Genomic DNA, 144,179 nt, shown 5'->3' on the forward strand with positions numbered 1-144,179 from the left:
TTTTGACTCATTGATCAAGAACACTTTCTGTCATTTTTCTACATCCCAGTACCCATGTTTTCATGGGCAGCATAGTGGCTCAGTGGTTAGCTGTAGCTTTGCAGCACTGGGTTCTTGTATTCTAATCTCACCATGGACATCATCTACAAAGCGCTTTTATGTTTTCCCCTTGTCTGCGTAGGTTTCCTCCTGGTGCTCCAGTTTTCTCCCTCACTCCAAAAACATACTGATAGGGAATTTAGATTGTGAGCCCTAGTAGGTACATTACTGATAATATCTGGAAAGCGCTGTGGAATTAATGGCACTGTATAAGTGAGTAAAATAAATAAATAGTTGAATTGCTTGACCTTGCTTCAATGTTGAAGATATTGGATCCAGTGGGATGGACACGTATATGGCTTTTTGGCCACAATTCTCTGAACAGTAGATGGATCTAATTGGATCAATTTGGTTGCTCCAAGTTCTGAGCTGATAACACTGCTGATTTTTAAGGGAATAATGTGTTTTTCATTTGCTGCACTGAGTTTCATTGTTCGATATCGGCCCATATTTTGTTGCTTATTATAAAGAATTTGAAGAGCACATCTTGAAATTCCAAACTTCTTGGAAATCTTTGCCTTGGAGAGATCTTGCTCCTTGATGCAGTGTAACGACTTATTGCTGTGCTCAGTCTTACCATGGTGTATGACCGGTGAGATGAAAATGTCTTCCACAATGCTACCTTTATAGTAGAGTTTGGCTGTTCTTCACCGAGTTCTAAGCCTCCTGCACATCTGTTTATCTTTTGGATAACGACAAAGTGCACGTGAAAATGATCATTATATCTTTTTAGTATAAGTAGTTATTAATACACCTGACTAAAATCCTACAAAATCCCTCACATTGTGCAAGGTTGGTGACATCAGATATTGATTTGGTATAATTTTTCTTTTGTTCATTCACTTTGCATTTTTTTAACTGATAAAAAAAATTATAAGTTTTAATGCATTTTTCCTTTGCAGCATTTTTTCCACATCTGCTTAAAAATTGTGCACAGTACTGTAGATGTAACAATTGCCAACTGTAAACCTTTTCATAATTTTATGTTTGATAAATGTGTCCAAATATTTAAAGTTGATATTCAGTCATGGCCAAAAAAGTTGGCACCCCTGACATAGTTCCAGAAAATGAAGTATTTCTACCAGAAAATTTTTGAAATTACACATTTTGTTAAACACATGTCTGTAAAGCGCTGTGGAATTAATGGCGCTATATAAATGAATAAAAATAAATAAAAATAAATTTCTTTTGTGCGTATTGGAACAACACAAAAAAAAACAGAAAAAAGGCAAATTGGAAATAATTTGGCACAAAACTTCAAAAATGGGCTGACCAAAATTGTTGGCACCCTCAACTTAGTATTTGGCTGCACACCCTTTAGAATAAATAACTGCAATTAATAGATTCCTATAACCATCAACAACCTTCTTACAACTCTCAACTGGAATTTTGGACCACTTTTCTTTTGCAAACTGCTCTGGGTCTCTCATATTTGCATGATGCCTTTTCCCAACAGCAATTTTAAGATCTTTCCACTGGTGCTTTTGTTGGATTTATATTTGGACTCATTGCTGGCCATTTCGGAACTCTCCAGTGCTTTGTTTGCATCCATTTCTGGGTGCTTCTTGAAGTATGTTTGGGGTCATTGTCCTGCTGGAAGACCCATGACCTAGTACGCAAACTAAGGTTTCTAACACTGGTCTCTATATTGCAACACAAAATCTTTTGGTAATCTTCATATTTCATGATGCCTTTCAAGGCACCCAATGCTAGAGACAGCAAAACAACCCCAAAACATCTTTGAACCTCCAGCATATTTGACTGTAGGAACCGTGTTATTTTCTTTGTTGGTCTAATTCCATTTTCGGTTTACAGTAGAATGATGTGCAAACCACAAAAATTAACTTTATTCACCCCAGCAGCATTCAGCATCTTGCACCACACACTTCATGGCCCTATTAGTCAGTCAGATATCAGTCAGTGCATGGGGCACGGTAACAGACACCACTCTCTATACACAGAGCGGTGACTAAGACTGTGCTGGTGCCACCCCTATGACTGGAAACTGAATGCTGCCTGGGGGGGGATAAAGTTAATTACCTCTCAGCAGCAGGGCTCTCAGTGTTAGCACCACAATGTCAGAAGGCTATTATCCTGCAGATTATTCCCATATCTGCAAGTTAATAGCATCATTTTACAAGACAGGTTTTTTTTTAAAGATGTTTACCCCTAAATTAAAAGTGCCATTCGTCTGGACTCAGCACTGTGTCTCCCAACATCCAGAGGAGGCATCACATGACTTCAGCCAATCAGTGTCCACATGATTCTTGCTTCATATATTGATGAAATGAGACCAGTGTATGACACAGTAGACAGTATGGAGGAGCATAGCCGCCTCAAGAGATAACCAAAGGATTTTTTTTTGTCTTACCTCACCCTTAGTCCATTGACAACTTTTAAAGTAGCAGAAACTAATTATTAAACAAAATGAGTTATTTTGCTAAATACTTGAGTAAAATATGTAAGTGTAATCATTGTGCTGAAGAATATGTTTCCAGTAAAATGTGCGAAGGAGAAAAATATGATATCAATTCAATAGATTTTCTTTGTTTGTTCAAAACTTTTTCTCTATCACGATGCAGAAAAAAAATGTATTTTATTTTGTGAAAAATGAAAGCTAAAAATCACTTGACTCATACAACTTCTATCGTAATAACTAAGGTACAAACTTGTTCTCACAGAATGGCAAACTGCTACGTCTGACCTGTATTGTAATTGGAATGTATGAATCATACTACCGGTTGTTCTGCAATGAAATAATAGGGTCTTGTGCTAACAAAGGCTTTTATAACAAAAATGTATTTTCATTTGGTGCAATTATCTACAGAAAAGATTTGAAGGCATGTAAGAAGTCCTGATTTACTGTGTTTCCTTCTTATAATAATACCAATATACACTGAATATCAGAAATAGAAATTGTTCACTTTCTAAATAGACACAAACTATTGATTTTCAGAGAAGGAAGCCTGATTCATCACCAGGTTCATAATTTTTAAAGCTTGTGTCCGAGACTCATGTCCAAAGGTTCGTCTTGGTATTGCAGCTTAGTACTACTATTAAATCGATTTGTGACTGATGTGCAGTACCATACACAGCCTGTGGATAAGAGGGGCACTGCTTATGGTGTAACATAGGCATGGAAGGGAAAAAATCTATGTCAGGGGAGCTTGGTATTTACTGCATTCTCTCCCACTTGTTTAATGTAATTCCTGTGGATAGTGGAAGCTCTGTGAACATTTTTACAGTCCACAGGAAAATGGGTGTGATGAGCCCCTCTTTTCATGAGCCCTAGCCCAGTGCGTGCATCTGAAGTCAGGAAGCATACATCTGGCTTCAGAGACGCAGTGATGCTGCTGGAATGATCGGCATGCATGCGCTAGCTTTGTATGAGTGGCGATGACGCCGCTCGTGCAAATTACATTATCACACCTACAGGGGCGTGATAACATGGAAAAGAGGCCCAACTAGTCTAGGGCAACTAACGCCCCATTAATTAGTCAAAGCCCTTATTAGCATAGGAAACGGGGACAATATAAATTTTTTTATACCTTGTTTTCACTGAGCAACACTATATAGGGCTGGTTAGGCAGGGAATTTGCTCATACATAAGTGAATACTGCTGGGTGGGAGGGCATGGGGGACCTAACAAGTTCCCTTTAAGAAAAATGTCAGCTTCTTTGATCACTTTTTAATCTTATATATCTTCATGATCATCTTCAGAAACATTCACAAAGCTATAATAACATTAATAATAATAATTTGCATTTGCATAGCTTCAACATTTTCCACACAGTACTTTTCATTTCAGAGGATAAATGTACATACAAGCATTACAGATTAATACATTATTCAACAAGAGCTATGGCTTTGCTATGAGGGCAAACGCATGGCACGAAATGTACTGTAAAAAGTGTTTGTATTGTATGGCCCAACCATCTGTTATAAGGTAGCACATATAAAGCTTGCATATACAGTGGGGACAAAAAGTAGTCAGCCACCAATTGTGCAAGTTCTTCCACTTAAAAAGATGTATTACACCAGCCAACCAATCAAAAGACCTATTAACCATAGAAAACCAGACAGGGTGTACTTATTATCATTGTTATTTATTTATTCTTTGTTATGGTATCATAATTATTTTTATGTATTCGCACTTTTCTACAATCCTTTTGGAGAATGGTCACTTTATAATATATGAGGTATGCATATTTGATATATAAATTGGGTCTTATTATTTTTTACAATTTTGTTAAATTGTTCCTATACGTGCACTTTTTTGTTTTTAATTGGTTTTAATATAACCACCTGTACAATATAAATAAAATAATATTTAATAAGTACACCCTGTCTGGTTTTCTATGGTTAATAGGTCTTTTGATTGATTGGTTGGTGTAATCTATCTTTAATAGTGTGCAATCACTAATTTCACTGAACACTGGTGGTATATTTTATTATTATTATTATTATTTGATTGGTTTATTAAAATATATTATTATATATTACATCCAGTGTTGGTGTGTTTCTTTTTAAAAAGATGAGAGAGGCCTATAATTGACATCATACTGTAGGTGAAGGACAACTGTCAAAATAAGAAAACAAATACAGAAAATCACCTTGTCTGATTTGGCAAGATTTATTTTGCAAATTATGGTGGAAAATAAGTATTTGATCATTAACAAAAGTTCATCTCAATATTTTGTTATATATTATTTGTTGGCAATGACAGAGGTGAAACGTTTTCTGTAAGTCTTCACAAGGTTGGCACACACTGTTGGTGATATGTTCGCCCATTCCTCCATGCAGATCTCCTCTAGAGCAGTAATGTTTTGGACCTGTCGCTGGCAACATGGACTTTCAAATCCCTCCAAAGGTTCTCTATGGGGTTGAAATCTGGAGACTGGCTAGGCCACTCCAGGACCTTCATATACTTCTTACTACGCCACTTCTTCATTGCCCTGGCAGTGTGCTTGGGATTATTATCAGGCTGAAAGACCCATCCACGTTTCATCCTCAATGCCTTTGCTGATGGAAGGAGGATTGCACTCAAAATCTCACAATACATGGCCCCATTAATTCTTTCATGTAAATGGATCAGTCATTCTGGTCCCTTTGCAGAGAAACAGCTCCAAAGCATGATGTTTCCCCCCCATGCTTCACAGTAGGTATGGTGTTCTTTGGATGCAACTCAGCATTCTGTCTCCTCCAAACACGACGAGTTTTGTTTCTACCAAACAGTTCTTTGGTTTCATTAGACCATATGACATTGCCCCAATAATCTTCTGGATAATCCAAATGCTCTCTAGAAAATTTCAGACGGGCCCGGGCATGTACTGGCTTAAGCAGGGGGACATGTCTGGCACTGCAGGATCTAAGTCCCTGGAGGCATAGTGTGTTACTGATGGTAGCCTTTGTTACTGTGGTCCCAGCTCTATGCAGGTCATTCACTAGGTATTCCTTAAAAGTTTATATTGTATTTTGAAGTGGATAGGTAACCAGTGCAGTGACTGGCACAGAGTGGAGGCATCTGTGTAGTGGCTGGACAGAAATATATGCCTGACTGCTATATTCAATAAAACTTTTTATAACCACAAATGTTTATTTGCAGCACTACTCTTGATTTTTTTTTTAATTCATCACGGCAGTTAGATGTCACATGTATGTAAATTGGAATTTAGACAAACCCCTTCAGAACCAATTATGTATATATAGATCATAGGTCATGCCCCTGCACGCCATGCGACTCCGGCGATGAGCCCACATGTTTTCTGGCACATCAGCTGACATGCCCATGACATGCGATCCTCCCATGGCTGTTAATATGTTAAATGCCATTGTTAATCTTCAACAGCGGCATTTAACATGGCCATGCAAATGGGTTGGCCTCACAATCTGAGATCTTCAGGAGACTTATGTGGTTGTCATTGCAGCTCTGCTATACAGTAAGTGCCACCCAGTGGCTGAAGCCCTGCTACGTGTAGCACAGGCGATCAGAGTATTGCAGCTTCAAATCTCCTATGACGACTATTGAAGGAAGTAAAAAAAAGTTTTTCAAAATATTAAAAAAATATAAAAGTTCAAATCACCCCCTCTCACCCCATTCAAAATAAAGCATTGAATAAAATACACATATTTGGTATTACCATGTTAAGAAACGCCCAATCTATCAAAATATAGAAAAAATTGATTTGATAAGTGAACGGCGTAACGAGAAAAAATAGCGCCTTTTTTTTTTTTTTCAAATTCTGGATTTTTTTTTTACCAGTTAAATAAAAAAGAACCTATACATGTTTGGTATCTGCAAACTCATAATGACCTGGAGAATAACAATGGTAGGTTAGTCTTAGCATTTAGTGAATATGGTAACATTTTAAAAAGCAATTGTGAAATTGCTCTTTTCTTTCAATTTCACCGCACTTTGAATTTTTTTCCCATTTTCCAGTACACGATATAGTTAAACAAATGGTGTTGTTCAAAAGTACAACTCACCCCGCAAAAAGTCCTCACATGGCCATATTGACTGAAAAATAAAAAACATATAGCTTAGGGAAGAAAGGGAAAAAAAAACAAAAACGTAAAAGAAATGGAAAGAACCAAGGTCGAGAACGGTTTAAATGTAGATTACACCATCGGACTGTGGGTCCAAGACGCTTTACCAATAACAGTGTGTATTTTGAAGAAGATAAAGTTTCAGAGTATTCTTATAAAGTGGCAGGTGCAGAGGACGCAAGTATCCAAGATAGATTAATGATACCTAATAATAACAATGAGTGATTGTATAATCTCCCCATAAAGTGCTGAATGCATATTAAGTAGATATCCTATGTCAAATAGACATTGTCTCTTTACGAACATGCTTTATTTGAAATTAAGTGACTCCCTAGCAAAGGACAGAGAGCTCAATGAATAACAGCACTTAAAAATATCTCAATAGAGGAAGCAAGTTGGATCAAAATGGAAAAGAGCTGCACAGAAGAGAAATACACAATACTGTACATTGTATATTAGCGGCAGAAATGCAATAGCCAAGTGGCAAACACCATCAGGAGACACCTTGACGCGCGTTATGTCTATTTTTTAAGAATGGGTGAAGAAGATAGTCGAAATGTGTTTCAAGGGGTCTCATGAAGTTGTTTGCATCTTGGGTATTATCAAATACAAATATAAAAAAATTACAAAGAGCCTAGAATTGGAACAAGAAGGAACAAAAAGTTATCTGCTGGTTTAGAATCCATTTCATCTATTCCTATGCTTAGAATATGGGTGACCTGTTGTAATAAGTTGCACTGGTAAGGCACATTTATAGCATGCTTCTTGGCTGTGCACTGCATTTCCTTGGTTTTGCATGTGTATGTCTTTAACAAGTTTCCAGGAAATGTACCTAGAAGGTTAATGCTTGTCTGTAAAAACACTGTGTGTGGGGGTTTTTTCTGGTCATTTTTTCCCCTGTCATGTCAATGGAGAAAGAAATTCAGCTGCAGAATATGAATTGGAATTTCTCTTGTACCATTTTAATATTTTAACAGATCATGTGCTTCAATGATCACATAAGAAAGTAATGACATCAACATCAATACTATAGTATAAAAAAAGGAAACAAAAATCCCCATTGCATGTGTAAAGATATACAGTATAATCAACCACAAGCTAGGCTAGCACTTGACAAACTTAGATGTGCATGTTATCCACAGGTCCCAGATCTTGAAAAATTTACGGAATGAAAAAGAAAAAAGACCTGTTAAAAACATAATACTTGAAAAATATATAATATTATAATAATATTTAATATTCATATATGTTACAATCATGGCTTTAAGTGAACACTGTGACGAGGTCAGCTTACGCTGAGTCGACTTTTTCTTTAGAGTGGACCCTCTGGGTCGTGGCACCCACTCACCTAGGGCGAGCTGACCTTGTGAGGAACCTATACAGGGAGTGTCAGGGGCAAGACTAAGGAGGTGAGCCACCACGACTGCTGGCACCAGACGGCCGGCTCAAGTAGGAACTAGGTACGACTGCAGGAAACAAGACAATACAAGAAGTAAGTTCAAGGTATCTTCATTAAGACAAATTCAGGAAAACATTCAGTGCAAAACGTGATAGCAAGTAAACACGGCAAGGAGCGTGCGTGGCACGCCAAGGTCCATGGAAGAGTACGTGCTAGAAGGCAAGCCTGGTTACCGACAAGGACACGATGACATCGGACTCTGGACAGCTGGCAGGGATCAGGGCATCAGGCTGTAGACTTCATGCTTACGATCTCTGGCAGGGATGGCAGGCTCCGGGAATCCAGCAGGCAAACCAGGGTGCAAGCAAGGAGGCACGACAGATCTCCAGGCATAGTGCGTGTCAGGAAACACACCGAGGTCCAAGGCAAGATTCCAGGCAGGGTGCGTGCTAGAGGCACACCAGGGTCCAGGGCAAGGTGCAAGGCAAGGTGCGTGTGTAGGGGACACACCAGGTTCAAAGTGCGAAACACGGTGCCTGTGTAGGGGACACGCCAGGGTTCAAAGTTCAACATACAAGACTGGTGTATAGAGACATGCCAAGGCACAAGGGACAAGGCAGAGTCCTGCACATGCAGAGGGCATGCCAGGGTCAGGGTTCAAGGCATAGTCCTGCGCGTGCAGAGGGGCATGCCAGGGTCAGGGTTCAAGGCAGAGTCCTGCACGTGCAGAGAGACACACCAGGGTCAGGGTTCAAGGCAGAGAACTGCACATGCAGAGGGCATGCCAGGGTCAGGGTTAAAAGCGTGCAGAGGGCACGCCAGGGACAGAGTACAGGCTAGGACCTGTGCGTGCGAGTGGGGACGACAGGGTACATGGCAAGACCTGCGCATACTTTTACAGACGCACGGGGAGGTATGCCACGGGGCAGGCGAGGGCCTGCACATGCTAAGAGAGGCACAGAGAGCACAGTGCAGAGACAGCATAGGTGCAAGGGAGCACAGAGAGCACGGCTGGACACTGGCTAGCTGGACAGGCTGCAGCACCAACAGGCGGGTAAGACTTCAGTGAACCCAACTGGGGCATAGCAGGGGACACAGCTGTCACTGACCGATGAGCACGGCTGAGGCACAAGCAGGCGGGCAGGGCTAGGGCGGGCACGGCTGAGGCACAAGCAGGAGGCTAGGAAGGCCAGGCACATGCAAAGGGCACATGAAGAAACAAGGCAAGGCAAAGCAAGAAACAAGGCAAAGCTAGGCAGGGTACGAAACAATGAGCGGAACTTAGGCAGAAACACAGAGCCAGGTCAGAGCGAGAACAGAGCTAGCAGCGGAGCGTAGGCCGAAGCCCAGAGCCGGGTCAAGGGAGCACCATGAGACTAGACATGGAAATGTGCAAGAGAGAACCATAGGACAGAGTACGGAAAACCAGACAGAGACAAGAAACATGAGAAGCACCATAAGGCTCAGAATAGCAAAGACCAGACATGGCGAAACAGGCAAAGAACAGCGGAAGTACTGCAAGGCAAAGACAAACATGGCACGAGAGACAACACAAGACATGGCATGAGACAGGAGGCAGAGTACAAGCACAGAGCGTGTGCAGAGATGCACGACAGGGCAGAGTGCAGGGGCACAGAATACATGGAGCGACCGAGCAGACCAAGCAGCCATGCAGGGAAGCAACACGATACTCAGGCCCCGACCATAGGAAGGGGCGGTCTGATATAGCTCCATAGCACCTGCAGTTTCGGGTCAGGATCAGGGAATTACTTCCGGTTCAGCTCCTCCAGGATCATAGAGAGCATTGCTAGATCAGACTGGGCAGAACCATAGAGAAGGTCACATGATCAGGGGTTCCAGGATTACATAGAGGATTGCAGAATCAGACAGTGCTGGAACATAGGAATGGTCACAAGATCAGGGGTTCCAGGAATACATAGATGATTGCAGAATCAGACAGCGCTGGAACATAGGAAAGGTCACATGATCAGTGGTTCCAGGAATACAGAGGATTGCAGAATCAGAGCAGAGACGGATGGTTACCTTGCAACGGCGTGCAGCCATGAAGTAAAGCACGCGTGCACATCACTCCCAGAGTCATGCGGCATACCAGACATGGCGGGCATGATAGTTCGGTGCACATGCACACTGCTCCAGGGGTCATGCGGCATAACAGACATGGCAGGCATGACGGACATGACAGGCATAACGGACATGGCGGGCATGACAAACACTTTAAATTGTTTAAAGGGAATCTGTCACCCCATTTTTCGACTATGCGCTGACATCAGGGGCTTATCTACAGTATTCTGTAATGCTGCAGATAAGCCCCCAATGTAACCTGAAAGATAAGAAAAAGAGTTAGATTATACTCTAACGGTGACGTCCTCTTTAACGGTGATGTCCTCTTCTTTGCTGCCTGTGGTGGCTCCGACGCAGGTGCACTGCTCTGCCCTGTTGAGGGCAGAGCAGAGTCCTGCAGTGCATAGGCGCTGGGAGAGGTCCAGCGCCTGAGCACAGGACCGCCCCACGGTGAGTATAATATAACTCCTTTTTCTTCTCTTTCAGGTCACATCAGGGGCTTATCTACTGCATTACAGAATGCTGTAGATAAGCCCCTGATGTCGGTGCCGGCAGCTCCTAGTCGAAAAATGGGGTGACAGATTCCCTTTAAGAAAATGAAGTATTTCTCCCAGGAAATTAAAGAAATTACACATTTTGTAATACACATATTTATTTCCTTTGTGTGTATTGGAACAATACAAAAAAGCTGAGGAGAAAAAAGGTAATCTGGACATAATTTCACACAAAACCCCAAAAATGGACAGGGCAAAATTGTTGGCAGCTATCCAAAATTGTTGATAAACACCTTTGTTTCAAGCATGTGATGCTCATTCAAACTCACCTGGAGCAAGTAACCAGTGTGGGCAATATGAAAACCAGTTTAAAAAGGGTGACATTGACTCAATCTTTAAGGTACTGTCACACTTAGCGATGTACCAGCGATCCCGACCAGCGATATGACGCGGTCAGGATCGCTGGTACATCGCTATGTGGTCGCTAGTGAGCTGCCACACAGGCAGATCTCACTAGCGACATCGCTGGGGACGGGGGTCGCTACTTACCTGTCACACTAGGCGATCCTGCGTCCTCCCGCCCGCGTCCACGCGTCGCTCGTCTCTCCACAGTAAGCACTGCAGGAAGCTGACGACAAGAAACAGTCCAGCCTGTTCTCGCGCGATCAGCGATAATCAGCGGGGGAGCGGGTTGTAGGTAAGTATCGCTATAACGTCACAAGTTATAGCGATATTGCTAGCGATATCGCTTAGTGTGACAGGCCCTTTAGACTTGAGAACCAAAATTGTTTAAGCATATCAACAATCTCAAGATTACAAGTCCATTTCCAAAGATCTTGATGTTCCTTTGTCCACTCTGTGCAGCATAATCAAAAAGCTTACAACCTATGTCACTGTACATAATCTCCCTTGATGTGGACAGCAGAGAAAAATTGATGAAAGGCTGCAATGCAGGATAGTCTGGATGATGGATAAGCAGCCCCAAATCATTTTCTAAAGAAATTCAAGCAATCCTGCTGGCTCAAGGTGCATCAGTGTCAGCACGAACTATCCGTCAACAATGAAATGAAACACTATGGCAGGAGACCCAGGAGAGCCCCACTGCTGACACAGAGACAAAAAAAATGCTAGATTGCAGTTTGCCAAAATGTACACGAGTAAGCCAAAATCTTTCTAGGAAAGCATCTTGTGGACAGATGAGTCCAAGAGCTTTTGGTAAAGCACATCATTCTACTGTTTACCAAAAATGGAATGAGGCCTACAAAAAAAAGAACACAGTACCTACAGTTAAATATGGTAGAAAAGAACACAGTACCTAAAGTCACGCACTGTATAGTAGAGAGTTATGAATGGGTCACCGAGGAGAAAAGCGCAAAAGGCTATGCCACCAGAACACCAGAGAGGTTGGTCACTCAGCGGATTGCAGACCCCTGATCTTAACAACACAGCTAGCAGTAGCCGTGGAGCGTTCCTACGATGCCCTAGACGCTTCGTCACAGCCGGAGGACTAACTAACCCTAAAGACAGAAAGGTGAAATCTAAACTTCCCCGGAGCAGAACCCCAATGGAATAGACAGCCCCCAAACATATATTGTCGGTGAGACAAGATGAAGCACAGACACAGACAGAAAATAGACTGAGCAAATGATGGGGCCCACAGACTAGATAGGACAGGACAGAAAAGGCACTGTCTGCAATCACACAAAAACCCTAAAAATTCCAACACGACTGATGCACAAAAATACTGAGGTTTGCACAACCTCGTCCCCACTATATCAGCACTCAGGAGTGAACTGGCGGCTAGCAACTGGCTAATACAGCAGGGGACTGAGCAAACAAACACAAGATGCAAAATACAGGGCAGGAGCCAGCAGCCCCAGGGGGAGCAAGCTGACCCCTGAAAGCAAGGCAAAATCAAATGCAAAGGATTTAGCAAATGACACTTAGCTGAAAAAATGCAGGATCAGACAGGAGACAGATATCCTCAAAAAAGCAGAGAAAGGAGTATCACCGGCAGCCACTGAGAGAAGCTTGCTCACTAATGTACTCCCAGTCACTACCCCACTCCTCCAATCATCCTCTGCAGCTGTTGGATTAACATCATGTTGACCAGCTCGAATACCAGCAGTATCCACCAGAGGGAGCCCTGCCTCAAAAGTCGGATTAAGACAGTTCACAACAGTGGAGGATCAAAGATGTTTTGGGGTTGTTTAGCTGCCTGTGGCACTGGGTGCCTTGACTGTGCAAGGTATCATGCAATCTGAAGATAACCAATCTAACAATTTTAACAGTGAAAACACTTTCAGACATGGCTGTAAAATAAGTGTAATGCACCTTGAATGGAATATTATTGCTAAAACGGTAAGAAAATTGTTTTCTATTTATCGCTTTTATTTTTACATTTTCTAATGCAACATTCCTAATTTCTTTAGTAGTTATTTCCCTAATCTAATGTACACATGTGATAGAAAGTCAGCTTTTTTGGAATGTGAAAATCCACAAATGTTGGCTTGATCAGCTTCTGACGTATGTTTCCAATGCAAGAGTAAGGACTGATGCAATCCAAAACATGTCAGCTGGACCATAAACACTTGTTGCATGTGGATTTTAATATAGTTTACATAAACTTGGATGTTTTTATAAAGAACTCCCTTGATGCTGGACTATGTTTTTCAGTTTGCTTTCACACCGTATCTATGTTCCTGTGCATATGTCAAACTCAACTGTCAAGCATTTTAAGCTGTTTTTGTCTTTTTTACAGTGCTATTCTTTTTTAGTTTAGAGGTTGTTTTCCTGGGGATGAAAAGCAATAAAATAATTACATATTTCAATAAACATACAGCTTTGTTCCTATGTTGCCAGTAGACAAATTAGATTATTTTGCAGTTTAAGGAAATTATCTTCACTGCATAAAAACTCAAGTATGGCATGTATAAATTACTTTATATGTAACTAAATACTAAAAAATCTAAAAATGGTTTATGATTGAAGTAGACAATTTAGAGAAAAGAAAGACTTTCCATGTGGCTATATACATACCCGATGCGTCAGCACACTGCAACTAATGAACACATGAACTCCAATATGCTGTAAACGTTAAACGCATAGGGTACACTGGGGAAAATAAGTATTTGATACGCTTTCGATTTTGGAAATTTTCCCTCCTACAAAGAATGGAGAGGTCTGTAATTTTTATTATAGGTAAACTCCAACTGCGAGAGACAGGATCTAAAAATAAAAAAAAGCAGAAAATCACATTGTATGATTTTTACAGAATTAATTTGGCCCTATTCTTTCGTTCTCTTTTTCAGATTCAGATTCTTAAGGTGGACCTAATCCTGTTCAGTGTAGCTACCAGTATGGGGAGCTCTAATAAGCAGGCAGGCAGGATGCTTCATCTTACACTCACACATGCTGCACACTAGTCTGATGCAATCCTTTGTCTCTTCAGTAGAGTGCACATATTCACTTGGCCGGCTGCTCCTACTCATCTCCCCATCCAGGTCAGATTGTGATACAGGAATCTACCTTTGGATGTACTGCCCGGTCATCCCTATCGGACCAGCTGCACTGCTCCAGGACCCAGGTAACACCCATTCTCACCATGCTTTCACCCTCAACATCCATGTGCCTAAATGTCTCGACCTTGTTCTTAGTGCCTAGCGACATGTACCTTCTTGTGCTCAGACCATATATATTAAACTGATTAGATACATATTTAACTTTCCGTGGCTGCAAATATAATAAGGCGGCAAGTCATGATGTGCGGTGTTTAAGCCTTGTTGTCAGCTCTGTGGATACAGCAGCACGCTTAAATCCCATGAATGTTCTATTGAATGGATGCTGGAAGGAGCTGTCCTTCACTGAATCATTGCAGGGCACCAGGACTGGTGCTGTCACTGGACGCGTCCTTCATAAATTGTGTATTCTAGACCGTCATTGAACTAAATTTCTTGCATTTCCTTTCATTTCCGCCCATTTCCCTCCATTTTAGAGGCGTTCAATAAGCACATATGTAAGGCTTATACAATAGGATTATATCAAGTGACCTAGAACATAGACAGTCACGTTGTGATGTCTGAGGCTTTAGACACAAAATGATGACATACATCATAAAGGGAAAAGTCCTCATCCTCTGATATAGCCTAAACATACAATGACATGTTAATGGATGGAGGGTAATTTATTTCATTCATTGGAGGAACATAAGGAAGCTGCATGTGGCTATGACGAGCGCTGCCCTTAACAATGTGCTGCTCTCACATGATATTGTGCAGTCAAAATGTATTCATTACGGTTGGAGGTGAGACTGACGTCACAAGCCCGATGCCACAAATATACTCGTCCCCCCAGGCATTTGTCACATAATTCCCTTCAGACAGCATCATGGTAGCAGCTGGGTATTCAGCAGCATTCTTCACTTATTTTCTATTTTCTACCAAATCACCAATAATTTAAAGGGGAAATTCCATTTACTGAATGACTGCTAGGAAGTGACGTTTGAGGAAGAAGGCAAGTTTTTAGCCACCATAATCCTCTCAGATCACGCAGTATAAAATAAGCTACAGATCTGTAAGCAAAGGAAGAACAGGCAGAAGGCTTTGTATAGTGTCTAACAATATTCACATGTAAAGTAATATATGTAAAAAAAAATACAACTAGCTGTGAGAAAAAATTGGGGCACATTTATTATCAAAGGTGAGACACTTTTGTGGCATAAGTTGTGTTAAATTTTTTTGTTGTTTCTGACATGCACTACACTTTTAAAAAGTGTCTACACAAAACTGTCTGTGTGTGTGTCTATGCTTGTGTGTGTTTATGTGTGTGTCTGTGTGTGTGTGTGTGTGTGTGTGTGTGACTGCCTGTGTTTGTCAGTGTTGGTCTGTGTTTGTGTGTGTGTCTGTCTGTGTTTGTGTATGTGTGTGTATTTATGTGTGACTGACTGCCTGTGCTTTTGCGTGTTTAGTGTGTCTCTGTGTTTGTGTGTGTGTTAGTGTCTGTGCATGTGTGTGTTTATGTGTGTGTGGGTATGACTGCCTGTGTTTGTCTGTGTCGGTCTGTGTCTGTGTGTGTGTCTGTCTGTGCTTGTGTGTGTGTGTGTCTATGCTTGTGTATGTTTATGTGTGTGTGTGTGTGTGTGTGTGACTGCCTGTGTTTGTCTGTGTTTGTGTGTGTGTCTGTCTGTATTTGTGTGTTTGTGTATGTGTGTATTTAGTGTGATTGCCTGTGTTTGTCTGTGTCGGTCTGTGTCTGTGTGTGTGTCTGTCTGTGCTTGTGTGTGTGTGTGTGTGTGTGTCTATGCTTGTGTATGTTTATGTGTGTGTGTGTGTATGACTGCCTGTGTTTGTCTGTGTTTGTGTGTGTGTCTGTCTGTATTTGTGTGTTTGTGTATGTGTGTATTTAGTGTGACTGCCTGTGTTTTTGCGTGTTTATATGTGTGTGTCTGTCTGTAACTGTGCTAGTGTGTCTCTGTGTTTGTGTGTGTGTTAGTGTCTGTGCATGTGTATGTTTATGTGTGTGTGGCTATGACTGCCTGTGTTTGTCTGTGTCAGTCTGTGTCTGTGTGTGTGTCTGTCTGTGCTTGTGTGTTTGTGTGTGTCTATGCTTGTGTGTGTTTAAGTGTGTGTGAGTGTGTGTATGACTGCCTGTGTTTGTGTGTGTGTGTGTTTGTGTATGTGTGTATTTAGTGTGACTGCCTGTGTTTTTGTGTGTTTATATGTGTTTGTGTGTGTGTGTCTGTCTGTAACTGTGCTAGTGTGTCTCTGTGTTTGTGTGTGTGTTAGTGTCTATGCATGTGTATGTGTGTAAGTGTGTGTATATATACTGTATGTGTGGGTGTGATTTTTAATGCTAGTTATAAAAATTGTGGTTATTGGAGCTGCACACCTATTTAGCTACAAATAGGCAGATCTAACCATATGTACAGTCATGGCTGAAAATGTTGGCACTCTTGAAATTTTTCCAGAAAATGAAGTATTTCTCACAGAAAATTATTGTTGTTACACATGTTTTGTTATACACAAGTTTACTCTCTTTGTATGCATTGAAACAACACAAAAACAGAGATAAAAGACAAATTGGACATCATTTCACACAAACCCCCAAAAATGGGATGAACAAAATCGTTGGCACCTTTAACTTAATATTTGCTTGCACACCCTTTGGAATAAATTACTGCAATCAATTGCTTCCTATAACCATCAACAAGCTTCTTGCACCTCTCAAATGGAATTTTGGATCGCTCTGGAACAAACTGCTCCATTTCTCTCATATTTGAAGGGTGTCTTCTCCCAACAGAAATCTCTCCATAAGTGTTCAATGGGATTTAGATCCAGACTCATTGCTGGCCACTTCAGAACTCTCCAGAGCTTTGTTTAGACAGGTGTGTGAGGTGTTCTGGAGTTTGTTCTTCCTACCTCTCCATCAATGGGATCAGGTCTGGCTGTAGCTTTAGACAAAACAGGAGACCTTGAGCCCTGGTTAACAGGTTCAGCTTTGTAGACTGTGAGCCCTCGCGGGCAGGGTCCCCTCTCCTTATGTACTTGTGTGTCCCTTGTCTTACACATGCTTATTATACTTGTCTATATTTCCCCTTTTCACATGTAAAGCGCCATGGAATAAATGGCGCTATATAAATGCATAATAATAATACTGTGCAATTTGGTTAAACATGTGTTGTGAACTCATTTTCTGGTCTGCCTCTGGTTTCTGGCGAGGGAGCTGGTTGTGCTGACAGAGGAGTTGTGAGTTCTCTTTCCAGGCTCCTTCTGGTGGTGGCAGGAGTTAATGAAGCTGATCTAATTAACAGAGACCTGCCACCTGATAATGAGAAAGAGGATTGGACATCTGGAGTCTCAGACTGGATTTAAGACAGTCGACTCCCTATTCCCATGCTGGTGATTTTTTCCTGCCTCCTGAGGTCTTAGTTTCCAGCTCAGTTCCTGCCTTCTCAAGCTAAGTTGTTCTCTTCTTGTGTTCCCATTTGATTTGGTTTGGTCTATTCAGTTTTTTGTGTGGTCAGCCAGCCCCGGCTGGGGCTGTCCTGAATTTCCACTCTTATGTCATTGTATGTGCTAGTTTACTTTTTGTCCCTTATTAGATTGGCCTCTTCTTGCTCTGTTCTCAGAATATGCCAGAGTGCTGATATAGTGGGAGAAGTCTAATGACTTCAGGGTATTTTTTGCTATCAGAAGTGTTGGACATTTTTGCAGGGCTTTTTGGCGTGATTGCAGACAGTATCGTTTGCTCAGCCTATTTTCCTACCCGTGTTTGTGCTTTCATCTTGTCTCACCGTCAATACATGTGTGGGGGCTATCTATTCCTTTGGGATCTGCTCTGGGGCAGTTTAGTTTTCCCCTTTTCTTGCTTTAGGTTTATTTAGTCCTGCAGCTGTGACAAGGTGTCTAGAATCATCGTAGGCACGCTCCACGGCTGCTGTTAGTTGTGTGGTTAGGATCAGGGGTCTGCAATCCGTGTAGTTACCAACCTCTCTGGTTTTCTGTAACTTGGCTTGGTCTTGTTTTCCTCCTCGGTGACCCATTCATAACAGAATCACCAGCCATACCGCAGATTCTAGGGTACTCAAAAGCAGGAAAGAATTGTTAAAAAAAAAAAAAGAATTTTTTTTTTTATATGTACAGTATTTTTTCCTCTTTTTCTCTGAGGCCGTGGGAGGATTTTTTCTCTAATGGAAATTAAGCAATTGTCTGATCGTGTGGAGCAGCTCGCTGCTGAAGTGCGGGGAATTTCCGCCTATCTCACTTAGTCACATGCTGTTGAACCAAAGATCCCTACTCCTGATGCGTTTTCTGGAGATCGGTCTAAATTATTGAATTTTAAGAATAATTGTAAATAATTTCTTGCCTTGAAGCCGAACTCATCGGGGAGCTCTGTGCAGCAGGTTAAAATTGTCATCTCCTTGCTGCGCGGCGATCCCCAGAATTGGGCCTTTTCTCTGACACCTGGAAATCCTATTCTGACTAATGTGGATGCATTTTTTCAAGCCTTGGGGTTGTTGTATGATGAACCTAATGCTGTTGATCAAACTGAGAAAACCCTGTTGGCATTGAAGCAGGGTCAGGATTCTGCAGAATTATACTGTCAAAAATTCCAAAAGTGGGCGGTCCTTACTACATGAAATGATGGTGCATTGGCAGCTCTCTTTCGGAAGGGTTTATCAGAGACCATAAAAGATGTTATGGTGGGATTTCCTGTTCCCTCTGGTCTTGATGATTCTATGTCATTAGCCATTCAAGTTGATCGGCGTTTACGTGAACGTAAAACTACACGAGAGGCGTTGCCACCTTTTGAACAAACGTCTGAACCTATGCAATGTGATAGGGTTTTGTCTAGGGCGCAACGTCAGGAGTTTAGAAGGCGTAATAAGCTGTGTTTTTCTGTGGAGACGCCTCTCATACTATTTCTGTCTGCCCTAAACGAGAGAAACGTTTTGCACACACATTTGCTGTGGGCAGTGTACAACCTAAGTTTCTTTTAGCAATTACTCTGATCTGCTCCTTATCCACATTTTCCGCTAATGCTTTTGTAGATTCAGGAGCAGCTTTGAATCTGATGGATTTGGACTTTGCTAAACGTTGTGGTTTTCCTATGATACCTCTGCAGACGCCTATTCCTTTGAGGGGTATTGATGCTACTTCTTTGTCGGAGAATAAACCTCAGTTTTGGACCCAGGTGATAATGCGAGTTGCCCCAGTCCACCAGGAAAATTGTAAATTTTTGGTGCTGCACAATTTGCATGATACTATTGTTCTGGGTTTTCCCTGGTTGCAAACTCATAATCCAGTCTTGGATTGGAAATCTGTGTCTGTGGTGAGTTGGGGTTGTCAGTGTGTTCTTAGGGACAATCCTGTTTTCTCCACCTCTCCTCAGTCTCATGGTATTCCTGATTATTTGGCTGATTTTTCTGATGTATTTAGTGAGAGTAAGTCTGCGTCTTTGCCTCCTCATAGGAGTTATGACTGTGCAATTGAGTTGATGCCTGGGTGTAAATTTCCCAAGGGTCTGATTTTCAACTTATCAGTACCCGAACATGATGCTATGCGATCCTATATTAAGGAGTCATTGGAGAAGGGTCATATTAGACCATCCTCTTCACCCTTAGGTGCTGGGGGTTTTTTGTGGCCAAGAAAGATGGTTCATTAAGACCTTGTATTGACTATTGCTCCCTTAACAAGATGACGGTTAAATATCAGTACCCGTTACTCCTGATGTCTGATTTATTCTCCAGAGTTAAAAGTGCCTGCTGGTTTATTAAGCTTGACTTCAGGGGGGCGTATAATCTTATTTGCATCAAGCATGGGGATGAATGAAAGACGGCGTTTAATACTCCGGAGGAACATTTTGAGTACCTGGTGATGCCTTTTGGGCTCACTAATGCCCCTTCTGTCTTCCAATCCTTTATCAATGATATTTTCTGGGACTTTGTGGATAAGTTTTTGATCATCTATCTGGATGATATTTTGATCTTTTCCAGTGATTGGGATTCTCATGTGGACAATGTCCGGACTGTGTTCCGGATTTTGAGGAAGAATTCCTTGTTTGTTAAGGGATCGAAATGCCTCTTTGGTGTACAGAGGATTTCATTTTTGGGATTTATTTTCTCTCCGTCAACTATTGAAATGGACCCGGCCAAGGTACAGGCCATTTATGATTGGGTTCAGCCCACTTCTTTGAAGGCTCTCAAGAAGTTTTTGGGTTTTGCTAATTTCTATCGTAAATTTATAGGTAATTTTTCTGGTATTGTCAAACCACTGACTGATCTGACCAAGAAGGGTGCTGATGTGCTGAATTGGTCTCCAGAGGATGTCTTGGCATTTCAGGAGCTTAAGCGGAGATTCACTTCTGCTCCGGTTTTACGACAACCTGATGTCTCACTTCCATTTCAGGTGGAGGTAGATGCTTCTGAGATTGGTGCATGAGCTCTTTTGTCCCAAAAATATCCTGTGACTTCTAAAATGAATCCCAGTGCCTTCTTTTCTCGAAAGTTCTCCCCATCTGAATGCAACTATGACGTGGGGAATCGGGAATTGTTGGCCATGAAAAGGGCATTTGAAGAGTGGAGACATTGGTTGGAGGGAGCTAGACATCAAGTTGTGGTCCTCACCGACCACAAGAATTTGATTTATCTGGAGTCGGCCAAACGCTTGAATCCTAGACAGGCTAGGTGGGCCTTGTTTTTCACGCATTTTAATTTTGTGGTATCTTTTCTTCCTGGCACTAAGAATGTTAAGGCAGACGCCCTTTCTAGGAGTTTCTTTGCTGATTCTCTTATTGTGACTGAGCCTACTACCATCCTAGGTGAGGGGGTAGTTCTTTCTGCCATTTCGCCCGATTTGAGATGCGCCCTGGAGGAATTTCAGGAGGATAAACCTGAGCATTGTCCTATGGGAAAATTGTATGTTCCTGACCAGTGGAGGAAGAGAGTGATGTCTGAAGTTCATTGCTCTGCATTGGCTGGTCATCCAGGTATTTTTGGTACCAGAGATTTGGTGAGTTGGTCTTTTTGGTGGCCTGCCTTATCTCGTGATGTCAGGAATCTTGTGCAGTAGTGTAATGACAAAAAAATTTTTTTTATGAAACCATGTGCAATGGAGGAACTTTTCTGGGTTATTTAAGAATAAGTATTGCTTTTTTTTGTTTTTTAAAAAAAAGTTCCCCCTTTCATTGAAATGAAATAAGGCAAAAATTGTTTTTTCCCCCCAAAAAAGGACATGCAATTTTGCATTATTGAAACGATAATAGTAATAGTAATAACTAAGCAACTTTTATTATTCGTTTTTTAACAAATACGGTATAAAACAGTTAATTATAAGTACAATATGTACAAAAGAAGTGTTTTTTCAAAATTATTTTTTCCTATGAATTTTAGATTCAAAAATTCAATTTGTTTCGATTTCGCATGTAGTTCCTCCATCAGTTTTACAGCACGTTCAGCATTTTGGTTAGATCTGGGAATGTCAATTAATGACTCCTCGACCAACCAGTGCGCCTTCAAACACTTAATTGCCTTCTTCTTCTGCCTTCGCCGTTTCTCGCTGTTGAATAGAAAACTGAAGTTTCCAAGAATTTGGCAGTTCGTTGGCATCCGCATGAGATTGGAGAGCTTTTCAACATATGGAATACTTGGATCCCTTTTATGATGAGAATAGGAGGGCAGATTCCTCGTCCAGATAGACCTGTTTGCCTTTACACTGTTGCTGGAATTTCTAGAAGACATTTTCTGAATGACCTGTCCTGCACTTCTTGATCGTAAAACTTGAAGCTTTGCACTGAAAATGAAAAGATAATACTAAATTACAAAATATTTTAAAATATTCCAGAATGTTCTAGATGTGAATAAAATACCACTTTTTGTTACAACTTAGAAAGATATTTTCTTTATAGATTTAAATTAAAACGCGAAAAATCTTTTTTTTGAAAATTTTGAAATGAAAAAGAGGGGGAACTTTTTTGAATATTTTACAAATTTGATGATACTAATGTCATTTGTATGGAATTATCCCACCAATGTTAGGGGTTTCATTTTCGTTTTGCAAAATTTTTAAAATAGTCATCACCCTATTGTGCAGTCCTGTGGGACTTGTTCTCGGTCTAAACCCTGTTCTCGTTCTAGTGGGTTGTTGATGCCCCTGCCGGTGCCCAAGAGGCCATGGACCCATATCTCAATGGATTTTATTTCTGATCTTCCTGTCTCTCAGAGAATGACTGTTATCTGGGTGATTTGTGATAGATTTTCTAAGATGGTCCATCTTCTACCACTCCCAAAGTTGCCATCTTCCTCAGAGTTGGTGCCCTTGTTTTTACAACAGGTGGTTTGGTTGCATGGGATTCCTGAGAACATTGTGTCGGACAGAGGAATCCAGTTTGTTTCCAGATTCTGGAAAGCCTTTTGTTCCAATCTGGGAATTCAGTTATCTTTCTCCTCTGCGTTTCTTCCTCAGACCAATGGGCAGACTGAGAGAACAAAGAAGACTTTGAAGTACTATTTGAGATGTTTTATATCTGCTGATCAGGATGACTAGGTCTCATTTTTGCCCTTGGCCGAATTTGTTCTAAACAATAGAGCTAGTTCCGCCTCTTTGATGTCACCCTTTTTCTGTAACTTTGTGTTTCATCCTCGATTTTCTTCAGGGCAAGTGGAATCTTCAGCCTGCCCAGGTGTGGACACTGTGGTAGAGAGAATGCAGCAGATTTGGGACCAAGTGGTGGATAAGTTGTCACTCTCTCAGGAAAAGGCCCAGCAGTTTTCCAACCGGCATAGGACCATTGGTCCCCAGTTTAAAGTGGGTGATATGGTTTGGTTGTCGTCATAGAATATCTCTATGAAGGTTGCGTCTCCAAAGTTCAAGCCAAGATTTATTGGACCTTATAAGATTTTGGAGATTCTTAATCCTGTTTCTTTTCGATTGGCTCTTCCAGTTACGTTTAAGATCCATAACGTATTTCACAAATCTCTGCTGAAGAGGTTTGTTGAGCCAGTAGTTCCTATGGCAGCACCTCCTGACCCTGTATTGGTTAAAGGCAATGTGGAATATGAGGTAGAGAAAATATTGGATTCTCGTTTGGCTAGACGAAGACTCCAGTATTTGGTCAAATGGAGGGGTTATGGCCAGGAGGATAATTCTTGGGTCTCTGCCTCTGACATTCATGCCAATAGATTGGTTCGTGCTTTTCACCGGGCCTATCCTGATCGGCCTGGTGGCGTGGATGAGGGTTAGGCGACCCCTCCTCAAGGGGGGTATTGTTGTGAACTCATTTTCTGGTCTGCCTCTGGTTGTGCTGACAGAGGAGTTGTGAGTTCTCTTTCCGGGCTCCCTCTGGTGGTGACAGGAGGTAATGAAGCTGATCTAATTAACAGAGACCTGCCACCTGATAATGAGGATGAGGATTGGACATCTGGAGTCTCAGACTGGATTTAAGATAGCCGACTCCCTATTCCCATGCTGGTGATTTTTTCCTGCCTCCTGAGGTCTTAGTTTCCAGCTCAGTTCCTGCGTTCTCAAGCTAAGTTGTTCTCTGCTTGTGTTCCCATTTGATTTGGTTTGGTCTATTCAGTTTTTTGTGTGGTCAGCCAGCCCCGGCTGGGGCTGTCCTGAATTTCCACTCTTATGTCATTGTATGTGCTAGTTTGCTTTTTGTCCCTTATTGTATTGGCCTCTTTTTGCTCTGTTCTCTAAATATGCCAGAGTGCTGATATAGTGGGAGAAGTCTAGTGACTTCAGGGTATTTTTTGCTATCAGAAGTGTTGGAAATTTTGCAGGGTTTTTTGGCGTGATTGCAGACAGTATCTTTCCTTTCCTGTCCTTTCTAGTTAGTGTGGGCCCCATTGTTTGCTCAGCCTATTTTCCTACCTGAGTTTGTGCTTTCATCTTGTCTCACCATCAATACATGTGTGGGGGCTATCTATTCCTTTGGGGTCTGCTCTGGGGCAGTTTAGATTTCCCCTTTTCTTGCTTTAGGCTTATTTAGTCCTCCGGCTGTGACGAGGCATCTAGAATCATCGTAGGTACGCTTCACGACTGCTGTTAGTTGTGTGGTTAGGATCAGGGGTCTGCAATCCACATAGTCACCAACCTCTCTGGTTTTCTGTGACTTGGCTTGGTCTTGTTTTCCTCCTTGGTGACCCATTCATAACACACATGGCTACAGCATACAGAATAAGACAGAATCCCATTTTAGTGATGTTCCCTTTGTTTCCTGGCCTGTGTCATGCCAGATTCAGACTCTGTTCACACTGGGGAGTCTAATGTGCAGTCTTAGTCTGGTTACACACTAGCGTTTGTGTCCACAGTGTAGGGCTGCGTACTTCTTCCCTTAAGATCCATCTACTTCTGCATGCATCCTGAGTACCTATATTTAACATTGTGTACACAGGGACATGTTTCTTTCGGAGGGCACATCAAAATGACGCACGGGAATGCATCCGCATACAGCACATGTCCCTGCGTACACAATGTTAAATATAGGTATGCAGGATGCATGCGGAAGTAGGCGGATCTTAAGGGAAGAAGTACGCAGCCCAACGTAGCAGACACAAGCGCTAGTGTGTAACCGGCCTTAGACCTTCCTGTTGCTCAGCCTAAGATTGGGTGTTGGCGGTGGTTTGTTCCCTGATATTCAGCTTTGCAGGAGTTAACTTTTTGATTAGTTTCAATTGAATGCTGAGGCTGCTGGGAATGTTTTATTCCTTTAAGTATGGCTCAGAACATTCCTGGATGCCGACTATAGCATTTGCATGTCTCTTGCATACCGGTCCTGTGTTGGAGTGCTGTTGATACTCAAATCTCTATTTTGGAGTTTGGTGTCGTACACTTTGTTGTTTTTTCCCTATTTGTATTGTGTTCCCCTCACACACATATAGTGTCGTCCTAATAGTTTGCTTTATGATGCAGTTTATTTTATCCCTGACAATCTTTATCTGTGGTTTCCATTACGGTTCACCTCCTGGGGTAAGGGTTGGGGGTTTAGTTGTACATGAGATAGGGACAGGTTGGTGACTCAGGCCTCCCTACCATCAAGGGTACCCATGAGTTAAGGAAAGACAGGGCTCCCCTAGCCTGAGGGGTAGTTCAGGGGCCCAGGTTCCAAATCTCCTGTTTTCCCATTGCTTCCTGGGGGTAAGGCTCAGCATGTGGGTATAGTGGTCTCATTAAGTGGGGACCCACAAGCGTAGGCTTTTTTGAATCAGTGGACATTTTTTTTTCGGCACTCTGCCTAATCTATAATGATCCAAGATTCGTTCTCTTGTTCAGTGGAATCAGCCAGCCGAGGATAATTGTGTCAAATTTCGCCGCTGGTCTGTGGATACTCAGTGGAACGAACCTGCGCTCTTAGGAGTAAGTTTTTGCAGGGGGTTTCTGAGAGGATCAAGCAGGTTTTGGTGATGTATGACATTCCCGCATCTCTGGAGGTTGCTATAGTCCGTATTGACCGCCATTCTCATCAAAGGTTTCTGGGGACCAAATCAGTATGGGAGGAGGCAGCAACATTAATAGCAACTCCGGAGACCTCCGTAGAGCCAATGCAGATCGCTGGGACGTCACATGAGAATTAAAAGCCCTTTATCCCTCAAAAAGTAGGGGTCTGTTTTTTTCTGGGGCCCCTGAGTTAAGGATAGACAGGGCTCCCCTAGCCTGAGGGGCAGTTCAGGAGCCAGGTTCCTCATGTCCTGTTTTCCCATTGCTTCCTGTGACAGCCTGTCAGTCTTCGTCTCCATTCTGTCCAACTTGTCCCTAGACTAACTGTCCTACCCAGCCCTAGGGACCCTCCTTCTGACTAAACAGCTTCCTTGAGGATCCCCATCCTTCCCTTCCTCTTTGACAAGGCCAACATTTTCTTCACAGGGGTACAGAGGCATGACACTAATACCTCTTCTGGACCTTAGGCCTAAGACTGTCCTGGCCTCCAGACGAAACTTCAGATGTGTCCTTGTGTCCTCATGCTGTGCGGAGACTTGGCATTGACAGAACTTTCTTGCCTTTGTTGCATCTAGTTTTCTTGGAACCTGTTAGCACTGTAATTTCTAGCTTTGCTCCCATTCACTCACACCTGACTCCAGTCTGTGCTCTAATGTACTGTGTAGTGCAAGCTAAATTCCTATACCTAATATGGTTCCCCTAGTGGACAGACCTCCCGCATTCCCAGGGACAGCCTTCAAGCAAAGCCTAGAGGAGAACCGAGACACAAAACCGGCCATAGGAATACAATTAAACATTTTATCACACAAAAGAGCATATTAAAACTGCAAAGATCATTATGAAACCCCTTGTCTTCATCGACCCTTCAACCCCCTGCAGGACCATCGCCTAATTTTAGGGTTAACTTTCACAGCAGTGAACAGTGATTATCCTACATATCGTTTCCAAGAGCACTAACAAATAGTGTTATGTATTTTTTACCATTGATTTTTTTTTTATATAATTTATATTTTACAATAGATTTATAATATGCTTTGTTGTAAATGTACAATGCATTTTTTTAAATAAAAAGTACATGGACACATTATAGGCTATAGCCTATGGCTCTTTTAGCATTTTGATGGTCTGACGATGTGCAGAGAAAAAAAACAACGGACTTGTGTCCTACTTTGGTCTGATCTGTGGACTAAACTCATCCACTTTAATTAATGAGTCTGCTCTTCATATGGATAGAGCACAAATGATATATATATATCAAACATTAAAATAGAGCCTTACCCTAGTCATGGTTTTAAAGGGTTTGTCGCCTCAAAATCTATTGATGACCTAAGATAGGTCATCGATAGCAGATCGGAGGAGTTTGGAAACTGGCACCCCCACCCACCAATCAGCTGTTACAAGCAAGGCACAGCTTCATTCAATATGTAGTAACTGTTGTTAGGTTCTTTAGAATAAGACCCGTTCTACACCATACAGCAGCTCCATTCAAAGTGCTTACATCTGGTCTCCACCAGAGCTTATAACAGCTGATCCGTGGTGGTGGCGGGTGTCATCCCCTCCAAACCAACACTGATCTAATATTGATGACATGCTGGACTATTAGAAGGAAAGAAGACATAGGCTATTCATACACTGATCTGCCTGTGCTCTAGAGTGCTTGCCTTCTAGTGGCTCTGCAGAGTTCCCTGATAATCCCAGTATCTGGAAAGGGAAATACATTGGGAGAGATATGCATGACATTTATATTTTTGCTGTCCAGGGTTCCTATTTGTCTGGGAAAAGTTCACATCTTGTCTGTCTTTACTGGAATTATACTAATTGATTGTGATTGCCTGCAATTTAAGGTTTGATGAACGTCTATTCACAGGTCTACAAAAAATATTTTTGTAATCATCACAGATGACTTTGTGCTTTTCTGAATCATCTTTTTGTCCTGATTTCAAAAATTTATATAGTTTTTCTGTAGCTCGTATAGTTTCCATGGAGCATCATCATTATTATAAGGTATAGGATATATATTGGCGACATTAAGAAAACAGTAATCTACATATCAGAAAAAATGATTCACCTTACAAATCAATTTTTATTGAACCAAAATAATTTCACATGCAAAATAGAAACCAAAATATGAGCAGAAATTAAAAGTGCTTGACATTAGATTGTCATTGATGCAATTTTTCAGGGTTGACCCTATAAAACCTATATAACATCCAACAGTAATCTGCCATCATTGAGTCATTCCAAAAACCCTGGTAGCAGTGTTCCATTACTTTAATGTCCTGGTGAAACCACTATCCTTGTTTATCTCTTACATCCCCAAGATTTTGAGGGAAGAAATCTAAATGTGAATGCAAAAATTGAATTTTCAGAGACATGCGACATCCAAGACTCTGGTATGCATTTAGCAGTTCTTCAACACCTTCAACATATTCTAGAGCTTTTTGTTTTCCTAACAAGTTTTCAGAGACCCACTTGAAGCTTTTCCAAGATCTCAATTCCTTATCATTTAGAGTTCCTTCCAACACATCTTCTCTCATAAGCTCTCTGATCTGAGGACCAAAAAATACCCCTTACTTCAGGTTTGCTGATGAAAAGCTGGAGAATTTCTGTGAAATGTACTGGAACCCTTGTGAATTTGTTTTTGTCATGGCTTTCATGAAGTTTTTAATCAATCCCAACTTTATATGTAGTGGAGGAAGAAAGATTTTTTTTGGAGCAACTAAAGGATTATGCTGAACATTGTCTCTACCTGGAGCATAGATGTTTCTCTGTCCCCAATCACGACGAACACAATGCTCTGCTGTATTTCTACTGTCCCATAAATACAAGACGCAACAATATTTTGTGAAACCTCCTTGCATTCCCATTAGCAGACCAATCACTTTCAAATCTCCACAGATATTCCATCGATGATGCTTATATTGTATAGCATCCAAAACAACTGACAGATTTTATTAACTTTCCTTTAGATGGCATCAGTGAGCAATAGGGATTGATGGTTTCATATTTCCATTGTGAAGCAATACTGCTTTCAACTTCTCTGGGATGAGTCAATAAACAATCACCAATCTGCAACAAAATACTCTTGATTCAGTTCTTCAAAGAAGCCATTCACATTGTTACATTACACCATTGGTCCATCAACTGTGAAAAATTGTGTTAAAGCGCTACTTCTGTTTTGGTAATAACACACTTTGACATCATCATGAAGAAGATTCTTCTGTTTCAACCTAGATGCAAGAAATTCAGCTTTATCTTTTGACAATGAAAGGTCTCTGATGAGATCATTTAATTCATGTTGAGTAAAGCGTTCTGTCTGCTTGGCTGTTCCATCAGGTACATATTCATCTTGACTTGAGGTATTCATGTCTTCGCCAGTAGCTTCAGCTCCATAGTCTTCATACTCTACTTCATTTTCATCCAATCCAGACAATGGTGGTACAGGAACTGGCAAGGTACCATCATGTGGAACTGGCCTAATCGTAGATTCAAGTTCAGGGTAATTAATCTTATGTTTGTTCTTTGTAGGAAAGCTCTTCAGTTTGACAACACAAAAGTAGCTGTCATCACTATGATTTTTGTGTTCTCTCCAAATCATGGGAACAGCAAATGGTATAGCCACTCTCCTCATATTCACCTAGTCACGAAGACCATTTAAACAACTTGAGCATATCACATGAGGGGCCCAGCTTTTGTCTTGATCACCAAGTGAACACTTAAAGTACATCTGGCACATCTTTTTAATATCATGAGTGACTGAATGTACTTGGCCTTTTGGTGTAAGAGAACCACAAACATAGCACAATCTGTCAGATGATTGATACACTGTTGGGGCATTTTCCTCCTTTAAATCAGATCAAACAGAAAAGTAAATTCAGTTCAATGGTGGTGACAAACTAAAAAAAATGCGATGAGCCGACCGACTATATGAAGATATTTCCCCAGAGATGACAGAGGCAGCTTGTATTTAGAACTGATTTTACTGGAGATAATCTGGTAGATAACTATATACAGTTGTGAGGTAAACGGATGAGCCTATTCCATACAGATGAACATTTGCAGACAGGCAGTTTCTCAGTGTGATATTGGCTGCTTTCAGGTTCTCTCTCTGTGGAGACCCTCACTCAGTTACACCTCAGTGGCTGAGCTGTTTTCTTCCCTCTGAGGAGACTTGCCCCCCCAGAAATGCAGTGAAAATCCTCTCACAATGGCGGCTGTCCGCTGCCTTCCCTTCTATCTCCCTGTGGCAGGGCTCAGATCCCTGTAGAGGCCTGTCTCCTGTCAGAGTCTCACATACCAGTCCTTGCTGCCATCACCATCCTTTTCTGACTGACTCAAATATTACCGACTCATAACAGTTAGCTACCCCCCATAACATGTGACTTTCCGAGAAGCAGTCATTGGTTGACTGTACTGTCAATACTCCTTCCCATAAAACTCACTTAAACCTTTACTGATGTTGTCCCTGTAAGAAAATTCACAATTAAGTAAGACAAGCAAAGAAATGGGAATAACATAGGAAAAACCACACACATTGAAAATGCAGAAATAAAGTAATAACAAAAATACTTCTATCTCAGAAACTTTGCGATAGAGTAAAACTCAGCATACCGTATTTTTGGAATCAGCACATAAAACTTCATAAAACAGACATATTACTTTGCTGATGATTTTTTTGTGTTGACCAGTGTTATTGATTGACTTGCATGTTTTACGCATTAATGATATTGTGATAGCATTGTAAATCGTTTATTCAAATTTTTTTGTCAGAATTTCTTGCATGTTGCATGTGTAGATATCAGACATGTCCACATTTAGCTTTTTACTGTTTTTTCTAAGTGATGCATTAGCTCAATTAATGATGGCTCCACTGGCAGACACAGATAGAAAAGGGCCTCTTTGCAAGAACAATGTTGCATGCACACCGCTCAGTATATGAATTCAATACAAAGGAAACATGAGTTCTTGTTGGAATCCTGGGAAATCTTACTCAGGGCGACCATTATTTATTTCTTCACAGTAGAGGGGAGTTACCATAACGGTTTACAGGCACATAGCTATGACACAGTTCTTAGCTGACGTTGATCACAGGGGTTTTATTCAAGCTTCTTTTCATCACACATTTCTCTTCATATAATGCTTCATCAACATATATGAAAGCCTTTTCACAGATAACTTCTCTTCACACACAGTGTCTTAACCTAAGCAAAACTGTACCTTGCTCTTGCAGTGAGATAGGGTGAGAAGGGGATGAGTCCGGTGCTGTAGCTCTATTACTTCTATCTTGAGGTAATAAAGATATTTTGGGCTGTCCTGACCTGCTTCTATGATTACAGCAATCTCTTTTCAGGAAGAACTGGTCTATACAGCTTGACTGATTTCAGTCTGGTAGGAGACTCTCTAGCACACACCTTACTCTTGGATGTCCAGGACACAATAACAATTTTCCCAGTATCACCTGGGGCTTAGCTAACCACTCCCTGTCTTTTATAACCATTTTAACCTTTATGGTTGCTGGACAATTCTAAATCAACAGTGCGGGTTCTATCTGTCACAACAATATAGAGACCCTTTTCAGTCTAATAGCTCCTCATAATGCACATTTCCATCTGCTTTGGAGGTAAAAATGGGTATCCTTATCTCTTGGTCCTCTTGCACCAATGATATGTCCACCCTTGCATGGCTGTATTCCTGTATCTCAAGTATATTCATTGTGTAAATTAGTATCATAACTAAATACCATATTTCTCTAAGCATCCTGTATGGGTTTAGAAAAGACTAGGGAAAGGGCATCATAACCGCATACTAAAAGCATTCCATACTCCTTGGTAAAGACTTTATTAAGGATTCATTGTTATGTTATGCTTTCATATTTTTTATGCACAAGTCTGATATCATGTAAGAATTTTTTTCCTAGTTGTTTTTGATTGTTTCCACAAAATTGCCGTAGTCATTCCAAAACCAGTACTTTTTTTTTGTCTATTGGATACATTGACCGCAATTGATCGAGATCTTGGTGTTGGAGTCACATGGCTCTTAATGAGTGATGAGCGTCTGACGAGTGGCATGCATCACTGTGCAACACACCACAAATCACATTCCACGTTGGGATCGGAGTATGATTTCTGGTATTGTAACACCGCAGCTCGTCATAAATTAGATTAACTATGGCATTGAACCGGTTTTCTAGCTGCATCCCACCCTAGTCATGGCTGACAAAGATTGCTCAATCACACGCTGGTCTTCCGCTACATACATACAATGTTCCCTTTGCAGCGTAGTGGGCTAACTAGATTACTACACTTTCCCTAAACAATAATATACATATAGGAGCATAACGCACATAACATTATTTGCAAAGTAAGACATTCAGAATCGGGACGTGTTCAGGGCATTAAACCGTTTCTGTGACCCCTTACACACTGACGTCATTACAGCAATGTTTTGTAAAGTATTGGGCATGTAGAAATCAGATATGATCCCTCGTTTACTCGAAAGCTAGGGTTGGGAGATTTTCATGCATATTCAACCAATCTCACCAAGATTGTCATGTTTCAAAGACTTACCTATCTGTATGGCCACTTTTACTAGAATAATACCATAATAAATCTAATAGGCATTAAAGGCAAGTTTCCCATACACCATAAATACATTTATCACTCACTTGGCTATAGAATGTGGTTATGTGTCTGAAATAAGAAAATGTAGCTTGCGACCCGCAAAAGGGTTGATACAAATGATGGTAATTTAGATAAAGCTGTAGGTGATATATAAACAATGGAAAATAAATAAATTAATATTTGATACATATTGTGGTTCCTTATTGCTGTCAGTTTTTTCTCTTAAAGGTTATCCACCAAGCATACCCAAAGAAAAATATATATTGAGTAAAAGCTAGCAACTGGTAAGAAGGGGTTAAAATGCCGTTCAAAAATGGCTTGGAATTAACGGAATTGCAGAATATGAACACTCCGGAGGATGACAACATTAGCAATGATTCCAATGAGCTCATTGAAGCAGATGGCAATCGTATCAGCAGGTTAGTCATTTTCCCTGTTACAATCTATGGATCACTGATTACAAGGTGTATTGCCGTGTTACAGATCATGACTACATGATATCTTACTTTGAGTGTTGTATCCTCATTACTGAATTTGCCTAGCAAAATTGAAGGATATAGATTTGATTGTTTTTTCTCATTACGCCGTTTAATGATTGAATTAATTCTTTTTATATATTGATAGATCGGGCGTTTCTGGATGTGGCAATACCAAATATGTGTATTTTTAATTTTTTTTAATTGTTTTATTTTAAATGGGGTAAATGGGAGGTGATTCAAACTTTTATATTTTTAAATTTTTTAAATATTTTGAAAAGCTTTTTTTTTTTTTAATTTTCACTTGCTTCAATAGTCTCCATGGGAGACTAGAAGCTGCAGTATTAGAGGATTTTAACTCTATTTATCATGCAGGTTAATAATATATCTGTAGATAATGTTTTTGGACATAACAGGTTCCCTTTAAAATCAATGTGCTGTAGATGGCATAGGGGTAGTTTATGAAGACAGGTGTTCCTATAAAAAAAGTATTGAGAACATTTAATAAATAAATAAATCAGACAGATAACCTAAAGGCAGTGGTAACAAAAATACATTTTTTTTTCAAAATAATAACACCAGATAATGCCGCAATTGAATTTATACATGACCTAGCATAACTCTATATTTTTTCTGTGTACCAATGAAGGTGAAGGATCTGGTACCATGGGGGGGCAATAGTCTTGCTGTCTTAGAAGAGGACAAAAGTATTATTAATATCAAATGGTAGGTGATAGGCCCTGTTACAAATTTTACATTGGTGCATTGGATATGCAAATTACCTTGTGCAGGTGTCTCTTTTTTTTTTCTAGAAAAAAACAGAATAAGACTATAGTTTTAGAAAGCTATAAGGCTCGATCTTTGAGGTTTAAAGAGTAACTGTCTTTTTAGTTATTTCATAAATCCATAGGACACATGAATATGAGAAACTTTGTAATTTTTCAAAGAAATCTGCTTCTTTCTGCTCCTGACTGAGCTTCCATTCTTAAACGGGTTTTCCAATCTCCAAGACCTTATCCCAATATTCAGTAGGTGTAATAATAATATTTGCAAATAACTCCAATTAGAAATGTAGTATAGTTTTTCTGATTTGCTATGTCACTTTCCACATGTGCAGGCATTACAGGACCTTAGGTATCCTTGGTTATGACCACTGATATAGTGACAGTTAGCTAGATGCTACTGGTTGGTGTCATGATCCAGGTCAGGGTTTGCGTTCTGCTTTTCTTTCCCCAGTCTGGTCATGTGGGGGTTAACCTTCTCTGCCTCTCTCTGGTATGGGGGTGGCTACTTATCGGTGCTGCCGCTGATAGTTCATGTCAGTGATAGTTCCGGTCTTCGGCTAGAGCAGCTGACCCAGTAAACTCAGTGTGTGTCCTCTGTTTCCTGACTACCCAAGTTAGTGTTGTCCTGTTCCCTATATCCTACTTAGCGTGTGTCCGTATGACTGTTCCCCGCAGTGTATGTCCTGGTTTGTACTCTGACCTGCCCGGTTTGTCTTCTGTGTCTGCTTTTACTGGTCCTGTCTGGCTCCGACCTGTCGGTGTGTTTCTGACTGTGCTCCCATCTCACCCCATTGATACCGCGCTCCCGACTTGCTTTTTGACCCTTTTGCTTGCCTCAGACTCTGCTCTTGTCTTCTTCTCTGGTACTGCGTTTTCAGCTCTTAACAACTCGGCGTGTTCAACATCTCTACTGCCCTCTAACAGTGTTGGCTCCATTACTGCAGGTTCTTGCTTACGTTGAGCTTCTGTTATCCTCACTTCCTTGCCCTCTGGTAGTTGTACCTAGAATAACGTCCCAGTTACCAACGACAGTAGGAACAATGGATACTTAAGGTCCTGTAATGCCTGCACATGAGGAAAGAGACATTTCAAATCAGAAAACTATACTACATTTATAATTGGAGATATTTGCTAATATTATTATTACACCTACTACATGTTGGGATAACATGGTAATACCCCATTTAAGATTTTCAATTCTCAGGTAAAATCTGTGATAAATACAGATTTACTCTTTACTGGGATAGGAGATGACACTTGGTGTTCATAATGTTCTATGGAGAACTGTAATTGTCATTTCAAGAGAAATTTCAGCAGAATGTTGGTTGCTGCCTTTAATTCCTCCTCTCCTCTCCATACAACTTTAAAACCACCAGCTGCCATCTCCTACCTTAGGAAAAGTAAAAATCTGTCCTCAGTGGACACAGATTTTAAAGCCTGGATCACTCATGTGAGAAACTCGGACGAGTCTCGCATGCTAATACCCGGCACTGCCGCTGGCACTCAGGAGCAGAGCATGCGACTGAATGTATTGCTATGCGGCCGCACGCTCCGCTCCCGAGTGTCGGCGGCAGTGCCGGGTATTAAGATGTGAGACTCGTCCGAGTTTCTCGCATGTGTGATCCCGGCCTTAGAGTAAAATATCAGTCCAGGAAGAGAAAGAAGCAGATTTCTCTGATAAGATATTACAAAGTTTCTTACATTAATGTGTCCTATTCATTTCTGAAATAAATATTGAAATGACTCTTACTCTTTAAGACAATTTCATTTAGCTTTAATTCTGTACAGAAACCTAGTCATTGCAGTCTGAAGAAATCTCCTAGCTCTTTATCACCATAGTATCTGCTCAGCATAATATTTTGTAACAATTTATGGGATCAAAACCACTTATTAGACATCTCATACAATGGTGATGGTGCTGATTTTAGAAAATGTCAAATTATGCATGTGGTGAATGGATATGGACTTGGAGACGCAACAATGTCAGTAAAAATGTTCCTATTTCTGAAGACCAAACATTTCAATAATAAATGCATTATTGTCTCTAATAACAGGAGCTATATATGGTTATATGGAGACTTGTAGTAGGATGAGTAACAGGTATAAAGGAAATATACTGTACATAACCTATGCCCTCATTGTGATACTAGAGTCTCAGCCAAAACAGAAGGTTAATTAATGTCTGGCTTCTTATGCTGGTCACTAGGTAAGAAGATTTCTTAATCTGATCCCGGTCATCCTGCTGTACAGGATTTGTCAGTGCCGGTTTTCAACTGTGACAACAAAGTGCATAGTAGACACATGCAGTATACAGATCAGTGTCTACCATCCTGCCTGTTAAGGGGGCTTTACACATAGCGATATCGCTAGCGATATCGCTAAAGCGTCACCGATTTTGTGACGCAGCAGCAATATCGCTAGCGATATCGCTAAAGCGTCACCGATTTTGTGACACAGCAGCAATATCGCTAGCGATATCGCAACATGTGACACTCACCTCCGACTGGCCCCCCCGCTGGCTATCGCTGATTTCGCGAGATCGGCCTGGTCCATTTCTCGTTGTTGGCTTCGTGCTGACGCCGACGAGCGAGCCATGGACGCGGGCGGAAGACGGTCATCATCGCCGCGTCTGAAAGGTGAGTATCAAAAGTATAGGAGTAACCCCGGCACACTAATAACATGAAAGTAAAGTCTTCTCAACGACAGTCTTTAATTGTTGTGATTTTATTGATTGTGAAAAAAAAGGGTGGTGTTACAATCCAAAAAAGGGTGGTGTTACAATCCAACGTTTCAGCTCTACATCTCGAGCTTTCATCAGGGATATGACTAGATCCTTGGTTTTGAGGTGTGTGTATAAGTGGTATAGGTTTGCCTTTGTAATCCAGCTGCTGGAACGGTACCTATAGTAACCACGATGTGTAGGGTCACTTCTGGCCTCCTCCACACCTGACTAGATTTAGGACACAAGGACGGGAGTCACGTGCTGACCCTACACATCGTGGTTACTATAGGTACCGTTCCAGCAGCTGGATTACAAAGGCAAACCTATACCACTTATACACACACCTCAAAACCAAGGATCTAGTCATATCCCTGATGAAAGCTCGAGATGTAGAGCTGAAACGTTGGATTGTAACACCACCCTTTTTTGGATTGTAACACCACCCTTTTTTTTCACAATCAATAAAATCACAACAATTAAAGACTGTCGTTGAGAAGACTTTACTTTCATGTTATTAGTGTGCCGGGGTTACTCCTATACTTTAGTCTTGTTTTTTCCCAGAGCACCTAAGTTGGGGTTTGAGCCTGTCATATCTACTTTTTATTTATGAAAGGTGAGTATCGACCGCCGACCGCTGCTGCATCGCTGGTGAGATCTGCCTGTTTGGCAGCTCACTAGCGATCATTTAGTGATGCACCAGCGATCCTGACCGGGTCATATCGTGGTCGGGATCGCTAGTGCATCGCTAAATGTAACGGGACCTTTACTTTTCATGGGGAGTTTTAGATACAACCATTTTGGGTGTGCTTTCTTAAAATAATAAATTATTTATGGGAACCACAGTATCAGTATATGAAGAACAAATTATGAAAATATGTTGAAGTGTTCAGACACAAAGCCCTCTCTCCACGCACACACACACCCACACACACAAACAAGATGACTGTTGTACTAAGATGGTTCGGTCAATCGTTTGCCAAGCTGCTATCTTGACCATCTCTCCCATACACAGGGTTGTGCTGTCTGTGTTCTTTAGAGAGCAGTCACCAGATATGTCTGGTGGTGGCTTATCTTTGGGAGAACAAGAGAATTGGTAGACTGAATTTGGAGATGTCGGTTCTTTATCCCTCTCGACAATCAATTTTCCAGGGTTTCCATACCCATTTTACTGAGGTAGAACCTATCATTTTCTGTGCGACTAACTGACAGTAGTCTAATGTGTATGGAAGGTACTGAGTTGTGACTGGGGCATGGAAGAATGGAGTAAAAGGTATTAGGGACACTGCTATGGTCTAAAAAGTAGCAATGTTAGGCTACAGTACTTTTTAAACCCTTCCTGTCATCTGTTGTACATGTACCACACATTTCAGTGCAAATGTATGGCATGGGCTCAAACCCATAGGATGCCGACTGTGTCATACAGATGGAATCTGCCTGTAACAGTAGTGATCAGAGCTAAGCACTGGATCAAGGAAATGCTGTAGATATAGTATATCTTGACTTCAGCAAAGCATTTGACAAAGTCTCTCATACAATCCTTATTGAAAAAATGACTAAGTATGGAATGGACAAGGCAACTGTTAGGTGGATTCATAACTGGCTTAGTGATCGGACCCAAAGAGTGGTCGTAAATGGCTGCACATCCAGTTGGAAGAATGTCTCAAGTGGGGTACCACAGGGCTCTGTCCTGGGCCCTGTATTGTTCAACATCTTTATCAACCATTTAGATGAAGGAATTGAGGGTAAACTGATTAAATTTGCTGATGACACAAAGCTAGGAGGGATAGCTAATACTAGAGAAGAGAGAGAGAGGATTCAAAAAGATTTAAATAAACTGGAGAAGTGGGCAGCAACTAACAGAATGGTTTTTAACAGGGAGAAATGCAAAGTACTACATCTGGGCAATAAAAATGAAAAAAGCATATATAGAATGGGAGGAATAGGGCTAAGTGACAGCACATGTGAAAAAGACTTGGGTATACTAATAGATCACAGACTGAATATGAGTCAACAGTGTGATGCAGCAGCAAAAAAGGCAAATGCAATTCTAGGATGTATTAACAGAAGCATACAGTCTAGATCACGTGAAGTAATTATTTCCCTCTACTCCTCTTTGGTCAGACCTCATCTGGAATATTGTGTCCAATTTTGGGCACCACATTTTAAAAAAGACATCAACAAACTGGAGCAAGTTCAGAAAAGAGCGACCAGAATGGTGACCGGTCTGCAAACCCTGTCTTATGAGGAAAGGTTGCAGGATTTGGGAATGTTTAGTTTGCAAAAGAGAAGACTGAGAGGAGACTTAATAGCTGTCTACAAATATCTAAAGGGCTGTCACATTGTAGAAGGATCAACTTTATTCTCATTTGCACAAGGAAAGACTAGAAGCAATGGGATGAAGCTGAATGGGAGGAGACACAGATTAGATATTAGAAAAAACTTTTTGACAGTTAGAGTGATCAATGAGTGGAACAGGCTGCCACGAGAAGTGGTGAGTTCTCCTTCAATGGAAGTCTTCAATCAGAGGCTGGACAGACATCTAACTGGGATGATTTAGCGAATCCTGCTTTGAGCAGGGGGTTGGACCAGATGGCCCAGGAGGTCCCTTCCAACTCTACGATTCTATGATTCTATGATTCTATGATTGCTGCTGTTAACCTCTAAATTGTTCCTGTTGATCTCTGTCAGCGTCATTTAAGGTGTGTGGCATGTATTGGCATTCATCGACCACCCAGGAAAGCGATTGCGGGTACCAATGGGTTGCTATGCTAAAGGCCTCCTTGCTTTGTTCATTGTCCTGTTCATTGGAGATTATGATTTTAGCTATACTTATTTATTTATTTTACTCACAGTGCTTTACAGATATTATCGACTATATACTACAATACAATTTTACTACAGTGTATACAGTGGCTTGCAAACGTATTCATCCTCTTGGCTTTTTACCTATTTTGTTACATTACAACCTGTGTTTAAATATTTTTGCAATCCGATTTGTGTGTGATGCATCAACGCTAAATAGTCTAATTGGTGAAGTGAAATGAGAAAAATATAGGCAGAAATTAAATTTATGGGATCAAATAACTAAAAATTGGCATGTGCATATGTATTCACCCATTTTGCTATTAAGACTCTAAACATTTCTGATGCAAGCAATTGCCTTCATAAGTCACATGCTTAGTGAAAGGAAGTCCACGTGTGTGAAATCTAAGTGTCACATGGTCTGTCAGTATATACAAATGTGACACCCCAGAGTCCAGTTGTCACAGTGACATCGTCTCCCTCTAAGAGCTGAAGACCTGCTTGGAGGCAGAAAAGGGACCCCCATGCCAGGTAACAGAGATTAAATCACAATTCCTGCTGCCGGTCAGAAAAGGGAGTTGCCTTATAAATTCTGGCCAGCAGAGGGGGTTGGTGAGTCAGCTAGAAGTCAGCTGAGTGGGTTGTCATGGAAACAAGAGGAGCTGTGAGCTGTGAGGAGAAATGACAAGGCAGTTAAAAACGTGAGGTAAAAGAGACCATTCTGGAAGATCCTGTCAGTGGAAGACAGGGAGCTGATCTGAGAGGAGTTCAAGACAGGCAGGTGATCTGTGAAGAGGGAAAGGACACGAGCAGAGACGGAGAGGCTCTGGGAAAGCTAAAACTGCATATAGCAAACCCCTGAGTGAAGTGCTAATAGGGAGAAAAGGGACGTCAGAGTCCTGGGTGGACAGAAGCTGTATGTCCTGGCGCCGAATCTGAAAATACAGGGAATTGTAAATTTCTGTGCAACATTGAATACCTGAGGGCACGACGGTGAAAAGGACGGTACCCGTGGAATAGGCTCATGCTGACAGTCGTACAGGTTAATGAAATCATCACGCAATTGAGGGTCGCAGCATAGTTATAAACAGCGGAGACCCACACACAAAGCGCAGAAGGATGATCCTAAATCCCCACCTGGCAAGGTGGATCCCCTGAATACCTCATTCCATCACCTGTATGTGGTACTCTGGATTACAACCACTTTCAAGTAAAAGGTAAAGAAACTGCACCTCTCTGTGTCTTTCTCTCAGTTTTCTTCACCCCAACATTCACAGCCATTTTTACTATTTATTTAACATCTTTGCCCTGGGACTATTGCTCTACCTGTGGAGAACTATTTTCACCTCAGCTGCGACACACCAACAGTCTCAGGGGAACAATACCACAGCGCTGGTCACCTCTGACCAGAATACCACAGATGGCGTCACGTATTTAACCATCTATAAACTTTATCTTCATTTTTACCACATAAATACCACACATCTTTCCCCTATTTTATTACTGGACGCCTCTGGGCCACGGACCGGGTCGCCGCCGCCGTGACACCGTCCCCCATTGAAGTCGACGGGCCCGGTACCGAGTACCCCCAGGCCCCGCGGGGCGATCCACACACCTTCTCTGAAAGGCCACAGAGGCTGCAACACCATTAAGTAAGATGCACCACTAACCAAACAACAACATGAAGACCTAGGAGATCTCCAAGCAAGTCAGGGACAAAGTTGCTGGAATTACAAGTCAGGGTTGGGTTGTTAAAAAAAAAAAATCCCAATCTCTGATGATCCCCCGAAGCACCATCAAATCCATTACCATCAAATGGAAAGAACATGGCACCACAGCAAACCTGCCGAGAGAGGGTGGCCCACCAAAACTCTCAGCTCGAGAAAGGAGAGTATTAAGCAGAGAGGCAGCACAGAAACCAAAAGTAACCCTGAAGGAGCTGCAGAGTTCCTAGCAGAGAATGGCCACAATAAGCCATACACTCCATAGAAGAGCAGTTTATCTAAGAGTAGTAAGAAAAAAGCCCTTATTTATGCACAAAAATCGTAATGCTCATTTTGAGTTTGCTGTTGTGAATTCCCTGGCTCAGACTTCTGAGCCGAAGCTCCCCCTGCTCCGGTGGTTACTGGAGTTAATGGAGCTGGCCAGATTGACAGAGGTCTGCCACCTGATGATGATGATGATGACAATTGGAGATCTGGGGTTACTGATTGGAGTATTTAAGTCTGCAGACTTCCTGCAATCCCTGCTGGTGATTGTTTTCCTGTACATTCAGAGGTCTGATGTCTCCTGCCCTGTTCCTGCATTGTTCAGCTAAGTGGTTCATTTGTTAATCCATTGCATCTGATCTGGCTTTGTCTCTCTCTGCTTGTTGCTGGTTCGGCTTGCTCCTCTGGGGGCTGTGCTGGACCACCGCTCCATATGTTACAGCCTGTGTCAGTTTATTCAGTCCCCTGTTATATTTGTCTCTTTTGCTTTGCTCCCAGTTCATACTGGAGTGCTGATATAGTGGGGGCGAAGTTGTGTGACTTCAGTGTTTTTTTGTACATCAGACATGTTGGATTTTTCAGGGTTTTTACGTGATTGCAGACAGTGTCTTTCCTTTCCTGTCCTGTCTAGTCAGTTTGGGCCCTCAGTCTATTTTTCTGCCTGCGTTTGTGTTTCATCTTGTCTCACCGACATTATAAGTTTGAGGACTATCTATTCCTTTTGGGGTCTGCTTCGGGGCAGTTTAGATTTCACCTTTCTTGCTTTAGGCTTAGTAAGCTCTGCGGCTGTGCCGAGGCGTCTAGGGCATCGTAGGTACGCTCCACGGCTACTGCTAGTTGTGTGGATAGGATCAGGGGTCTGCAATCCGCTTAGTTACCAACCTCTCTGGTTTTCTGGTGGCTTAGCCTGTTCCTGCCATCCTCCTCGGTGACCTATTCATAACAGTTTGCCAAAAGATATGTGGGAGACTCTTCAAATATATGGAGGAAGGTGCTGTGGTTATATGAGACCAAAATTGAACTTTCTGGTCACCAAGGTAAACGCTATGCCTGGCTCCAAATTAAGACAGCTCATCACCCCAAGAAAACCATACCCACAGTGAAACATGGTGTGATGCTGGTCGCAATCCACGGCAAGGCCGTGAATCAGTGCAGTCAGACGTTCCGGGGTCAAAGATTTGCCCCCTTTCATGTGAGGTCATTAAGGGGTTTCTGTTATGATTGAGTCACCGTAGGAGGCAAAAATAGAAATGCTAGCTAAGTCCAGAAAACCAGAGAAGTTGGCAGCTATCGGATTGCAGACCCCTGAACCTATCAACACAACTAGCAGTAGCCGTGGGGGGCTCCTACGATGCCCTAGGCCCCTCGATCACAGCCGGAGGACTACATAGCCTAAAGACAGAAAGGGAAATCTAAACTGCCCCAGAGCAGACCCCAAAGTAAAAGGCAGCCCCCCACATATAATGACGGTGAAGCAAGAAGAAAGAACAAAACACAGACAGAAAGATAGACTGAGCAAAGATGGGGCCCACGCTAGCTTAGATAGGAAAGGACAGGAAGGCTGCTGTCTGCAATCCGTGAAAACCCCTATGAAAATAAGAGCCAACAAACTGACAGTAAAAAAGGCCCTGAAGACGCTAGGCTTCAAAAAAGCTATGTCAGTACTCAGGAATATTCTGAAGACAGAGCAACAGGCAAAAGGAGATTCAGCTCACCCCAGCAGGGAATGGCAGAATCCAGAAAAGCAAGGAAAACAAAACACTAATGCAAAAAGGCAAAGAAGAAATCTTAGCTTTAGATGAGCAGGAATCAGACTGGTTTCCTAGAAGTCCACAGAGAAATCACCCGCAGGCCAGAAGGGCGTCAGCAGCCTTATATCCAGTCATTAACTCCACTCAGCCAGTCATCATAATCAGCCCCAGGTGTTTGACAATCAGGCTCACTACCTTTCTTCACCAGAAGAGGGAGTTCCTCGGGCCTCAGTAGTGAAGGGGAAAGTGAACTCACAACAGGTTTCACTATCTGGGAAAAACCCTTAATAAACTTTCTGTACTAATTAGCGAACTCAAAGCATCGTTGCATTGCTTTCAGATCACGAGGTTGAACCCAATCAATTATTGCCTGCACTTTCCCAGGGTACATTTTAAACCCTTCAGTAGACACAATGAACCCCAGGAATGATATTTCCAGAACAGAAAAAGTATATTTCTCCAATTTAGCAAACAAAGACTCTTCCCTTAGTTTCTGTATGTAACAACTCTGCTGGCATCGCTGCATGGCCTCCCATTCCCCACTCACCAACTTGCTCACTGCTCCAGGTCTTGCTGTGAATTCTGTTTATTGCCAGCTCCTTGCCTTTCCTCCTGTCTGCTGTGTTCATGTTTCCTGACTGTGTGTATAGGGGGGTGGCGCCTGAACTCTCTGCTTCTTATGGAGTCAGAGTGCACCTGGCTAATGTGTCCCTGACCAATTACCTAGAGCCCTCGACTATTTAGGCCTGCCCCATCTACTGGAACATTGCCTGTGCAATGTCTCAATTCAGCTAGCTCCTTGCTGCTGAGTAAGCCAGACCCTGTCCTATGTCTTGCCTTCTCTGAGAGACTTTACTCCTAGCTTTGTCTTCCTTCTTTAGAGTACCCTAGAGTCTACAGTTTTTGGGCTGGTGATTCTGTTATGTGGTGAGTTGGGGTTGTTAATGTGTTCTTAGTGACACTCCTGTTTTCTCCACCTCTCCCCAGTCTCATGATATTGCTGACTATTTGGCTGATTTTTCTGATGTATTTAGTGAGAGTAAGTCAGCGTCTTTGCCTCCTCATAGGAGTTATGATTGCACGATTGACTTAGTGCCTGTTTGTAAATTTACCAAGGGTCGGCTTTTCAACTTATCTGTACCTAAACATGATGCTATGCGATCTAATATCAAGGAGTCATTGGAGAAGGGTCAGATTCACACTATAGGAACAGAGAAAAGCGCAAATAGGGTCTTATCTGAGAAACAGGGTAAGAACCGTATTAAAATTCTACTCACCTGATATAGGAGAGGTATAGCGCATTAAATTATCAGTCAGCTGCCGCACATCCAAAGGTCAAACCAGTGACCAGTGTGTTTGTGTCGGTGGAGCCTGGCCCTGGAGGAAATGGGGACATGAGGAGAAGACCGTGATGGGGAGAGAAGGACATGAAGGGGGTAGTGGGAGAAGGGAGTGATGGAGAGACGTCAGTGATGGGGCGAAGGCAATGATGGAGAGACAGCAGTGATGGGGCGAAGGCAATGATGGAGAGACAGCAGTGATGGGGTGAAGGCAATGATGGAGAGACAGCAGTGATGGGGTGAAGGCAATGATGGAGAGACAGCAGTGATGGGGTGAAGGGAGTGATGGGGTGAAGGCATTGATGGAGAGACAGCAGTGATGGGGTGAAGGCAATGATGGAGAGACAGCAGTGATGGGGCGAAGGCAATGATGGAGAGACAGCAGTGATGGGGTGAAGGCAATGATGGAGAGACAGCAGTGATGGGGCGAAGGCAATGATGGAGAGACAGCAGTGATGGGGTGAAGGCAATGATGGAGAGACAGCAGTGATGGGGCGAAGGCAATGATGGAGAGACAGCAGTGATGGGGTGAAGGCAATGATGGAGAGACAGCAGTGATGGGGTGAAGGCAATGATGGAGAGACAGCAGTGATGGGGTGAAGGCAATGATGGAGAGACAGCAGTGATGGGGTGAAGGCAATGATGGGGAGAAGGGAGTGATGGGGTGAAGGCAATGATGGAGAGACGGCAGTGATGGGGTGAAGGGAGTGATGGAGAGACGGCAGTGATGGGGTGAAGGGAGTGATGGGGTGAAGGCAATGATGGGGTGAAGGGAGTGATGGGGTGAAGGCAATGATGGGGAGAAGGGGGTGATGGAGCACTCATTCAAAACCTATGGTGAGTTGAGTCACATTATAAATGTTATTTAATTATAAGTATGCACTGCTACACTACAACCGCGTCCATAGCCCCGCCCCTGCCACACCTCCATCCCCGCCCTGCCGGGCCATGGAAGAATGGTCTTGCTTGAAACCGGTCCCTGGTGCAAAAAAGGTTGGGGACCACTGTTCTAGTGCACGAGTAATTGTGTGTTATGTTCAGCAGCGCACTGAATCCATAAAAAAGCTCCATTTAACTATATGGAGAAGGGTCATATCAGACCATCCTTTTCACCTTTAGGTCCTGGGGTTTTTTTCTGGCCAAGAAAGATGGTTCATTAAGGCCATGTATTGATTATCGTTCTCTTAATAAAATCACTGTTAAATATCAGTATCCGTTACCCCTGATTTCTGATTTATTTTCCAGAGTTAAAGGTGCTAGTTGGTTTACCAAGCTTGACCTTAGGGGGGCGTATAATCTTATTCGCATCAAGCACGGTGATGAATGGAAGACAGCAGTTAATACTCCGGAGGGACATTTTGAGTACCTAGTGATGCCTCTTGGGCTCACTAATGCCCCTTCCGTCTTCCAATCTTTCATGAACGATATTTTCTGGGACTTTGTGGATAAGTTTTTGATCATTTATTTGGATGATATTTTGATTTTTTCCAGTGATTGGGATTCTCATGTGGAACATGTTCGGACTGTGTTCCGAATTTTGAGAGAAAATGCTCTGTATGTTAAGGGATCGAAATGTCTCTTTGGCGTACAAAAGATTTCTGTTTTTGGGAACAGAACTCTCTTGATCTGACTTCTGAGTCGGGGCTCCCTCTGGCGGTTGCCGTGGGTAGTGGAGCTGGTCGTATTGACAGAAGTCTATCACCTGAAGACGATGATTGGAAGTCAGGGGTTACTGACTGGGAGGATTTAAGTGAGCAATCTTCCTTCAGTTGCTGTTGGTGATTTTGTTTGTCTTCCTGTGCATTGTGAAGTCTGATTTTTCCCCTCCTTGGTCTTGCATCATTCAGATAATTTATTTGTTTGCTGGAATCTTTTGCATTTGATATAGTTTTTGCCTTTCTCTGCTTTCTGCTTTGCTGTGTGGGTTCAGCATTATTCCCTGCTGGGATTTCTGCTGGACTCCGCTCATATGTCACAGCTTATGTCATTTCTGTTCAGTATTGCTAATACCCTGTTATATTAGTATTTTTTGCTTTGCTTCCAGTTCACACCAGAATGCTGATTTAGCGGGGGAGAGGTCATGTGGCTTCAGTGTTTTTGTATATCAGGCGTGTTGGATTTTTTAGGGTTTTTGCATGATTACAGACAGTATCTTTTCTGTCCTGTTTTATCTAGACAGTTTGGGCCCCATCATTTGCTCACTCTATTTTCTGCCTGCGTTTGTGCCTCATCTTGTCTCACCGACAATATATGTTTGGGGGCTATCTATTTCTTTGGGGTTCCACTCCGGGGGAGTTTAGCTTTCCTCTTTCTTGCTTTAGGCTTAGTTAACGCATTGGCTGTGCCGAGGCATCTAGGGCATCATAGGCATGTCCCACGGCTAATGCTAGTTGTGTTGTTAGATTTAGGGGTCTGCATTCTGCTAAGTTGCCAACCTTTCTGGTTTCCTAGTTGCTTAGCTAATTTTCCGTAATCCTCCTCGGTGACCGAATCATAACAGTACACTCTGGCTGCCCACCAGGAGGCAAATATTCTGGTCTCTGTCTTGTCCTAGCTTTGTCTCTGTACTTTGCTTAGTACTTCTCTGCCCGCCCTCCAGGAGGCAGAATATCCTGGTTCCTGTATCATTCAGTCCCTGTACATTGTCTCATACTGTTTCCCTGTCTGAACTCTGTCCTACCTCTGTCTGTCAGTCTCCTTGTCCTTGGCTTCCTTCCTTGCTGTGTCTTTCCTTGTGTCCTCCCTGTCTGTGCTCTGCACCCTTGCGGCTCTGCCTGCTCTGCACCCTTGCAGCTCTGCCTGCTCTGTACCCTTGTGGCTCTGCCTGCTTCGCACCCTTGCAGCTCTGCCTGCTCCGCACCCTTGCGGCTCTGCCTGCTCCACACCCTTGCGGCTCCGCCTGCTTTGCACTCCTGAGGCTCAGCCTGCTCCGCACTCCTGAGGCTCCGCCTACTCCACACTCCTGCGGCTCCGCCTGCTCCGCACTACTGTGGCTCTGCCTACTCTGCACTCCTGTGGCTCAGTTCCTAACCTGTTCCAACATACTCCACTCCTTCCTGCCTGTACGACTACCTGCACCTGCTGTGTGAACAGGCCCCTACCTGTTCCTTCTCATACCATGCCAGCCTGCCCTGTGTCTCATCCGTGCCAGCCTGCCCTGTGTCTCAAGCCGTGCCCACCTGTCCTGTGTATCAAGCTGTGCCTGCCTGTCCTGTGTCTCAAGCCATGCCCACCTGTCCTGTGTCTCAAGCTGTGCTCGCCTGTCCTGTGTCTCAAGTCGTGCCCACCTGTCCTGTGGCTCAGCCGTGCCTGCCATGTCTACTTGCCTGTCTGTCACTTGCACCTGATCAAGTGTCCTGTCCCCGAGTGGGATCAGCAGTCACAGCCAGACACCACCCTGGAGTGGCAACTGGCAGCTGCCTGCTGCACAACCTGACCTCACCATTGGAGGCTCCAGAGAAGACCAAGGCAGCTGTCTTAGTCACGCCCCTTCCAGGGTAGTCTGGTCTGTGGCACAGTGGGGTCACAACCCCCCCGACTCGCGCCAATCAGCCAAGGCACGAGCGTGATATTGTAAAACAAATCGAATGTGCTCATAGTGAGAATTCAGATCAGATGAAAAAATTAAAATGTCATCCAGGCATACCACAATAAACCTTCCAATAATATATAAGAAAATATCATTCATAAAGTTCATAAAGACAGCAATTGCATTGGTTAAACCAAAAGGCATGACAAGATTTTTAAATAAACCCTTCAACGTTTTCCACTCATCACCCTCCTGGATACGTATCAGATTATATGCTCCTCTAAAGTCAAGCTTAGAAAACTATTTCACCCCCGTAAGCTGATTATATAGGTTGGGGATAAGTGGAAGCGGGTAAATATTCTTAACTGTTATTTTGTTCAGTTCACGGAAATCAAGGCAAGGACGGAGGCAACCATCTTTCTTTTTCATAAAAAAGAACCCCACAGCTACAGATGAGGAGGAAGAACATAGATGACTTTTCCGTAAACTTTCATTTACATATTCCTTCATAGCAGTCTGTTCAGGTCCCAACAAATTATACAGCCAAGCTTTAGGCAATTTAGCATTAGGAAAAATATTTATAGCACAATCATTTAGAAACAACAATATAAATGTTTTAACTCAGGAAGAGTTCAGAAATCAATATTTTGTGGAATAACCATGATTTTTAAAAACAATTTTCAAGTGTGTTGGCATGCTTTCCACCAGTCTTTCACACTGCTTCTGGCACAAAAATTTAAGCAGTTCTTCTTTGTTTGATGGCTTGTGACTATCTATCATCCTCTTGATTACATTCCAGAGGTTTTCAATGGGGTTTAGGTCTGGAGAATGGGCTGCGCATTGCTTAATTTTTGCCAGAGCTTTATATGTGGGGACAAAGCAGCATCAGGAACACAGCAAGAGACAGAAAAGCAACAAGCACACAGCTGAATACTTACACCACTGTGTAATTACTTCAGAAGGCAGCAGAGCTTGCAGTTACTACCAAGAACATCATATAGTATTACTGCTACTGTTCTCCATGCACAGGAGGCATGCTAATACAACGACACCAGAGCAAGGAAACCTGCCACCATGCAAGCTCCTTAGCACTAGTGTCTATGCATAAGGCTTGGCACTGTTCAGTTAGTACTACGGAATAAACTTTATCCCGCAGGACTGAATGACCTATCTCCTGCATTTTACCAAGCACCCATCTGCAATTGACCTGTTCTGTACAATGTAACATAGTAACATAGTTTTGAAGGCTGAAGGAAGACCTTATGTCCATCTAGTTCAGCCTCAGAGGTTATGAGTGTAAAATATAAAAGTAATCCATATGTGTTCTGTATGTATCTACAAAATGCGTGGGATTTTATTCATTTACAGTCTACATGCCCCCCAGCTGTAACACAGTTCATCAGAATGAAAGAGTTAAGTATTATAATAAAACTGAGCACTCAATGTCTTTCACTTTCTCTACAGTAAATTTATTGCTGATCGTGAAAGCAGAAGAAGTCTTACTAATAGTCACCTGGAAAAGAAGAAGTCCTGCGACGATTATGTAAGTGGCCTTGTTCTTAACTAGTTGATAATGGATACTACTCCTATTCTTGATACAACATGACATTATATTCAAATATAAAAGGGCGATAATAAATGTTGGGAACTGTAACTGAAATGAAAAGTAAGGAAATATTTTTATATTCTTCCTTGACAAACTTGAATTTCTGTGTATGTAGTAATTGTGAAACATTTATTTGTTGAACCCTGCGATGTGTTATTTATCTGATATTGCTTTAGTAATTGAATGAAAATATTTAAGGTTTTGTCTGGAACTTTAACACTGATGGTGCTATCTATAGGATAAGTCATCAATGTCTAATCAGTGGGGGTGTGACACCAGGACCCTAGCCGATTAGCAGTTCCCAGAATAGTGGCCATGATGGAGTACTGATTTGAATAGGCAATGGAAGTGCAGTACCTTGCTAGGGCTACTCTTCTGAGATGTGCAGCTCCATAACTGAGCAGTTCAGACCACACCGACATCAGAAACAGTTGATTCGCATGGTTGTGAGGACATACCCCCACCGATAAGACATTAATGACCTATCCTATGGAAGAGTCATCAATGTTAAAATCCCGGACAATCACTTTAACAACTGGATGTTACCAATTTCTTTGTCATTACGTCACAATTCCTTCTATCAGTGTTTCTGGACACAGTAAATGACAGTTGTGCAGTTCAATTTAAGACAGAGGCATGATGAGCTTTCAGTATGGTGATTGACAGCTCATCTTTCCAATCAGATTGTGGGGCATGCTGAGCTGTCAGTGTCTTGAGTGACAGTTTAGCCGTCCAATCAGGTCCAAGGTGAGTCGGGGCTTCATCCATTTGTCTCCTGTTGAAACCGATTACCTGGCTATTTAACCATCTCTCTGCCTTAGAATGCTGTCAATTGTAGCTAGCTTTGCTGAAAAGTAGTGATGAGCGAGCATGCTCACCATTCGATTGTGCATAGGGGTTCTCAGGTACGCATCAAGTATTGCAGGTGTTTGAGCACCATGCTCAAGACCCCACTCTGCATATTTCACGGCTGTTAGCCAACATTGCTACGGCATTACTGTGTATGGAAGGCAATCCCCGCATAGCACTCGGGCACCTGCGATACTCAATGCATACCCGAGCACCTCTATGCACAATCGAGTGGCAAGCATTCTCGCTCATCACTACTCGAGAGGTATTTGTTTGTCCTGTGCTCCAAGTCTTGTATTATGAAATTGGCTGCTCGACTTTGGATTTGCCTTTGACTTGCGTTTACCTAGTCCTTTTGTCGTGACCCACTACCTTCTTGGATTTCTGACCTCGGACTGTTACCTGTCTACAACTTTTGTCTCACCCCTCTGTGTATGACGTACCCTCCTGGCTTTTGACCTTGGACCTCTTGACTACCCAGCCTCATGGCTTGTCCGTGAGTATCGAGTGACTAGCGTCACACATTTTGGAAGAATTGGATAATGTTCAGAACTATCTGAATGTCAATAGTACAATAAATGCGCAGCTAATTCTAGAAACTTTTTTTTTCTACAGAGTCCAGGCACAACGTCCATTGGAATGTCAGTCTTTAACTTGAGCAATGCTATTATGGGGAGTGGGATTCTTGGCTTGGCTTTTGCTTTGGCAAACACCGGGATAGTACTGTTTGTGTAAGTGCCCATAATTTATAGATATATATTTTGTGTAATATAAGAAATCAAGAGCTTTTCATTCTTCCAAATAAACAATAGTGACAATTTGTTCTAATATTGAGCCCCTTTATTTGTCATTGGTAAAATGGTCTTCCAAACTCTTTTATTTTGGAAAAGATCCTATCATTACTTAAAGGGCATCTGGCAGGTCTGAGAACACTATGAACCTGCAAACATAGGGTTAATCTGCAGGTTTTTAGCATTATTGCTTTCAGTCATTCAGGGAACAATTGTATTCACTACTCACAGTGCATCAGGGCAGAATTGGCTGTCAGTCACTGCCGAGGCGTGCTTACAGCCGCTACTCTCAGTGCTGTGAGTGGTGACTGTAGTTTATCTGGGCACGACGCCTGCATGACTGAAAGCTGGCGGCTCCCAGGAGGAATAAGATTCATTTTCTCCCAGCCGCTGCAATTTCAGTACAGTGGTCGGGCACCTTCATAATGCTATTAGCCTGAAGATTAATCCTATATCTGCACATTCATAACGTTACTACTGATACAATCTTATAATATGATAAGACTGTATCATCAGCAACATGTGCATCTGCATAATTTTTGTGCAACTGACAATGTTGCAGCAGTTTCTACAAGCACAAAAAAGGAAATAATTTATTCTGATTCCTGCACTGCTGGTGCAAAAAGTGAAAAGTAGTTTCATACTAGCAAACTTCAAGAATAAATCAAACAATACTCCATATTGTACACAAATGTACAAAACTGATTTGATATATATGGTATATAAAATTGCTTTATTAAATATTACAGGCAGGCAAAAATAGGTGTCGACAGACACATATAAACTGAATGCTCCATCTGTATTCAAAAGGGCATGCAAGACCACAAGAGATCCCTTTAAAACTACCTTAGCACATACTATGAAGATGTAAACAAAAAAGGGGGTACAATCCAAAATAACAAGGTGTCACAAGGTAGCTAGCTATATGGTGTCAGGAGAATATTGCCAGTAATACATAATGATATAATAGTCTGTATAGCATAAATAATCCACAAATGGCAAAAAATATCCCCCATGTAAAGGCAAATGACAGAAAAAAAAATATCTAATGGCATATGTTTTACCTGAAAGGTACACCAGCACGTGGCTCAAATGGTCGGCATGCCCGCCCCAGCACATATTTCGGAGAAGCACCTTCGTCAGGGAGCATGGTGTTTGTGATCCCATATAGATAGCTACTTTATGACACCTTGTTATTTTGGATTGTACCCCCTTTTTTGTTTACATCTGCACAGTGTGTGCTAAGGTATTTTTAAAGGGATCTCTTGTGGTCTTGAGTGCCCTTTTGAATACAGATCGAGTATTCAGTTTATATGTGTCTGTCCACACCTATCCTTGCCTGCTTGTAATATTTAGTAAAGCAATTTTATATACCTTACCCTTTGGACCTGAGATTGCCTTTTTTATTTCCCCCCCCTCCCTTGAACTATATTACAGCTGTATCATAAGTAATACAGTTTACCACAACTCTAAGAGGCCCAAGTATTGTGACAGCAATATGATGTGACCTAAAGCACCTGTATTATAGTTGTCTGATGGTTGCCTTACAGTGTAATAATGTTAGGTCTCAAAATATGGTTTGGTGAAAGGGGTTGCTTGATGAAAATAAGTTAGAATTTATCCACATGTAGATGATAATTTACTGATCGTTAGAAGGCTACATTTTTATCCCCATTGGGTGCTTTTATCCCCATTACAAAAATGGAGCGGCAGGTTGGATGATCAACTGCTGCTCTATTCATTCTCTATGAGACTGCTGGAAAAAGCCAGGCTTCATAGGGAATGAATGGGGCGATGCACTCCATTAAAAAAAAAATTGCCCTGTTCTGCCGATCTGTGTGGCCTCCAATGGTAAAACCCCGACGGATTAACAAATTATCATCATCCATTATGGTTCTGTGCCATGCAAGTCTTCATACTCTGCTGGCAGGCTCTGTGCACAAAGCTTTGCCATGTGCATGAGTCTTAAGTCAGCTATAGTGCAGATCTCAAGCTGTCTTACGTCTTCTCAGGGAACATGCAGCACATAGAGGTTTCCGTGACCTTTGCTGTTTTCTTGTTAGCTTTTCTGACTATATGACCAAAACAGTCCTGCAATGTTTGTAGGGGCAGTACAATGGTCGTCATCTGGCCTTGCCACTCAGAGAAATACTTCCATAAATATTATGTGAATGAGGATTATGTGTTTTATACACTTTCAAACAAGTGAACTTAAAAAAAAAAAGTTAAAAAGTGACATGGGAACGTAGAGTCATAAAATGTGCCACCATTGTCCAACATAATGGTTTATAGAACTGTCAGCGATGAGATACTGAAAGGAACAGAAAGTAAATATCCCCCAACGTGTGTAAATTTGGAACTCAACGATAGTATTGATAAATCTTTCAAACTGTATTATTATGATCCCATTGTTTAAGAGTATGTTAGTTTTTATTATCATGGTCTCTTTTAGTTATACCATACAGTGAAGTTTCTATGTACAGTTATTGGGAATTTTTTTGCCTCCTCCCTAAATAATAATCTTTTAGTGACACTGTTGACTAGTAGTTACTTTGTACAAGTCTCAATAATAGAAAACACAGATAAATGCGACTTTGAGGAGAGGAGATGGTGTCCCGTATAAATCAGAGCCAATTTAGAGAAAATAACCAGCTCATCCGTCCACTGAGCGCACAGATCCAGGGCAGCTGTACGGTAAAGGCAATCCAAGAGATGGCAGGCGATCCGCTACTTCAGTAAAAACAAGCTTTTATTTGAAATGCTAAAACATATCTGATATGGCAAGATGAGAGACAGAGGGAAAACATCCTTCAAAAGGCTGTTATGGTTGACGCGTTTCGAAGAAGTGTTACTTTGAAACGCGTCAACCATAACAGTCTTTTATGGGACGTTTTTCTCTGTCTCTGATCTTGTCAGGTCGGATATGTTTTAGCATTTTAAATAAAAGCTTGTTTTTACCGAAGTGTTGAATCTCCTTCAATCTCTTGAATTGAATTTGGATTGCCATAGATATTTGCCAGCAGCACCTCTAATCTCATCTCCCAGAATTTAGGCTTTAGGAATACATATATACTGGTGCTTCTCACAAAATTAGAATATAACCAAAAAGTTAATTTTTTTTCATTTCTTCAATACAAAAAGTGAAACTCATATTATATAGAATAATGACAAACAGAGTGATCTATTTCAAGTGTTTATTTCTGTTAATGTTGAGGATTATGGCTTACAGCCAATGAAAACCCAAAAGTCATTATCTCAGTAAATTAGAATAATTAACAAAAACACCTGCAGGGCTTCCTAAGTGTTTAAAAAGGTTCCTTAGTCTGTTTCAGTAGGCTCCACAATCATGGGGAAGACTGCTGAATTGACATATGTCCAGAAGGCAGTCATTGACATACTCCACAAGGAAGGTAAGCTGCAAAAGTCATTGCTTCAAGAGCCACCACAATAAATTAACTTTTTGATGGTATTCTAATTTTGTGAGAAGCACCTGTATGTAGAATACATGAATGAACTTGGAAAGTATTTTGTTACCTTGGTTTCTAAGTTGGCAATGTTCAGAAACCTGAGTCATTATTGTGAAAACGAGTATGTTCATGTTTTTTTTCTGTACTAACATTCCAGGACTCCTTGTGTACATCCCCCGAATACATTCTTGACATTGTGTATCACCATGCTTCCCCTTACAGTAATCTGCTTTGTATAATGGAACATTTTTGTCCACTGAGAAAGAGCTGCTAAGGAAAAAGCCCAGACAAGGCAGGCTGGGGCACTTTAACCCCTTCCTGACATGAGACGTACTATCCCGTCCACGGTACCCGGGCCCGTATGACCGGGGACGGGATAGTACGTCTACCGCGATCAGCGGCGCCCACGTGGTGAGCGCCGCTGATCGCGGCCGGGTGTCAGCTGATTATCACAGCTGACACCCGGCACAATGTGTCAGGGGCGGTCACGGACCGCCCCCGACACATTAACCCCTTGCACACCGCGATCAAACGCGATCGCGGTGTACCGGGAGTTAAAGGGAAGCATCGGCAGGGAGGGGGCTCCCTCCGTGCTTCCCTGAGCCCCCCACGGCAGCGCAATGTGCAGCGCTGCTGCGGGGGACTCCTATCCTCCAGGCCCCCGAATCCAAGATGGCGACGGGGGCCTTCGGGGGCCTGGGGAAGCTGGCTTCCTCAGTGCCTGCAAAGCGCAGGCATGAGGAAGCCTTGTGCACTGCCTGTGACAGATTGCTGATCTGTCACAGTGATCTGTGATGTGACAGATCAGCGATCTGTCACAGGACAGTGATGTCCCACCTGGGACTATGTAATAAAGTAAAAAAAAATTTAAAAAAAAGTGTAAAAATAAATTAAAAAAAATCGCCAAATAAATTAGTAAAAAAAAAAAAAAATATTCCCCAATAAATTCATTTTTTTAAAATAATAAAAAAAAAAAACAATAAATGTACACATATTAGGTATCGCCGCGTCCGTAACGACCTGCCCTATAAAACTGTCCCATTAGTTAACCCCTTTAGCGAACCCCTTAAAAAATAAAAATAAAAAACGAAGCAAAAAATAATGATTTATTATCATACCGCCAAACAAAAAGTGCAATAACGCGAGATCAAAAAGACGCATATAAATATCCATGGTACCGCTGAAAACGTCATCTTGTCCCGCAAAAAACAAGCCGCCACACAGCATCATCAGCAAAAAAATAAAAAAGTTATAACTCGCAGAATAAAGCGATGCAAAAATAATTATTTTTTATATAAAATAGTTTTCATTGCATAAAACCGACAAAAACATAAAAAAACGACCTAAATGAGGTATCGCTGTAACCGTACTGACCCGAAGAATAAAAGCGCTTTATCAATTTTACCGCATGCGGAACGGTGTAAACGAACCCCCCCCAAAAGAAATTCATGAAACGCTGGTTTTTGTTCATTCTGCGTCCCAAAAATCGGAATAAAAAGCGATCAAAAAATTTCACGTGCCCGAAAATGGTACCAATAAAAACGTCAACTCGTCCCGCAAAAAATAAGACCTCACATGACTCGATGGGTCAAAATACGGAAAAATTATAGCTCTCAATATGTGGTGATGCAAAAACTATTTTTACAATAAAAAGCGTCTTTTAGCGTGCGACAGCCGCCAAACATAAAAACCGCCATAAATAGTAAATCAAACCCCCCGTTATCACCCCTTTAGTTAGGGAAAAATAATAAAATAAAAAAAATGTATTTATTTCCATTTTTCCATTAGGGTTAGGGCTAGGGTTAGGGCTAGGGGTGTGTTGGGGTAGGGTTAGGGCTAGGGTTAGGGCTAGGGTTAGGGTTAGGGCTAGGGCTAGGGCTAGGGTTAGGGCTAGGGTTAGGGCTAGGGTTAGGGCTAGGGTTAGGGCTAGGGTTAGGGGCGTGTTGGGGTTCGGGTTGGAGTTAGAATTGGGGGTTTCCACTGTTTGGGCACATCAGGGGCTCTCCAAATGCAACATGGCGTCTGATCTCAATTCCAGCCAATTCTGAGTTGAAAAAGTCAAATGGTGCTCCTTCCCTTCCAAGCTCTGCTATGCGCCCAAACAGTGTTTTACCCCCTCATGTAGGGTATCAGCCTACTCAGGACAAATTGCAAAACAATTTTTGGGGTCCAATTTCTCCTGTTACCCTTAGGAAAATAAAAAATTGGGGGCAAAAATATCATTTTTGTGGAAAAAAAATGATTTTTTTATTTTCACGTCCGAGTGTTATAAACTTCTGTGAAGCACTTGGGGGTTCAAAGTGCTCACCACACATCTAGATAAGTTCCGTGGGGGGTCTAGTGTCCAAAATGGGGTCACTTGTGGGGAGTTTCAATAGTTTAGGTACATCAGGGGCTCTCCAAACGCACATGACAACCGCAGACCATTCCATCAAAGTCTGCGTTCCAAAACGTCACTGCTTCCCTTCCGAGCCCCGACGTGTGTCCATACAGTAGTTTTCTCCCACATATGGGGTGTCAGCGTACTCAGGACAAATTGGACAACAACTTTTGGGGTCCAATTTCTCCTGGTACCCTTGGGAAAATAAAAAAAATGGTGACTAAAAGATCATGTTTGTGGAAAAAATACGAATTTTTTATTTTCACGCCCGGGCGTTGTAAACTTCTGTGAAGCACTGGGGGGGTCAAAGTGCTCACCACACATCTAGATAAGTTCCTTGGGGGGTCTAGTTTACAAAATGGTGTCATTTGTGGGGGGTTTCCACTGTTTAGGTACATTAGGGGCTCTCCAAAGGCAACATGACACCCGCAGACCATTCCATCAAAGTCTGCATTCCAAAACGTCACTACTTCCCTTCCGAGCCCTGACGTGTGCCCATACAGTAGTTTTCTCCCACATATGGGGTAGCAGCGTACTCAGGACAAATTGGAAAACAACTTTTGGGGTCCAATTTCTCCTGGTACCCTTGGGAAAATAAAAAAATGGTGACTAAAAGATCATGTTTGTGGAAAAAATACGAATTTTTTATTTTCACGCCCGGGCGTTGTAAACTTCTGTGAAGCACTGGGGGGGTCAAAGTGCTCACCACACATCTAGATAAGTTCCTTGGGGGGTCTAGTTTACAAAATGGTGTCATTTGTGGGGGGTTTCCACTGTTTAGGTACATTAGGGGCTCTCCAAAGGCAACATGACACCCGCAGACCATTCCATCAAAGTCTGCATTCCAAAACGTCACTACTTCCCTTCCGAGCCCTGACGTGTGCCCATACAGTAGTTTTCTCCCACATATGGGGTAGCAGCGTACTCAGGACAAATTGGAAAACAACTTTTGGGGTCCAATTTCTCCTGGTACCCTTGGGAAAATAAAAAAATGGTGACTAAAAGATCATGTTTGTGGAAAAAATACGAATTTTTTATTTTCACGCCCGGGCGTTGTAAACTTCTGTGAAGCACTGGGGGGGTCAAAGTGCTCACCACACATCTAGATAAGTTCCTTGGGGGGTCTAGTTTACAAAATGGTGTCATTTGTGGGGGGTTTCCACTGTTTAGGTACATTAGGGGCTCTCCAAAGGCAATATCACACCCGCAGACCATTCCATCAAAGTCTGCATTCCAAAACGTCACTACTTCCCTTCCGAGCCCCGACGTGTGCCCATACAGTAGTTTTCTCCCACATATGGGGTATCAGCATACTCAGGACAAATTGGACAACAACTTTTGGGGTCCAATTTCTCCTGGTACCCTTGGGAAAATAAAAAAATGGTGACTAAAAGATCATGTTTGTGGAAAAAATACGAATTTTTTATTTTCACGCCCGGGCGTTGTAAACTTCTGTGAAGCACTGGGGGGGTCAAAGTGCTCACCACACATCTAGATAAGTTCCTTAGGGGGTCTAGTTTCCAAAATGGTGTCATTTGTGGGGGGTTCCACTGTTTTGGTACATCAGGAGTTTTCCAAACGCGACATGGTGTCCGATCTCAATTCCAGCCAAAAACGTCAAATGGCGCTGCTTCCCTTCCGAGCTCTGCCATGCCCCCAAATAGTGGTTTACCCCCACATGTGGGGTATCAGCGTACTCAGGACAAATTGCACAATAACTTTTAGGGTCCTGTTACCCTTGGAAAAATAAGAATTGAGGGTGAAAAGATCATTTTTGTGGAAAAAATATGATTTTTTAATTGAATGGCTTTATGTTATAAACTTCTGTGAAGCCCATGGGGGTTCAAAGTTCTCACCACACATCTAGATAAGTTCCTTAGGGTGTCTAGTTTCCAAAATGGTGTCATTTGTGGGGGGTTTCCACTGTTTTGGTACATCAGGGGTTTTCCAAACGCGACATGGTGTCCGATCTCAATTCCAGCCAAAAACGTCAAATGGCGCTGCTTCCCTTCCGAGCTCTGCCATGCGCCCAAATAGTGGTTTACCCCCACATGTGGGGTATCAGCGTACTCAGGACAAATTGCACAATAACTTTTAGGGTCCTGTTACCCTTGGAAAAATAAGAATTGAGGGTGAAAAGATCATTTTTGTTTAAAAAATATGATTTTTTAATTGTATGGCTTTATGTTATAAACTTCTGTGAAGCCCATGGGGGTTCAAAGTTCTCACCACACATCTAGATAAGTTCCTTAGGGGGTCTAGTTTCCAAAATGGTGTCATTTGTGGGGGGTTTCCACTGTTTTGGTACATCAGGGGTTTTCCAAACGCGACATGGTGTCCGATCTCAATTCCAGCCAAAAACGTCAAATGGCGCTGCTTCCCTTCCGAGCTCTGCCATGCGCCCAAATAGTGGTTTACCCCCACATGTGGGGTATCAGCGTACTCAGGACAAATTGCACAATAACTTTTAGGGTCCTGTTACCCTTGGGAAAATAAAAATTGGGGTGAAAAGATCATTTTTGTGGAAAAAATATGATTTTTTAATTGTACCGCTGTACGTTATAAACTACTGTAAAGCCCTTGTGGGTTCAAAGTTCTCACCACATATCTAGATAAGTTCCTTGGGGGGTCTAGTTTCCAAAATGGGGTCACTTGTAGGGGGTTTCCACTGTTTAGGTACATCAGGGACTCTCCAAACGTGACATGGCATCCAATCTGAATTCCAGCCAATTTTGCATTGAAAAAGTCAAACGGCGCTCCTTCCATTCTGAGCTCTGCCATGCGCCGAAACAGTCGTTCCCCCCCACATATCAGGTATCTGCGTACTCAGGACAAATTGCACAATAACTTTTGCAGTTCAATTTCTCCTGTTACCCTTGGTAAAATAAAAAAAATTGAACCTGAAGTATTTTTTTTATGAAAAAAAGTTAGATGTTCATTTTTTTTTAAATATTCAAAAAAATTCCTGTGACGCACCTAAAGGGTTAATAAACTTCTTGAATGTGGTTTTGAGCACCTTAAGGGGTGCAGTTTTTAGAATGGTGTCACTTTTGTGTATTTTCTATCATATAGACCCCTCAAAGTGGCTTCAAATGTGATGTGGTCCTAAAAATAAAATGGTGTTGTAAAAATGAGAAATCGCTGGTCAACTTTTAACCCTTATAACTTCCTAACAAAAAAAAATTTTGGTTCCAAAATTGTGCTGATGTAAAGTAAACATGTGGGAAATGTTAGTTATCAAGTTTTTTGTGTGCCTTATCTCTGTGATTTAAGGGCATAAAAATTCAAAGTTGGAAAATTGCGAAATTTTCAAAATTTTCGCCAAATTTCCGTTTTTCTCACAAATAAACGCAAGTTATTTGAATGAAATTTTACCACTAACATGAAGTACAATATGTCACGAGAAAACAATGTCAGAATCACCGGGATCCATGGAAGCGTTCGAGAGTTATGACCTCATAAAGGTACAGTGGTCAGAATTGTAAAAATTGGCCCGGTCATGAACGTGCAAACCACCCTTGGGGGTGAAGGGGTTAAAGAGTCATCCTGCTCCACTTCCATATTTTAATAATGCAAGTGATTAATGTCACCGTCAGTTATAGAAAGAAGCTCATGAAATATGCTACGAGCGCTATTATATCACTAGGTTTTAAAGTTCAACAATCAGCAAAGACATTACTTGCATTGCTAAGAAAGGAAAACATGGTTGGGAGAATTCCTCTATTATTTATCTACTTGTGTCTGTAAAAAGCATTTTGTTCTTTTGTATTACAATGCCAATATGCTTCTAAAATTACAAATATATTTTTAGCATTAGACACATCTAATAATACATCATAACAATAAATCCAAAATATAGTCATTGAAAGTAATATACAAGTTAAATGGCTATACCAGTAAATCATTTAAAAACACAATGTAGAATAAATAATTTAAAATATAAGTAGATGTAAGGACCTTCTTGCTTCCTGGATGCCCATAATTGTTCCCTTATGATATATTTAAAGGGAACGTGTCACAATGAAAATTCAGTCTAATCTGCAGGCATAATGTTACAGAGCAGGGGGAACAGAGTAGGTTGATATATATTTTTGTGAGATAAGATACAGTATAACCTGTGATTTATTCATTTAATCATAGAATCATAGAATCGTAGAGTTGGAAGGGACCTCCTGGGCCATCTGGTCCAACCCTCTGCTCAAAGCAGGATTCGCTAAATCATCCCAGTCAGATGTCTGTCCAGCCTCTGTTTGAAGACTTCCATTGAAGGAGAACTCACCACTTCTCGTGGCAGCTTGTTTCACTCATTGATCACTCTAACTGTCAGGCTATGTGCCCACGTAGCGTTTTAAAACGCTCACTAAAAACCGGACTCCTTCCCAGAAATCACGCATTTTTTCTGCGCGATTTCACCTCGATTTTGCCGCGATTTTCGCCTGCGATATTCAAGCACTTTCCAAGCGATTTGAAGCATCGCTTGGAAAGTGATTGACAGGTTGGTCACACTCGTTAAACATAGTGTTTGACAAGTGTGACCAGGTTTTTACTATTGAGGCCGCCTATGCGGCCTCAATAGTAAAAGATAGAATGTTAAAATGCTAAAAAAATAAAAAAAAATCGGGGTATATTTACCTTCCGGCGTCCCGCGCTGCCATCCCGGGCCACAGCGTTCCCAGTAATGCCTTGCGAGACCTGTGATGACATAGTCTCGCGTTGCTATAGCGATCTCGCGAGACCGCTAGAGTCACGCGAGACTACGTCATTACAGGGCGTTGCCGCAAGGCATTACTGGGAACTCTAGGCCGGGAATGCAGCGCCGGACATCGGAAGGTAAATATACCCCAATTTTTTATTTTTTATTCTTTTTTTTACAGGGGTATGGTACCCAGGGCCTGGAGGAGAGTCTCCTCTCCTCCACACCGTAGGTACCAACCGCACATGAGACGCTTATCTTCCCGCATGGTGGGCATAGCCACATGCGGGAAGTAAGCGATTCTCATGCATTCCTATGGGTGCGGAATCGCGGCAATTCTTTGCGATTCCGCACAAAAGAATGAGCATGCTGCGATTTTTTTCCGCGATGCGATTCCGCCGCGGAAAAAAGCGCAGCATTAGCACAGCATGTGCGGAATGCCATAGGAATGCATGCGGGGCGTTCTGTACACGATTTTTAAACGTTTTCGCTGCGTTTTCGAGCCGAAAATCGCGGCAAAAATGCTTAAAAATCGCTACGTGGGCACACAGCCTCAAAAAGTTTTTTCTAATATCTAATCTGTGTCTTCTCCCATTCAGTTTCATCCCATTGCTTCTAGTCTTTCCTTGTGCAAGTGAGAATAAAGTTGATCCTTCTACAATGTGACAGCCCTTTAGATATTTGTAGACAGCTATTAAGTCTCCTCTCAGTCTTCTCTTTTGCAAACTAAACAATCCCAAATCCTGCAACCTTTCCTCATAAGACAGGGTTTGCAGACCGGTCACCATTCTGGTTGCTCTTTTCTGAACTTGCTCGTTTGTTGATGTCTTTTTTAAAATGTGGTGCCCAAAACTGGACACAATATTCCAGATGAGGTCTGACCAAAGAGGAGTAGAGGGAAATAATGACTTCACATGATCTAGACTGTATGCTTCTGTTAATACATCCTAGAATTGCATTTGCCTTTTTTTTCTGCTGCATCACACTGTTGACTCATATTCAGTCTGTGATCTATTAGTATACCCAAGTCTTTTTCACATGTGCTGTTGCTTAGGCCTATTCCTCCCATTTTTTCATTTTTATTGCCCAGATGTAGTACTTTGCTCTTTCTGGGATTTTCAGTCCGGTGGGTGGTCCTATCACTGACTGACAGCTTTCTATGTATAGGAGTGCATGTGGAGAAAGCTGTCAGTCACTGACAGGGCAAGTAAAATATGAAGACCAATTGTTCCAGCTCTTCCATAAAAAATTCCTTTATTTTGTCACAATAAATACATGATCAGCTTCTTAGCCAACATCAAGGCACACAGCGAGCTACGCGTTTCGATCGCTGCTGCCATCTTTATCAAAGCTGAGCTATGAGTTAACTTTTTGTATTGAAGAACTGAAATAAATTAACTTTTTGATGATATTCTAATTTTGTCAGATGCACCTATAACTCTGCAAAAACACTGAAACAATTGACTTCAAATCTTAAAATAGTGAATATGATATGTAAGGAAGCACCATAGGAACCACCGAAAGCCCTGTGGACTAAAACGAAAAAAAAACTTAGTATACAAAAAATATGTATATATAAATTTTATAGCTATTAGTTTTGTTTACATATTTATGTCTGATAAAAAGCCGTGAATGAAAGATCTTCATTAATGCCATTTCGGAGCGAAAGCTTAGAGTTCGAAAATCCATCTGGATTCCTTCTGTAAAAGGAAGGAGTTAGACATCCACCAAGGACATTTAATGAAACCTTTTAAAGGCCAAATACCTGCAGACCCTGACATTTACCACCGTGATGGTGTAGACAATGTCAGGCGACTGTGGTCCTTTGTTCTTGAGATGATTCCAGGGCCCGAGATTGATGGTAGAAATATGTTTCTGAAGATGTTTATTCAGTTAATAGATCTTATGACATGGACTTTTTAATTCATATTTGACCTTAACTATAACCTTAGACCAACAGTTAAATGCATTGCTGAAGCTGGAATTGTGTCCTGGATGTGGGATGGTGAAACTGTTTTTCCTTAGGTAGCATTAAGGGACAAACATTGCAATTGCCACAAGGTAAAGAACCCCTGAGGTGAGTCCCAGTACCAGTGGCCCTTCCGAGAGGACCTGTCAAGCAATTTATTCCCCAAACCTCAGGCAGCATGAATCATAGCCTGATTGCAAGATTACAGAAAGTTATATCTTTCTCTGAAACACCATAGAAGACAACTTAGAAGATGGCCAGAAATGACACAAGTCCAGCTCCATCCAAAGCCAGCTTCTCCTAGTGCTGCTGCAGGTAGTTGACAGGGTTCTCCGGTGAGTGTACATAGGGAGAGACCTGTCGATGTGCTGTAGCAGCTTGAGGAAGAGTCAGATGGTGGTGTGGCTGTGGTACTGGCAGGCATGCGGGATGCAGTGACGAGTCGCGAGACAGTTTTGTGTTTTCGGTAATGACTTTTACAGGTTTGTAGGTACCTATCCGCAGGGGTAGGCTAAGCAACCGAACAAATAACAAAACTTGTCCTCAGAGGGACTCAATACACACACACATGGAGATATAAGAACACGACTAAATCCGGCAAAAGCCGGTCACTATAGAGCCGCGGTGTGGCCGACTACGGGTCCTTAACTATAAAGTGTCAACTTAGCCATCCCGACGTCCCTCGGCCTCCTGGATGATGGTTCCTCAGCGTAGCAGCCACTGGGCCCAGCCGCTGAAGATCTTTCGTAGTCTTCGAGCGTTCCAACGCTCCGGTGAAGCAGGGGCACAACAGGCCCTGGAGTAGTCCTTGGACAGATGAGCTGCAACCCCCGGATAGGGGCAAGCAGCGGCGATGCGGGGTGGCAGCTGGCAGGCCACCTGCGCAGCCAGCGACTGACACGGACTGGAGAGGGACAGTGGTGGCAGCTGACAGCACTGAGCTAGCCGCGGCCACAGGTAGAAGCGGGGCCCCAGCCGTAGGCTGACGTGAGGCAGCAACGGCCGCTGGGACCCATGGGCAGGCCGCAGCCGCGGGCAGGAGCGAGGCGGCAACGGCCGCGAATGTCTGCGGGCAGGCCACAGCCGCGGGCTGGAGTAAGGCGGCAGCGGCCGCTGGTCGTCTTGGCGCCGTCCCACTGATGTCCAGGGGAAGTGTTTCTCCTGTCTCTGGCCTCCTTCCTGGCTCCAGTGAGTCACTCTGGCTCTCAGTCGCTCCCACGGTCTCCTGCTCCTTCGGTCCCGTTCTGCTGACTCACTGTGACTACCGTTCCCCGCCCCTTTTATATTGGCTCCTCCATCCCACCTGTCAGTCTCCACGGTCCGTCCCTGAACTCTGTCCCCCGGAAACAGTTTCCCCCGGAACCTAGGTGACGGTCCCCTTGGTTCCGACCCAGACACTCAGCGGGGACCCTCTCTCCCACATGGCCACTGGCCAGACTAGTCTAGTTGACGACTAAGGTCTCTAGCCAGACCTTTCAAAAAACTGGAATGCTGGAGCTTTTCAGAGAATGGACATTGTTCAGCCAGTCTGTAATTCATGTTGACAATGGTTTGAACACTTTGAATTATCCAACAGGTTCCCTTTAAACACACAATTCCGGGTGTCCCTTGATGCCCTGTCTGCACTAATACCAAGTACAAAGTGTTCCTGATGGTTAGTGAAAACGCAAACTAATCAGAACCTCCAATAGATACTGAAAAAGTGATTTTGTTTCCCAGTATTTATGATCCGAGCATCATACAGTGAAATCATATAGTGCAGCAGTAAAAGAATACCAGTATCATGAATGGTAAGCATATTTACTACACAAAATGGGCATATTTATATATGCATATAAATCTACAATGTTTAAAAGAAATTAAATAAAACAATAAATAATAGATATATTTAAAGAGGAGCTGTCAGCCCTCCTGATTTGTCTGTTTTAGTAATACTTGTTCTCTCTCCATATTAAAGCACCACTCCAGCATTTCTTTTCAGCACTTAAGTGGTGCTACTAAACTAAGGTCCCTGCCTCATCTTTTATCCACCCTGCGATGCATTCACCGTTTTCCAGCGCCACTCCAGTCCCACAGCACCATCTTATGACTGTAGTTTCAGACTGGTGGGAAGTAAGATGTTATGTTACAAACTCTCAATGCAAGTCCATTAGAGCCAGAACCAGGTTCTAATAGAGTTGCATTGAGTTGTGACCTCCAGCTCGCTCCATGAAACATTGAAGCAATTGGGCAGGTCACTAAATGCAGGAGACCAACAAGAGCAGCTGCAAAAGAAAGTGAAGACAGCGGAGGGTAAGTATCAGACTAGGTGCCCCTTCTTACATTAGAAGCACCACTCCAGTGCTTCAATAAAGAAAATGCTGGAGTGGTGCTTTAAATAGCAATTCTGGGGCATTGTTCAATAGAATTCACCATTGTGTGGTCCCCTAATATTACTCCTAGGGCTCGCTTATATGAGCGTATAATATGGCTGAGTGCTATCCAATGTTTTTATCGGACATCACTCGGAGCAAGGTATGAGGTACTGCAGATCTGCTTTTTTTCTCATGTCAATTTGGCTTTGAGGCAAAAATTAAATAATCACAATTGTCCCAATGCAAAATCAAGAAATGGCACTTCATATACTACAGATATGCAAAACTGGAATATAGATTGTACTCCAGAAAGAAGAGATCCAAATAGTAAAATATTCCAATTTATTTCAACATTTAAAATAAAAAACTAAAAAACAGGATGTCTCACAAAGGAGACGTCACCACAACAATGAGTTTGAAAGAAAATGAACTATATATGGCACAAAGAGATTGTATATATATAAAGGCACCACCATCAAAGATCATCAGTATGCCCAGACATTCACAATAAAATAAAAAATTATCCATGCCTAAAAAAGATATTTCATCAGTGATCAGAAAAATAAATGAAGTATTTAATCATAATAGTCATGGATAAATAAAGTCCATATCAGTGCCACAAATTAGACAGTCATAAAGCGATAAAATCCATACAATAACAATGCCACATCTTAAAGGAATACTGAAAGCTAGAAAAAAGGCGCTCAAAAATACAAAGATGTCAGTAATAACAGTAGAGGTGGCCATTTAGTAAAGTTGATCCAGCTTAAAAAAGTTAAAGAAATACAATAGAAACCAAGTGGAAAGTGCTCAAGTATTCAGATATCCCTAATAACAGTAAAGTGCCCAGTCACAGCCCTCCAAATCCCAAAGTACGGGAGCAGCAACAGAGGAAATAAATATTAGGGCAAAGTTTTTACCTGGCAAGTTAATGTTGTGGCGTCCCCTCACCCCTAAAGCACACATGAAGAGCTCAAACTCTTTGTTTTTCAAAGAGAATCTGTCAGGTCCCCTAAGTTTGCCAAACCACCTCTATAGTGTTAAATTGGCTTACATCTGTGTTATACCACAATGCTTCATGTTATACAGAAATGCTTCGATATTGTAAAAAGCAACTTTTATGTGCCATTTGGTAAATGCTAATAACTTAGGACTAGTCCGTCAAGGTATCACTTTCCCCCCCGACTAAGTCGATTTCATATCCTGTAATAAGGCCTAGGGGTGCATGATTAATATCCTCTCTTCTGGGGTCGAACTGACCCCAGGCACTGGCATTGTCTGCTGCCTGGCTGCTGCCTATGTACAACTGTACTGCTCAGCGCTCCTCGCGGGATTTAACAGCCCAAGAGATTAGTGCACATTGACTGAAGCTGTCCTCTGCTGCTGGGTGCATTGCTCTCTCTCTGTGCTGAATGTAACATTGTGCCAATCAGCTCTAGTCAGAGTCTTATGAAGGTAACGTTTCACCCGACTAGTCCTTCCTCATTAACATGTACCGAAAAAGCCCATAAGTTTTTTTTTTAGCAATATAGAAGCATATGTGTTTGACAGCATGTGCTGTATGCAGGCATTAACCAACTGAACATAATAGTGACAGTTTGGCAGGTTTGCTTGACCTGGCATGTTCCCATTAAAAAATATAAGTCAATCTTATTACATGCAGTTCCTTGGTCAAATATGTTCTAAACCTTGTAAAATTGTGTGTGATCTATTCTAAGTAGTTCTACATAATTTACTCTAAGGGCTCATACTCACTTGCGAGAGACTCGCATGATTCTCGTGCGAGTCGCTTGCATGAAAACCTGGAACTGCCGCTGGCACTGGGACCGGAGCGTGCGGCTGCATAGAAATACATGTAGCCGCACACTCTGGTCCAAGTGCCAGCGGCAGAGCCAGGTTTTCATGCGAGAGACTTGCACGAAAATCGTGCGAGTCTTTCGCAAGTGAGTATGAACACTAAAAACACCAAACGTGAGTCACCAGAACTGTTACGAAAAAAACTGCCAGTTTCGCAAGTTTTGTGTTTCCTTTTAGTAATTTCCTCATACTCTCATCTATAAAAGATTGTTTGAGACATTAGACTGTTAAAGGGAACCTGTCAGATCCAATGACGCTATTATCCTGCAGATATACAGCTTATCCCACAGAGTAAGGCTGGGGTCACACTGCGTTATGGCAGTCCGTTAGACGGACTGCGTTACACCGCGGCATAATGCGGTGTAACGCAGTCCGTTAATCCTGCCATTAACCCCCATTAATTCTGTGATGGAGCCTCGAACGAGGGCTGCAGCGTCCGAGGCTCCGTCACCGCTAGCGCAGATGAAGCACCTGCGCTAGCCGTATAGCATAATGCGATCGCGTTATGCTATAGCGTTAACGCAGTATGAACCTGGCCTTATGAAGGTGGCCGGCCACAGGACGGACAGTGCGGCACCGATGAGAAAATGAACTTTATTTCTCCTGTGAGCTGCCGGCTTTCAATCATGATAGCAGCAAGGATTAATATTAATAGGATATAAAACCTAACTTTTAATATAATCTTGTAAAAACAAACAAAACCACAGAGAAAATGCTCAAAAAATACACCAGTGCAGATAATTAAATGGTTTTTTCTCACCCTTTTATGTCCTGGAGAAGGTCTTGCTTATGATAGGGAAACGGGGAAGGTATAGGTGCGGAATATAGGCTGTCCTGTTGTGCCCTGTGCAGGTCTCCCGTCCTCACAAGGACAGTCCCCAAGTGTGGTACTGTCCTACAGAATTTCCCCTTAGTTCCTTCATGACGTGTTTCATCCACTGGTCAATGCGGGCTCATCAGGGGAAGAGGAATATATGTGACGCGCCCCAGAGGCCGTGGGATACTCAGCGCCGGGCCCGTTAACTTCAATGGGAAATGTCACAGTGGCAGTGACCCGGTCCATGGCCTCAGGCGGTCATGTAAAAGGGGACTATTGATTAGGGATAAAGTTTATGTAATGATTCGTGACGCCAGTTGGAGTGTTCGACTGTAGTATAGCCGGCACTGCAGATGATCCCAAGGGGAGTAGATGGTGATGGCAGTGCAGATGTTAAACCCTCTCCAACCAGGGCCGACCCTCAGAGATTGTGATGGAAGTAGAAGGCATGGAGTAATAAGGCAGGAGACAAGGAAAGTCACTTTAGTATTTACTGTAGTTCAGGTGCAGTTCAGAGGAGATGTTACAACTCTCACCAGGTTACAGTCTGCTCTGGAGAATGGGAGTTATCCTTTCTCTCTGCTGCTGTGACTCAGTGTATGCTTCCTGCTCCAATCCCTTCTGGGACCAAGGCTTCCCAGAGTCTAAAACTTCCGATATAGCCTCTACTCACTGTGCATTTCTCCTTTGGCAACTTGCAGCATGGATCCTGTGTGTGAGCAGCTCAAGTTCCCACTTGCACTATCCTTCACTGATCCTAGTTCGCTGCAGCTTTCCAGGGGAAAACACGATGCTGTTGGTTGTATAAATCCACACAGTCTCTCAGCTTACCACCCTGCTCTGAAAGCATGGATGGTCTAGGGGCTGCCACCCTGATGATTCTTAGCTTTCACGCCTGGATCGAGCACATGTGACATGGCTCCCAAGAGCGTTCTTCTCCTCTTCTTCTCACACTGAAAAACAACAGCCCTTAACTCCTCCCCCTCCCAGTTAGGGTGTGTCTGCAAAGCTCTAAGCTTCAGACAAGTGAGGCAATGAGGAGAATTGTGTGCGTGTTGTGGTCTCTAGCAGAGAAAGCATAACTCCCATTGCTCACAAAACACATACAAACAAGTACATATTTAACCCTTTTGTGGCAGTAAAGACGCAGGGCACCACATATGAAGATCTACAGGGTTCAGATTTTAGGAACCAAAGTAGAGTCTTTAGAGATAGGATAGGGCCCCTCATCATAGGAATACCCTTCAAAAAATTCTGAGTCCCCAAAGACTCTATTATGGTTGCTAAAAATACTATGATCCTAGCTTGATATAGTAAAGGAATGTACACTGCACAATTACCGTGAATGAGCGCTTTCACTATACATGTAGTCTAAACTGCGTGACGATCATCGAACAAACAAGCAAAATGTTCGTTAATCAGATAAAATGATCTGTTGATTTTCACAAAAGATAATCATTGTCGGCAGCACACAGTTCGATTGGACTTACGTTGCCGAGAAAAATTGCGGCCTATATTCACACAGAACGGTCTATTATAGATCAGCCATTAAACAATTGCTGATGGCCGAACGTGTTCCTGGTCAGAGGTTGTATAACGGTGCACATCAAACAGTGTAAAGAAAACTATGTATAGATCCAAAAAATCCAAGTAATGCCAATGATGCAGTGAGTATTTTTTATTATACCATTTGGAAAGCTGAGCTGACTATTCTAGCATCTCCCCTTTATACAGTACATCAAATAGGTTATGATCTCAGACTGTATACACTAACTGAAAATTCTGATCCAAAATGTTTTCCCCCTTACTTTTTAGGGTGCTCCTAATTTCAGTGACTTTGTTATCTATCTATTCTATCAACCTCCTACTGAAATGTTCCCAGGAAACAGGTAATTTATTTTTTTTTATTTATTGTTGCTTTTTCATTAATTATTTAGTACTTTTGCATAAACATGCTCATAGCACTGACACATTTTTAGAAATGGCAGTTTAGATATAAAAATACATTCTTGCATGTGAAAAATAGAAAATAGATTAAAAGAAAAAAATACATAAACTTCAGCAACAGAAAACCATTTCCTGTGTTTACTTTGTGGTCTTTGCTAATGGAGATTATTAATACTAAATAACAATGATTCATGTGGCCAGGCTGTATGGTGTATGAGAAGCTCGGGGAGCAAGTATATGGCACTCCAGGAAGATTGCTGGTCTTCGGATCAACTACACTTCAGAACACAGGAGGTAAGTGCTTTAATATTTGTGTCCCAAAAAGTCCCAATAATTCCACTACAGGGTGGGCCATTTATATGGATACACCTAAATAAAATGGGAGTGGAGGGTGATATCAACTTCCTGTTTGTGGCACATTAGTATATGGGAGGGGGGAAACTTTTCAAGATGGGTGGTGACCATGGCGGCTATTTTGAAGTCGGTCATTTTGGATCCAACTTTATTTTTTTCAATGGGAAGAGGGTCATGTGACACATCAAACTTATTGAGAATTTCACAAGAAAACAAATGGTGTGCTTGGTTTTAACATAACTTTATTCTTTCATGAGTTATTTGCAAGTTTATGACCATTTATAAAATGTGTTCAAAGCGCTGCCCATTGTGTTGGATTGTCATTGAAACCCGTTTCTCCCATTCTTGACACACTGATAGCAACACTGCAGAAGAAATGCTAGCACAGGCTTCCAATATCAGTTGTTTCAGATGCTGCACATCTCATATCTTCACAGCATAGACAATTGCCTTCAGATGACCCCAAAAGATAACAGTCTAAGGGGATCAGACCGGGAGACCTTGGTGGCCATTCAACTGGCCCATGATGACCAATCCACTTTCACGGAAGCTGTTCATGTAGGAATGCTCGGACCTGACACCCTTAATTGATGGTATGGTGTGGTATATGGGGTAAGATACTGGGGCCATTCTTCATCAATGGAAACCTCAATGCCACCAAATATTTGAAATTGCTACATGATGATGTGTTGCTCTGTTTATGCTCTGAAGATGGCACGTTCCCTGAGTTTTACCAGCAAGATGGTGCACACCACATTATGGGTGTCAGGTCCGAGCATTCCTACAAGGAATCTGACACCCTTAGATTAGCATTTCTTCTGCGGTGTGGCTGTCAATGTGTCAAGAGTGGGAGAAGAGGGTGGCATTGACAATCCAGCACAATGGGCAGCACTGTAAACACATTTATAAGTGGTCATAAACTTGTAAATAACTTATGAAATAATAAATTTTTTATGCACTTTTCCTGCATATTTTGCACACAAAATCAATTTTATTGCATTAAGCACTTTATTTTTCTGAGGTATAGGTGACAAGAATTTATATGAAATAAGTGAATGCTCATTCTGAGTGGCGCTATACACCATTTTCTCAACAGTGGATTTTTGTGCATTTAATAAAAGGCTGTGCTTTTTTCAATAGGGTGGCTAGCATTTTATATGCAGCAGACAATTATTGGCACCTCCTTGCATTTAGCACTTTTTTCATTGTGAAATTTGCACACAATCTAATAATAATAATCTTTATTTTTATTAATAATAATAATCTTTATTTTTATATAGCGCTAACATATTCCGCAGTGCTTTACAGTTAGCATACATTAGCATCACTGTCCCCGAAAAGCTCACAAGCTACATTCCCTATCAGTATGTCTATGTCTATTACAGCAAGCATTTTATTATAATTTTTGCTATCTATCAAACAATAAGTTTTTGATTACATGAGTTTTATGGTGTTTTCCTGTCATATTTTCTGATATGGTTTCTGGGCTGTGTATTATCATGGCATTTTGTGCATATTCCCTTGTTTATTTTATGTATTGAGTAAATAATAAATTTTGAAGAAATTTATTATCATGCTGTTTGCCTCTTTTTCTGCCATTTACTAATGGCAGCTATGAGTTTTTCCAGCAAGATGGTGCACCTCCACATTATGGGTGTCAGGTCTGAGCATTCCTACAAGGAATCTGACCCCCTTAGACTAGCATTTCTTCTGCGGTGTTGCTATCAGTGTGTTAAGAGTGGGAGAAGAGGGTTATATTGACAATCCAACACAATGTGCAACACTTTGAACACATTTTATAAGTGGTCATAAACTTGTAAATAACTTATGAAAGAATAAATTTACATTAAAACCAAGCACACCATTGTTTTTCTTGTGAAATTCTCAATAAGTTTGATGTGTCACATGACCCTCTTCATATTGAAAAAAAAATAAAGTTGGATCCAAAATGGCCGACTTCAAAATGGCCGCCATGGTCACCACCCATCATGAAAAGTTTCCCCCCTCCCATATACTAATGTGTCACAAACAGGAAGTTGATATCACCAACCATTCCCATTTTATTTAGGTGCATCCATATAAATGGCCCAGCCTGTGCATTTCTTTTGTGTGAGAAGAGTCAGGTTTTATTTTTCAGGTAGATTTTTTAAGTTTTTAGTTATTTAAATTATTAAATTATTTGATATATTGGTTTTCATACTTAAAAGTGCACCAGGTATTGTAAATAGGAAGTCCCAGAATATGTGAGGCCAGGTATAAATGGAGAATTAGTTTGTGTACGTGAACATTTGGTCCACATTGGATCTTCTTCCTCTTACGAAAATTAACTCCTTGGTTATTTATGGTGGGGTAATTTTTTCAGAGTGGAAAAAAGACCAACATAGTCTGAATCTCTAAGATGTAAGACCACAAAATCATGATCCAGTACAGGGAATCATTATTTTTATTGTTATCATAATACTAATTTGTGATTGAATCCTTTCTCTTTTTCTGTCTTACAGCAATGCTGAGTTATCTATTTATAGTGAAAAATGAATTACCAAATGTTATTAAATTCCTGATTGGAATGGAAGATACATTATCGTAAGTGGAAAGATGGCTTTTATGGATTGTGTTTCATGTAGCCTTTAGGCTACTTTCACACTTGCTTTGTTTTGCAGCACGTTTTTCCCACAAAAAAACGCATGGAAAAAATGCATACAAACGCATACAAATGCTGGTTTTTTTTCAAGCATTTTTATGAGCATGCATGAAAAAAACGCAGCGTTTTTATGCGTTTGTATGCGTTTGTAGTGCATTTTTACCGCGTTTGCGTTTTTTCCAACATTAGTTGGCCCCTCACACTAACTCAAACCATGACTTTACTAACCCTAACCCTAACCCTTAACCAAACCATACCTTAACCCTAACCCTGACCCTAACCCTTAACCAAACCATACTAACCCTAACCCTAACCCTTAACCAAACCCTACTAACCCTAACCCAAACCCTAACCCTAACTCTAAACCCTAACTAACCCTAAACCCTAACCCTTAACCAAACCATACTAACCCTAACCCAAACCCTAACCCTAACTCTAAACCCCCTTAACTGACCCTAACTCTAACCCAAACCCCTAATTTCCACTGTCTAACCAATGGTCAACAAAAAAACGGTGTCTTGCTGTAAAAAAAACGCATTGCGCGCGCATGCGTTTTTTTAAGGCAAGTCGGACGCCCAAAAAATGCAACAGGATGCATTTTGTGCGCCCGAGCGCACACCACAAAAAACGCATGTGTATGCGCACATAAGCGCATCCCATGCAAAATATAGGGGGATAAAACACATGCGTTTTTAGCGCTAAAATACAGCGCAAAAAAATGCAAGTGTGAAACCAGCCTTACTTGATGTTTTTGGTTAGATGAGTATGTCTATAACTGTTGAATGTTAAAAGGGTTATTCTGGTAACGCAGAGTTATTACCTATACATAAGACATGTGGCTCCTTAATACACTAAGCAGGGCCAGCTCCAGGTTTTTGTAGGCCTCTGGCGAAAGAGTGTCAGTGCGCCCCTTTAACACATACCACAATTCATGATGCTCCGATACGGCAGAGAAATATAGATATAGTACATTGATAAAGATTTCACTTACTTCTTACATGAGTGATATCTATTGTAAATTCTACAATAGCTCAGAAACTGGTGAACCCTCGCTGCAAGCCCTGGTGGGATTCAAAAGTTTTCAGTTTAGACTGGACAGTACAGTCCTCCATACAGTATTATGGGCTCCATATAGTCCTCCATACAGCATAATGAGCTCCATATATTGCTTCATACATAATAATGGGCCTCATACAGTTGTGCTCAAAAGTTTACATACCCCGGCAGAATTTTTGCTTTCTTGGCCTTTTTTCAGAGAATATGAATGATAACAACAGACCTTTTTCTCAATTCATGGTTAGTGGTTGGGTGAGGCCATTTATTATCAAACTACTATGTTTTCTCTTTTTACTATGTTTTTCTGAAAAACAAAATTAAGGAAAAAAAAGTACATATATTTGGTATCATCGCATCTGGAGCAAAAAACAGTCTATAAAACGGTTATATCATTTATCCCATATGGTGATCACCATAAAAAAAAGATAAATAAAAAAACATGGCAAAAATATAGCTTTTTTGTCATACAGGCACACAAAACAGAATAAAAAGTGTTCAAAAGATCACATACAAACGAAAATGGTATCAATAAAAACGTCATCTTGTCCTGCAAAAAAAAACAAAAAACTTTTTTATAGCTCCAGTGACAAAAAAGTAAACAAATTACAGCTATCACAGTGTGATGATGGAGAAACAAAATAATTGTTTGTAAAAAACTGATTTTAGTGGGCCTAATCACTTTTACCACACGGTGAAAGACGTGAAAAAAATTAATAAAAAACCTTTATGAATTTCTGGTTTTAAGTCACTCTGCCACCCAAAAACAAAAAAAAAGCAATCAAAAAATGTTATTTAGTCCAAATGGTACAAATAAAAATGACAACTCATCCCACAAAAAAAACATGATCCCACACAGTTCTTTCAGGGGAAAGATAAAAAAAAAGCTATAGCTCTCAGGATGTGGTGATGCAATAAACAAGCCCTTAGTCATATCTGTCATCTGTCTTCGGAAAAATAGAGGTTGTCCAGGGTTCCTAGTAGTTCCTAGGATTTGGAAAAGCGACATCGACATAGCTCCCAAAAAGCAATCCAGTAAAATCCCCTCTTGGAAAGCCAAATGGCCCCCTCTTCTGAGACCCGCAGTGTGCCCATACCACACCATGGCGTAGCTGCAGAGGGGAAAACATACTTAAAGGGGTTCTCCGGGTCTAATCATTGATCTATTTGCTCAATAATTCTTCATTATGAGATCGATGGGAGTCCAACGTTAGCATACCCACCTATCCAGTAAAAACTGCTCCTGCAGCGGCCAAACATAAGCGATGTATGGGCTGAACACAGCAGCACTGCACATTGCTTAGTAGACAAGTACTGAGCTTTATCCCCCATTGAATTGAATGTACTGCAGCATCCTCCAAGCAAAATGTGGGGTTGCTGTATATAGCCTGCACATCACTTAGGCTAGGTGCACTGTGTCCTTACACCTAGCCTGCAGTATACGTCTGGAAACTTTTCCAGACATACTGCACATGACCATAGCTGACCGGAATGCGCCTGTGTTAATATACACGAAAGCGCAGCAGATTATACTTTACAATTAGGGGGGACAGTGCAAAGAGAGGTATACGATACAATGTACGTCTCATTACAGTGGGTCCCTATGATTGCCGGATGCTTCAGTATCCATGCTGACAGTGCACACTGATGTGAGCATAATTCCCAAGAATATTCATCCAACAGTGTCCACAAGCGCAGTGTGGACCTAACATTAGTTCAGGCCACTGCCAGAGCAGTTTCAGCTGATTGTGAGAGTGTCGGACCCTTAGCAATCTTTTTTTGAGACAAATCAACATTTGTTAGGTCCTTTTCACAATCTATGTGGCTTGCCTCCAGAAACACAGCCTGGGCACTATGTATTCGACACTAAAATTGCATATTTGCAAGTTTCACTCTGCAATATCAATTGCGCATTAATTTCTGGAGAACTCCAGTGGGGTCAAAATAGTCACTGCCCCTAGATGATTTCCCTGAGTGTAATTTGCAAAATGGGGTAACTTTTTGGGGATTTCTGTTGGTTTAGAAGCTTAGGGGCTCTGCATTTTGGGCCCACAAACTACACCAGGAATCTCTGCACCTTAAAAGCTAAATGGCGTTCGCTCTCTCTTCTGAGCCCTGCTTTACGCCCAAACAAATGCGTATGACCATAGATAAGGCATTGCTGGATTCAGAAGATATTGCAGCACGGTGGCTCAGTGGTTAGCACTGCAGCGCTTGGGTCCTGGGTTCAAATCCCACCAAGTGTAACATCTGCAAGGAGTGTTTACATGGGTTTCCTCCAAGTACTCTGGTTTCCTCCCACATTCCAAAGACATACAGATAGGGATTCTAGATTGTGAGCCCCATCGGGGACAGTGCCAATGATGTATGTAAAGCGCTGTGGATTTAATGGTGACATATAAATGAGTAAAAATAAAAAAGTTTGGGTCCTTTTCCCCTTAATATTCTTTGTGAAAATTAAAAAGATAGAGCTAAAACAGCATGTAAAAAGGTAATATTTCATTGTGGGTTCAATATGCTCACCACTCCACTAGATAAATTTCTTGAAGGGAGTGGTTTCCAAAATGTGGTCATTTGTGGGAGATTACTGCTTTTCTGACAGTAAAGGGGCTCTGCAAAAGTGGCATGGTGCTTACAAACCATACAAGCAAAGATTGTTTCCCAAAGCATAACTTATTTCTTTTGGAGCTCTCTCCTGTGCCCGAACAGGTGTTTCCTCCAACATATGGGGCATTGGCTTACTCAAGAAAAATTGCTAAAAAAAATTGGGTGGTCCACTCATTACTTATGAAAATGAAAAACTTGAGGCAAAAGAAACACTTTTGGGGAAAAAAATAATTTTCATTTTTCACTGACTGGAAGCACCTGTGGGTTCAAGATCATCATCACACCCCTTTATATATTCCTTGAGGGGTGTAGCTTCCAAAATGGGGTCACTTGTGGCACATCAGGGGCTCTGCAAAAGCAACATGGTGTCTGCTGTCTATTCCAGCCAATTTTGCTCTCCAAAAGTCAACTGGTGCTCCTTCCCTTCTGAGCCCTGCCGTGCATGCAGCCAAACAGTAATTTTCCACCACATATGGGGTTCCAGCATACTCAGAAGAGTTTTTCATTTTCACAAGTGTAACTGGAGAAAATGAACCATACAATTTGTTTCTCCTAACTTCCTAACAAAAAAAATTAAGCAAAATAGATATGGCAAATGTTTTTTATCATCTAAAAAACACACACTGGCACTCCCAAGTACATGGTGACTAAAGTTGCTGGGAGTTAGACAGGTTCTGTGTGCCAGCCTGTCTGAATACTGATTAAAAAATGGGAATAGCCACAAAACTTCTGCTCTATAGTACCTGATAACAACAAATGCCCTATAGCTGTACAATAAAGCAAACCTAAAAGACACTTACACTAAGGAGCCCATAGCTCTCAGCTTGTGGATGTCATGCTTTTGCCACACCACCCGATTGCCTCGTTAGTCAGTGGCGTTGTTTACGGCCGGAGCGCGCTGCATTTGAGTACTCCTGCAAGCCTTGGGGAGGTACGGTATCGGGAGGGCGCACCCGCAGCATATCGTACGCCTCACCAGGACCTCATCAGCATCTATTTGCCAGGACAAAAGCTACAACTGACCCAATATAGCAAGGAACATATTCGTATTATCTGTGGAAAACATGCATACCCGAGCATACTAGCCTGCAGCTCTTTCCCACACAAGCATTAACGCACATATTACCTTAGTGTGAGATTTTAGGGTCGGTTCATCTCATTCTGTTTTTCTGTCAAAGACTGAACTCCTTGTGTTTCCTCCCTCTACTAATGTACCTATACCCGACACTGCCATTTCTGTGTGTGGTTCCACTATTACTCCCCAGCAACATGCCCGCTGTCTTGGGGTCATACTTGACTCCGAGCTTTCCTTTGCCCCCCACATTCCATCACTGGCTCGCTCTTGTCATCTGCACCTCAAAAACATTTCTAGAATTCGACCTTTTCTTACTTTTGACTCTGCAAAAACTCTTACTGTTTCTCTTATTCTTTCTCGTCTCGACTATTGTAACTCTCTTCTAATCGGTCTCCCTCTTACCAAACTCTCCCCTCTCCAATCTGTCTTGAATGCTGCAGCCAGGATCATATTCCTCACCGTTCGTTACACCGATGCCTCTACCTTGTGCCAGTCATTACACTGGCTACCCATCCACTCCAGAATTCAGTATAAACTTCTTACCCTCACCCACAAAGCTCTCCATGGCTCAGCACCACCCTACATCTCTTCCCTTGTTTCAGTATACCACCCTACCCGTGCCCTCCGTTCTGCTGATGACCTGAGGTTAGCATCCTCAATAATCAGACCCTCCCACTCCCGTCTCCAAGACTTTACATGTTCTGCACCAATTCTTTGGAATGCACTTCCAGGTAAATACGATTAGACCCGAATCCCCACAATTTTAAGCGTGCCCTGAAAATGCATTTATTCAGACTGGCCTATCGCCTCAACACATTAACCTAATCTATCCCTGTGTGGCACAGCCAAAAGTTTTACCATAACCATGTTCCCCGCATCATGTTCCCACATGCTTTATGCATCCATTAGCGCTCTGTGTCTGTACTGTTACACACTTAACATTATGGCTGGTCCATACAATCAGGGCAACTGTTACCACCCACCTTTCGTGTCTACCTCTTTCCTCAGACTGTAAGCTTGCGAGCAGGGCCCTCATTCCTCTTGGTATTTGTTATAATCTATGTGATTATTGTTATGCTGTAATGTCTATTGTCTGTACAAATCCCCTCTGAAATGTAAAGTGCTGCAGAATATGTCGGCGCTATACAAATAAAATTTATTATTATTATTATTTTATTTAAACAATGGCAACTACCCAATAAAACAACAGGTGAGTTCCAAATATTGCCATTTTTTAAGCTAATACCATAGGACACATCAAAATACCTCCTTTTGACCACATTTTAGGTTTGCCTTATTGTACAGCTATAGGGCAATTGTTGTTATCAGATGCTATAGAACTGGAGTTTTGTAGCTATTCCCAATATTTATTATCTATTTTATGTGATATAACTATCTGGTTTAAGGGCATAGGCATAAAAAATCAAAGTTGGAAAATTGCAAAATTTTCAATTTTTCCTGTCAAATTTTTGCTATTTTCACACAAATCATGTAGACCAAAATGTACCACTATCATGAAATACAGTGTTTCATTAAAAAACAGTCTCAGAATCAGTGGGATACGTTGAAGCGATACAGAGTTATTACCTCTTAAAGTGACAGTGGTCAAAATTGTAAAATTTGGCCTGGTCAGGAAGGTGAAAACAGGCTCAGAGGTGAAGGGGTTAAGGGTTCATTCATGTGGCAGGAGAAATACATAAAGGCACTACAACAATGCATAGGGAACATATGGCTCCTTAGTACAGAGCTGCATGGTTTCCATACGCAGCTTTAGAGGCTTTTTTCATACTTTGTGTGTACAGACATTTCTCTATAAATACTGTACTTATTTCCAGTAGAGCATGTCATGAAATCCAAACGAAAAAAATATGTATGCCTAAATATGAAATCAAAAGCATATGGAGGTAAAGTAGAAGCCGAATGGACACTTTTGTTCTCTGTGTAAATATTGTGGCAATGAGCATGCTTGAACACAGCACCATTTATTTTCTATACACCCAGTACAGAGCTAACAGTATACCCTTTTAACCCCTTAGTGACAAAGCTAATTCCAGGCCAAATTTTAGAAATCTTACCAGTGTCATTTTATGAGGTAATAACTCTGAAACGCTTCAGCATATCCCACTGATTCTGAGATTGTTTTTTTTCGTGACACATTGTACTTCATGATAGTGGTAAATTTATTCGATATGACTTGCGGTAATTTTTTAAAATATTGCAATTTTGTCAAAAATTTTGATGAAAAAAATCGCAATTTTCAAACTTTCAATCTTTATATGAAGTCTGTCATGCTGTACAAAATAATTAATAAATAACATATTGGATATGTCTACTTTACAGCTGCATCATTTTTCAAATGTCATTCTACTTTGTTAGGATGATAGAAGGGTTGAAAGTTTAGGAGCCATTTCTAATTTTCTCAACAAATTTACCAAACCTGGCTTTTTTAGGTACCTCTTCAGATTTTAATGGACTATGAGGTGCCTATATATTGGAAACTCCACAAAAGTGAGGCCTTATTAAAAAAAACGCACCTCTCAAATACTTTAAAACTTTTTTTCAGGAATTTTTTAACCCCTCAGGTGCTACTTAAAAATTAATTCAAAGCGGAATGAAAAAAACAATGTTTTAGAAAATGTAGCTTTAGCCCCAATTTTTTCACTTTTGCAAGAAGTAACTCCAAAAAGTGGACCCCACCATTTGTTACCCACTTTCCTTTGAGCGCAGCGATGCCCCAAAAGTAGTCAAAAATTTCTGTTTGGACAAATGGCAGGGTTCAGAATAATATTTGAATTTTGGAACACAAATTTGGCCGAAAGAGATTGTGGGCATTATGTTGCATTTCAATGTGAAGCAAAAAAAGAAGAAATATGCAGTACTCACCGATATAGCTGCAAAACTGTGCGTCTTTATTTCACATAAATTCCATCAAATGTGTGGACATGCAGGACGTTAGAGGAATGCTAGGGGAGGGAGGTGCTGGACAACGGCCGTTTCGCGATTACTCGCTTCTGCGGGTCCAGGTGGACCAACATGAAAAATTCCTTTGGTTGCCGTGTGCAAGCCGGCAGCTCTCAGCAGGCGCATTGTGCATGCGCCCACCATTTTGCCTCATGAAGAGGAGGAGAAGGGCCAGAGAATGGCGCATCTGGTACTAAGGTACCGTTTGGGGCTTGTGGACACCATTTCTCTCTCCTCTGACATGTTATATCATGTCAGAAGAGAGAAAAATAATGTTTATACCAGATCTCACTTTTTTTTACGTGAATGGGCACCAGAAAAACCAACCCTGATCATGTTCTTCATGGTCTCAGCTACCCCCAGTAGCTGAAGCCCCAAACATTTTTCTACTTTTGGGTGCTCTATTACCTTTATTCCCGATCCCCACTTTAAAATGGCGATGAAGGCCCCTTAGCGATCACCGTTTTTATGCATATTGGCAGTCCTTAAAGGGTTACGGGCTCATGCACAAGGCAGAGTACATTATTTTTATTGATTTATTTTACTCACTTAGCACTTTAAGGTCATACATTGCATAAAGGCACTACAACAATGCACAGAGGACATAATATTTGTAATTGGTATGCATACAATTGTATATGCAGTCAGTCAGACTCATCATTTATTCCTTTTTGCTTTACAGGCCATGGTATTTGGATGGACGATTTCTACTTGTTGTTGTAACTATTGGAATTATTCTTCCATTGTGTCTTCTCAAGAATTTAGGTAAGACAGAATCTGCCTATCCCAAATTACATATGGTAATTTGGCAAGTGAGAAATATTTTATATTTCCATAAATATATTTGTTACAAAATAGGCTAGAGATATATAATGCATGGAATTCCAGCTTCTCTAATTTAGAAATATTTTGAGAAAAATTGATTATACCTAAAATCTTGCAACATATACTATATGTATCTATTCAAATTCAGTGACTGCCATCTGCTGGTGGAGAGCATTATTGCTGTTCCTTCCTAACTAAACATTTGTGCAAATCATCTGCGAAAGAAAAAAAAATATAAAGAGTATCGTCAGATAACTATAAGCGCTTTAGGACAGCTTTAGACTTAAACATTATATTTAATCCAAACAGGATACCTTGGCTATACCAGTGGGTTCTCCTTGACCTGTATGTTTTTTTTCCTTGTGGTGGTAAGTTCAGAAATATCTTCATTTACATTTTAAGATTTTTTTTTTATTTATACAGTTATTTTACGACAGCCCTTTTTAAACTTTTTATGTTCTGCATTTTAATCTTCCAGGTGATCTACAACAAATTTAAAATTTCCTGTACTATAAGTAATAATGGAACGTCGCACATTCCTTACAATACATCAGTAGAAGAACAGTGCACACCAAAGTTTTTCACATTTAATTCTAAGGTAGTAATCTTTTACTTTAAAATTATTTTATTCCAGCGTTTCATAATCTGTAAAGTCTGATAATATGATCCTTGTTTATGTATCAGAGAAATGCAATGTCATGTTTAAAGGGAATCTGTCAGCAGGGCTTTGCTATGTGAAGACAGCATGCTGTAGAGGTTAAACACCGATTTCAGAGATGCCTCTCTTATCAGGCCCTGAGGTTTTGTTTACCTGTAATGAATGTTTTAGCACCAGGAGGTTATCACTGGACACAGCCTCCTGGTCCAACTCCGCCTCCTCCTGTGACAGGCAGCTCAGGGTCTATTGACAGTGTGCATGGAGAGCCTGATGTGGGCGTGGTTAGCTTACTCAGCTCTGCTTCATTGCTAAATCTAAAAGCTCTGATTGTGTGAGAATGGCTGCACCCAGTAAACTAAGTGATACATTGTTGGATTTTGGTCTCTTTAACTACATCATGCTGCTCTCAGATGAGGTAGAAAAAACTGCTGACAGATTCCCTTTTAAAAGACTGCAATTATTTTGGGAAACACTTCTCATAAAAAAATCTAAAGTAATACTAATAGATTTACATTAAACAGGTTGTCCCATCTAGGACATTATAGTATATCAATAGGACGGCATTGTGACATGTATATATTTAGAAAATAGGACCCTTTGTCAAACCATTTTGATTAGAGAGGTCCACAGCTCTCCCACCAATGGCTACCCTTCCTGTGAATATGCACCAAATGTCTGAGAGGGATGGAACAATCATTTAACATTTTTTTTCTGGCTTATTTATAGATTCACTTCTTTTTCAAGCTATTTAGATTTGATTCTTTCCGATGTTAGCACGAGTATAAGTATGAGTAGTATTTCCTAGATTAATACAAGATTACTGCACAGTAATCAATTGCTATCCTTCCACTATTAGACAAATTACAGACATGTCAGTGTTGAATCAGCAAAACTAAAGTAATGCTTTAAAAAAAAAAAAGCTTAAATCTCCTTCACACACATGTTCTTTTAGGATCTTGAAAAGTGACATACATTTTAGGGAGTTTTTGGTGACGTTATGCAACGGCCTTTAGAGATCAACAGCTTGGCATTCTTCATAACATCCATAAACATCAGTAATATAAAGGAGTCTTCCACCTGGAGCCAAGAACTGCCAAAAGATCCCTTTTGTCCATTTGAGAAGACTAATATTATTAAAAACCTGTGATAGTTGGGGTACACGTTAGAGATTATGCATTGAGGTCCACAATTTTCAAGTTGCGCCTCTCACCGTGCATGTATGCAGCCACTTCTCATATGTATAGCTCTAACAGAATCAGGTAGGTTACGGCGCCTATTGAAGGGAAGGTCACATCTATATTTTTTTTTTTGCTCTAGGACCTCCACATTCATTGGTGTTTCTCTCTTTTTCATTGCAAATGTGTATAACATTTGCAATGGTTAAATGTGAACATAGACTTAATAGATTTATTGATGTGACCTAATTATGTGTGTCTCTTCTTTTCATCTACAGACTGCTTATGCACTGCCAACACTTGCATTTGCATTCGTGTGTCATCCGTCAGTCCTACCCATATACAGCGAGCTCAGAGAGTAAGAAAAAATGTATACGTATTAACACAACTGTCAGGTTAAGGATAATGCAGATTGCTATACTTCAGGCACAGTTCACAGATTTGGAGTATATGCAGATTTATCTGCTGTGATTTCTCATTTTTTTATGTTTTCTTACATTAGAGAAAAGTCAGCCCAATCTGTCGAATCCAGAAGGACTGACCGTCAATCTAATGTGTATGAGGCTCTCCCAACTCTCCATTGCCTGCAGATGTTGGGGACAAAAGGCTCAGGGATTTTGGATATTAACATGACCTATCCTCAGCTCTCACAAAAGATACGCTTTTGCCAAAAAAGAAAAAATATGCACTATTAGTCAAGCCAAGCATGTGTGTTTATGGCAGAGGTGGGAAAAATAAATAATCTGACAGCTAAAGTGTATCCAAATGTTTAAGGTGGCCATACACCTTGGATAGCTTTCAGCTTAATGCTTGATTAGCCGACAGTTAGTTTTTCCCAGCCCTTCCGCAGGCGTGCATATCCAGACAAGACTTTATGTAGTATGAGTAAAAAGAGAGAGGAGTAAGCTGCTACCAGACATCTCTCTAGGCTTGAGAACAAAGGGTTGGAAAGATGGAAATCCAACATGCCTGATGCTTCTCTCCCTGACTTCTGCCATCAGAGGAAAGTCGGTAAAACCAAACATCAGAAACATGGCTAGTGCTGCTGAAATCATTAGATATGTCTGACACTCATCTAATGTCGCCACCTTTGGAGTGGACTTATCATTTTATTATTTGGCTCTCATCACAATTTTGCATTTCTACTGACTTGTTCCTGTCACTGCATTTCATGTCCAAGTAAAAAGACATCTGAAAAACGTATGTCTTTCATGATGTCATTGTCATATGTGTTGATCTGGGCTTCTTTCAAGTGTAATAATAAAACTTTGTTTCATTATCTTTTTTATTATCTCTCCCACTCAGTTCATAGGGATACTATAGATCAGCGAGATAAATGTATTTTAACACTCTTTTACTTCTAGCACGAATGTATAACATGTCAATTTATTGGAATAATGCACTGAAATTTATGTATAACATCTGTATAAACCTTATATTTGCCTTCTAGACTCCATGTCTGTCAACGCCTTCCACAAGCCTTAAAAAGTCTTTATCTATCCCGCTCCACCTCAAATATCCATCTAGCAGTCTTAGAGAAGTCTTCATCTGTTCTGCTCTACCCCACACATCCATCCACAAGTCTTAGAGAAGTCTTCATGTGTCACAGTCCATCCCACACATCCATCCATAAGTTTTATATAAGTCTGCATCTGTCCCATTCCATCCCAGACATCCATCCACAAGTTTTATAGAATTCCACTGGTGTGCTCCACTCCACACATCTATCCTAAGTCTTATAGAAGTCTTCCCATTTCCACACTTCTGACATTCACGGTCAGAGTACTGACCTCAATGTCTGGACCAACAGCAGGTCTCAGCAGGCATTTATGAAGCTGTTGAGTTTGGATCAAGAGACCCGAGCCCAATTTAAGGTTCACCAGCCTAACAAAGATACGTAGCTGTTTAATGTTAATGGAGCAGCCCAACAATTCCCTGAAGTGTGGCTAGGAGGGAAAGAATTGTGTATGTTGGATTTCAACATGAGGTCTGGCACAAAACAACTTATGGTGTATATGGTAGCTGAAACTATTTTATAACATCTCTATCAGATAAAATTGAAGAAAACGTCTAATGTTTACTGGAAGTGTTCCATTGAATAGATATTAATTATTATTATTATCTTTTTGCTTTCTAGTCGCTCACAGAAAAAAATGCAGCTGGTATCAAAAATTTCCTTCTTCGCTATGTTTCTTATGTATCTGCTTACTGCCATATTCGGCTATCTGACTTTTTATGGTGAGTTGTGATTGCATTTGCTGTAATCAGATAGTTTGATATCAAATGCTTTAAGCTACAGTATACTGTAGATGGAAGATTATGGGAAGCATCCTATATTCCTTGGTATGCTGTAATAAGTCGATTTTACTATGAGAATTGAAGGTGTGTACACATTATGCCATGGACAACCAAATTAAACCATTGAAATGTTCATACACGAGCTGTTGGAGTCAAATACAAATTGTACAGTGGGTACGGAAAGCTGTTCCAGAGTGCTGTGGACCTCAGACTTGGTTGAAGATTCACCTTTCAACAAGACAATGACCCTAAGCACACAGCTAAAATAACAAAGGAGTGGCTTCAGACCAACTCTGTGACTATTCGTGACTGGCCCAGCCAGAGCCCTTACCTAAACCCAATTGAGCATCTCTGGAGAGACCAGAAAATGCCACCAATGTTCACCATCCAACCTGACAGAACTGGAGATGATCTGCAAGGAAGAATGGCAGAGGATCCCCAAATCCAGGTGTGAAAAACTTGTTGCTTCATTCCCAAGAAGACTCATGGCTGTACTAGCTCAAAGGGTGCTTCTACTCAATACTGAGCAAAGGATCTGAATACTTATGACCATATGATATTTCAGTTTTTCTTTTTTAATAAATTTGCAAAAATTTCTACATTTCTGGGGTTTTTTCAGTCAAGATGGGGTGCAGAGTGTATATTAATGAGAAAAAAATGAACTTTTTTGAATTTACCAAATGGCTGCAATGAAACATGTGAAAAATTTAAAGGGGTCTGAATACTTTCCGTACACACTGTATAAATTATGTGATAATAATGGCATAATATGGATTCTACAAGATATGAGTTGCTGCAAACTAAAATAATATCCAGACAATGCAAAGCCCATTCTCATCCCTTGATGAAAGTGGCATGTAAGAACTTGGCAGAACGCTTGAACACAGTCAATAGAACTTTAATTTCAATGAAATTTGCACAATGGGAAAATTTTTTAGTTGCAGTGACACTAATTATGCATTGTAGTCTGTAGCCAAAGAGTAACTACAAGAATTTTACACTTCACAAGGAAAATCTTATTCTTGACTTCTTGACACCAAAAGTGTGCACTGTTGCCTGATTAAATGTAAGGATGCACAAACACGTCCTTTGTACGACATCTAAGTCTCCCGATCCCTTTACAAATTTATGCTTGGTTCAGACAAACGTTTATGTGGGGACAGTGAGTAAGTCACTTTTTGTGAGATGTTCAGCACAATGCTGTTTTATTAAGACAGTATAGCCCTGATTCATTAAAGTGCACCTGTCACCTGTTTTGGTCGCTATAAGATATGGCCGCTGCCTTTCAGGGCTCATCTACAACATTCTATAATACTGTAGATAAGCCCCCGATCTGACCTGAAAGATAAGAAAAATAATTTTAATTATACTCACCCGGGGGGCAGTCCGATGCGGTCTGGTCCGATGGGTGTCACAGGTCTGCGTCCAGCCCCTCCCATCTTCTTGCGACGCTGTCCTCCTGCTTGCTTCATTGCTCCCAGCATCGGACTTCTGCGCAGGCGTACGTCTCTGCCCTGTTGAGGGCAAAGTACTGCAGTGCGCAGACAATGGGCCTCTCTGACCTTTCCCAGAGCCTGCGCACTGCATTACTTTGCTCTGCCCTCAACAGGGCAAAGAAGTACACCTGCGCAGAAGTGCGATGCGGGGAGCGATGAAGCAAGCAGGAAGGCAGTGTTGCAAGAAGATGGGAGGCACTGGACGCGTACCTGTGACACCCTTCGAACCGGACCGCATCTAACTGCCCCCCCAGGTGAGTATAATAAAACTTATTTTTCTTATCTTTCAAATCGGACCGGGGAGCTCATCTACAGCATTATAGAATGCCGTAGATAAGCCCTGAAAGGCGGTGGTCGCATCTTATAGCGGCCAAAACAAGTGACAGGTTCCCTTTTACGACCATGGCTGCTAGAGTAAGATGCATATAATTCATTAAGAATCGCCAGCCAATTAATTAATTTTTGTATATGTATCTTTCAAGTGCCGTGTTCCTTGGCAAAAATGGACTCCATTCCGGGTCTAAAGTAGCATACCTTTTTCTGAACTAGACCTCCACCTATTTTTGCAGAGTGGTCTTGAATTGTAAACGTTTTGCACAGCTTTCAAGTTGTGTAAAAGATTTGTAACATTGAAGTTATTTTACGGAAGAAATTTGCTAAAACATCTTCATGAATTGAGTCCTGCATTCTAATTGTGTGTAATTTCAATTGTCTCTGTTTTTATTCTCTTGATATATTTGCAATTTCTATCTCATAGTTTCTATAACATTACTGATATTTTTTTTAAATTTCATTTCTTCAGATAAGGTCGAATCTGAACTTCTTGGGACATATAATGATAAAAAGGACATTCTCTTATTGACAGTACGCCTGGCTGTTATAATTGCAGTTATACTTACTGTACCAGTATTATTTTTTACTGTAAGTGCATATTACCATTCTGATGTAACATCATTTTGACACCATTTGTTAAAGCACCACTCCAGCTTTTTTTTTATTGGAGCAGTTCCACTCATCTAAGTTGCCTGCACTGAGGCTACTTTCACACTTGCTTTGTTTTGCAGCGCGTTTTTCCCCGCAAAAAAAGCATAGAAAAAACGCATACAAATGCTGCGTTTTTTTCAAGCATTTTTATGAGCATGCATGAAAAAAACGCAGCTTTTTTATGCGTTTGTATGCGTTTTTAGTGCGTTTTTACCGCATTTGCGGTTTTTTCCAACATTAGTTGGCCCCACACTAACCCAAACCATGACTTTACTAACCCTAACCCTAACCCTAACCCTGACCCTGACCCTAACCCTGACCCTAACCCTAACCCTTAACCAAACCCTACCCAAACCCTAACCCTAAACCCTAACTAACCCTAAACCCTAACCCTTAACCAAACCATACTAACCCTAACCCAAACCCCAACCCTAAACCCCCTTAACTAACCCTAACTCTAACCCAAACCCCTAAATTCCATTGTCTAACTAATGGTCAATAAAAAAACGCATGCGCAAAAAAAGTATACATGAGCATGCCAATGCGCACATATGCACACCCATAGACTTATAATGGGTGTCTTGCTGTAAAAAAACGCATTGCGAGCGCGTGTGTTTTTTTGAGGCAAGTCGGACGCCCAAAAAATGCAACAGGATGCATTTTGTGCGCCCGAGTGCACACCACAAAAAACCGCATGCGCGGAAAAACGCATACAAACGCATGTGTATGCGCACATAAGCGCATCCCATTCAAAATATAGGGAAAAAAACGCATGCGTTTTTTAGCTCTAAAATACAGCGCAAAAAAACGCAAGTGTGAAACCAGCCTGAGTCTCGTACATACCGGCCACCCTCTTCTTCTGCTGTTATCGGTGCCAGTCTCCAGCAGACCTACCAGAACGAGGCGCTTAAAGACATTACATTGGGAACTTGAGATCATTACCTCTGACTTTCAGTCAGAAGTTGCTGTCACAAGATGGCGTGGGAGTTAAGCAGCGTTGCTCAGAGCTTAAGACGGCTGCTAGTAAATACAAGACCAGGTTCAGGAATTAGATTATTAGCACTACTCTAGCAGTGAAAGAAAAAAAAACCGCTGGAGTTGTGCTTTATACATAAAAATAGGTTTTATAAATAAAACTTGGATTAATATTTCTAAAGGCTTATTCTTATTTTATCTTATCTAAAGAGGACACACTTCTACCCTGAGTATTCCAGGTAGACACAGGAACACTTTGGTGGTGAAACACCTGCTGGTTTATTAACGTCAGCATACACCAAGGCAGGCTTCATTCCTGGCTTAACGGAAATCAAAATAAAGTATCACAGAGTCCTTTCCCTGCAGGTTTCAAGCGCAGTTAACATGCACAGTCCATTAGCTCAGTGTTCCCCCAACTCCGGTCCTCAAGACCCACCAACAGGTCATGTTTTCAGGATTTCCTCAGTATTGCACAGGTGATGGAATTATTGCCTGTGCAGGTGATGAAATTATCATCTGGGCAATACTAAGGAAATCCTGAAAACCTGACTTGTTGATGGGCCTTAAGGACCCGAGTTGGGGAACACTGCTTTAGCTCCTCCAGGAGCTATCTGGGAGTTCCTGCTCTCCCAAAACATGACAACCACTGACTTTCATAGCCAGGTATTTAACACCCCATGTGATGATCATGTGACCTTGACATCACACAGTACCTGTCAGGAATCTGCAGGTGGAGATTTGGTGGACCCCCTCCCACTTGCTCTATGGAGGTCCACTAAAACCAGTCCATAACATAGGTTCCTATTAACCCTCTCAGCACTTAGCGTGCTGCAGGCAAAAACACTCTGGTGTTACATCACTGACCACAGTATGCGCAATGACACATATCTCCCTTCACATACTATGCCAGTGACTCAGTCACAATATATATATAATATATAGATATATATATAGTAGCATTTCATCAGATATATATATATATATATACATGCACGGTTTTAGAGATATTGGTGTTATTTAGGGCTAATCTTTATGGTCTTTACCAAATGGATGTTGTTCACTTTATTCTATGGGGTCATGCTATTGCATTATTACCATGTGTGCAATGAGTCCTTGGTAAAGACAATAAAAATTAAGACTAAATAAAAGGGTCCAGATCTCAGGAACGATAAACCAAACTGGAAAAAAAACAAAGAAAAACAGATTACCCAGGACAGTGGTAGGAATACAATATCAGAAAAGTTGGCTACTTTTGACCAGGTGATGGATTCTCCTTAAGGAATGTCCACAGAATTTGTTGCATTTGTTGTTAATGTCAAATAGTTGTAGGTGCCACCTTTTTGGAAAACTGGTGACTTCCAACCTGACATGCATGGTCACCAACCAAGTGCACCGAGATCTCTAGAACTGATTCAGTAGCAAAACACGTAGACCTATGTATTTATAAACAAATTCTTCGTATGTATTTACCTCATTACTTATTTTAACTATTTTTGAGCAGCACCACTTTTAAATATTTTTTCACTGTATTATTACTTATTTTATTTTATTTTTTGCTCTTTTTTGCAATCTCTGGAACAAAAATCCATAACCACTGCCTTGTAGCTACTTTGAATTGAGAACTGCTTAGCTATTTTCATATGTGCCATAAGAGTGAATAGACATGTTGAGCTATTTCTCCATTCACAGCGGGGAACAGAGGCTCCTAAAATGTTCAGATCTACACATATGTTATACATTTTTTGGTATCCTGTGTATACATCACAAAAATGTCTCAGAAAGGAATCACTTTTACAACTGACAATTGAAAAAATTCTCTTTTTCATAGCCAAGATGAACTTTCAACTTTCATTGATCTTAGGCTATGTGCACACGGCAACTTTTACAAGTGGATTCTAACTGAAAAACTTCCACAACAAATAAACATAATGCACAGCAATGTCAAAACGAAAATTCCTGTTCACATGTTCCATCTTATGTCACTTCTTTTACCCACTTCATGGTTCAAAAACCTTTAAGTCGTTAAACGAAGTAACATGTTCAATCTTCGGGTGGCTTCATTTGGAAGCTGCTCGCTCTACATAGTAAAATGTATAGAGTAAAGATGCATTTGGTGGAGACGCCGCAAAAATGACTGAGAATACACTGAAGAAGTTCCTTCAGGAAAATTCTGATAGTCGTTTTTGCCTTGGAAAAGTCGGCAATTCCGCAGGTTTCTTAAAGACACCGTGTGCACAAAACCTTAGAAGAATTTTTGGATTTTATGAAGAACTTGCTTAAGGTGATATTCATGTTAAAATTATCTTCTTTTTTCAAAGGTTCGCTCATCATTGTTTGAACTGGCACGGAAGACAAAATATAAATTCTGGCAGCATTTATTAGTGACATTAGTCCTTCTAATTTTAATTGACCTACTTGTTATATTTATACCAGCAATGAAAGACATTTTTGGAGCCATAGGTAAAGTACATCAGTTCGTGTTTTTGTGTAGATAACATAGAAAGTGATAGCAAATCGCTAAGATAGGATAGAACTTTCTGATTAGAAAGAGTCTGACTGACAGGAACTCACTATAATGAGGCACATGGAGTCAATTTGTACTCTGTCTGGCCTCTGTTTGGACAGTGTCTATCTTTTTTAAGCGGGCCAAAAGCGTAGTCGACCAAGCTTTTGTTGCCTGCTTCAAGAAGGTGGACACTACAGAAACAATGGCCAGATTATTAAAGTCAATTGCCCCATCAGGGGGGTTCCACCTCAATCCCATTTTCCAAGACTTCAGAGAAAAACCCTGATATGTTGCATAAAGGGTGGCCCAGAGTCCAGCTATTCACAGGAAAAGCAGAGAAGATTTTGTTCTTAAAATTTTAGCAATCTGCGGGGGTCCCAAAGGTCTTGCCTTCTTTGATTTACGGTGGAGAAAATAAGTATTTGGTACATTGCCGATTTTTCAAGTTTTCCCACCTACAAAGAATAGAGAGGTCTGTTATTTTTATTGTAGGTACACTTCAATTGTGAGACAGAATCTTTTTAAAAAATCCAGAAAATCACATTGTATGATTTTTACATAATTAATCTGCATTGTATTGCATGAAATAAGTATTTGATACAATAGAAAAACAAAACTTAATATTTGGTAGAGAAAGCTTTGTTTGCAATTACAGAGGTCAGACGTTTCCTGTAGTTCTTGACCAAGTTTACACACACTGCAACAGGGATTTTGGCCCACTCTGCCATACAGATCTTCTCCAGATCTTTCAGGTTTTGGGGTTATCACTGAGCAACATTGAGTTTCAGTTCTCTACAAAGATTTTCTATTGGTTTCAGGTCTGGAGATTGGCAAGGCCACTGCAGGACCTTGAAATGCTTCTTAAGTAGCCAATCCTTAGTTGCTCTGGCTGTGTTTCTGGGTCATGGTCATGCTGGAAGACCCAGTCACAACCCATCTTCAATGCTCTTCCTAAAGGAAGGAGGTTGTTAATGAAAACCTCACAATACATGACCCCATCTATCCTCCCTTCAATACGATGCAATCGCCCTGTCCCTGTTGCAGAAATGCACCGCCAAATTATGATGTTTCCCTACTATGTTTCATGGTTGGGATGGTGTTCTTGGGGTTCTATTCATCCTTCTTCTTCCTCCAAACACAGTGAGTGAAGTTGATACCAAAAAGTTCTATTTTGAACTCATCTGACCACATTGACCTTCTCCAATGCCTCCTCCAAATTCATCCAGATTGTCATTGACGAATGTCAAAAGGGCCTGGACTTGTGCTGGCATGAGCAGGGAGAACTTGTGTGCCATGCAGGATTTTAATCCATGATGGCATAGTGTGTTACTAATAGTAATACTTGAGTCTGTGGTGCCAGCTCTCTTCAGGTAATTGACCAGTTCCTCCTTGTTTTTCTGGGCTGATTCCTGACCATTCTAAGAATCATCCTTAGTCCTTACCCCACAAGGCGAAATCCGACATGGAGCACCAGACCGAGGAAGATTGACAGTCATCTTGTGTTTCTTCCATTTTCTAATAACTGTCCCAAAAGTTGTTTACTTCTCACCAAGCTGCTTGCCTATTGTCCTGTAGCTCATCCCAGCCTTGTGTAGGTCTACAATTTTTTTCCTTGGTGTCGCTAGACAGCTCTTTGGTCTTGGCCATGGTGGAGTGGTTGGAGTGTGATTGAGTGGACAGGTGTCTTTTATACAGGTAACAAGTTCAAACAGGTGCAATTAATACTGGTAATGAGTGCAGAGTAGGAGGGCTTCTTAAAGAAAAACTAACGGGTCTGTGAGAGAGAATTCTTGCTGGTTGGTAGGTGATCAAATACTTATTTCATGCAATAAAATGCAATTTAATTATTTAAAAATCATACAATGTGATTTTTCTGGATTTTTTTTAAGATTCTATCTCTCACAGTTGAATTGTACAGTACCTATGATAAAAACTACAGACATCTCCATACTTTGTAGGTGGGGAAACTTACAAAATCATCAGTGTATCAAATACTTATTTTCCCCACTGAATTTATATGTGAAAATCTATAAACTATATTCAACCAGTTTTTCAATGGTAGGTGCTCATCTATATGACATGCAGTGATAATAATAATAGGCATTTAAATGTACTTCACAGGTGCAACATCTGCTAATATGCTGATATTTATTCTCCCTTCAATATTATACTTGAAAATTACTCATGGTAATGATACTTTGTCCAAAGAGAGATTTTGGGTAAGTTTATTGGTAAATTTAATGATACTCAGTAATGAATGTTGGCAATGCCTGAACAATATCTTGAAATTATTCTGAAGCCATGTACATAATTTGTTTTTCTGATATTATACAGAATGACGCCAGATTCAACATGGTAAAAAAGTTGTCAGTTTAATATCATCTTTAATGCATCTTCTTGGTATTAATTGGTCCATTGCTAGACTCACTGCACTGCTAAGCTTGCAAAAATGCAGGCATGTGTAACCTGTGAGCAATTAGGAAAAAGTGCATGGGATACTGCATTTATAATTCTTTTGTCATTTCTCATCAAGCAATGCATTTATTAATTTTATTTGGTTTATGCACCCACTGTGTTAAAGTTAAAGTTAAACTTTTTCCTAAATTACATATACATACAAATATACAGTGGGTACAGAAACTATTCAGACCCCTTTACATTTTTCACTCTTTGTTTCATTGCAGCCATTTGGTAAATTCAAAAAAGTTCATTTTTTCTCATTAATGTACACTCTGCACCCCATCTTGACTGAAAAAAAAACCAGAAATGTAGAAATTTTTGCAAATTTATTAAGAAAGAAAAATTGAAATATCACATGGTAATAAGTATTCAGACTCTATTTAAGTCACATGCTGTCCATTTCCTTGTGATCCTCCTTGAGATGGTTCTACTCCTTCATTGGAGTCCAGCTGTGTTTAATTAAACTGATAGGACTTGATTTGTAAAGGCACACACCTGTCTATATAAGACCTCACAGCTCACAGTGCATGTCAGACCAAATGAGAATCATGAGGTCAAAGGAACTGGCCAAGGAGCTCAGAGACAGAATAGTGGCAAGGCACACATCTGGCCAAAGTTACAAAAGATAGAATGCAGACTGTATATTAAATGGGAAAAAATGAACTTTTTTGAATTTACCAAATGGCTGCAATGAAACAATGAGTGAAAAATTTACAGGGGTCTAAATACTTTCCGTATCCACTGTATACACTCTTCAATGTCTGATAGATGCAAGTCATGCACCTATGTGAAGAACGGTGGTCCAATTAACCCTGATCTGCTTGGTGAGCTAATCAAATCGAGCATTTACACAGCTGTCTGTTCTATTTTGTACAAAACTGAAAAATAGATCTGTTTGTGGTAGTTTGGCAGCTCTTAATAGGGCTTAAAGGGAATCTGTCACCCCTTTTTTGAGATATCATATAATTATATCATTCAATTGTGTGTCACATAAGGATTCTCTTAGTACTTTTGCTTCCCCCTGACCCCGCACCTTTAATGCATAAATACCTTTTTTATATCGGTTCAGATGTATACTGCCACGGTGCGGTCAGATGGGCGGGGCTTATTCAACTGCTCCCCCCTCCCTGTCTTGCTCTACACAAGAAGAAATGCGTAGAGCAAGACAGGGAAGAGGGGAGCAGGTGAATAAGCCCCGCCCAGCGGACCAGACCGTGGAAGTTTACATACATCCTAACCGATATAAAAAAGGTATTTATGCATGAAAGGTGCGGGGTCAGGGGGAAGCAAAAGTACTAAGAGAATCCTTATGTGATACACAATTGAATGCTATCATTATATGATATCTCAAAAAAGGGGTGACAGATTCCCTTTAAACTGTAGGGTTTGTGTAATCCACTTTATCATGTGCAAGATGAAACCCCGCCTTCAACCTTTAACTATTGTACATAAATCTGGACTTGTACAGGGCCCCTTGGTTTGGGTCCACGGAGCAGCTGGTGGCTGAAGAAGCAGCCTGGCAGAGAAGAGTCATATCAGAAGAGTTAAAACCAAAGTGACCTGCATGGTACTTGCATATATTATACATTTATGGAATATCCTCTAGATAAACTATAAATGTCTGTGTTGGAAATATCTTTTAAATGCAATTTTCCAATAGATTTGTCAAAATGATTCCTGAAAATGAAGTTACAAAATTGATGGTTATGTCAGAAACAAACAGAAGATGTCATTGATTATTTTGCACTGTTTGCAGTTAGAACACAAAATCAGATGGACAAAAATACATGTAATAACCATAAACGTAATAAAACAAAAAATACTCACATTTAACAATTACTGCCAAAACCTTCTTATTTGGAATGAATCCCTACTTATTTCTACAAGAAATCTACAAACTTTGCATTATTCATTCATAAAACAAGCAAAATAAACAAGTGTGATGAAAAACCCCAGAAAGTACAAACATTCAAAAGTAAGAACCTTCAGGGGCAATGAGCCTGAGAGGCCACGGAGCTCATACCTGCTCTTCGCAGGGACAGTGGTAAAATTGAGTGGGGGGTTTCAAGCAGCACCTAATGATAGGAAGGTAGTTGAAGGGGCAGGATCACCTGCCGCCTTGGAGACGAGGGGAAACAAAAATATATTTTTTATATATAAATAGGTAAAAGGGATTGGGGGTTTTATTTAAAATAAAGGGCTTTATTCTTGGACTGTCTTTATTACAATCTTACTATGGGGTTAGTAATAGGGGCTTCTTATAGACTCCTCTCCATTACTAAGCTGTAGGCTTGATGTCAGCGACCATAAAACAGCTGACATAAACCCAACAACTATTACCCCACTTGCCACTGCACCTGGGCAAATGGGAAGAGCCGGGCAAATCGCCAGAATCTAATAGACGCGCCTTTTCTGGGGTGGCTTCTGGCTGCTATTTTTAGGCTGGGGAAGGCCGATATCCATGGCCTATTCTCAGTCTGAGAATACCAGCTGTCTGCTTTAGCTTGGCTCGTTGTCAAAAATGGGGAGGACCCCACAACTTTTTAAAAATTATTTATTTAACCCCATTCCGACATGTGTCGTATTAATACGCCTATGTCGGACTCCCCCTGTTTGGTGTAGACTCCGGCGCTGAGCCCATACCTTTCCGGGCACATGACAGCTGATCTATACAGCTGACATGTGCCCGCAACAGCCGAGGGTAGAATCGTGATCAACCCGCAGGTATTAACTAGTTAAATGCCGCTGTCAATCTCTGACAGCAGCATTTAACTCACGCTTACAGGGATCCGTTGCCTGATCGCTGGTCACTGATGGGTCGGCATGACAACCAAAGGTCTGCAGCAGACCTCTATGGTTGTCATTGCCAGATTACTATGAGCGCGGCCCTGTCGTCAGTTCTCATAGCAAGTGAGGATTTCTACTACACACAGGTGATCTGATCATTGCCTGTGTATAGCAAAGTCGATCAAAGTACTGCAGTTTATAGTCTCCCATGGAGACTATTGAAGCATGTAAAAGGTTTTTAAAAATATAAAAAAGATAAAAATTCAAATTACCTCCCTTTCGCCCCGTTCAAACTAAAACAATAAAAAAAATCAAATATATACATATTTTGTATTGCTGCATTCAGAATCGCCTGCTATCAATATAAAAAAAGAAATAACCCGATCACTAAACGGCATAGCAAGAAAAAAAGTAAAAATGCCAGAATTACGTTTTTTTGGTCGCCACTGCATTGCAATAAAATGCGTGATCAAAAGATCGCATCTACACCAAAATAGTATCAATAAAAATGTAAACCCTCACCTAGCCCCTGATAACGAAAAATGGAGACGCTACAGGTCTCGTTGGAAAATGGCGCATTTTGCCTTTTTTTTTCTTTTTTAACAAATCTTTGATTTTTTTTCTACCACTTAAATAAAAAAAGAACCTAGACATGTTTGGTGTCTGTGAACTCATAATGACCTGGAGAATCATAGTGGCAGATCAGATTTAGCATTTAGTGAACATGGAAAAAAAAAATAAAACAACTGTGGAATTGCACTTTTTTTGATGTTTCACCACACTTGGATTTTTTCCCGTTTTACAGTACTCAATTTGTTAAAACCAATGGTGTTGTTCAAAAGTACAACTTGTCCACCACCACTCCTCACATGGCCATTATGACCGAAAAGTTAAAAAAAAGTTATGGCTCTGAGAAGAAGGGGAGCAAAAAAATGGAAATTCAAAAACTGAAATAACCCTGGTCGTTAAGGGTTAAATAATTAAAAAATATGGCGTGGAAACCCCTCTATTTTTTATAACCAGCCAATTAAAAGCTGACAGCTGGGGGTTGCAGATCAAAGCTGTCAGGTTTACCTCTGCTGTTTACAAAAAATAGATGGGAACCCAAACCATTATTTATTTATTTATTCCACAGGCGCCAACTGATGAATACTTTCCTCCTCTCCTGCTATCAGCGAGAGCAATTATAGGATGATGAGAGTAGTACTCTCATCAGCCAACGCCTGTGACCGGCTCTGACTCGTGGTAACGATCTTATCGCTGATCAGAGCTGATGTTTCCCATGCTGTCACGGTTTGGGGTTTGAGTTCGGGTACTGTTCTGGTACCTAAACCTTACTTTTTTAAAATGTTTGGCTGAACCTGAACATCCATGCCTTAGCCCATCTCTACTCATTAGTAGTTCAACTGTCCCCGCAATGACGTGGAAAACTTGTCATTTATTCAGCCAGTAAATAAGGTGCATTTCAGCCCATCACTTGATGGGCTGCAATTGTGTTCTATTTATTTGTTGAATAAAAGACTAATTTACTGCAATGTGAGTGCTGGGGCCTGCTATGTACAGTGTAATTACCATGTCTGATCATACGGCATCTATTGGGCGGGAGGGGAAGCAAAAGAATATACAGACATAACAGCATAAGATCACAACTGATTCTTTTTGTGAGGCAAAACATTTCCCTGCCTGTTTTAAAACAATGTTCTGCTTCAAAGAAAGAGCTGTGGTATGATCAGATCATGTTTGTACATGGTCAGACACGGCCATTACACAGTACACAGCAGGGCACATTTATAAGATTACCTCAGCACAGGAACATTTTATTTAAACACATCCAAATGTGGAAATTATTATTCCAAGATCTATTGATTAAAATGTACTTTTGTTTATAGGAAAACCCATTTAAGTCTTTATGTTGAAATGGGGAGATCTAAATGCCTCTGTTAAGTATTTTCAGATTAGTATTGTCTGTTTTACTTAAACTATAATGCACAATATAGTGTTACAAGTTCCCACAAGCACCAGGGCAAGTTGACTGGGAGACAGTCTGGCTGTTACATAGATCTTGTATTACATCATGCCGCACCAAAACACTTCTGTCAATATGGATTTACATATTATTAGGATTTCACGATTAATTGCAATTCGAATCTATGTACATGCAAGTTCAGCGCAATGTTTGGACCCTCATGAAACTTATTTTTACTTTAAGCTGCATGCTCAAATGCATACGTGTAATGAGGCATGGTAGAGCGTACATTTTCTGTCTGTTGTAAATGGGTAACATAAAGTTATAAACACTAAACAAGCATTTTCGTGTTTTTTTTTCATTATGTATTATCCATTGTAGGTTATATATAATGAGCATTAGACATCAGCAAAATAACAGATATAGTTGCTTCATCGATAATATAACTGGCAAGATTTACCTATTTCCTTTATTTAATACCACATTTTATTGCTTCTTTCCTACAGGCATGTGCTTTCTTTGCACTTGGGTTGTTATTCTCCGGGGTAAGCATTCCACTTGTGATATACGACTGGGTTCATCCATGAAATCCATAAGATGGAAGCTGATGTTGCCTACAAGGTGTCCACTTACCACTACCACCACGTTTTTTAAAGGCACATAAAGGCAATCATTTAGGAGGACACTTCTTACTATACCTCATTGGATTTCCCTACTCCATGTCTTTCATTGTCACAATTATGTTTCTCAATGAAATATTACACTCTTTGGAATATTACTTCTTCATCTTAACGTTTAGATGAGTTTCATAAATCACGTCAAGTGTATCATTAATGTTTCCACCAATTGTGTTAAAACGTATAAATTACATAAGAAACCAAAATTTCTTCACCTCAACTTTGCCCATTGAATAATTATCAATTACTGGCCTCAACTTTGGGATCATATTGAAGGCTAATGGATTGCAATTATTTTTCGAATGGTAAATTAGCACATACATGGCAACTATTATGTTAGATAGGGTGGTTCAAGTCGGCTCATCCTCACTTTTGCTATTATTTTAGATTAATGTGCTATAGGTCCTGAAACGGCAGATTCCAAAAATTCTACTCAGTAAGTCACAATTAAGAAATAAAATATTTTAACCAGGATATACTGAACACTTCAAATTCTAAATATGTAATTACATAATTAAGTGAAAAGGGCATAACATTTCACTTCCATTAGATTTAGTTGATTAAAATAGAAAAATCTAAAACACAGTTGCCCCTAACTATGGCTAATTTTTCCAGTATCAAAATATAAACATGGTGCAATGGACTTTGTAAAACTTTCAAGTTTAAGAATATTAATTTAAAAGTTGCTGGTCTAATAAACCAGACTAATCCTAAAAACCATATTTTTAATAAGTGACCATTTTCTAGTGTTGGATTAGGAATACATGTAATATTTATGTCTCTAGTTAGTTGAAGTAATGAATCTGCAACTGACATATTCTAAATACCTTTTTTAATGCACTTGTACTTACACCGGCTTATATTTTTCCAAATGTTCCATTGTTCATAATGACTAGTGAGGCGTTGTCTGCGTTAGACAATCCCTGTACGTATTCCCTGTCAATCTGTTACCCACAGCAAAGACAATGTACAAAAGCGTAACTACGAAAGACCATCTACAAAAAGGCATCTCTTCTTCAGGCTTGCCCTTCTATTATTATGTACAGTCCACCGCTTTCAGTGGGCAAAATATAATCTTTCATCTTGTTGTAGGACAGATAAACAATTGTGAGCTCGGTTAATTAGAGGTCAGAGCTGACTCTCACATTGTCAAAAGAATATGTCCATGTTCACTTACATTCACACCTTATACCACGATGGGTCCCAGATGTGAAAAAAAAACAAAAACATTACTTTCTTTGTCATTTTTCAATGGCTTGCTTTTATCATTGATTGCCATGTCAAAATATGAATGCATCAATAGCAGTTATGGCTGATTCCACTACATTTTAAAATTCACAACCTTTCAGTATTTAAGAAAGTGTCACACTATATATGGTGCAATGACATTGGTAATCATAAATCTAGTTCATACTGGTATCTACTAATAATGTGAGCTGTTTCATGGGCCTACGATTGGTGGCAAATAAGTTCCTGCATATATTATGCTAATGAAAACTTGAGTCTATGGATCAGCGCTTTTCATCTACATAGGCGTGCTTTTTATGAACCCTCTTTAGATTGCCCTAACTCCACCGTATGTGTGTTAAGATGTACCCATTAACAGCTCTGTTCTTTTCTTTATAAATTCCTTAGAATGAAAAGATCTTTCTAGTAACAGATAACATAACATATTGGGGTTTTATCCTATATAAATATTTTTTACATCTTTTTTTTTAGATATTTTTAGATCTTTTCAGTAGTTTTTCAATGATTCAATTACCATCAAGATCTTTTTTTGTTTGTGTCCAAGGACTCGGCCTACTTGCATACAGTAATGATTTACCATTTGGGATGTAGCTAACAGTTTGCTATGCTAAAAACCTAAATAAACAGAAAAAACAAAATAATTAAATATATCAACACACCAATATCTATACACATTTAGTCTTAAAGGGAATCTGTCACCCTTTTTTTCCCCTATTAGCTGCCGGCATAGACATCGGGGGTTTATCTACAGCATTCTGTAATGCTGTAGATAAGCCTCCGATGTAACCTGAAAGAGAACAAAAACATGTTATATTATACTCACGGAGGTGGGCGGTCCGGTCTGATGGGTGTTGCGGTCCGATCCGGTGCCTCCCTTCTTCATGCGATGACGTCCTCTTCTCCCATCCTGAAATGGCTCCGGCGCAGGCACATTGCTCTGCCCTGTTGAGGGCAGAGCAGAATTCTGCAGTGCGCAGGCGCCAGACCTCTCCCGATGCCTGCGCACTGCAGGACTCTGCTGTGCCCTCAACAGGGCAGAGCAGTGCGCCTGCGTCGGAGCCATTACAGGACAGGAGAAGAGGACGTCATCACCTGAAGAAGGGAGGCGCCGGACGGAACGGCGACATCCATCGGACCAGACCGCCCACCTCCGTGAGTATAATATAACGTGTTTTTCTTCTCTTTCAGGTTACATCGGAGGCTTAGCTACAGCATTACAGAATGCTGTAGATAAGCCCCCGATGTCTATGCCGGCAGCTGAAAGGCCAAAAAAGGGGTGACAGATTCCCTTTAACGGCATAATTTTGTGCTACTTACTATTATAGTACAACACGTTCTCTTCCTGCTCTTCTTACTGCAGCTTTCCTCACAGACTTCACAGCTCTCTTGCCCACAATATGGCTGCTGGTGGAGGAGCATGTGATCAGACCTGTCCATCAGCCTCCTCCAATAGAAAAGCAGCTTTCCCATGTGTGTTCTTCAATTGGAGGAGGATGATGGATAGGTCTGGTCACATGCTCCTCCATCAGCTTCCTTATTGTGAACAGGAGAGCAGTGCAGTCTGAGGAAAGCTGCTGTAAGAAGACAAAAGAGGAGACTGTTCAATTCTTATATATTAGTAGTAAGTGCCACAAGTGTCTTAAACTCATTTGTTAAAATATAGATAAATTTTTATTTTTCTCTTTTTAAAATACAAACATAAAATATAATTAACATAAATGTGAAATGTAACAAAAAAAATCTTGAAAAATTATAATTGTTATGAATGAAGCAAAGAAAACTAATGGTACAAAACAAAACATAGAAATAAACATAACTGCAGGTGGCTGGGTAAAACCTTGATAGGAAATACGTTGTCCAAATCTCTTTAAATGGGATTTATTTCCATTTTTAGTAAAAATATACAGATAAAATATGGACATTATATGGATTAATATAATTTTGTCCATAGATTGCACTCCAATATTACTAAATGCAGCTACCATGGTTAAGGAGCCCATACGCAGAAACAAATTGTCTCTGCCCAATGTTTTATTAGACACACAAAGTAAATATTGCTCAATTTCACTAACACATTATTTCATTTATTTCTTGACTTTAAAAATGCTGTGGATATGTTGACCAATATTTTTGTGCTGTTAAGGATGGAGTATATGCTGCAGATTTTTTCGATTCTGATATATTCTGCTATTTGTACAATGCTGCTATATTGTGTAGTTTCTGAATGTTGGCAAGTCCTCATCCGTAGTTTCATTGTTCTTACCAGGGCACATTCACAAAGCACAGTACTTAATTAGTACAAGTTCTTTTCTACGTGTATGTTATTTAAATATATTTATTATGAAATGAATGAAGAACTAAATATGAGCACAGATTTTGGATTCAAGTGTGTACTAATCTCAGTAGTATAGTGAGCATATGTAGATATGATAATTAAGAAGTCAGGTGCAAGATATCTTCAAATTCCCATATCAATAAATATTAGGACTTCAGTCACTTTACAGTAACAATAGGGCATATAATTTAGTAGTCTGGCTCTCTTTACAATGTTCATATGGAAATAGAGTGGAGCAAAATGACAATGAGGAGCTTAGTCCAGAGGTCACACCAAATGTCCATGGTCACCGGACCAGAACTCTACGAACTCTCTCCTAACCGCGCCCAGGCGCCTCTCCTTACTAGTAGATCCAGCAAGAACTCATGCATGCTGCACGCTGCAGAGATGATGCCATGATGAGTTTACTATTCAGAAGAGGCACCGGAGTATAACAGTAGGTAGGAAGAGGTTCACAGGGCTCTGGACTGCTGACATGACTGCAGGACCAGAGTCTTTGGAATGTTTTTGCTCAACTTTATGTTTACACACAAATTTCCCCCAAGTATCATTTGGTCTTTAAGCTGACATGCGTTTCAGCAGTGAAAATATTGAGATGCATTTCACACAAAAGGCTTACGTCAGCAATTGTCCCAATTCCTAATAGTGAGCTTTCCCAGGAAGGTCTGACATCAGGAATAAATGTGTGGAGGTCCTACCACCCCAATTTTCCTCACTGCTTTCAGGATTATCAGCACTACAGTGCCTTCATTCTCAGGAATTGTAGAGAAACTAGAGGTCAGACCCATAGTGATCATTAAATGCTGGCTTAGCCTAGTGATATGCCATCAGAAACGAGCACACCCTTTCAAAGGAAAACGATCACCAAGACAGTCTCTTTGCAATTGATGCCCAAATAACAATAAACTAGAAGTTGCAATTTCATCCACTAAACACCCTTCATAATGCGGCATTCTGGAGATTGGAAGACAGATTGCCACATATATCTCACCTACTTCTAAAAAGTCAAGGGTTGTGCTCAATTACTATGGCCCCCATTATACCACTTTCGGTTGCATTTAATGATAACAGCTCAGTGAAAAACTTCAGGTTAATAGGGCATTATAGCATACAGATGTCCTGCTGTGGTGACAGATTCCGTTAAATTGAAATACAATTAGCAATTATTATTAGCTTGGTTCCAGCTTGTAGGAAATGACAGCATAAAATCATAGTGGGCTCAATAAATGGATTACTCCAATTTTGCCCTTATATCACTGCAATTTTTTATATCTTGGTGTATTCTAATATAATAGATTTATGGTACTGTTATCATTATTCCTGTCTGTGAACAAGTTTTTGCACTAGGGTATATATGTTAAAATGGTCCTCCTGGTACTTGACCCTTCATTAGACGTAGGGAAATACACTTTATTTATACAGAATACAAAATTTATTTTGTGTTTGTGAAATGTTGAAGTTTTAAAATATAAGATTAGCATGTATTCTCCTATGTGTAATGAAAAACATACAAGCTTCAAAGAGGATATACCATCATTTTATGAGTTATAATGATAAAAAGAATATCCAGAGATCCGCCTTAGCATATGGGTAGCAGTTACTTTAAAATGTCCTTTTTTTTCTCCTGGTTTAGTAGGCTGGCAGAGATGGAGGGAAAGAGAGAAAGCATCCACCCAAACCAATATTAAAGGTTAACTGTCACCAGGTTTGTCCCATACGAGATAAGGCCACCACCCTTCAGCCCTGATATACAGAATTCTAATATGTTGTATATGTGCCCCCAATCTGGCCTGCAACAAAAGAAAAACACCTTATATTATACTCAACTACAGTGCCTCGTCTCCTCTTGCCATGTTGTCCTCCTTCTTGCTCCGTGTGGATGATGCGTCCTACGTCTTGCGCACTGTAGTGCTTTATTCTGCCCTAGTCAGCTCACAGAGCTGTGCCTGCACATGAGCGCGATGCTGGGGACAGTGTATGGATGATGTAGGACGCGTCATCTACATGAAGCAAGGAGGACAGCATTGAAAGAAGAGATGAGGCACCAGACCAAGACCAGTGACGCCCATTAGACCAGACCACCTCGTAGGTGAGTATTTTATAAAATGCCTTTTTCTTGTCTTGCAGGACGGATTAGGGGCATATATGCAGCATATTAGAATGCTGTATATGAGAGCTTAAAGGTACTGACCTTACCTCATATGAGAAAAACCTGGTGACAGGTTCCCTTTAAAGCAAGGTATGTATTTCAGACTACCACACATTCACCATAGGCACTGTAGCTAAGGTGGAGATCACAACTCAACCCTATTGAAGACAAATTATCCAAACAGCAAGCACTGAGGATATAGAGGAGGAAAACATGAGCCTTACAAGTATAAATGATAAGCACACATCTGAACATACATTTTATAATTTTTGTTAAAAAATTGAGAATTTTCTTACTATATACCATTTTCAGGAATGTTATAAAAAGGCTTGGTTCAAATCTGTATAACAAACCTTAGCAGAACTCAAAAAACCTCATTATAAGTCAACGGGGTTCCACCAGAGCCTCTAACAAATCAAACACAGAACAAAAGCCACAATGAAGATGTAAATAGAGCTTAATGTGGTTCTTATGAATTCCCATACTGCCACCTTAAATATTTTTTAATAAAAACGACACGTAAAAATAAAAAAGGCAAATGAGGTGGTGATCAATTCGCTATAAGTTCATGTAAGATAAATTTCATGATGTACAACATAGGGTGCAAGAATTATCTACATTCTGGAACTATGTAAGCAGATGCATTCCAGGGTAGAATTTTGTGTTTATTGTATCATGATGCCCAAAAATTGTAACTCTATGCATACAGTAAGTCATTCTCTGTTATTAATGTGTTTATATGTACATATGCTGTAAATAGATAATATGCTATATATTTTTCCAATGGTTTCTTTTTAGTTGTCAAGTTAGAATTACCATTTTAGGTATTTTTGTAGATGTAGTTAATGACCTAGTTGGAGTTCATAGTAAAACATAAATTAAAAAATAAACTTTGTCTTTAAAATAGATGTTAAGAAAAACAATGCACAATATGTAATCTTTAGTAAACGAACAATACCTACTGGCATACCTAAGGTAACAATAAACCCCTTATCAACAGCGGCTATACATGTGTGGCACAGCAAGGGGGTAGTTCCTGCAAAGTAACTGAAATCTATGGTACAGTGATGCCATGAGCTTACCATTAACATAGGGTGACGGCTGTAACTAACAGCTGACATCTGGTTGCAATTCCTGGGATCAGAGCTAACTTAGAGTCTGGCCACTAAACCTCATATATACCAAAGTCAATGGCAATTCAGAGGGACCCGCACTGTCAAGTTTATACCCCTTGGAAGACATTGCAGGGTATTGACGGTTGTTACGGCATTTAGGACCTCACATTGACAGTTACGGATATAATTTTAGTATTTCTTTTACAATAACGTTTACCCTGCCATAGAACAAACCCTCTTCCCGCCAGTGGTACTACAACAAAATGTTAAAAAAGGTTAACTAAAATAAAAAATATAAAAAAATGCAAAAAAAAAAAAACCTAAGAAAATGTTTATGCTGTAAAAGATCTAAAGGAGTTGTCCACAACTGGACAGCCTATTTTTAATACCCTAAATGTGCTAAATAAAATAAGAAAGAAGTTTCCTTGCAGACCAGTGTTAAGTCACATGATCTCTGCTCTATATTAGCGGATGCTGCTCCGTAGCAACCATTGTATTTTCATTTGATGTAGCTGTGAAGGCTATGGCTCATCAGCAGCTGCTGATTGTTTGCATCAAGTAAGCGCTGCTGTCCATCAGTAATCACAGGTAGGCTGCAGCATTTTTCTGATATAAACATGTCACAAGACCGGGGGACATAGCATTCAGAGTGAATGAGCGGCATTGGTGGAGAGGTATATGTGATTTTTTTTCTTACTTTATTTAGCACATTAGTTGCATTATTTAAAAACCTTTCAGTAAAAAAAAAATCAATGAATAAAACAGCAAAGATTGTCTTCTCTAATGTTTTTCTCTTAATTGAGCTGCTTTTAATGTCACCGTTCAATTAAATTGAATTTTAACCATTAGAAGCAACCATCAACTGTAACAAGATTTCCTACACCCACTTCGAAAAGATCACCATGTATAATAGATGCCCTATATACTGTATAGGTTTCAGTTAAAATGTCTAGAATGGATATCCCATTTTCAACTTATACTTGAGAAAATATTTTCATGGCAGGGTTTAGACTAAAAATATAAAATAACACGCCTCAAAATATTATGCTACTAAATTTTGATTTTTACCAAAAAACAGAGTACAATTTATGATTGTAATGTACTTGTGGGGTTGTATTCTTAAAATAAAAATCATGGCAACCCTAGAACTGCCATAATTGTAAGATGTTTTCTTATCAAAACTGTGATATTTTTCAGTATTGATGTTAGTGGTCTCATGTGAGCTCTGTATTTTCTACCTACTTTCTCACATGGTAAAGAAAAAAAGTTTGGAGTTATTTCATTACTGAAAGAATGTGAAGCATCAAGCTTTTGACTTTCCCAAAAGTTTTAAAAATGAAAAATGAATTAATTTAAAATATATTTAAAGTGTTTTTTCGTCTTCAGAGCACCCCTTTTCTGTGAATGCAGTTTTAAAAAAAACAAATAAACTGAGTTTTAATCACAATTCTGAAGTTCAGCGCTGAGTCTCCACCTTGCTCCCAATGTCTGCTATTGTCTGCAGCACTGTCATTACACATCAACAGTGGTACAGCTAGTAACTAAGCTCATGGGCTCTGCCCAAGTTGAAGGCAAGAGCCGCTGAGCTTAGTAATCGGCTGTGGTGCTGTCGAGATGACGTCGGGGCTGCAGACAATAACAGAAATCAGGCACAGCAGCTGAGACACAGCCCTAAACCCTGGAAGAATAGATAAAGCAGAATTGTTTTTTAAAAACACATTGCAGTCATAGAGAGGAGTTTTCCAAAGCCATAAAACCCGTTTAAAGGGAACCTGACATGTCCTCCATGCCCAAAAAAATTTGTATGTACCATATATTGCTCAATTCCTTGCCTAACAAGCCCTTTATACTCACAGGTTTTGTGACGCAACAGCGACCTCGCCAGCGATCTCGCTACTTGTGACACATAGCGACGACCGCCCCCGCCCCGCTGCAATATCGCTGATCGTGCTCGAATGTCCTAGGCCATTTTTGATCATTGGTGTCCCGCTGGCAAGCATGCATCGCTGTGTTTAATGCCATAACAACGACGAGTGACCTCGTTGGCTACTCAGATCTCAGGGACGCAGGCGAGATTTTGCTTTGTCTTTTCAACACCCCCTCAGCTCTGATTGGTGGTCTCAAATTAGGGTCTTTGTAGCTTTTCCTTTTATAGGTCAGCTACCAATTATATGCAATCATAACATTTAACATGTACAGTTATAATAATCACGTGTCCCCGTGTCAGTGACTGTGGATCCACGAATAAAACAAATAAATAGCGCACTAGCGACTCAGACAGGGACGCTGAAGCAAACCGCGTAGTGATAGCGCAGTAGTGGCCACCATTCGGAGCAGAGGGGTGTGGAAGAGGCAACGCTGAAGCACGCCTATCGAGGTCTGAGTCCTCACAATAGCTGCTGTGTGACAAGGTCCCAATGACCGCCGAGGTCGTTATATGGATCGCCGTATCGATGCTGCATCATTGAGTAGATCTGCCTGTTTGACAGCTTACTAGCGACCATGTAGCGACGTACCAGCGATCCTTACCAGGTAGTATCGTTGTCGGGATCACTGGAGCGTCGCTATGTGTAACGGGACCCTTAGTCACCTAAATGCCCATGCTTTTCTTATTCAAATGAACCTCTTGACTAGTCCATGGGGCATTGTTTTCCTCAGACTAGTCATCCTAGTCAGCATGATAACATGATTTTCAAGAGCCGCCGTCATGGCCGAATCTCTGCAGATCTTGCACATGCATGCAGCTTTCTTCAGCCGTCCTTACAGATAGCTCCTCTTGTTCCTGCTGATCTTCGGGTCTTCAGTGTATGTGAGCCATCTTCTGGACGTTTGGTCATGCACAGTGCGCCTCTGAAGCCAGGAAGCATACCCCCAGCTTCAGAGGCGCAATGACGTGGCTCATGAAAACCATGCCCATGCTTAAGATTTGCAGAGAGCTGACTATGAAGCCGACTCTTGCAAATCATGTTATCACGACCACAGAGATAACATGCAGAAAGGGATGACTAGTCCGTGGAAAGTAACGCCCTATCCACTAGTCAAAATGTTCATTTGCATAAGAAAAACAGAGTTTCTAAACATGTTTTTTAAACATGTGTTTAGGTGACTAAAGGCCACGTTACACATAGCGATGTCCCAGCGATCCCACCAACGATCCGACATGGATGGGATCGCTGGGCCATCATTAGGCTGATCGCTGGTGAGCTGTCACATAGACAGCCCCTCCAGCGATCAGGACCAGCGAGCAAGCTGGTTTCCAATGTAAACAGCGGGTATCTAAGACCCGCGCGGCTCTTGGATACCCGCTGTTTACCCTAGATTCCAGCGTGCACACTGGTATCCAACGTAAACATCGGGTAACTAAGCGCCTCGCGGCTCTTGGATACCGCTGTTTACCCTAGATACCAGCGTGCGCTGGTATCTAGGATAAACAGCGGGTATCCAAGAGCCGCGCGGCTCTTAGTTACCCGATGTTTACGTTGGAAACCAGCGTCCAGCATCACTGATCGCTGGTCTCTCGCTGCCACACGCAGCGATGCGTGCTGGCCAGCGGGAGACCAGCGATCAAAAAATTGCCCAGGACGATCCTGCACGATCAGCGATACCCGGCAAGGGGGCCGGTCGCTGATCCCCGTCACACACAGCGATATCGCTGGAGAGATTGCTGATGCGTCACAAAATCAGCGATCTCGCTGTGTGTGACGGGGCCCTAAGGGTATATAGAGCTTGTTAGGCAGGGAATTTAGCAATAAACATACAAATGCTGGTGGATTGGAGGGCATGGGGGACCTGTCATGCTCCCTTTAAGCTATAATTTCATATGCTTTTCTTTTTTTTTTTTTTTTTTTTTAAATATTTCAGTATTACTATTATCTTTCCAGTTCCTGTGCCATTGTAACTAGACAAAGTTTTATTTTTGGCCCTGTTTTGACATAAGTTTTATAGATAAAGTGTCAGCAGAAAAATATCGTTTAAATCAGGTTTTCATTTTAAATGTATTTTTTAATAAAGTTTGATAATGTCTTTTTTTTTTAATTTTCATATCACTAGTCACAACCTGTATAAAAAAAAATTAAATCTTGCCATTTTCACACTTGACAATAATGTTGGTCTATTCTGAACATATGACTTTATCATTACAAAAAGTACAATGAAGGTAGCATTTCTTTTTATGAAAAATTCAGCATTCACAATAGGTGATGTTACGGCTCCCCTCTTCTCCCTTCACAATCACCTTTTCTCAGATTAGAGCATACCCAGTTTAAACTTCTGTACAAATATTGTCTTAAGGTACTGTCACACTAAGCGATATCGCTAGCAATATCGCTATAACTTGTGTATATATAGCGATATTGCTAGCGACATCGCTATGTCTGACACTTACCTACAACCCGTTCCCCCGCTGGTTATCGCTGATCGCGCGAGAACGTCCAGGACTGTATCTCGTCGGCAGCTTCCTGCGGCGCTTCCTGTGGAGAGAAGAGCGACGAGCGTGGAGCCGGGCGGGAGGACGTCAGGATCGCCTAGTGTGACAGGTAAGTAGCGACCCCCGTCCCCAGCGATGTCGCTGGTGAGATCTGCCTGTGTGACAGCTCACTAGCGACCACTTAGCGATGTACCAGCGATCCTGACCGCGTCATATCACTGGTCGGGATCGCTGGTACATCGCTAAGGCTGGTTTCACATTAGCGCTTTTTAAGCGCACGCACGGCCGGGGGTAGCTCCGCCCCCGAGCCGGCTCTCTGCCCGGCGTGCCCGCCCCTTGCTTGTAGCGCCGCCTCCTAGCGGACAGCGGCGCCTGCGATCGGCGCACCCTATCTTTAGCATAGGGTGCGCAGATCGTGCGCAGGCCGTGCGCTAGTTGCGCTTTGATCTGCGCTGCGCACTTTTGACGGTGCGCCGTGAGCGCCAAAATCCGAAAAGTTCGATTTTGGCGAGCATGGCGCACCGTCAAAAGTGCGCAGCGCAGGTCAAAGCGCAACCTGCGCACGATCTGCGCACCCTATGCTAAAGATAGGGTGCGCCGATCGCAGGCGCCGCTGTCCGCTAGGAGGCGGCGCTACAAGCAAGGGGCGGGCACGCCGGGCAGAGAGCCGGCTCGGGGGCGGAGCTACCCCCAGCCGTGCGTGCGCTTAAAAAGCGCTAATGTGAAACCAGCCTAAGTGTGACAGTACCTTTAGTCAGTTCCTTGTTGCTAATGTCCATGTGAAGAACAGGAAGTAGAGGTCTAATATTATGCCTGCTCGCCAGAGTAAAAATTGCATCTTTTTTTACTAGTTATATGAAAAATGAAAACAAATATTAGCAACAATTTTTATGAAATACATTTAACCTAAAAACCTAATATAAAGAACAGATTATTTTTTGATTACATATTCCCGCTACGAGGAGAAAATATGACATTAATGTTAATTATAAAACTCGACATGTTATTCTAGATATCACAACTTGAATATAAATTGTTTCATTGGTGCAAATTTGATAGATTCTGTATTAGCTATCTGATGTAAACATTAAATGTGATGCTTCTAAATCTGACACATAATAATGTTTTTAATAAAGATAATGAACTAGTTCTTAAGTGTTTTATTTCATTTTCAATACATTTATGTTTTTTTTTGGTTCAAATGACTGCAGAATAGTTAAGGTAAGTAAACATTGGACAGATATGCTGAAGATTTTCCTTATGGATTTGCGTGAATCTATTCTACAGCAGAATACAATAGTAGCTCATGTGGATGAGATTGTAGAAAATCTCATGCTATACATTGCAAAAACTTTCTATTGGAAAGTCACATTTTTATGTCTCATTCACACATCTGTGTTTAAATTATAATGGACACATGCTCTATCCGTGAAAAAAACAGATACAATAAATAGATACAACACAGACATCTGAATGAGACCTTACTGTGGATTTACATCCATTATTTGCGATGCAAAGAGTAAATTTACCAGCAAATACAGTCATGATTGGCAGGCACCCTTTATGTTGTTCCAGAAAGTGCAGTATTTCTCCCAGAAAATTATTACAATTACACATTTTTGTTATACACATGTTTATTTAAAAAAAAACAGAGAAAAAAGGTAAATTGGACATAATTTCGCACAAAATCTCATAAAATGGGCCAGACAAAATTCTTGGCACCTTTCCAAAATTGTGGGTAAACAACTTTGCTTCAAGCATGTGATGCTTGTTAAAACTCACGTGTAGCAATTTGAAAATCATACCTGAAACCAGATAAAAAGGGGAGAAGTTGGCTTAATCTTTGCATTGTGGAGAAGAGAACTGTCTGAGGGCTTGAGAATCAAAATTGGTGACAAATATCAACAATATCAAAGTTATACGTATTTTTCGGACTATAAGACGCACTTTTTTCCCAAAATATTTGGGGGAAATGGGGGTGCGTCTTATAATTGGAAAATATTTACAAAATACTGTGGCGGCAGTCCCGGTCCGATGCTGCAGAGCGATACAGCCTCCCTTCCCATGCTGGTGCAGCGGTGGTGCGGGGGGCTACGCCGGCATTTTGTGAAAGCCCGCAGGCCCCCGCAAATCCATTCCTGCGATGTGGTGGCCTCCAGGAAAATGGACGCCGTGGCACTGCATGCTCAGATTGAGATCTCAGCACCAAAATCTCCTCCTGAGATCTCGGGAGACGAGATTTCGGGATGAGATCTTGTTGCCGAGATCTGAATCTGAGCATGCGCCGCCCCAGCAACCATTTTCCCGGACGCCACCGCATCGCAGCAGATTGAGATCTCAGCAACGAGATCTCGGGACAAGATCTCGCTGCCAAGATCTCAATCTGAGCATGTGCAGCCCCCTGCGGCCATTTTCCTGGAGGCCACCACAAAATTTCACAAAATGCTGGTGGAGCCCTGCCGCACCTGTTGCAAAATGTCGGCTGAGCTCCGCTGCACCACAGAGCACCACCACCGCACCTGTCGCAAAATACCAGCGCAACCCCCGGAAACCCCAGAGCACCACCTCCGCACCAGCCTGAGATGGGAATTTCCGGAGGCCACCGCACCAGCCTGGACCATGCTCCCCTGTGACCACTCCTTCACCGATCCCCCTTCCCTGGTAAGCTGAATTCAGACTATAAGACAGAACCCCATTTGACGCATTATTTTTTTTCTTATGGTCCAGTGCATCTTATAGTCCGAAAAATATGGTAAGTCCATCTCCAGAGATCTTGATGTTCCTTTGTCGACAGTGCACAACATAATCAAGAAGTTTACAACCCATGGCACTGTCCCTTATATCCCTGGACATCAGAGAAAAATTGATGAAAGACTGCAATGCAGGATAGTCCGGATGGTGGATAAGCATCCCCAATCAAGTTCCAAAGAAATTCAAGCTGTCCTGCAGGTTCAGGGTGCATCAGTGTCAGCGCAAGCTATCCATTGACATTTGAATGAAATGAAACGCTATGGCAGGAGACTCAGGAGGACCCCACTGCAGACAAAGAGACATAAAAAAGCTAGACTGCAGTTTGCCAAAATGTAGGTGAGTAAGCCAATATTTTTCTGGGAAAGCATCTTGTGGACAGATGAGAACAAGATAGGACTTTTTGGTAAAGCACATCATTCTACTGTATACCGAAAATGGAATAAGGCCTACAAAGAAAAGAACAGTATCTACAATCAATTGTCATGACACAGGTGTCGGGTGACCCAGGCCCAGGGGCTCCTTCCCTGTTCCTAAAACTTGGGGGTACCAAAGCTCGCCCTGCTCCCCAGGTGAAGATGTCAGGGCCTCCGCCCTTGCCTTATCTCCTGAGTTAGGGCTTCGTCTGTTCTCTTCCCCCACCCGGGGAAGAGGAGCGCTACTGTGCACCATAGTACACCAACCCGACAAACGGCAACACAAACCTTGATTAGCAGAAAACTCCAAGCATGCAAAATATTCACTCACATACAACAGAGGAATACACCAGGGTGTGAAGGTAGGGGAATAAACCAAAATAGAGAAGGATAAGGAATTACCACACATATAAACCAAGCAACAGTCACTAATAACTCCTCCAACTCTCGCTCTCATACGTACTCCTCTCCCTCCATTAGCCTTGCAGCAATAAAGCTATCTCTGACAAGGATTTGTATCAGAGCCCAGATTATAAAGGGAAAAGGGGTGGCTAACCAAGCTCAGTTGTGAGAACAGGGATTTCCAACGTGGCTGATTAACCTCTGTTCTGCCAGAAACAATAAACACCTTTAAAATGAGGGAGAAGTGCTTCTTCTCAGCGCTGGAGTAGGAACAATCAGACGCTGCGAAAACCGGTGGAAGGCAACATATATCCAAGGAAAGGTATCTCCCCAACCCAGAACATACACTTCTCGGGATTGACATATAATTTATTGTCTCGGAGTATATGTAAGACCTGCCTGACATGTATCTGGTGTGACTTAAGTTCAGGTGAATAAATTAGTATGTCATCCAGATAGATAACGATGAATCTGCCCACCAGGTGACTAAAAATGTCATTTATAAAGTGTTGAAAGAAGGCGGGTGTGTTCATGAACCGAAAGGGCATCACCAGATTCTCATAGTGTCCCTCAGTCGTATTGAATGCTGTTTTCCACTCATCCCAATCTTTAATGTCTACTAATCCTCACCCCCATCTTTCTCACACTAAGAGAAACTACCATAATCCCTCACACTTAAAATCTGTGCCACTGACCCCCACCCCTCTGCTTCCTCTCTCTGGAGCAGTTTGGAATACCCGCTCTTCCTGCAACAAGCTCCACGTGATCCACAATGTCTTTACTTCCTGCAACCTTTCCTTCCTGGCCCTCACTGAGACCTGGATGACACCCCCTGACACAGTCTCCCCTGCTGCAACTGAGCTACGGAGGCCTCCACTTTAACCACACTTCTTGCTCTGGCAACAGACATGGCGGAGGAGTGGGTTTCCTTCTTTCTAGAAACTGCTCCTTCAACCCTATCCAACTTCCACCCTCCCTTATCCTCCCTTCTTTCTAGGTCCACTCTGTTAGTATCTACTCTCCCTCTAATCTCCAAATGGCTGTCATATACCAACCACCGGGCTCAGCCACTGCCTTCATCGACCAATTATCCACCTGGCTTCTTAATTTTTTCTCTGCTGACATCCCCACCATCATCATGGGTGACTTTAACCCCTTAGTGACGGGGCCAATTTTTTAAATTCTGACCAATGTCAATTTATGTTGTGATAACTCTGGAACGCTTTAACAAATCCCATCAATTTTGAGATTGTTTTTTCATTGCACATTATAATTTATGATAATGGTAACTTCAGGTTGATATGTTTTGTGTTTATTTATAAAAAATATCAGAAACTTGACAAAAATGTAAAAAAAAATGCAGTTTTCAAATTTTGTATGATTATCCCTTTAATTCAGATAGTCATACCACACAAAAACATTAACAAATAACATTTCCCACATGTTTGCCTTACATCAGCACAATTTTTAAAACGCTAATTTATTTTGTTAGCATTTTAGGAGATTTAAAAATGTAGCAGTACGGTGGCTCAGTGGTTAGCGCTGCAGCCTTGCAGCGCTGGGGTCCTGGGTTCGAATCCCACCAAGGACAACATCCGCAAGGAGTTTGTATTTTCTCCCCGTGTTTGCGTGGGTTTCCTCTGGGTACTCCGGTTTCCTCCCACACTTCAAAGACATACTGATAGGGAATTTAGATTGTGAGCCCCCATCGGGGACAGTGATGAAAATGTGTGCAAACTGTAAAGCGCTGCGTAATATGTTAGCGCTATATAAAAATAAAGATTATTATTAGCAGTAATTTTTCATTTTTTTCAAGGAAATTTACAGAATTTATTTTTTAAGGAACCTATCCAGGTTTGAAGTGACTTTGGGGGTGCAATATTTTGGAAAACCCCAAACGTGATACCATTTTAAAAACAACACCCCCTGACATATTGAAAACTTCTGTCAGATAGTTTATTAACCCTTCAGGTGATTTTCAGGAATTAATGCAAAGTGGTATAGTAGGAATGTAAAAGTGTTTGTTTACCACCTAAATGTCGCTAACTTCTGAACTGACGACTAGAGCTGGGAGACTCTAAGGGTCCCGTCACACACAGCGATCTCACTGTTTACCTTGGAAGCCGGTGTACACGCTGGTTTCTAATGTAAACATCGGGAATCCAGGAGCCGCGCAGCTCCTAGATACCCGATGTTTACCTTGGAAACCAGCGTCCAGCGTCGCTGATCGCTGGTCTCTCGCTGCCACACGCAGCGATGCGTGCTGTGCAGCGGGAGACCAGCGATTGAAAAATGGCCCAGGTCGCTCGAGCACGATCAGCGATAACCAGCAGGGGGGCCGGTCGCTGATCCCCGTCACACACAGCAATCTCACTGGTGAGATCGCTGATGTGTCACAAAATGCTATGGCAAACATCAGGACCACACAATCATGATCTCGGTGTGTCAATTAGATTAAAGCGGAAGCCCTCACAATCTATTAACCATTTATTTGATGTAGTCACTTTTGACAGCAGCAACTAAGGGGTTAAACAGATAAGAACGGTGCCAACACTGATCCTTTGTGAAACAGCAAGTTGTCAGCTATAGTGTACAGCTGATATCCGCTGGATTTTCACCAGTATGGGGATGATATTCTCTTATATTTCAGGTCAGTAAAAAGACTTATTGGCTGTCATTAATGTATGTCATTAGGACATACATTAGACCTCATCTTCACTCGCCTCTGTTCCCTATCTAATCTCACAACCTCTCCCCTCCCCCTATCTGACCACCACTTACTCAACTTCTCATCCCTGTCCTCCTCACCTGTCCCTCATGTCCAGCCACTAGCACATCCACGCAGAAACCTCGCACACCTAGACATTCACAGACTCTCTTCTACCTCTGTTCTCCATATCTTCAGTCCACGACATGGACAACGCCATTGCTTTCAATAACACCACCCTCACATCAGTCACAGACTCAGTTGCCCCTCTCATGCATGGCATGGCAAAGTGCGACAAATCAAGAGGCAACCCAGGCACAACAATCTCACCAAAAAAACTTCAACAATCATCCAGGGTTGTGGAGCGGCGTTGGAAGAAAACACGCCTGCCAGACAACTTAACTGCTTTCAAACAAGCTACACTTGCCTTCAAATTAGCCCTCACCTCTGCTAAACAGACCTACTTCACAAACCTTGTATTTTCATTATCCTACAATCCAAAATAACTGTTCAGCACATTCAACTCTCTCCTCCGCCTACCACTGCCACCTCAAACTCCGCTCATCTCTGCAGAGGACTTTGCCACCTACTTCAAAAATAAGATAGACCAAACAAGGCAAACCTTTACTGTTCCACCACCCCAACCACTCCATATACCAGACGTCTGCCCTTCCCTAATGACTTCCCTCTCCAACATCACTGAAGAAGAGCGTACTCATCTCCTTTCCAAATCACACCTCACCACCTGTGCACTTGACCCCATCCCTTCCCACCTGCTCCCCAACCTCACGAACATGCTCATTCCAGCCCTAACCCATCTCTTCAACCTATAGTTATCTTCTGGTACCTTCCCCTCTGCTTTCAAACATGCCACCATCACACCCATCCTCAAACTAAAACAAACCTTGACTCAACTGTTCTGCCCAGCTATCGCCCCATATCACTGCTTCCGTTTGCTTCCAAACTCCTTGGGCAGCATGTGTATGCTCAGCTTTCCTCCCACCTCTCATCTAACTCCTTGACAACCTCCAATCTGGCTTCCACCCCCACCACTCCACCGAAACTACCCTGACCAAAATTCCTAATAACTTACAGCCAAAGCTAACAGACAGTTCTCCATCCTCATTCTTCTCGACCTATCCTCTGCCTTCGACACAGTCGACCACTGCCTAATGCTTCAGATTCTTTCTTCCCTTGGCATCAAAGACCTTGCCCTGTCCTGGATCATCTCTTACCTTTCCGACCCCACATTTAGCATCTCCCACTCCCACACTACCTCGTCATCCCACCCTCTCTCTGTTGGAGTCCCTCAAAGCTCTGTCCTGGGGCCCCTACTTTTTTCCATCTATACCCTTGGCGTAGGACAACTCATAAAGTCCCATGGCTTCCAGTACCACCTGTATGTGGACTAAACCTGTATGCGGATGTCACCTCTCTGCTGTCCAGAATCCCAGAGTGTCTATCAGCCATATCCTCCTTCTTCACCTCTCGCTTCCTAAAGCTCAGACAAAACTGAACTCATCATCTTTCCTCCATCTCACGCATCTTCCCTACCCGATCTATCTATTATGGTAAACAGCATCACGCTCTCACCCGCACCTGAAATCCATTGCCTCGTACTAACTCTCGACTCTTCCCTGTCCTTGAAACCACACGTCCAAATTCTTGCCACCTCTTGTCGCCTCCAACTCAAAAATATTTCCAAAATCTGTCCTTTCCTCAGCCCTCAATCTACTAAAACTCTTTTGTGTATGCCCTCATCATCTCCCGCCTTGATTACTGCAACATCCTCCTATGTGGCCTCCCCGTCAGCTCTCTTGCACCACTCCAGTCTGTCCTCAACTCTGCTGCCCCACTAATCCACCTCTCTCCTCACTACTCCCGTATCTCCCCTCTGCAAATCCCTCCACTGGCTCCCAATTCCCCAATGAATCCAGTTCAAACTACTAACACTGACCTACAAAGCCATCCACAACCTGTCCCCTCCCTATATCTCTGAGCTAATCTAGCAATATCTTCCCCCACGTAATCTTCGATCGTCCCAAGACCTCTTACTCTCCTCCACACTTATTCGTTCCTCACTCAACCGCCTCCAAGATTTCTCCCGAATATCCCCCATCCTCTGGAATTCCATGCCTCAACACGTCGGATTAACCACCACCCTCGGATCCTTCAGAAGGAATCTGAAAACCCATCTCTTCAGGAAAGCTTACAGCCTGCAATAACTATTCTGCTGCCTCACTACCACTATATCTCTGAGCTAATCTAGCAATATCTTCCCTCACGTAATCTTCGATCGTCCCAAGACCTCTTACTCTCCTCCACACTTATTCGTTCCTCACATAACCGCCTCCAAGATTTCTCCCGAATATCCCCCATCCTCTGGAATTCCATACCTCAACACGTCCGATTAACCACCACCCTCGGATCCTTCAGACGGAACCTGAAAACCCATCTCTTCAGGAAAGCTTACAGCCTGCAATAACCATTCTGCTGCCTCACCACCACCCGAGCTGCCGCCTCACCACCTACAGAGCTGCTGCACCCCGACCTTCTGTCTCTTCCTCATTATCCCGTAGAATGTAAGTCCGCAAGGACAGGGTCCTCTCCCCTCTGTACCAGTCTGTCATTGTAAATTTGTTTACTGTAATCAATATCTATAACTTTGTATGTAACCCCTTCTCATGTACAGCACCATGGAATTAATGGCGCTATGTAAATAAATAATAATAATGTGGATAAGATTATACACCTTGTTGAGGTCCATCTTGGATCACCATCTTGCCCTTACAATTTGATTAAAGAGGTCTGGAATGAGAGGGAGCGGATAAGGATCATGGACAGTGATCTTCCAGTATCGAAGTAGGTTAGAAAATCCAGCAACATTTAAAAATTACTAAATAAAATTACTCATAAATCAATAGATTGTGCAAAAACTGTATGGCAGTCTCCGGAAGCCCCAGTAGCTACTCCAAATCGTTTGTGCTAACACGGTGTTTCAGTGGCAAATCAGGCCAGATTTCCACTTAAAAATCATTAGGCCTACTATAGTAGTGCAGCCACGAGGCTTAATTATCTTCTTCAAATTGTGCTAAAACTGTGTTTCAGTGGCAAATCAGAAGGCCAGAATTCCACTTAAAAATCATTTGGCCTACTATAGTGGTGCAGCCACGAGGCTCAATTATCTTCTTCAAATTGTGCTAAAACTATGTTTCAGTGGCAAATCGGAAGACCAGATTTCCAAGTAAAAATCACTAAGCCTGCAATAGTGGTGCAGCCACGAGGCCCAATTAGCTACTCTATATCATTTGTGCTGAAACTGTGTTTCAGTGGCAAATCAGAAGGCTATGTTTCCACTTAATAATCATTAGGCATAACAGTGTTATTCAGACACACTATCTAAGAAAATAGTGATTGTTCATTTAGTGACAGGTGACTGACAGCTGTGGTTCTACGGCTGTGAAACAGCAGGGTACAAGAGGGGACGGCTACTTACAACATAAGTGGAAAAAAGTGAGGTTGTGGTGGAAGGGGGAATAGGCTTGGTGTCTAAGTAGGTTAGGTGTTAGGCTAGGTTCACATTGCGTTATGGCAGTCCAATCAACGCATGCGTTAAACGGACTGCGCTAACGCTACTCTTTTTTCTGATCGCGTTATGCGATCACGGTAGCGCAGCTGCTCCATCTGCTCTAGCCATGACGGACCCTCGAACGCTGCAGACCGCATCCGAGGGTCCGCCACAGCATGACGGAACATCGCTACTGCATGCCGATTATGACATGTGCGCTATGTTATGGCAGTCTATGGGTGCGTTAACAGATGCGTTACATCGCGTTAATGCGGCTTTGTAATGCAATCCATTAAACGAACTGCCATAACGCAATGTGAACCTAGCCTTAATGTGAATGAAATCTCAACTGAACATATACTGTCTCATCCTATCCAATGACCGCTGACAACATCTGTTACTGGCCGGCCTACTCGACTCCCTTTCTTTGGCAGCCGCACAATGGTATGCCTTGTAGATGAGACTCAGAAGAGCATGTGCTCGAGTGGATGGCAAGCTCTGCATCAAGTGACCTATCCTCCTCTTCCTCCACCTTAACATCACACACAGTACAATCCTCAGAGTTGGCACCCCAATCACCCTTGTTTCCCCCCTCGTCAAATATTTCCAAACACCCAACTGACTGTGGGAAACCTCAGATGAGCCACTCTGAAGAGCTGTTCACACATTATATACCATGGGCATCAGAATCACAGCATCCAGAGGAGGAAAGCATCTGCACCGATGCCCAAAATCTTTTCATGTTGGATCAAGGGCTGAACGAAGTAGGGAAGGAGCAGAATCCAGACCCTCGTCACCAATCATTAACCTCGAAGGGTGGAGGTGATTCTGATGAGACTCAGATACCAGAGGCGCACACGGACTGTACTGTGCTGTCAAGGCAGGAAGAGGAGGAGGGTGAAGAATGTGAGAATGGAGAGGATGACGATGAGGTTGTAGATCCCGCTTGGTGAGAATCCAGAGGTAGGCAGCTGAATAGCTCAGCAGAGGACATGGAGGAGGAGGAAGATGAGGATGTTATGTTGCAGCTTCCAACACAGATACGAAGTGATGCAACCATGACAAGCACTGCATCCTCAGCCCCAACTCTGCCTGTGGCCAGCACTGGCAGTCGCGAGTGTGCAGTTCACAGGGGCAGCAAGGGTTGCCTAGTCTGGGTGCTTTTTGAGACCGCAAAGGATGACCCAACACATGTTATCTGTCAAACTTGAAATAAAAACTCAGTGGAGGCAAAAATTGCAATAATTTGACAACTACATGCATGATGCTGCACATGCTCGATCAACATACCTTAGTGTGGGAATCTCACATGTGGACTAGCGGGCCTCGTCAACATCCGGTCGTTTCATCAACCCCATCTGCGGCTTCTTCCTCCTCCTCCATCACCATTCCAAGTGTTCACACATAGGTCTCCGGCCACAGAAACAACAATTGTTTACCCACCACAGTTGAGGTGAGTGAGAGCGGGTTAGCTGTTAGGGAAGTAAACATGACTGCTGCTTTTTGTCACCTAGCACAACACAGCTTTCTCAGTCCACAATAACATCTACTCCTGCACTTCACTCACAGTCCAGCAGTTTGTCCTGTTCTCCTCTCTCAGCACAGCAGCCAATTTTCATTCCCGCAGTTGTGGTCACATAAAAGAATGTTTCCTCCTACACATGGCAAAGCTAAGAGCTAGAACTCCACCATCTCCAATCTGTTGGCCACTGAAACGCTGCCTTTCCGCCTGGTGGATATAGATATTTTCCAAAAGTTGATGGCCATCGCAGTACCCCAGTACCAAGCGCCTAGTCACCTTTACTTGTCAAAGAAAGCTGTGCCTGCACTACACCAGCATGTCACCAACAACATCATCCATTCTCTGAAAAAAATCTATGTCTGCCAGGGTGCATTTCACCACTGACACCTGGACGAGCAAACATGGGTAGGGGCATTACATCTCGCTCACTGGGCACTGGATGCAGGGACTGGCTGGGCCAGGTGGCAGGGAGGCAAATGCCCCCGGGCTGCTACCCCAGCAGCTGTGCAGGGCAGGCCTCCTGATGGACGCGCACAGCAAACAGCGCACGGCCTTGTCTGCTGTGCTGTGATGCGGCCGGCAGTAGAACGGCCAGGTGCTTCAGTCTGTCTCATAAGCCGCAGACCACAGCTTGTGAGACCTCAGTGTGCTTATGCAGAGGGCGTGATGAAGTAATTGTCTCGGCGCTCTACAGGCCAGAAGAAAAAACGGAAGCTGCGGTGCCGGGAATTAGGATGAGGTAAGTATAAATATCATTATTTTTTATATGAACGGGCAGTGGGGCCATCCTACTATATATATGGAGGGGAACTGGGGCCATCGTAGTGTATAAATGGGGGCTGGGGCCATAATAGTGTATAAATGGGGGCTGGGGCCATCATACTGTATATATGGGGGCTGGGGCCATCATACTGTATATATGGGGGGTGGGGACATCATACTGTATATATGGGAGCTGGGGCCACCATACTGTATATATGGGGGCTGGGATCATCATAGTGTATATATATGGGGGCTGGGGCCATCATACCGTATATATGGGGGCTGGGGCCATCATACTGTATATATGGGGGCTGGGGCCATCATACTTTAAATAAGAGCGGAACTGGGGCCATCCTACTGTATATATGGGGGCTGGGGCCAACCTACTATATATATGGAGGGGAACTGGAGCCATCATACTGTATATATGGGGGCTGGGGCCATCATACTTTATATATAGGGGGAACTGGGGCCATCATACTGTATATATGGGGGTTGGGGCCATCATACTTTGTATGGAGGAACTGGAGCCATCATACTGTATGTATGAGGGCTGGGGCCGCTGAGACTCGGGACCGGAGTGCTGAGCTGCATAGAAGTACATGCAGCTGCACACTTCAGTCCCTAGTGCCGGCGGCAGTGCCAGTTATTGAGAGGCGAGACTTGTGCGAGTTTCTTGCAAGTGTGACCCCGGCCTTACTTACATGCTAACCTTTCTGACTGAGCACTCCACCCTTCACCTTTTATGGGTTCCGACCAACCCATAAGTGTAGGGTTTACCAAGAGAGGTGTTTATATTCACCCATACATTCAGAGATTAGCTGTAAGTAAGTGTTCATACTGGGCAGTTAGGTCAGGGACCCATCCGTTTCATGAGATTACCTTGACGATGGTGAATGGGCTCACATTATTTGGCCAAATTTTGTACTAGGCATCTCATGTGTATTTTTCCTAAATTTCAAAAGCCATTTTGCTATTCACACTTCATGTATTTCACATTGACATGCTTTAACACTTGTGATAAAACACTCCGGGATCGCCTTTGCTGGGGTCAAAGGTCACGTGCATTCAGCATGAAGTTCAGGCTCACAGCCGGGGTCCGGGTATAACTGACACTGGGTCAGGTTTATTAAAGGTGAAAGCAATGCATAAAGGAAATAAAAACATAAAACAAATCCTTGCCTATCCGGCACTAACTAAACAAGGTACAACCTAACTACCAACTGGTGGGCTTCTCCCGTCCAGCCAAACCACAGTTACCGTGGGCACTGCTTTCATTCACGTGTGTCTCTCACACAGACAGGCTCTCTGTGTCCCCAGGCTGAGACACTCACACAACCACCTGGCATCCTTTTATATCCGCCTCCCATTATTCATTAGTAACCAGGTGAGATACTGACCAGACTTGGCCACATAGGAAAGGTATCTGGGCGAGATATACCTGCCCTCATCCACTATTCCCACATGATTCTCACATATCCCCCCTCTGCTCAGACCACTCCGGTCGAGCAATGACACCCGCCAAACAGTGCACTCGGGACAGGGTATCTGCATTCCCCATCTGTACCCCTGGGCGGTGCTCCACCGTAAAAGTGTAGGCCTGCAGGGCAAGGAACCACCGGGTCACCCGGCTATTCCGTTCCTTGTGCAAGTGCATCCACTTGAGAAGGGCATGGTCAGTGATCAGCCTGAACTTTCGGCCCACCAGGTAATATTTGAGGGCCTCTAGAGCCCACTTAATGGCTAGGCACTCTTTTTCTATGACTGCATACTTTTGCTCATGTTTATTCAGCTTCCTGCTGAGATACAGGACTGGATGTTCCACTCCGTCCCTCACTTGTGACAGTATGGCCCCGATACAGGTATCAGAGGCATCCGTTTGTACCACAAACTCGCTGCAGAAGTCCGGAGTCACCAGTACGGGTTGAGAGCAAAGTGCCCGTTTTAGGCTACGGAAGGCTTCTTCAGCCGCTAAATTCCATTTAATCATGAAAGAGTCTTTCCCTTTGGTAAGATTCGTCGGCGGAGTAGCGATGGCTGCAAAATTGGGTATGAACCGGCAATAATAGCCGGTGAACCCCAGAAAGGCTTGCACCTGCTTCTTGTTGACAGGTTGTGGCCAGTCCTGAACTGCTTGAATCTTATCGACCTGGGGTTTAACAATACCCCTCCCAATTACATACCCCAAATACCAGGCTTCTTCTAGCCCGATGTGACATTTCTTGGGGTTCGCGGTTAGACCTGCCTACCACAGGTCATCAATCACAGCTTGTACTTTCTGGAGATGAGTCTCCCAGTCCAAGCTGTAAATGACAATGTCATCCAAATAGGCTGAAGCGTACTGTCTATGTGGCCTCAGGACTTGATCCATCAGTCTCTGGAAGGTCGCCGGTGCTCCGTGCAGTCCAAACGGCATATACACATAAATACACATACTAAAATAAACCTTCCGGCGTAGCAAATGCCGTCTTTTCTCTGGCCGCATCCGCCAGAGGGATCTGCCAATACCCCTTTGTTAGGTCTAGGGTCGTAATATACCGAGCTTTTCCTAACCGATCTATTAACTCGTCGACCCGGGGCATAGGGTAGACATCAAATTTTGAGACCGCATTCAGTTTCCTGAAGTCATTGCAGAACCGGATAGTGCCGTCCGGTTTAGGAATTAACACAATCGGGCTAGACCAAGCACTGTGCGATTCCTCATTGACACCTAACTCTAACATTGCGTTCACTTCTCGGGAAATGGCTTCACGGCACGCTTCCGGAATTCTGTAGGGTTTCACGTGAACTGTGACACCAGGTTCCGTTATGATGTCATGTTTCATTAGCGTAGTCTGCCTGGGTTTTTCTGAGAAAAACTTTTGGTTGTGAAGTAAAAACTGCCTGACCTCAGTCTTTTGCCGCTCTGAGAGAGTCTCTGCAACCCGTACCTCCAGTACGGTATGCGAGCAGACGGGACGGGCCAGCTCCGCTGACAAGGCAGACCGATCTCTCCAGGGTTTTATCAGATTTACATGATAATCCTGTTCAGGTTTCCGTTTACCTGCCTGGTATACTTTGTAGTTTACTTCACCAACTCTTTCCTTAATCTCAAAGGGGCCCTGCCACTTTGCTAGGAACTTACTGTCCACCGTGGGGACCAGGATCAACACCCTATCTCCGGGTGCAAACGTACGGATCTTGGCGCTCCTACCATAGATTCTTTTTTGGGCTCCTTGAGCCTGCATCATGTGTTCTTTGACGATAGGCATAACAGCCGCAATACGGTCCTGCATTTGGGATACGTGATCTATCACCGTTTTAAAAGGAGTGACCTGACCCTCCCAGGTTTTTTTGGCGATGTCTAACAGTCCGCGAGGACGTCGGGCGTACAATAACTCGAAAGGCGAGAATCCCGTGGAAGACTGGGGCACTTCCCTGATGGCAAAAAGCAAATACGGAAGTAAATAGTCCCAGTTCTTCCCATCCTTGTCTATCGCCTTTCTCAGCATCTGTTTCAGAGTTTTATTGAACCGTTCGACCAACCCGTCTGTTTGAGGGTGATACACGGATGTGCGTAACGGTTCGATTTGTAACAACCGGCAGAGATCCTTCATTACCCTGGACATAAAGGGAGTCCCCTGGTCGGTGAGTATCTGTTTTGTTATACCGACCCGACTAAACACATGCACCAGTTCCTTGGCAATCATCTTGGTGGCCGTGTTACGCAAAGGGATGGCCTCCGGGTAACGAGTGGCATAATCCAAGAGGACCAGGATATGTTGGTGTCCACGTGCAGACCGTGGAAGGGGCCCAACTAAATCAATCCCAATCCTCTCAAACGGGACCTCAATAATAGGTAGGGGTACCAAAGGGCTACAGAACTGGGGCTTAGGCGCAGAGGCTTGGCAGTCAGGACAAGACTCACAATATACACGAATATCGTGATGCATGCCTGGCCAAACAAAACAGTGTAATATCCTTTCGGTGGTTTTTTGGACTCCCAGGTGACCTCCCATCACGTGGGCCAGGTCCAGCACCTGCCACCGGTAGGGTTTTGGCACCACTAATAGTTGCACCATGTCTTCCCCCTTTTTCTCTATCTGATATAGTAAATCATTCTCCAGGACCATGTAAGGATATGCCAGCCTAGAGCCAGGTTCTACGGGTACCCCATTTCATAGAATCATAGAATCATAGAATCGTAGAGTTGGAAGGGACCTCCTGGGCCATCTGGTCCAACCCCCTGCTCAAAGCAGGATTCGCTAAATCATCCCAGTCAGATGTCTGTCCAGCCTCTGTTTGAAGACTTCCATTGAAGGAGAACTCACCACTTCTCGTGGCAGCCTGTTCCACTCATTGATCACTCTAACTGTCAAAAAGTTTTTTCTAATATCTAATCTGTGTCTCCTCCCATTCAGTTTCATCCCATTGCTTCTAGTCTTTCCTTGTGCAAATGAGAATAAAGTTGATCCTTCTACAATGTGACAGCCCTTTAGATATTTGTAGACAGCTATTAAGTCTCCTCTCAGTCTTCTCTTTTGCAAACTAAACATTCCCAAATCCTGCAACCTTTCCTCATAAGACAGGGTTTGCAGACCGGTCACCATTCTGGTCGCTCTTTTCTGAACTTGCTCCAGTTTGTTGATGTCTTTTTTAAAATGTGGTGCCCAAAACTGGACACAATATTCCAGATGAGGTCTGACCAAAGAGGAGTAGAGGGAAATAATGACTTCACGTGATCTAGACTGTATGCTTCTGTTAATACATCCTAGAATTGCATTTGCCTTTTTTGCTGCTGCATCACACTGTTGACTCATATTCAGTCTGTGATCTATTAGTATACCCAAGTCTTTTTCACATGTGCTGTCACTTAGCCCTATTCCTCCCATTCTATATATGCTTTTTCCATTTTTATTGCCCAGATGTAGTACTTTGCATTTCTCCCTGTTAAAAACCATTCTGTTAGTTGCTGCCCACTTCTCCAGTTTATTTAAATCTTTTTGAATCCTCTCTCTCTCTTCTCTAGTATTAGCTATCCCTCCTAGCTTTGTGTCATCAGCAAATTTAATCAGTTTACCCTCAATTCCTTCATCTAAATCGTTGATAAAGATGTTGAACAATACAGGGCCCAGGACAGAGCCCTGTGGTACCCCACTTGAGACATTCTTCCAACTGGATGTGCAGCCATTTACGACCACTCTTTGGGTCCGATCACTAAGCCAGTTATGAATCCACCTAACAGTTGCCTTGTCCATTCCATACTTAATCATTTTTTCAATAAGGATTGTATGAGAGACTTTGTCAAATGCTTTGCTGAAGTCAAGATATACTATATCTACAGCATTTCCTTGATCCACCCAATCAGTGATACCGTCATAGAAGGAAATTAAGTTAGTCTGACATGACTTATTAGTTACAAACCCATGCTGACTCTGTTTAATCACTTCATTCTTCATTCTTTTATCACTTTTACATTTATCATTCATTTATCACTTTTACATTTGTCCTAGCCTGAGAAAGGGTAGGATCCTTTATTTGCTCGCTTTGGAAGTCATCTTTCTGAACTTCCAAATCCGGAAGACGGGGAGGTGGACGGCTGTCGGCCTCCTCCTCTTCCCTGGTCTCCTCCGTATCACCCACCATGACTGAAAACAGGAACTGCAGGTCATTTCCAGCAGACTCCTCCCCCGAGTCTTCCGGGGGGACCTCATCCAGGGGTTCGGGACCCACACGCGCCCTGGGAGAAGAACCATGTGCACTATTACCCTGGGGCATCAACTGATTCTCCCACAATTGCCAGAAGTGGGGAAAGTCCCGGCCCAAGATAGCATCATGCAATAATGCAGGGACGAGTCCCACTTTATGTTGCACAGACCCATAGGAAGTAGTAATGCATATGACCGTGGTGTGGTACGAACAGGTGTCTCCATGCACACATGTTACAGAAAATTTGTCTGATGGTCCAGTCGGGGCTGACACCAGACTGGCCTTCACCAGAGTCACCACACTTTCTGAGTTTAACAATGCCACCACATTTTTGCCATCAACAGTTAAATCACACAAGTGTTTTTCCACATCCTTTTGACCGGCATTCACACTCACTACCCGTGCAACCATAGACATGCGGTTTTTAGAGTCTGTGACGTCGCACTGCATGGGTTCAGCAGTGACCGAACAGTTCGCAGCAATGTGGCCCATCTCTTGGCAGCGGAAACACCTAACGGGCCCCTTGCTTAGACCATAGTTTGTTACTCTCGGCCTCGCAGTGCGGGCAGTCCCATTTTCCTCCCCCACTGTCTTAGGGATTTTTCCTTCTCCCCTACTCCCTGGAACAGTCTTACCAATTCCACGAGGAGATGATGAAGAACGAGGAGGGGTAGTATCGTCTCGGAGTCCTTCCACCACGGAGTAACGTTCAACCAGATCCACCAGTTGATCTGCCGTCGTAGGATTTCCATGGCCTACCCACTTCCTCAGGGCTGGCGGTAGAGCTCTCAGGTACTTGTCCATGACGACTCACTGGATTATCTCTGGCACTGTCAGCACCTCAGGTTGTAGCCACTTCTTCGCCACGTGGATCAGGTCGAACATCTGTGACCGCGGTGGTTTATCCGGCTGATAAGTCCATTGATGCACTCTCTGTGCACGGACAGCGGTCGTCACTCCCAGCCGGGCCAAGATCTCGGCTTTCAGTTTGTCAAAGTCCTGCGCGGCTTCAGGTTCTAAGTCATAATAAGCCTTTTGGGCCTCACTGGAAAGAAACGGGGCAATCAGGCCGGCCCATCGTGCCTTCGGCCATTTTTTCTCGCACCGCCGTCCGTTCAGACGTGGTCAGGTATGCCTCGACGTCATCTTCGGTCGTCATCTTCTGCCAGTACCTACTCACGTGAATCACTCTGGACTCGGCTTCCAGGTTAACCTCAGGTAAGCTTGCCAGGCGCTGCACCACCTGCTGGAGAAGCGAACGATCGGTAGCTGTCATGTCCACCAACTCCTTCAGCTGGGCCATCATCACCCGATTAGCTTCTTGCTGGACGGCGGTGGACTTTACCAGCGCTTTCACAACGTCCTCCATGCTCATGCTTCCAACGTGATGCCCGCATTCTCCACCACAATGTGATAAAACACTCTGGGATCGCCTTTGCTGGGGTCAAAGGTCACGTGCGTTCAGCATGAAGCTCAGGCTCACAGCCGGGGACCGGGTATAACTGACACTGGGTCAGGTTTATTAAAAGTGAAAGCAATGCATAAAGGAAATAAAAACATAAAACAAATCCTTGCCTGTCCGGCACTATCTAAACAAGGTACAACCTAACTACCAACTGGCGGGCTTCTCCCGTCCAGCCAAACCACAGTTACCGTGGGCACTGCTTTCATTCACGTGTGTCTCTCACACAGACAGGCTCTCTGTGTCCCCAGGCTGAGACACTCATACAACCACCTGGCATCCTTTTATATCTGCCTCCCATTATTCATTAGTAAACAGGTGAGATACTGACCAGACTAGGCCACATAGGAAAGGTATCTGGGTGAGATATACCTGCCCTCATCCACTATTCCCACATGATTCTCACACACTATTGAGTGCAACCATTTTTCGTATTTTGATATATGTCGGTTTTTGGTATGCACCTATTCAGACTAGTTCTCGTTGTTTCAGTCAGTTTTAACTTATATGGGGAGAACTGGGATCATCCTACTATACAGTATATATGGGTGAACTGGGGCCATCCTACTATAAATGGGGCGAACTAGGGCCATCATACTATACATGTGGTGAAAACTGGGGCCATATACAGTATAGGGGCAGTGGGGACAATGATACTATATACTGGGGGTAGTGGGCCCATCATATTATATATACGGGGCAGCGGGGACATCACATTGTATAATAATAATAATAATAATAAATTTTATTTTTATAGCGCCGACATATTCCGCAGCACTTTACATTTCAGAGGGGATTTGTACAGACAATAGACATTACAGCATAACAATAATCACATACAGTAGATTATAACAAATACCAAGAGGAAAGAGGGCCCTGCTCGCAAGCTTACAGTCTATGAGGAAAGAGGGAGACACGAAAGGTGGGTGGTAACAGTTACCCTGATTGTATGGACCAGTCATAATGTTAAGTGTGTAACAGTACAGACACAGAGGGCTAATGGAGGCATAAAGCATGTGGGAACATGATGCGGGGAACCTGGTTATGGTAAAACTTTTGGCTCTGCCACACAGGGATAGATTAGGTTATTGTGTTGGGGTGGTAGGCCAGTCTGAATAAATGCGTTTTCAGGACACGCTTAAAATTGTGGGGATTGGGGACTAATCGTATTGACCTGGGAAGTGCATTCCAAAGAATTGGCGCGGCACGTGTAAAGTCTTGGAGACGGGAGTGGGAGGTTCTGACTATTGAGGATGCTAATCTCAGGTCATCAGCAGAACGGAGGGCGCGGGTAGGGTGGTATACTGAAACAAGGGAGGAGATGTAGGGTGGTGCTGAACCATGGAGGGCTTTGTGAGTGAGGGTAATAAGTTTATACTGAATTCTGGAGTGGATGGGTAGCCAGTGTAATGACTGGCACAAGGTAGAGGCATCGGTGTAACGATTGGTGAGGAATATGATCCTGGCTGCAGCATTCAAGACACATTGGAGGGGGGAGAGTTTGGTAAGAGGGAGACCGATTAGAAGAGAGTTACAATAGTCGAGACGAGAATGAATAAGAGAAACAGTAAGAGTTTTTGCAGAGTCAAAGGTAAGAAAAGGTCGAATTCTAGAAATGTTTTTGAGGTGCAGATGACAAGAGCGAGCCAGTGATCGAATGTGGGGGGCAAAGGAAAGCTCGGAATCAAGTATGACCCCAAGACAGCTGGCCTGTTGCTGGGGAGTAATAGTGGAACCACACACAGAAATGGCAATGTCGGGTATAGGTACATTAGTAGAGGGAGGAAACACCAGGAGTTCAGTCTTTGACAGGTTCAGTTTCAGATATAGTGAGGACATGATATTAGACACAGCGTTTAGACAATCGCCGGTGTTTTCTAGAAAGGCTGGCATGATGTCAGGAGAAGAAGCGTATAATTGGGTGTCATCAGCATAGAGATGGTACTGGAAATCAAATCTACTGATTGTTTGACCAATAGGGGCAGTGTACAAGGAGAAGAGGAGGGGACCTAGAACCGATCCTTGGGGGACCCCAACAGTAAGGGGAAGATGAGAGGAGGAGGAACTGGCAAAAGATACAGTAAAGGAGCTGTCGGAGAGATAGGAGGAGAACCAGGAGAGAACGGTATCCTTGAGGCCAATGGAACGGAGCATAGTGAGGAGGAGCTGATGATCCACAGTGTCGAATGCTGCAGAGAGATCCAAGAGAATTAGCATGGAGTAGTGACCATTTGATTTAGCTGTTAGCAGATCATTAGAGACTTTAGTGAGGGCAGTTTCAGTGGAGTGTAAAGAGCGGAAACCGGATTGGAGAGGGTCGAGAAGAGAGTTTTCTGAGAGATAGCGGATAAGACGGGACTGGACCAGGCGTTCCAGGAGTTTAGAGATGAAGGGAAGATTAGAGACAGGTCTATAGTTAGCGGCACAGTTTTGGTCGAGGGATGGTTTTTTAAGTAGTGGATGTATGATGGCATGCTTAAATGAGAAGGGAAAAATACCAGAAGAGAGGGAGAGGTTAAATATTTTAGTTAGGTGAGGGGTGACAGCAGGGGAAAGGGACTGAAGGAGCTGTGACGGAAATGGGTCACTGGTGCAAGTAGTTGGGCGAGAAGATGCAAGGAGCCTGCTTACTTCTTCTTCTGTGACTGGTTCAAAATCAGAGAGTGAGTTCGATGCAGTGGGGGAGGGAGGACGGTGCATGGTATGAGGTGATTGGGAGATAATTTCCTGTCGGATATGGTCGGTATATAGGGTCTATGTAGCCATTTTACTATATGGAGAGCTATAAGGTCCTCAATGTATAATAAAGGACTTTGGGGACCACCATATTGTGTATTGGGGGCTGTAAGACCATCATTTTGTGTATGCAGAGCTGTGTGGGCACTCAGGACATTATTTGTTATAAATGGGGATAATAATAGTTTTGATAGGGGCACTCAGGTTCCAATATTTTTTTTTTTGGGTGGGGACATTGTTAACTTGAAATGGACACTCAAGGGTATTTGTTGCTGGAAGGGGGCACTTGGGATTTTATATCCTTCAAAGGAGCATACAGGCCTTTGCACAGTGGGGGTATTAATACTTTCTATGGGACACTTTAATTTTTGGGGGAGGGAGTAATCATAGTAATGACACAGTTTTAAATATTGGGGTCAGTTTTCTATGCCTCAGGTACATGCAGATTGGGGAGTTTTTGTAGGTTAGGAATAGATGGAGACATCAGTAGCAATGTGAGAAGTCAAATGTGTTTTTGTTGTAATCTGTGCAGATGAGTTGTGGCTGGAGAAGTGGTAATGGAGGACTGGGCCACATGTAAAAGACAGGAAAAGTGAGCGACCCAAATCAGAAAGGTCGTCAGCTGTAAGTTTCTATGTATAACTGTATTGTACTCACGTGTATGTTCTGTGGGACTGGTATCTACCAATACACGGTTACAGTAAGGTGGTAATATTGCTCTTTTTAGTAGTCTTTTTTTTAACAGCTAAATTTGTTTCAGTCTGTATTTAGTAGAGGGTGTATGGTGGTGTCATTGGTCTCTGTATAGTGTTTTGTTATGTAAAGGTAATGGTTATACTACAGTGCATTGCAAAAGTATTTGGCTCCATGGAACTTTTCAACCTTTTCTCACATATCATGCTTCAAACATAAAGATACCAAATGTAAATTCATTGGATCATTCAGAGATCCACAATAAACTTCTGGAGTGAGTTTGCTCGAGAATCTGTGGAAAGAGCTGAAAGCTGCTGTTCACAAACGATCTCCATCAAACCTCATTGAGCTCGAGCTGTTTGCCAAGGAAGAATGGGCAAGAATTTCAGTCTCTCGATGTACAAAACTGATAGAGACATACCCCAAGTAACTTGCAGCTGTAATTGCAGCAAAAAGCGGTGCAACAAAGTATTAAGTTAAAGGGGCCAAATAATATTGCACGCCCCAGTTTTCGGTTTATGAATTTCCACAAAAATTTAAAATAACCATTAAATTTCGTTCAACTTCACAATTGTGTTCCACTTGTTGATTCTTCACCAAAAATTTACATTTGGTATCTTAATGTTTGAAGCATATGTGGGAAAAGGTTTAAAAGGTCCAGGGAGCCAAATACATTCGCAATGCACTGTATATTATATATTCGCTGTGTAGTGGTGATGGTGGTGGACATTGAGTAGTTTTATTGTTTTGGTCTTTTATAGTAGTAATTTTGATAATATTGGTCTTTGCATTGTATGTTTTTGGTTAACAACAGTGGTATACTGTAATTATATAACTATAGATGCTCTTTAAATGGCTATAGGGGGGGTTAGATGGGGAGACATGCACTTTGAGGCTTGGACCCCTGATGTTGTGAGTTCATTTTCCCCTTCACCATTGAGGTCTGATGAACTCCCTCTTCTGGTGAAGGAAGGTAGTGAGGCTGATTACCAAGCACCTGGGTATGATGATGATGACTGGGTGACGGGAATTGCTGACTGGATATAAGGCAGCCGACGCCCTTCTGCCTTGCTGGTGATCTCTCTGAGGGATTCTAGGAGACCAGTCTGATTCCTGCTCCTCAAAAGCTAAGTTTTCTGCACTGCTTTTTGCATTTGTGTTTTGTTTTGCCTTGTTTTTCTGAATTTCTGCCATTCCCTGCTGGGGTGAGTTGAATTCCTTTTTGCTCTGTCTTCAGAAAATACTTGAGTGCTGATATAGTCTTTTTGAAGCCTAGCGTCTTCAGGACCTTTTTCCCTATCAGCCTGTTGGCCCTTGTTTTGATAGGGTTTTTGGCGGATTGCAGACAGCAGCTTTCCTATCCTGTCCTATTTAGTTAGCTTGGGCCCCATCATTTGCTCAGCCTATCTTTCTATCTGTGTGAGTGTTTTTTCATCTTGCTTCACCGTCATTATATGTTGGGGGCTGCCTATTGCTTTGGGGTCTGCTCTGGGGCAGTTTAGATTTCCCTTTCTGTCTTTAGGCTATGTAGTTCTCTGGCTGTGATTGAGGGGTCTAGGGCACCGTAGGAACCCCCCACGGCTACTGCTAGTTGTTGTTGATAGGTTCAGGGGTCTGCAATCCGATAGCTGCCAACTTCTCTGGTTTTCTGGACTTAGCTAGTATTTCTGTTTTTGCCTCCTACGGTGACTCATTCATAACACCCTGAACTTTTAGAACCCTAGCAATATCCCTGCCGTACTGTGTGTCTACTTGTCAGTGTTTCTAGAGATATATGTATGTTTGTAAGTAAGCTCAGTTATGGTACCATATCTAAGCAGTAAGCTTGGTTCTGGTACTGTATTGATGTAGTAATCTAGATTCTTGTACCATATGCATGCCGTAAGCTAGGTTCTGTTCCCATATCTATGTAGTAGACATAGTAAGCTTGGTTCTGCTCCCCTATCTCTGTAGTAAGCTCGGTTCTGCTCCCTTATTTCTGTAGTAAACTCCGTTCTGCTCCCTTACCTCTGTAGTAAGATCGGTTCTGCTCTCATAGCACTGTAGTAAGCTCGATTCTGCTCCCATATCTCTGTAGTCAGCTCAGTTCTGCTCTTTTATCTCTGTAGTAAGCTCGGTTCTGCTCCCATATCTCTGTAGTAAGCTCAGTTCTGCTCCGTTATCTCTGTAGTAAGCTCGATTCTGCTCCCATATCTCTGTAGTAAAATCGGTTCTGCTTCCATAGCACTGTAGTAAGCTCGATTCTGCTCCCATATCTCTGTAGTCAGCTCAGTTCTGCTCTGTTATCTCTGTAGTAAGCTAGGTTCTGCTCCCATATCTCTGTAGTAAGCTCGATTCTGCTCGCATATCTCTGTAGTAAGATCGGTTCTGCTCCTATATCTCTCTAATAAGGTTGGTTCTGCTTCCTTATCTACGTTGTAATCCATCCTTCTCGTGTCTATGTAGTCAGATTGCTTCTGTTACAGTATCTATGTAGGTAGTAAGCTAGGTTCTGCTCCCATATCTATGCAGCAAGCTCCGTTCGATTTATATATCTATGTACAAGCCAGTTATCTCTGTTGCTATAATGCAGCAGCCAGAAGGAATCACATGAGAGTAGAAAAGGAACCAGTGGTTGGAACGAACACTGCAGAGTGAAGCAGAATTCCACTAGCGCTATTAAAAACTTTTATCACACACTATCACTAATGGAATTCTGCTTCATGCCGCAGCCCTCGTTGCAACCACGGGTTCTTCTTCCACTCTCATGTGTGTAGCCCTAAAGGAACTCTGTCTGCACAGAATGACTGTTGAAACCAAGCACAGGCGCTCAATGCAGCAGCCTTGGTGCAGCCAAACATTATAGTGCACCTTCCCACCTGCTTGTTTTCACATCTATCTCCGACCTTCTCTGGTTCTATAAAAGCAGAACTGTCAATCAAAATAGAGGGAGGGCGGAGAAAAAAAACAAGTTGATGGAAAAAGCTATTAAAGGGGTTGTCCACTACTAGGACAACCCCTTCTTAAAAGAAATGCTTGGCTCCCAATCCCGCGCTGTTGGCACTCTCTCTCCCTGAGATTGTGATGCGTGTTGTGACACGTGATGCCTGGCACCCAGTCAGTGCTGGCATCACTGTCTCTGCCTTTGGACAAACTGAACATGAAAAGGAAGACGTGGATCAGCTGTAGCCTGGACTGTCTCTTCATGTTCAACTTGTCCGAAGGTGGAGACAGTGATGCCAGCGCCGAATGTCATTCCATCGCCTCACAGTCCCGGGACAACGAGTGCCAAGACTGCTGGATCGGAGCCGGCACAGGAAGTGAGTACTGGTTTATGATTTTATCGAGCCAGAACATTTAGTTTAAGTAAATGTTTCGCCCACAAGGGTGCACCAAGCGCCTGTGCTTGTTCTGAATAATCATTCTGTGCTGACAAAGTCCTTTTAAAGGGGTTGTGCAGTGAAAACAAGTTATCACCTAACTATGGGACAGGTGATAACATGCTGATCAGTGACTGTGCGACCATTTGGACCTGCATCGATTGGCAAAATGGGGATTTTATATCCACGCTACAAAATACAGTGGCTGGTTGGATGCCGACCACTACTCCCTTCATTCTCAATGGAGCTGCTGGAAGAAGCAAAGCTCTCTGCAGCCCTAAAGAGCAAGAATGGAGCTTACACTGAGCATGCGCAGTGCTGCTCAATTCTAAGGACTCATTCACAATAGTGTATTCTTGGTCCCATTCTCATCCAGGAGATGATGATTGTTTCTCACTTGTCATCCGTGTACAATCTGTTTTATTACTCAGCAGCTATTACTCTTTTACAGGATCATTTACAGTTTCCCATCTTACAGAACTGTATTTGTGGGGAAACGGGGGTAGGCGTGCACCCAAGTCTGCTAGCCGGAAGCGCACGGACCAGGGATTAGTCTCGCCTAACGCCCGCTCCACTGTTAACGTGGGCATAATGCTACTCTGACAACGCAGGGTGAGGGTAAAACAGTGTGGCAATAATTTATTGAACCACAAAATAGATAACACATAGAACAGTCCTGCAAAATTCCCCAAGAGGGTGCACATTACAGAGTCTCACCCTTCCCCTGAACCGCCGGGATAATGCCAGATGTTACGTCAGAGCTCCCAGGGTCAGCTATCCCAACTGTGGTACACACACAGAGAGGAGGTAACGCTAAGCATAGGAAGATGACAGTCCATGGATCCAGGCGACCAGCAGGTCCCAATCCTGGCTTTCTCCAAACGTATCCATGGCTCAGCAATAGTCAGTAGAGCAGATCTGTAGTCTTCCAACTGTTGCCGAAAACCTCTAGGTTGCTTCCTATAGAATAATAGATCTGTGTCTCTCGTGATGAGTTAAAATGGCTGCTGTCTGTAACAACTCTGCCGGCATCACTGCATGGCCTCCCATCCCCCACGCACCAACTTACTCACTGCTCCAGGTCATGCTGTGATTTCTGTCTGCTGCTGGCTCCATGCTGTGTGCCACTCTCTGGTACTTATGGAATCAGTGTGCACCTGCCTAATGTGCTCCCAGCCAATCAACAAGAGGTCTCTAGTATTTAGGGCAGCTCCACCCGGTGGAAGCTGCCTGTGCAATGTCTTAACTCAGTTAGTGTCTTGCTGCTGAGTTGCCAGGTCCTGGTCTGTGTTTTGCCTTCTCTGGAGGCTTGATTACTAGCTTTGCCTTGTACCTGTCTTTCCGCCCTCCAGGAGGCAGAATATCCTGGTCCCTGTGCTATTGCTCCCTGCCTTGTCTCATACCTATCCTCTCTGCCCATCAGGAGGCAGTATATCCTGGTCTCTGTGTCTTTGTTCCTGTACCTTGTCTCACACCATTACCTTGTCTGAACTTAGTCCTACCTCTTTCTCTCCTTGTCTGTGTGTTGTGAGTTCATTTTCCCCTTCACTACTGAGGCCCGAGGAACTCCCTCTTCTGGTGAAGAAAGGTAGTGAGCCTGATTGTCAAACACCTGGGGCTGATGATGATGACTGGCTGAGTGGAGTTAATGAATGGATATAAGGCTGCCGACGCCCTTCTGGCCTGCGGGTGATTTCTCTGTGGACTTCTAGGAAACCAGTCTGATTCCTGCTCATCTAAAGCTAAGATTTCTGCTTTGCCTTTTTGCATTAGTGTTTTGTTTTCCTTGCTTTTCTGGATTCTGCCATTCCCTGCTGGGGTGAGCTGAATCTCCTTTTGCCTGTTGCTCTGTCTTCAGAATATTCCTGAGTACTGACATAGCTTTTTTGAAGCCTAGCGTCTTCAGGGTCTTTTTTACTGTCAGTTTGTTGGCTTATTTTCATAGGGTTTTTCTCAGATTGCAGACAGCAGCCTTCCTGTCCTTTCCTATCTAAGTTAGCGTGGGCCCCATCTTTGCTCAGTCTATCTTTCTGTCTGTGTTTTGTTCTTTCTTCTTGCTTCACCGTCATTATATGTGGGGGGCTGCCTTTTGCTTTGGGGTCTGCTCTGGGGCAGTTTAGATTTCCCTTTCTGTCTTTAGGCTATGTAGTCCTCCGGCTGTGATCGAGGGGCCTAGGGCATCGTAGGAGCCCCCCACGGCTACTGCTAGTTGTGTTGATAGGTTCAGGGGTCTGCAATCCGATAGCTGCCAACTTCTCTGGTTTTCTGGACTTAGCTAGCATTTCTATTTTTGCCTCCTACGGTGACTCAATCATAACAGAATCACCCGCCATACCGCAGATTCTAGGGTACTCAATAGCATGAAAGAATTGTATAAAAAAAAAAAAAAAAAAAAAAAAAAGTGTGTATATTTTTTCCTCTATATCTCTGAGGCCGTAGGGGGAATTTTTTTTTTCTCTCAATGGAGATAAAGCAATTGTCTGATCGTGTGGAGCAGCTCGCTGCGGAAGTGCGGGGAATTTCTGCCTACCTTGCTCATTCACATGCGGCTGAACCAAAGATTCCTACACCTGATGTATTTTTTGGGGATCGGTCTAAATTTTTGAATTTCAAAAATAATTGTAAATTATTTTTTGCCTTGAAGCCTAACTCGTCAGGGAGCTCCACGCAGCAGGTTAAAATTGTCATCTCTTTGCTGCGTGGCGATCCCCAGGATTGGGCGTTTTCTTTGAAACCAGATGATCCTATTCTGACTAATGTGAACGCATTTTTTCAGGCCTTGGGGTTGTTGTATGACGAACCTAATGCCATTGATCAGGCTGAAAAGACCCTGCTGGCATTGAACCAGGGTCGTGATTCTGCAGAATTGTACTGTCAAAAATTCCGAAAGTGGGCAGTACTTACTACCTGGAATGATAATGCCTTGGCTGCTCTCTTTCGGAAGGGGTTGTCAGAAGCCATAAAAGATACTATGGTGGGATTTCCTGTTCCCTCTGGTCTTGACGATTCTATGTCATTAGCCATTCAGGTTGATCGGCGTTTGCGTGAACGCAAGACCGCACGAGAGGTGTTGCCACCTGTTGAACAGATGTCTGAACCTATGCAATGTGATAGAGTTTTGTCCAGGGCGCAACGTCAGGAGTTCAGAAGGCATAATAAGCAGTGTTTTTTTTGTGGAGATGCCTCGCATATTATTTCTGTCTGCCCTAAATGAGAGAAACATTGTGCTCACACGTTTTCTGTGGGTGCTGTTCAACCTAAGTTTCTTCTGGCAATTACTTTGATCTGCTCCCTGTCCACATTTTCCGCTAAGGCTTTTGTGCATTCGGGAGCAGCTCTGAACCTGATGGACTTGGATTTTGCTAAACGTTGTGGATTTCCTATGACGCCTTTGCGGACGCCTATCCCTTTGAGGGGTATTGATGCGACTCCTTTGGCGAAAAATAAACCTCAGTTTTGGACCCAGGTGGTAATGCGGGTCGCCCCAGACCATCAAGAAAATTGCAGATTTTTGGTGTTACATAATTTGCATGATACCATTGTTCTGGGGTTTCCCTGGTTGCAAATCCATAATCCAGTTTTGGATTGGAAATCTGTGTCTGTGGTGAATTGGGGTTGTCGGTGTGCCCTTAGTGATGCTCCTGTTTTCTCCACCTCTCCCCAGTCGCATGATGTTCCTGACTATTTGGCTGACTTTTATGATGTATTTAGTGAGAATGAGTCTGCGTCTTTGCCTCCTCATAGGAGTTATGACTGTGCAATTGAGCTGAGCCCGGGGTGTAAATTTCCCAAGGGTCGGCTTTTCAATTTATCTGTACCCGAGCATGAGGCTATGCAATCCTATATTAAGGAGTCGTTGGAGAAGGGTCATATTAGACCATCCTCTTCACCCTTAGGTGCTGGGTTTTTTTCGTGGCTAAAAAAGATGGTTCATTAAGGCCTTGAATTGACTATCGTGCCCTCAGCAAAATTACTGTTAAATATCAGTATCCGTTACCCCTGATTTCTGATCTATTCTCCAGAGTTAAAGGTGCTTGCTGGTTTACCAAGCTTGACCTCAGGGGGGCGTATAATCTTATTCGCATTAAGCATGGGGATGAATGGAAGACGGCGTTTAATACTCCGGAGGGACATTTTGAGTACCTGGTGATGCCTTTTGGGCTCACTAATGCCCCTTCTGTCTTCCAATCCTTCATGAACGATATTTTCCGAGACTTTGTGGATACATTTTTGATTATCTATCTGGATGATATTTTGATCTTTTCCAAGGATTGGGACTCTCATGTGGAACATGTTCGGACTGTGTTCTGGATTTTGAGGGAGAATTCCCTGTATGTCAAGGGATCGAAATGCCTTTTTGGGGTACAGAGGATTTCATTTTTGGGATTCATTTTGTCTCCATCAACTATTGAAATGGACCCGGCCAAGGTACAGGCCATTTATGATTGGGTTCAGCCCACTTCTTTGAAGGCCCTCCAGAAGTTTTTGGATTTTGCTAGTTTTTATCGGAAATTTATAGCTAATTTTTCTAGTATTGCCAAGCCATTGACTGATTTGACTAAGAAGGGTGCTGATGTGCTGAATTGTTCTCCGGAGGCTGTTTCTTCCTTTCAGGAGCTGAAGCGAAGATTCACTTCTGCTCCGGTTCTGCAGCAACCTGATGTCTCACTCCCGTTTCAGGTAGAGGTGGACGCCTCTGAGATTGGTGCAGGAGCCGTTTTGTCCCAAAAAGATCCTGTGACATCTAAAATGAATCCCTGTGCTTTCTTTTCCCGAAAGTTCTCCCCATCTGAACGTAACTATGATGTGGGGAATCGGGAACTGTTGGCCATGAAATGGGCTTTTGAGGAGTGGAGACATTGGTTGGAGGGAGCTAAACACCAGGTCGTGGTCCTTACTGACCACAAGAATTTGATTTACCTGGAGTCGGCCAAACGCTTGAATCCTAGACAGGCTAGGTGGGCCTTGTTTTTCACACGTTTTGATTTTGTGGTCTCTTTTCTTCCTGGCACTAAGAATGTCAAGGCAGACGCCCTCTCTAGGAGTTTCTTTGCTGATTTTCCTGTTGTGACCAAGCCTGCTGCCATCTTAGGCGAGGGGTAGTTCTTTCTGCCATCTCGCCCGATTTGAGACATGCTCTGGAAGAGTTTCAGGAGGACAAACCTGAGCGTTGTCCCAGTGGAAAGTTGTATGTTCCTGACCAGTGGAGCAAGAGAGTGATGTCTGAAGTTCATTGCTCTGCATTGGCTGGTCATCCAGGTATTTTTGGTACTAGAGATCTGGTGAGTCGGTCTTTTTGGTGGCCCGCCTTGTCTCGTGATGTCAGGAATTTTGTGCAGTCCTGTGGGACTTGCTCCCGGTCTAAACCTTGTTCTCGCTCTAGTGGGTTGTTGATGCCTTTGCCGGTGCCCAAGAGGCCATGGACCCATATTTCAATGGATTTTATCTCTGATATGCCTGTCTCTCAGAGAATGACCGTTATTTGGGTGATTTGTGATAGATTCTCTAAGATGGTCCATCTTGTACCACTCCCTAAGTTGCCATCTTCCTCTGAGTTGGTGCCCCTGTTTTTGCAACAGGTAGTTCGATTGCACGGGATTCCTGAGAACATTGTGTCTGACAGAGGAGATCAGTTTGTGTCTAGATTTTGGAGGACTTTCTGTTCCAAGCTGGGAATTCAGTTGTCCTTCTCCTCTGCGTTTTACCCTCAGACCAATGGGCAGACGGAGAGAACAAACTAGACTTTGGAGTCGTATTTGAGATGTTTTATTTCGGCTGATCAGGATGATTGGGTTTCATTTTTGCCCTTGGCCGAATTTGCTTTAAATAATAGAGCTAGTTCTGCCACTTTGATGTCACGTTTTTTTTGCAACTTTGGGTTTCATCCTCGATTTTCTTCAGGGCAGGTGGAGCCTTCTGCCTGCCCAGGTGTTGACACTGTGGTGGAGAGAATGCACCAAATCTGGGACCAAGTGGTGGATAAGTTGTCTCTCTCCCAGGAAAAGGCCCAGCAGTTTTCCAACCGGCATAGGACCATTGGTCCCCAGTTTAAGGTGGGTGATATGGTTTGGTTGTCATCAAAAAATATCGCTATGAAGGTGGCTTCTCCTAAGTTTAAGCCTAGATTTATTGGACCTTACAAGATTTTGGAGATTATTAATCCGGTCTCTTTTTGGTTGGCTCTTCCTGTCATGTTTAAGATTCATAATGTGTTCCATAAGTCCTTGTTGAAGAGGTTTGTTGAACCAGTAGTTCCTGGGGTGGCACCTCCTGACCCTGTATTGGTTGAATGTAACATGGAGTATGAGGTAGAGAAGATACTGCATTCCCGTCTGGCTAGACGGAGACTCCAGTATTTGGTTAAGTGGAAGGGTTATGGTCAGGAGGATAATTCCTGGGTCTCTGCCTCTGATATTCATGCCGAAAGATTGGTGCGTGCCTTTCATCGGGCTCACCCTGATCGCCCTGGTGGCATGGATGAGGGTTCGGCGACCCCTCCTCAAGGGGGAGGTACTGTTGTGAGTTCATTTTTCCCTTCACCAGTGAGGTCTGATGAACTCCCTCTTCTGGCGAAGGAAGGTAGTGAGCCTGATTACCAAACAGCTGAGCAGGTAGATGATGACTGGGTCACAGGAACTGATGACTGGATATAAGGCAGCCGACGCCCTGCTGCCTTGCTGGTGATTTCCTGCTGGAATCTTGGAGACCAGTCTGATTTCTGCTTCTCAAAGCTAAGTTTTGCTCTGCCTTTTGTACACTTTAGTTCTGGTTTTGTTTGCCTTGTATTTTGGAGTTCAGCCATCCCCGGCCGGGGGTGAGCTGAATTCCATTTTTGTCTCTGATCTGTTGATCTCTGGCTCTGTCTTCAGAATATACCTGAGTGCTGATATAGTCTTTTTGAAGCCTAGCGACTTCAGGGCCTGTTTTTCCTATCAGTCTGTTGGTTCATTTTTGGATAGGGTTTTTTGCGGATTGCAGACAGCAGCTTTTCTATCCTGTCCTATTTAGTTAGCTTGGGCCCCATCATTTGCTCAACCTATCTTTCT

General features: G+C 42.3%; 1 protein-coding gene across 1 annotated transcript; it reads left to right on the forward strand.

The window, feature by feature from the left end:
• The first annotated feature begins 13,979 nt into the window (after positions 1–13,979).
• Positions 13,980–101,780, forward strand: SLC38A1 (solute carrier family 38 member 1). Its single transcript, XM_073554243.1, has 16 exons — positions 13,980–14,206; positions 32,405–32,595; positions 49,034–49,112; positions 50,640–50,755; positions 70,168–70,241; positions 70,501–70,593; positions 73,155–73,236; positions 81,673–81,755; positions 82,125–82,183; positions 82,294–82,413; positions 83,927–84,006; positions 85,786–85,886; positions 88,245–88,363; positions 91,720–91,861; positions 94,029–94,126; positions 99,627–101,780. Exons 2-16 carry the CDS (start codon positions 32,477–32,479, stop codon positions 99,705–99,707), a joined length of 1,446 nt encoding a protein of 481 aa, XP_073410344.1. The 5' UTR covers positions 13,980–14,206; positions 32,405–32,476; the 3' UTR covers positions 99,708–101,780.
• The last annotated feature ends 42,399 nt before the right edge of the window (positions 101,781–144,179 follow it).

Source organism: Dendrobates tinctorius, unplaced genomic scaffold (genome assembly GCF_039654945.1).
Source record: "Dendrobates tinctorius isolate UK_male_01 unplaced genomic scaffold, ASM3965494v1 ptg000209l, whole genome shotgun sequence".
NCBI classification, from domain to species: Eukaryota; Metazoa; Chordata; class Amphibia; order Anura; family Dendrobatidae; genus Dendrobates; species Dendrobates tinctorius.

Bases quoted from the DNA above. Each gene is read 5' to 3' on its own strand.
- SLC38A1 (XM_073554243.1), top strand. From the start codon at position 32,477: ATGCCGTTCAAAAATGGCTTGGAATTAACGGAATTGCAGAATATGAAC. The intron at 73,237-81,672 runs GTAAGTGGAAAG...TTTGCTTTACAG, and splicing joins GGAATGGAAGATACATTATC to GCCATGGTATTTGGATGGAC. The intron at 81,756-82,124 runs GTAAGACAGAAT...TAATCCAAACAG, and splicing joins GTGTCTTCTCAAGAATTTAG to GATACCTTGGCTATACCAGT.